Source organism: Neofelis nebulosa, chromosome 15 (genome assembly GCF_028018385.1).
Source record: "Neofelis nebulosa isolate mNeoNeb1 chromosome 15, mNeoNeb1.pri, whole genome shotgun sequence".
In the NCBI taxonomy this organism is placed as follows: domain Eukaryota; kingdom Metazoa; phylum Chordata; class Mammalia; order Carnivora; family Felidae; genus Neofelis; species Neofelis nebulosa.
Window position 1 is genome coordinate 75,704,207 of NC_080796.1, and position 132,675 is coordinate 75,836,881.

A 132,675-nucleotide genomic window follows, 5' to 3' on the forward strand; every position below is an offset into this window, starting at 1 on the left:
AGACGCTCAACTGACCGAGCCACCCAGGCGCCCCAATAAATTAACATTTCAAAAAAAATTTTTTTAAAAAGGAAGACTTTCAAGAAACTTAAATGCACATACTAAGTGAAAGAAGCCATCCGAAAAGGCTACATAGTGTGTGTGATTCCAACTTTATGACACTCTGGAAAAGGCAAACATGGAGAGAATATCAGTGATCGCTAGGGGCTGGGAAACAGGGTGGAGGTAGGAACAGGCAGAACACAGGATTTTTAGAGCAGTAACGACTGTATGATGTCATGATGATAGAGGCATGTCATTTTATGTTTGTCCAAGCCCACGGAAGGTACAACGGCAAGAGGGAACCACCATGTGAACGACGGACCCTGTGTGGTTGCGGTGTGTCACTTCAGGTTTGTCAGCTGTAATGAATGTACTGCTCTGGGGAGGCCGTTCCTAATGGGGGAGGCCGTGCAAGTGTGGGGGCAGAGGGCGTGTGGGAATCTCTGCGCCTTCCCCTTCCTCTCAATTTTGCTGGGAACCTTCAATTGCAAAAAAAAAAAAAAGTTGTCTTTTTTTTAAACTTTATTTATTTATTCTGGGAGAGAGAGAGAGAGAGAGAGAGAGAGAGAGAGCGCATGAGTAGGAGAGGGGCAGAGAGAGAGGGAGAGAGAGAATCGTAAGCAGGCCCGATGCTGACAGCACAGAGCCAGACGTGGGGCTTGATCTCACAATCGTGAGATCATGATCTGAGCTCAAATCAAGAGTTGGACACTCAACTGACTGAACCACCCAGGCGCCCTATTCTTTAAACAATGTTTTAAGACTTTTTTTTTTAAATGTTTATTTTTGAGACCGAGAGAGACAGAGCACGAATGGGGGAGGGGCAGAGAGAGAGGGAGACACAGAATCCGAAGCAGTCTCCAGGCTCTGAGGTGTCAGCGCAGAGCCCACGCGGGGCTCGAACCCACGGACTGTGAGATCATGACCTGAGCTGAAGTCGGACGCTTAACCGACGGAGCCACCCAGGCACCCCATGACTTTTTTTTTTTTTAGGGGCACCTGGGTGGTCCAGTCAGTTAAGCATCCGACTCTTGATTTTGACTCAGATCACAATCCCAGACTTGAGAGATTGAGGTCCAGGTTGGGTTGAGCTTGGAGCTTCCTTGGAATTCTCTCTCTCCCTCTCCTTCTGTCCACCCCCTGAAAGTGAACATGTGCTCTCTCTCTTGCTCTCAAAATAAATAAATAAACTTCAAATAAATAAATTTTAAAAGGACAAATGAAACTGAACTGTGACACTTTTCATCTGTCAAGTTGGCAAAAATCCCGAAGTTTGAAGAGACTTGTCAAAGTTCTAGGGAATTAGTGACACTCATGCATTCCTGGTGGGTGCGCACGATGGTTGGCCTCATGTGGGGGCAAGTGGGCGACATACAGAAACGACAAACACGTGTACCCTTTGACTCAGCAACCCCACTTGCAGGAGTCTATCATTAGGTATACCACATAGGACGTGACATAGATCTGAAATTACACATCAGGTAGGAGATTAAACACCACAGCATTGTATGTAATAGCAAAAGGTTGAAAACACGTAAGTGTCCATCAAGTCAGTTAACAGATTATGATATACCCATACAATTAATACTGTACGGTTACAAAAAGAATACAGAGGCTCTTTCCCAACTAATCTATTATGAAGTGAGCTAACAAGGTGCTACCTTTTGTGTAAGAAAGGGGAAGATGTAGGGGTGCCTGAATGCCCAGTCAGTAGAGCATACGACTCTTGATCTCAGGGCTGTGGGTTTGAGCCACATATTGGGTATAGAGATTACTTAAAAATAAAATCTTTTTTATTTTTTTTATTTATTTATTTTTTTTAAATTTTTTTTTTTCAACGTTTTTTTATTTATTTTTGGGACAGAGAGAGACAGAGCATGAACGGGGGAGGGGCAGAGAGAGAGGGAGACACAGAATCGGAAACAGGCTCCAGGCTCCGAGCCATCGGCCCAGAGCCTGACGCGGGGCTCGAACTCACGGACCGCGAGATCGTGACCTGGCTGAAGTCGGACGCTTAACCGACTGCGCCACCCAGGCGCCCCAAAATCTTATTTTTTTTAAAGTAGGCTCTGCGTGGAGCCCTATGTGGGGTTGAACTCATGACCCTCAGATCAAGATCTGAGCCGAGATCAAGAGTCTCATGCTTAAGTGACAGCCACCTAGGTGCCCCTACTTTATTTTTATTATTATTTTCACTACCCTAGAGAAAGAGACATTTACTCTGCTCTGTAAGCACCTAAACTGGTTTATTTTAGGGGAGGAGGCAGAGAGGGAGAGAGGAAGAGAGAGAATCCCAAACAGGCTCCGCACTATGAGCGCAGAGCCCAACGTGGGGCTTCATCTCAGTAACCACGAGATCATGACCTGAGCTGAAATCAGGAGTCAGGCGCTTAGCTGACTGAGCCACCCAGATGCCTCTAACTTAAAAAGTTTTTAAGTCATCTCTACACCCGATGTGGGACTCAAACTTAAAACTCTGAGATCAAGAGTCACATGCTTTACCGACCGAGCCAGCCAGGCGCCCCAAGACCGCCCTTTTTCTACTCTGACCCCTCTGCAAACTTCCCTTTCTGTCGTCTAGTACTGGAGTGGCCACAGAATTTTGGTGATCTAGCTAGGGTGAGGTTTAGTTGCAAGTACATTTCATTTGAGGTCAGTGGGATATATTTATGCAGCTCATGGCTGCTTTCCTATGCAGTGAATGGCAACCATCCCCGTGCAGGAATAGCTTACAGGAATACTCTCATATCAGCTATGCAGACACACCCAGCATTATGACAGGCACTGGGTCAGAGACTGTGGGAACATATCTGAAATTCTGAGCCCTAGAAGCATGTAGTTGGTAGAGGAGAAATGAGGTTTGAAACATACAGAGTCTGAAACCAGTCTATGGAAAATCCTTCTGATCATCAGTTTTGTGGCATTGCAAACGGAGGGCTTGACTTTCAGTGATGCCTCGTCAAAACAGAAGTCCTCTCCCGTCAGGATATACTCAGTTATGTGACACATGGAATCATGGAAGTCTTTTTGATGAAAATTGTGCAAAATATAATTTGCCAATCAGAATTCCTAGTGTAGGGCATAGACCTGTGGCAGTGCTACAAAGAGCACGTTTGTGTTTGAACTTCCATGCATCCCACTTACTGGTAACAAAAAGAATAAATTTCCCTTGTTTGCTACAGGAAAGACAATTATTTTTCTATTCCTTCCAAAGAAAACATTACAAAATCATTGTCATATGAAAAAGTAATCAAAGAATATGCAGTAAGTAGAAAGTAATACAGACAGTTAATTCATAAAGATATTGTTACTCTTCTAGGCTTTGATATATTTGGATCTTTGTCAGCTTTTTGACTGACATTTGTAATTTGTTGTCATTTATTTTCACATTCTAATTATTTATTTCATACTTAATTTTGTATCTTTTTAAGTAATCTCTGCCCCCAATGTGGGATAACGCACATCAAACTCATGACCCCCAGATCAAGAATTGCACACTCCTGACTGAGCCAGCCAGATGCCCCCGTGTTCTTTTCCTTAAGGCCAGCCCATCAAACTAGAAGCCTCAGGCCCACACTCATCTCGAAGCATGACTTGGGACTCGATCCCATGACCCTGGGATCATGACCTGAGCCAAAATCAAGAGTTGGACATTCATAGGCACCTGGATGGCTCAGCTGGTTACATGTCTGACTTTAGCTCAGGTCATAATCTCACAGTTTTTGGGTTTGAGCCCTGCATTGAGCTCTGTGCTGACCGCTTGGAGCCTGGGGCCTGCTTCTGATTCTTTGTCTCCCTCTCTCTCTCTGCCCCTCTCCTGCTCGCACTCTGTCTCTGTCTCTCTCTCTCCGAAAATAAAGAAACATTAAAAAAAAAAAAAAAAGTTGGACATTCAACCGACTGAGCCACCCAGCACCCCTATTCAGTGGTGTTAAGCAGAAATGCTGTGCTCTGTGTGACAGAACCCTCTTCCCTATGTCCTATATGAAACTTTTAGTAAAATGCGTATTTTTCACTTTAAAATTTGACACAAAACAGGGTGAGAGCGATTTGGGCTAACAGCAGCAATGTGTGAAAGACTGCGGGTGGGGTTGAGGAGGGGCTGTGTGTATGGCCACAGCTTCCAGGACAGCCCATGTAGTGGCCGATGCAGGGTGGTGACAGTTGCCTGCTTTCTGCCCTCCTCAGACTGCACCTGAATGATTCTGCTCCAGATGGGGAGACAGGTTGTCAGAGGGACGTTGACAAACTAGAGTAAACCCACAGAAGCTCATCCAGAATACTAGATTTTGGAGTCAGATCGTGGAGAAATCTCTAAAGACAATGAGTGGTTATGTTGCTGAGACTCCAGTGTGGGGGTGGGGGGTGGGGGCCACCCTATTGGTGGAAGAGGTAGGTTGGAGGGGCAGTGCTAGGACCAGTGGAAGAGGCGAGAGGCAGACAGCCTTTTCCATAAATGTAAGAAAGTTTATATTAAATACCTCTATCAAACAACCTAATATGCACATTGGAATGATATTCATCAAAACAATGACTATTTCAGTGGCAGAATGTTAGGTGATTTTTTCAATTTATTTTGAGAGAGAGAGTGCGCACGCACGAGTGACTGACGGAGGGGCTGAAGAGGGAGAGAATTTGAAGCAGGCTCTATGCCACCAATGCAGAGCCCAAGGCAGGGCTCAAACTCACAAACCTTGAGATCATGATCTGAGCCGAGATCAGGAGACTAACATTTAACCAACTGAGCCTCCCAGGTGCCTCTTAAGTGATTTTAATTTCTTCTCTGTGCTTCTTTGTGTAAGTGTGTCCCATTTCTAGTAAATAATACAATCATTAGTCTTTTCTTTACTTAAGTCTCTATTAGATATATGTGGTCTCCAAAGTCCCAGTTCAGCTACTGGAATACTGCCGCCCTTGCTTCTTCTCTGTACTGCCACACAGGTGGATTTTGTTCATCCTGAGCCTCACAATTTATATAAAAACTCAGCTCCAAGCTTAGTAAAACAAAGGATTTCCCAATCCAACAAGATGTATCCTCCTGAGATGGCAGTTGAAGGGGCAAGCCCCTTTATCCATTAAAAAAAAAAAAAAAGATTCCTTCAAAAGAAATTTTGATAATTGAAATATCCATCTTCTTATATCAGTAAGATTATTCGTACAGTTGTGCAAAAATAGAATGGTCTTAGTTCCAAGTCCTTGAAAGTTTTCTGATAGAACATCAAAGAAAACCCAGATATTTTAAGAAGGATGTTGGCCCAGGATAGGCAGTTGGACTACATGACCTCTACTTTTTCTTCTAACTCTCACATTTGTAGATCTCACTAGTACCTCTCATCGAGGGGTCTAATCATGTCCTGCATCTCACTTCCAAATGTTCTCTGGACATCAAGAACTCCTTACATCCTAGCAGTATGGTTCGCATAATGGAGATTCTTCATAACACTCGCAAACATTTAACTAGTTTCTATCACCAGCCAGTAGGTGTTCTAAGCATGTAATGGGAGGAATTAACTTGTAATCCTCAAAGCAACCCCCATGAGGCAGGTCTTATGATCATTCCCATTTTGAGGGTTTTGCCTGAGGTTCCATGGATTACGAGGGGCAGAGCTGGGATTTGAACCCAGGCCAGCTGTCTCTAGAGGGAGCCTCTTAACTAACATCACACTGCCTCTCACTTGATAGAGGTTTGAAGTTGTTCCAGTTCTGAATCCTGAGATCTTTGTGGTCTTTTGGCTTGGTTCTGGCCTGCTGGGACTTTGGCTGACTGAGACAAGAAAGCTGACCTGATCATAGGACATAGCAGCCAAGGAGTGCTGGTATACAGTCCACATTTTAAAGTCAAAGGCAGGTGGGGCACCTGGGTAGTTCAAAGGAGTAAGCAGCGGACTTCAGCTCAGGTCATGATCTCTAGGTTCCTGAGTTCCAGCCCCGTGTGGGGCTCTGTGCTGACAGCCTGGAGCCTGGTTCGGATTCTGTGTCTCCTCTCTCTGCCCCTCCCCCACTTGTGCGCGCGCGCGCGCACGCTCTCTCTCTCTCTCTCTCTCAAAAATAAACATTAAAAATTTTTTTTACAAAAGAAAGCCAAAGGCAGGGGCGCCTGGGTGGCTCAATGGAGTAGTGGCCTACTTCAGCTCAGGTGGTGATCTCAGGGTTCATGAGATCAAACCCTGAGTTGGGCTCTGTGCTGACAGCGCAGAGTCTGCTTGGGAGCCTCTGTCCCTCTCTTTCTGCCCCTCCCCCCTCTCATAAATAAATAAATGAACATTAAAAACCCCCCACAAAACCTTAAAAAAAAAAGTCAAAGGCAGAGAGTAATAGTGGGATAGTTGGATAGTTGCATCAAATCCAGAAGGGGTGCCACAGTGATTGACAGGTGTACATAACTCTGGAATCTGCTGTGGGAAGGTTTTGTTTTGTTTTGTTTTGAGGGAGAGCGAGAGCACGCATGCGCTTGCGTGTGCACGAGTGCTTGCACGAGCAGGGGGCAGGGGAGAGAGAGGGAGAGAGAGAGAGACAGACAGAGACAGAGACAGAGAGACAGCCTCCACGCTCAGCACAGAGCTTGACCCAGGGCTCGATCTCAAGAACCAGGGATCTTGACCTGAGCCAAAATCAGGAGTCCCACGATCAACCGATTGAACCACCCAGGCGCCCTGGAAAGGTCCTTAAAGGGCAACCAGCCCACCGACAATCGGTGCAATGTGTGTGATAGGGAACTGGATAGTGGGGCTTCTTCCTATCTGGACCATCTCACTAAACCTTGGGTTTGTACTACAAGTCAAGCAGGTTTCTGCCTCCCATCTCCCCTCTTCCTGTAGCCTCATTCTCCTCGCAAGCATCCTGGCTTCTGCCTTGTGCAACACCAAATTCATCAGTATCCCAACCCTTCATCTTGGTGGCAAACACCTCGCCTGGAATCTTAATTTGGTTCCAACTCAAATAAGATTAAACCTCCGTGCAAGGAATTAGGTACTTTTTTTTTTTTACCTTTAATTATTTATTGTTATAATCTTACAACTCTTGAAATTTAATTAAGAAATGACTTAAAAATAAAAAAGACTTTCAGGTTGCAAACTGACCTCCGCTGCTAATTAGATTCCACAAATCGTCCTGAAAGGTATAAATCATTAAACATAATTATATTATTACCGGAAGTACTGCTATGACAAATGCATTACCCAAGCTCTCTGACACAGAAGATAGGGAGTGCAGAGAAGTGTCTTCTGCAGTACTGCTCGGGCTGGGGTTCCCTGCAGCTCCACAGCTGGACCTCGGCCGGGGCCCTCCTACCCCACCCCTTCCCAGGAGTCACGTGGCCGGTGAGCTCATGCCTGTGCGAGCCCTTGTCATCCGCCAGGCGCTGCTGAGCGCCAACGATGACTGTTGTTTTCTCCCTTATCGTACTCCAGGGAAAGCCTGCAGCCCCGCACCCCTCCAGACGGCTCCGCAGGACAGCCCGGGAAACCGCCCCTCCTGTGGGCGGAGGTCCCCGATCCCCGAGGACCCCTCCCCTCAGCAATGGCTTTCCCAGGTCTTCCGGAGGCAGGGCCTTCCCCCAGAAGGAAGTCTCCTCGGTCGCAGGGAAAGTTCTCGAGCTGCAGGAGTCCCCGGCGGCCTGGGCCTGTCCCCGCGTCCCTCCCACCCCACCCTCCCGCTCTCCCGCCGCAGCCCCCTCCCCTCGAGCTCCCGCGCGGTGGAGCCAGGCTGCCCCGGAAGGATCTGACCGGCCACTTCCTGCAATTGTGTCTCTGGACGGAGTCCTCGGGCGTCCAGCGCTCCCAGTCTCCCCCCCCCGGAGCCCGGGTCTCTCACGTCCCCGCCCCCGTTCGCCGCCCGCGGCCGTCCCTCCGCTCCCCTCCCGGCAGCCAGCAGCTCGGCCGGGCGTGCGTGGTTACCGGGGCAACCGGCCCGGCCGGGCGTGCTGAGCTCGCGCTCGCGGAGAACCCGATCGGCTGCGCCTCAAGCGGCGGGCCGGGGGCGCAGAACCGCGAGGGGAGTCACCGCACCAGGCGAGGTGGGGGGACGGCGCTGGTTCCTTCCTCACCCCGGACCGCCGCTGCCCTGAACACAGCCCGCCCGCCCTCCAGGTCCCGCGGGGCGTGGACTCCGGGAAGAGGCTCTGGGAGCTCGGAGGAGGGGCCTGTCTGCGCCTGATGGATGGCACTGAAGCATGTCTGGCACTTTCCTTCCTCGCCGGGGAGGCGAAGCTTCGGCCACCTCTCCCCCGCGTTCGTTCGCATTCCTGCCCGCCTGCTCAGGAAGGGCTTGGGGTGGGCGGCTGGAGCAGGGCCAGCTGAGGCTCGCTTTGCACACTACCATTCACATTTGTCCACACTGGCATGGGAGTGGAGGGGCAGGTGGACAGTCCCCAAATCTCAACTGAGGTAAGAGAGGATGCATCCTTCCTTCCTGGCTCCCAAGCCTCTCCTTGGAGTCCCCGCACTCACTGTGTTTCTATTGTATGCCCAACACTGGGTCATATAGCCGTTCCCAATCTGCTGTGGTCCACAGGACCCTTTCAGAGATGGATGAGTTCGAAACAATCTGCATAATCAGGCTAATACACGATTTGCCTCCGTGACTTGACAGGTATATTGATAGTAGGAAGGCCACGAGGGTTAACTTGCTGGTGTCTTTGCACAAACCAAGGCGGTGGCTCTGAGTCACTGTTCTTCATCACCATACATTGGCAGTAAAAAAATAAAAATTAAAAACCCAGTTTCTCTTAAGAATGTCCTTGATAAGACACTAAAATATATAAACATATGATTGGTTTATTATTTAAATGAGTTAATAAGGACTTGTTTCAATTTCTAATATGCTATATATGGATAGATTTAATCCACATAAACAAAAGCTCTTTGGGGCCCTCAATAATTCTTAAGGGTGTAAACAGGTCCTTAGACCAAGAGCGTCAGCACTGCTGGGGTAATTCACAGGCTGTCACGTAGATCCTGGCTGAGGAAACTGAAGCTGATTTCAGACACTGCACTCCCCAGCTCAGGAAGCATCTTATGTGGAACAGAGGGCAGGGAGCACGGCTGTGTTTTCTGGCCACCCGCTGTCCTTCCAGAGACATTCACTGGAATAAAGATGTTCATGGTCTCTGCTCACAGGAGAAACAAGACATACAGGGCTGCCCCTCCCCTGTGCACTGTATTCAGTGCTGGGGGGAGTATGGGGGGGTGTTTGTGGCCCATGTGGGTTGGGCCTAGATGTGGACTCCCCTCACCCTCTAGATTCACCTGTAGTCCCCTTTCCTGTTACCTCTAAAGTGGCTCTCCCCCCTCCCCATAGAAGTCACAGTGTCTCAAAGTGGAGTCCACACCCTAGCCTGGCTTGAGTCCGGGTGGAGAGTGGGTACACTTGTCTGCGTGTGCCACTGGATATGACTGTGTGCTTTGGTCCAGTCCCATGAACTCCGAGTCCTCCCCAACACCAGTCCTCCACCAGAGGTCACATCTGGTGTCTCCACTGGGGTTAGCACGTTTGGGTTGTTCAAACTACTTCTCCGATCCCTTTGGCAGTGGTGGGGCTGCTGTGAGTGAGGCCAGGACCTGGAAGCTCTCTGTTGCTTCTGGTGCAGGGAAGGGGGTGTAGAAGGCCAAGGTGGGGGGGGGGGCAGGTCAGCCTCGAGTGCTACCGCCCCGCTCCCCTAGGAGCCAGTAGGTCCGCACTTTGCCTTTGCCCTGGAGGGAGAGAGAAGAGGAGGCTGGTATAGGGAGCAGCGCACTGACCCACTTCCCCAAATCAGAGGAAAGGCTTCGGGATGGGAGTGGGCTCGGCTGCTTGAGAAGGGGTCTGGGGAGGCACCCTCTGGTCCACAAGGGATGGTGAGGGTAGGGGCTTTCCTCTCTACCTTCATTTCTACGTCCCCTCGAAGCTCCAGCTCGAAACCACCAAACTCTTCCAGGACAGCCTTGGTCTCAGAAGACAAGTGGATCTTCAGGGCTGGGAAGGACAAGGGAGGGTGGGGGGTGGAAGCAATGGGAGCAGGGAGACTGGGAACTGCAGGACTCCTTTCTTTCTCAGGAAGCCTCCTCCTTCAGAGTCCCACCCCTCCACATGGAGTCTGGCCATTCTGGCCTCTCCCTCAGAATTTGACGGCTGCGTTGTCCAACACCGTAGCCACTAGTCACCGGTGGCTATTCACATTTAAGTTAATTAAAACTAAATACAGTTAAAAATCCAGGGCTTCATTTGCACGAGCACATTTCAAGCGATCAATAGCATCCTGTGGCAGAGACTACTGTGATGGACAACCCGGATTATAGAAAGAAAGTTCCAGTAGATAGCATTCTAGCGTGTTACCGGGCTCCAGACAGACAGTGTAGCATGGTGGTTAGGGGCTCAGACTTTGGGTCCTGCTCTGTCTAGTGAATCCCAGCTGGGACAGCTGCTTGGAGAAGTAATGTAAACTCTCTGTGCCTCATTTTCCTAGTCCAACAAATGCTGATGGTGACAGTATCCATGTCAAGGCCTTGTTATGAGGACTACACGAACCGCTAACCAACTATCTCAGCAGAGTCTGGCACGCAGGAAGCACTCCTGGCAGTGGTTGTTGTCGCTCTTGTTTACTTCAACGCTCATCTTGTGGTAGAGGGAATTGAGGCCCAAACTGTGGGGGTCAGACCCAGGCTCTGACTCCCGACCTGGTACCCCCCACGCCTCTGTCCATAGTTGCTCCCACCACTCCTGGGGGATACATCGGAGCGGCCTCGTTTTGCTGTTGAAACATTTCTGAGAGGGGCACCTGGGTGGTGCAGTCAGTTGAGCGGCCGACTTCGGCTCAGGTCACGATCTCACGGTCCGTGAGTTCGAGCCTCGCGTCGGGCTCTGTGCTGACAGCCTGCTTCGGATTCTGTGTCTCCCTCTCTCTGACCCTCCCCCGTTCATGCTCTGTCTCTCCCTGTCTCAACAATAAATAAACCTTAAAAAAAAAAAATCATTTAAAAAAAAAAAAAAGAAACATTTCTGAGAATGTGCTCCTTGAAGACAGGACCTCAGTGAGACCCTTCCTCCGGCTCTGACCGCCCCAGACACAGTGACCAGGGAGTATCTGCTGAGCCAGAGACCCTCTGGGCTGCAAAGTAGCCCATCTCCTGCCATGAGGCTTGGATGGGGTCTGCAGGGACTTCCCCCCGGCCCCGCCAGCTGACACGGGGTCTGAGTGGTCTTCGTACCCCAGGGCCTGGCACTTAGCAGGCATTCAGTGCATGTTTACTGAATTGAACTGTATTGCACACAGCAGGAGGGTAGAAGAGGAGCCTGACGCAAGACTCAGGACAGGAGGAGAGGGCAGCAAGCTTTTCCTAGGCACCTCCTGTGCTCCACGGCCCGTGCTAGGTTTCTCACGAGCCGGAGACGGGTATTGTTTTAGAGATAAACAGCTGAAGCTCGGAAAAGTTGAATGACTCGCGTCCTCGTCATGGCATATGGTTTTCATACATAACTCTTCTAAGGTGCGCGTCTTATTCTCTCACAGGTGAGGAAAACTGAGGCTCCAGGAAGTGTGGCAAATCGACCCACAGTTGTGTGGATGGTAGAGCAGAGACTTACACCTAGTCCTCTGCCACATGCAAGAGGGAGCAGAGGGGCCCTGAGGGGGGGGACCAGGGCGACAGTCCAACATCTGCCTGGAAAGACTTTTGGATGGGGGGGGCGGGGCGGGGCGCTGATCTCTGATGGATTGGAGGTGATGTACCCTGGCTGGGGGTGAGCCGCCGGTGGGGCCGTCCTTGCTGAAGCCTGTCTGTCCCTCCAGCCACTGCGAGCAGCCCAGCCACTTTACCTTCCCCGTTAGACTCCATCCTGGAGGCGGTGTTGACTGTGTCTCCGAAGAGGCAGTAGCGAGGCATCTTCAGCCCTACCACGCCGGCACACACGGGTCCTGGAGGGGGTGGGGAGGGGTGTTCCATGAGAGTCAAGTGGTGGACCCGAGGCCCCTGGGAATCCAGGTGTGTGTGTGTGTGTGTGTGTCTGTCTGTCTCCCTCACCTGTGTGGACACCGATTCGCAAGCGCAGCTCCTCCTGGGGCCGGTGGCGGATGCGGAAGGAGCGCACGGCATCCAGAAGCGCCAGGGCCATGCGGGCCACCTCGCGGGCGTGCAGCAGCCCGTTCCGCACGGGGAGCCCCGACACGACCATGTAGGCATCGCCAATGGTCTCCACCTGCCGGGCCCACCAGAGGATGCAGGGCATAAACACCGGAAATTTCTCCTCCCTGTGCCGCCCCACATGTGTTTGGTAACCTCATCTGCGCCGTCCTTTCCCTGCCTGTCCCTGGGTCTCCGGGTAACAGTCTCTGCCCATGTCCCATGGTCTCCTCTCCTGAGGCTCTATGTCATTCTGCCCATCACCCTTCTCTGACCCTGCCCGTCACCATCTTTCTGTCCCCCTCCATCCCTGCTCCCACCCTCACCTTGTACACATCAAAGTTGTCTATGACGGCGTCAAAGCAGGTGTACAGATCATTGAGCAGGGTCACCACCTGGAAGGGAAGAGAGGCCAAGACGGGTATGGAGTCAGGGAGCCCATCTGGGCTCAAGTGGGGAAAAAGGGACCGGAAGGCAGTCCTGATGGGACAGAACAAGCACAGCCTGCCTGGCCCTCACCTGTGGCCGTGCCGCACTGACCTGCATAGGCGTGCTCTCTGCCGACAGGGCCGTGAAGCCCACAATGTCGCTGAAGTAGATGGTAACACTGTCGAAGGCTTCAGCCTGGACCGTCTCCCCACGCTTGAGCTGCTCGGCCACTGAGCTGTGGGGTCAGGGGCAGGTATAGGATAAGCGCGGGAAGCGGGGCTGGAACGGGGTGCCAGAGGGTCACCTCTCCAGAGGGTCTGGAGTGCCAGTGGGCACTCACCGGGGCAGAATCTGGTAGAGCAGGGCCTCGGCCTTGCGCTTCTCCTCCAGGTAGGCCTGGGTCCTGTCCTCCACCAGCTCCTCTAGGTTGTTGGCATACTGCTCCATGCGGGACAGCAAGTTGTCCAGGATGTTGCTGCTGTGCTCCCTGAGGCCCCGGGAGCAGGGCAGAGGCGGTGAGAGAGCTGCCCAGAGCGCCCTCCCCAGCTCACCAGACCCAGGCTGCCATGTCAGCCCCTGTGCAGGGCAGCGGAGAAGGCCAGGCCTGGGGAGCACGGCAGGGTGGGCGTGGCAGGGGAAAGGGTAGGAAGAAAGTTCCATTCATCTCTGAGACCCCAGGGTCCGGAAGCTTCAGAGATACTGGCTACTTCGTTCATCTTTGTTGAACAGAAGCGAGTTAGAAGCAGGGGAACAGGGATCAATTAAGGACAGAGTGTGGGCCCCCGGGATGGCAGAGGGGTGTGGGGGGGGGGGTGTCTGTGGGGCACAGCGCAAAAGATGGCCCCCAGGGCTGGGTTGGAGGACAAGAGTATGTGCTCCCCTGTGCTCTGTACCACTGAGGAGGGGCCGGCGGGCCGCAGTGGGGTCCCTTGCCACTGCTGGGAGAAAAGACTTAAGTGTGGGGCACAGGGTAGCTGTTGGGCACGGGGGACACACAAACACCAGCAACCTGTTGAACTTGCGCAGCATCAGGCGAATCTGCTGGAAGGGGGGCCGTTCCTGCGGCTCCTCAGCCCAGCACCTCTGCATCAGCTGCCCCAGCTCCTCCAGGTGACTCTGCAGGGCCAGGGAGGGCCGGAAGGGGGGCTGCTCACCCCGAGTCACACGCTCCACGATCTCTGTGGTGAGGCAGGAGGGGCTGAGGGCTGGGGCCAGCCCAGGGCTAGTGAGAGACACAGCGGGGAGGTCCAGGAGCAGGCCGGGACCCCGGGGTAGGCAGGCAGGCAGACAGCGGAGTCACTAGCAGCAACAGAACCTTCCAGGAGGCAGGTGTGGTGGTGTTTGCAGGGGTCCCTCACCCTGGGGCTGGGCTCAGGTGCAGCTGTGGCAGGGCTAGGGGACTCCACGGTCCTCTCACCTTTGGGGCTAAGGTCCAAACCCTCCACATGGAAGACGCCACTCCTCAGGGCAATCTCCTGAAGGATGATTCCAAAGCTGTACACGTCACCTGCCTGGGAGCCCCGGGCAGGGGGTGAGGCCATTCGCAGGAGCTCAGGGGCTGTCCACAACTTTTCTGCAGGTTAGAGGTCAGGAGTGACCGGGCGAAGGGCCCTAAAGCTGAGGGGTGGGGGTGTGTCGGTGGGGGGAACAAGGTCCTAGAAGACGTGGCTGGAGCAGCGTGCGGCCATCACGCCGAGTGCTACAAAGACACAGCCTCCAGAGGAAAGGCTCCCCTTTCCACTGGCGAATGAGCCAAACCAGGAATCCAGAATGACATGCCAAGCCCTTCAGAGGCCTGGCATCAGTTGCCCCCGCCGGGCTGTGTTTGGAGGGGGGCGGGTCTTAGGGGGCAGAGTGTGGGCTCACTGGCATAGAGGGTGTGGCCTTGCTCTGGTTCTGGGTCCCTGAAGCTCTCCAGCCCGAAGTCAGTGATCTTGAGCACGAAGCGCCCGTCCACCACACAGTTGGAAGACTTGAGGTTGCCATGAGAGCAAATGGCCCCATTGTGCAGGAACAGCATACCCTGGAAATTTGCGGAGGCCGAGGTCTTCGGTGTAAGTGAGACCTACAACCAGGGCCAGGGGAGACGCCTGCCTGGCCCCTCCCCCACACATCGCATGGGGGATTCCGGGCTTACCTTGACGATGTCATTGGTAAGAGAGTATCGGAACATCCAGTCCAAGGTGATGCTCTCATTCTCCAGAATGTCCTGCTGGGCAATAAGAGTGAGGCACGCACCCGGCAGACCCCAGGAGGGGTGCAGGGGCCCAGTCACACAAAGACTGGGCCCAGGCACAAAAAGACAAAAACTTGGATTTACTCTAGTGCCCCCCTCCCCGTTTACAGATGGGGCAGATAAAGGGCAGAAAGGAGGAGGTTTGCCTGGGGGTCATATGGCAGTGGGGAACAGAACCAGGGCTAGGCCCACATCTCCTGACCCCCCTCCTCTTGTCCCCTCACCTGCAAACTCCCACGGGGACAGTACTCCGTGAGGATACAGATGTTGGGGGGGTCAGTGCAGGCACCCACAAACCTGGTCAGGTGTTCGTTCTGTACATCCCGCATCTGCAGGGGGAAGCCAGCATCAGGAGCCTGGCAGAGACGTCCCTCCTCACCAAGTGGCCCTCCACCCTCAGGGGCCTCTCAGTGTTCTCAGTGCCCGTTCACTCTCTGCAGACACTCTAGGAGTCCGGTGACTCCCCCTGCGGTACCTCCTCCGGCTCACTCTGCCTCCTGATCCCTCCACCCACCAGGGGCATCGAGCACAGCCCCTCAAGGAACCTCCTCTAGGCTTCCTCTACTAGTCTCTTCTCCCCTCTGGGACCCTCTCTCTTAGCACAATATGCAGGGCCCATCCCTTTCTTAAGACACCCTGTGTCTTAAGACACCCTGGGTCCCCCCACCTCCTGTGTCCCTGGGACCTCTCCTAGGCCACTGCCTCGCAGCCCCACTTACATGCTTCAGTTCAAACAGCACTTTACGAGTCAGCTCGATGCGTTTACGGTTCACACGCTTCACAGCCACGAGGTTGCCCTGGGCAAGGAATGGAGGTTGCATGGTGAGATGGCCCAGTGGTGGTGACGGCAACTGCTGACAGTGGCCCTGGGGCCTGTCCTGAGCCGTTGGAGGGCAGCCCTGCCCACCCCAAGGACCCGCAGTCTTTCCCCTGGCCCACCTTATAATATGCCGTTTTGGCAAACACTTGGAACTGGCCCTCTGTGGTCAGCAGGGAGCCGTAATTGGAGCCTCTCTGGAGGGACAGAGAGCAGGAGGGACCGGTCAGCCTGGGAGCCCTGCCATGGGCTCAGCTCTCCATTCTGGCTGCCTGAGCTCTGGCCTTCACTGCCCCGCCTGATCTCGCGGCTGTCCTGCTTCTCGTTCCACATCATGAGATCCTTTCCTCATTTGTTATTTTTTTTTTTTTAAATGTTTACTTTTGAGAGAGGGAGAGAGAGCGCGGGAGAGAGAGAATACCAAGCAGGCTTCACATTCTCAGCACAGAGCCTGACGCAGGGCACGAACCGTGAGTTCGCGACCTGAACCGAAAGCAAGAGTCAGAGGCTTTGACTGCGCCACCCAGGCGCCCCTGTTTATTTTTTTAAAAATGTATTTTCACGTCTACCGTGTTTGGTCTTTGAAAGCCTCCTGCGAAGGAGGCTCTGTGCACGTGACCGTCATCTGAGGTAGTCTCTGAGGGGAACAGCACTTGTCCAAGGTCACACAGCGAGAAAGGGCAGGGCTGGGATCGGAAGCGCGCCGTCTGCACTGCCCAGCAGGCGCTGCCCACCCCCACGGGGGCTCCTCACCGCGCTGAGCGTCAGCCGGCTGCCTGCACTCCGGAGGTGCCTGTCGAGGCTGCTGGGCTGCACGTCCTCCCAGCGCACCCGCCACAGCTCTGAGGCCAGGTCCCTCTCGAGCTGCATCTTCCTGGGGCATGAACAGGGGAGCCATGTCTGAACCCCTGACCCCGGGCCTCAGAGCCCGGGGCCGCCGCGTGTGCTAAGAGACTAAGAGACGGGCGGACGGGAGCTGAGGGCCGGGAGGTGTGGGCCAGGCTTTGCCTGCCTCCCAGGGACCTTGGGCAGCCACTTCGTGTCTCTGAGTCTCACGTCCTCACGTCCTGATTTGGGAATGGGCGACCTCGACATTTATTTCAAAGCATTGTTACGTGAACAAAAAGAAACATCGTGTGAGGAAGTGCCCTCCTTGCAGGCCTGTGTCCTTAATGTCTCCCACCAGAAGGCAGGGTGGGGGTCCTGCACCTCCCCTCTCCGCTCCGTGCACATCAGCCTTGCTCAACTGACTGGGCCCAGTCCCACAGGGTTGGAACCTCTGCTCCCCAGCAGGTGTGCCCGAGGCGAGGGTGGACCAGCCCACTCGCCTGCTCTGCTCTTCTCACAGCCTCATCCCTCCCGGCCCCTCCCCTCCGGCCCCTCTTCTCTCCTCCCTGTGCCCTGCGGCTTTTTAGCCCCATCTCCTCCCCCACCTCCCTCGGCCTTGTCTCCTCCCCCACCTCCCTCGGCCTTCCACCTCTCCCGCTTCCCTGCAGGTCCCTGCCACCTCGGCAGCTAGTTCTCCCGGCCCCCCAGCCTCACTCCCCACCCGCCTCCAAAGCTCACCTGTATATGAAGAAGGAGACGGTCAGAATGCTGAGCAGGGAGAGGCTGCCCACCACGGCCAGAACTTCCAGCGTGGAAAAGTGGTCTGCACAAGAGTCCAAGTTGCAGCAGGAGAGATTTGGGTTAGAGAGCAGGAAGAGGAACCTTCTAATAGTCCCTCAGTGAACTAGGAAGGTGAGTGAAGGGAAGAAAAAGGCAGATGTCCCTCCAGAAAGCCCTGAGTGTGGGAGAGGAGCACCCATCTGACTCCTGAAGCAGGAGCCTCTCCAGAACGGAGGCCTGGAAGGCAAGAGGCAGTCACCTTGGTTGCAAGCCGGGTCCTCGTTGTCAAAGCCACATTTGGGGATGTCAGGAGGTGGGTGGCCCAGGGGCCAGCTTAGTTCGTGGCCTGGCACGGCCACCAGCTCTCGGGAGGTCCCATTGTAGTTCAGAACCACCTACGGGAGGGCAGGAGTGGCAGGAGGGCAAGGCCTGGGGCGACGCTTCCCGTCCAGTGGAGCTGCGCCGCCTCCCCCGTCTCTGCTTCCCCGGCCTGTGTCTGGGCTGTCCACTGTTTACCAAGCCCCTCATACCCCGGTCACCAGAGTGGAAAAACCTGAAAACTACTCAAGGGCTTTATGAAGAAAACTCCACGTAGAACCCCGACTCGACATCAGGGAGTTTACGATCTTGGACTGAAGCACATAGGAAACAGGAAAAGGCAGTGTTCTCAGTCCACATTCACAGGCCTAAGCCACGTACCCCTCCTCCAGGAAGTCTTCCCCGAGTGATCTGCTCCTCAGCACTTGCGGCCTCAATTCCTTCCTGTTCCTGACTGAATTTAATGAGCTGTGTGGCCACCACGTGAGCCTGTCTCTGCTGGGAGAGGGGCCTGCCTGTCTTAGGAGATGTGGGACTTCCTGAAGTTAGGGCTGTGCCCCCTCCTCAGAGCTGCGGTTCCCCAAGGGTAATGCTTGTGAGTCCCTATCATTCTGGCTGCTCCCCCAGACCAGAGCTGGGTCTCTTCTACCCAAGGCTCTCCAAAAGCGAGCAAGCATGGTGGAGTGACTACAGAGCCGACAGATGCCCTGGGGGAAGGAGGGAGGGCAAGACATCCTTCCTGCCTATATGGCACTGTCTTCTGGGGGCACACCCTTACCCTGAAAGTGCCAGTCTCAGGATGCATATCCCAGAGGGAGAAGTCGGTCTCCCGATCTCCATTGCTGTCCATTTTCCAGTATCCTGTCACCCCTGGGGCATGGAGGAAGATGGCTGTGTTTTGAGGACGTGGAAGTTCAGGAGGGTACCCACCCTACCTGATCTCCACCCTCCGATCTTCTTTGCCTTGCCCTCCAAACGTATATGTAATATGTCACATATAATAATAACAACAAGAAGGACGTGTCGGCAGCAGGAATGACTGAGGTTGGGCACTTGGGAGGACTTCCTGATGGAGCAAGGCAGATGGGGCAGTCGTGGAGCTCCCTTACAGAAGACAGGAAAGGACTGGCATGGGTGAGTGACCCCCACAGCGGCAGGCTGGAGGCCTCTCATGGCCTCCTGCTCGGGGTGCCCCAAGGTGGATTGTCCCTGCCACCTCCAGCCGCTGACCTTGGAAGCTCCGGTTCCACATCCGCTGAGTGACGGCCTCCCCATCAGTGAAGGTTCCCCCATGTGCCAGAGTCTCTGTCACTGCCTGGATGTAGAGCAGGAGCCCATCGTGGAAGGACGCTGGGATGGTGTTCATCTGCAGGAACAGGGGGCTTGGCCGGGGTGGGATCCGCGAAGGGCGCTCAGTGGGGACACCCTGGGTGGGAAGATCTGGGCGGCGCCGGGACCTTGGGAGGGGACGGGAGAAACCCCCCCCCCCCTTCCGCGGACAGAGCTTGACTACTCATAAGACACCTCCTCGTCAACCTCCACTTCTGAATCCCTCTAGGCAGACAGAGCAGGACACATCATCCTCATTTTACTGATGAGGACCTGAGTTCCGGAGGCTGACCGACCCTTCAGTGTCCCCTTAGTTATCAGAAGGTGAGAACGGGGTGGGGGGGGGGGGGAGAAGGGGAGGCCTGGGAATATGGAGGTGGCTGAGAGAACAGGCTGGGCACCGGCAGGGCAGCGTGGAGTCCATGCTGCAGGGTCCCAGGACCCCCCTTACCAGGCCGTCCTCAAGGGTGAAGTTGAACTTCTCCTGGGCCAAGTGTTTTAGCTGCTGCAGGAATTGGAAGTACTCAGGGTTGTCCGGCTCTTTATATGTGATGATTTTGGCGGCCTGAGGAAGGGGTCAGTGGAGAGGGGAGAGCTGGGCAATGACCCAGTCCTCCCAGTACCCTGGGCCACCTCCCCAGTGCATCTCCGCTTAGCCCAAGGTCGGAGTGGATGGACTCCATGTCACCTGTGAGGCACTGCCTGCTCCAAAGCAGGGGAGCCAATGGGATGACTCCTCAAGTCCTGTCAGTCCGTGGGACGGGAACACTCTCCCACCTCAAGCCCATTTGTTCATCTTTTCAGCCTCCTAGCTCTGAAGTTTCCTAGACCTTTTTCCACCCCGCACTCTTCCTGGCCTCCCTCACCAAAGTCCCTGAGCAGTCAAGAACCTTTTTTCTAGAGCCCTTCAGACCCTGAGGAACCCAGTGCCCAGAAACTATGTGCCACCAGCACAGAGTCCCACAGCCTGGGCTTGCAGCCTGGACCCTCACCCGAAAGGCCTGCTGGGCACTGGCATCCTGCCCATCGCCTCTCTCCCAGGGCCTGTGGGAAGCAAGACCGTGTGCACCTTGCAGGCTTTGTCCAAAGAGGTCCAGGTGGAAAAACACATAGTCCTCCCCACTCAGGCCAGCTTCCAGGGCTAAAAGCATCAGAGTTCTGAAGGCATCTGGGGAGCTGCATATGTAGATAACTGGGGAGGAAGGGGGCGGTCAGAGAGAGACAGAGAGACAGGAGCCTAGATCCCGACAGAGTGCAGAGGGGGAACTCAGGCCAGGGAATTTGTGGACTCCGGACTGCTAGGGCCTCAGCGGCTGGCTGCCGAGAGAAAGGTGAAGAGGGCTGGGAGGAGTCAGTGGGCAGGGTTGGAGGAAGGAGCAAAGATAGGGAGAGCCGCAACAGTGGAGCCAAAGGTGGGGAAGGTGGGGTCAGCAAGGGAGGGAGAGGGGGAGGCTGGCCAGCAGAGAGGGGACTGGGGGTGGAGAGGGCGTGTGGGACGAGGAGAGGCTGCTGGAGGAAACCAGAAGTGGAGGAGGGGAGCAGGGATGGGCACCAAGCCGGGGGACCTACTGGGTGTTCTCCCCCCAACCCCATCCCTCCCAGGGATGGGCACCAAGCCAGGGTACCTACTGGGCGTCCCCCGCCCGCCCCTCCCGCGACTCCGGAGGCAGCGGTGGGAAGCAGGTGGGGGGGGGGGGGTAGTCGGGGAGCGCAGAACCGCGGAGAGAGCCGGGCCGTGCAGCCTCGGGAGGAAGAGCCGCCCCCTCACCTCGGCCTTGGCGCCTCACGGTCCGCAGCAGCAGGGAGTAGTGCTGGGGGTCGCCTTCGGCGAACTCCAGGTGGTCCACCGTGACGTTGAGGCGGTGGCGCAGGCGCACGTACAGGCCTTCCACCACGAAGAAGCAGGGCTGGTCGTCGCCGGGCCGGTACGCGTAGAGCACGAGCGCCTGGCGCTCCCAGCCCAGCCGTCGGTGCAGCGCCGCCACCAGGTCCCCCAGCTTGGCGTGGCTGGGCCCCGCGCGGGTGGTCAGCGCGTACTCGTCCTTGGCCCCGAAGCCCAGCGCCGGCGCGCCGGCCGTCAGCAGCGGCACCCGCCAGTGCGCCGTGAAGCGCCCCACGGGGGCTGCGGCGTACACGCAGCCGGGGCCCAGGAACACGGCGGGGCTGTGCTCCCACTTGAGGTCCACGGCGGCCAGCGGCGCGGCCGTGTCGGAGCAGACGCCCCGCGCGTTCTCGCTGCTGCCCAGCACCGTGCGCACCGTCCAGCCGGGCAGCCAGTCGGGCCGCGCCCTCACCCGGGCCAGCGCCAGCTCCACCGCCGGCCCCACGCGCGCCCACGACCACGGGTACGAGGTGTTGGCCAGCGGCAGCACCACGGCCACCGTCAGGTTCCCCGCGTGGCCTCCGGGCAGCAGCAGCGGCAGCAGCGGCAGCAGCAGCGGCGGGAGCGGGAGCAGGCGGGCGCCGGCGGGGCGCCCGGGGCGCCGGGGGCGCAGCATGGCCTCAGCGGGCAGCTCGGCGGGCGAGCGCTCGCGCCATGGCCCCCCGGGCACCCTCCGGACCAGCCGCGCGTCGCGGGCCCGGGGCGCGCCCACCCCGGGGCACGCTGCCCGTCCGGCCGCTGCGCGAGGGGCGGGTGGAGGGCGCCGCGGGGCAGGTGGGCGCGAACGGAGGGGCGCCGTGGCCCGGGGCGCGGGCGAGCGCGCCGGTGAGTGAGTGTTGGAAGGAGCGAGAGCGCCCAAGGGAGGGGGGTGGGCGAGGGCGCGAGCCGGGGAAGGGGAGCGGCGGGCTTTCGTGCGCGCCTGGGCGCCCGCCCCGGGAGGGTGCCAGAGGGGGCGTCCGGCCGGCTCAAGTCCCCGGCTGTCGGGGGGGAGGGGGGGGGGGGACAGGGGAGGACCGGAGCCAGGCTCCGGGCCCTTCCTCCCGCCGCTTCCCCTCCCAGACTCGGCGACGGGAGCGCCAGCCCCGGACCTTTAACCCCTTCGTCCCCGCCCCGAAGTTGCGGACCTGCCCGCGCGCTCTGCTCCGAGACCCTCCGCGCCTTCCTCCTGCGGGGAGCCGCGCCGCGAAGGGGCTCGCTCGCTGGGGTCGGGAGGAGGACCGAAGGGCGACTCGAGTGGGGGCAGCCGGGACGCTTTCGCGCCCCGCCTCCTCCCTCCCTACCTGGTTCCGTTTGGGGAAGAGAGCTGCGTTGGTTCGGGATCTTGGCAAGAAAAGGTGTGAGCCTACGGATGTGTGTGCGTCTGGGGGTGGACGGGAGGGTGGCAGGTTTCTGGAAAGGGCGTTAAACTAGGGAGCCCAGGGTCCCCGTGACCCAGTCCACCCAGGACCGCCCCCGTGTCCCAGCTTCCAGATTGAGAGGGTTAGTGCGGAAAAGGGGCCCAGGGGGAGGGCGGAGTTAACCTTTTAGTTCCCAAAAGGCTGCAGGAAGGGGGAGAAGAGCGTTTGGTGGCTGGGGTGGGGGGAAGGGAGGGCAGTGACCCCGGGGCCGCTCCTGGAACGTGGGTTCGCGGCGGCGGTGGGAGACGGTGTTGGAAGTGACCCGGTGGTGGGGGCGTCGGCTGGGGCGAGGGTTTGGGGGGCACTGGACCGCGCGGGCCGCCTTCCCCGCGCCGTGGGGTCGGTGTGCCCTCTCGCGGCCAGCAGGGGTCACTGACGCTGCCGCGCCGCTACCCTCTCCAGTCCCCGACCCGCCAGCTGTCCCGGTGCGCCCGCCACGCGCTGGGTGTGCATAGGCCGTGCCCTGGGGGAGCCGTGCTTGGGACCAACAGCTACCACGTAACATGACTGAGCACCGCAACAGAAGCTGGGGAGATTGCTAGAGCCCCAGATGAGGACGTAAGCTTGCTTTGGGGCCAGGAAAATCTCCAAAGAGAAATAATGCAGCTAGGGTGGAATGATGAGCAAGGGATTCTGCGCAGAGAGCAGTATATTCCCTATACCTGGCATTTTTGGAGAATTTTAGGACCAGTTTTTCTGATGGTCTTAGAGCAAAGACCAACTTCAGATGGCAGGGATGTTTTGTTCCGCGTGCGTGCTCTCTATATTTGCCTTCATTGCCGACACTTAAAAAGCTGCGCCCGACTGGCTCACTCGGCAGAGCGGTACTCTTGATCTCCGTGTCCCGAGTTTAAGCCCCACGTTGGACAAACAGCTTTCTTTAAAAAAAAAAAAAAAAAAATCGGCAGATGGCACACGAATATTTGGATTTCTCACTATCTTGAAATATCATAGTTAGCAATAGATGACTCCTGCCTGCGGCCCTTCTTTGAGATGACTCTAGTCCATGATAGTTCCTACCTACTCTGCATTACCAGCCTGGCTGCTGTAGGAGTTCATGTTTTCGATCCTGGCCCATAATGTAAAGAGTGTGCATTTAGGAATGACTGGGGAGAGGCCAAAAAGGGGAGCAGAGGGCAGGTCATGAACGCTTTTTCATAATAGGCATAATATGTTTGTCCTTTACAGGGGAGCTCCAGAGGCTACAGAGGTAGATGGGAGAGTGGGAAACTTTTTTTTTTTTGGGGGGGGGGGGAGCAGGAACTTTTTTTTTCCTTTTTTTTTTTTAAAGTAGGCTTCAGGGGCGCCTGGGTGGCTCAGTCGGTTAAGCGTCCGACTTCAGCTCAGGTCGCGATCTCGCGGTCCGTGAGTTCGAGCCCCCGTCGGGCTCTGGGCTGATGGCTCAGAGCCTGGAGCCTGCTTCCGATTCTGTGTCTCCCTCTCTCTCTCTGCTCCTCCCCCGTTCATGCTCTCTCTCTCTCTCTCTCTCTCTCTCTCTGTCTTAAAAATAAATAAACGTTAAAAAAAAATTTAAAAAAAGTAGGCTTCATACCCAGTGCAGAGCCCAACGCCGGCTTGAAGACATAACGCCGAGATCAAGAGTCAGATGCTTAGATCCTCTCTCGAATCCCTGAGATGTAGGGGGAGGGCTGGAGGGAACTTTTTTTTTTTTATTTTTGGGACAGAGAGAGACAGAGCATGAACGGGGGAGGGGCAGAGAGAGAGGGACACACAGAATCGGAAACAGGCTCCAGGTTCCGAGCCATCAGCCCAGAGCCTGACGCGGGGCTCGAACTCACGGACTGCGAGATCGTGACCTGGCTGAAGTCGGACGCTTAACCGACTGCACCACCCAGGCGCCCCTGGAAGGAACTTTTAAAAAGACGGTTTTATTGAGGTATAATTGATATGGCATAAACTGTACATATTTAATGTATATGATTGACGAGTGTGAACATGTATATACCTGTGAAACCATCACCACAATATCAAGGTAATATCCATCACCTCCAAACATTTCATTGTGTTCTTGTGTGTGTGTGTGTGTGTGTGTGTGTGTGTGCGTGTGTGTGTGTGTGTGTAGAACACATGAGACCTACCCTCTTAAAAACCTACAAAAAAAAGCCCCCTTTATTTTTTTAGGTAAACTACTCACTCCCAACATGGGGCTCAAACTCACCTCCCCAAGAGGAAAAGTCACATGTGCTACCGTGAGCCAGCCAGGCGTCCCACTTACAACTTTTTTACGTGGATAACATGGTATTGTTGACTATAGAGAGCTATTTTATAAGTAGAATCAATTGGACTTCGAGAAGACAGTATACAAATAACTGAGGTTTAGGTAACACTGACCCATTTGCTGAGGAACTATAGAAGCAGGCTTTTGAGGGGTGATGACAGTTTTATAATATGTGCTGCCTGAGCAAGCACAAGGGAATGATAACCATTTTAGTTTATTGGGTGTGAGGCGCCTATAGATCCCCAAGTGGAGGTGTCCAGTGGGCCGTTGGGTTGGTGGAGTGAAACTCAGGAGAAATGACTGTGCTCAGAATCGAATTTAGTAATTGAGCCCCTGTTTCCAGTGGTGGACTAAACAGCTGCCCGATCCCTGAGCTGAAGACAACTCAAAATTTTGGATGAAATGCTTTAAAAACTCAAAACACTGAAAGACAGTGAAGAATTATTGGTGTTGAGGGTGTGAAAGACAGGAAGTCTGAGAGGTGAGACAATGGTAAGACTGCTTGTGCCCTGGAGTCATTTGCTGATTGGAATTGGTGGCAGAAAATGCGTTGTGTGGGGCAAGTGAGACAAAAATTGTAGTCCAAATGTCCCTGAAGGTGAGAAACCTGGCAAGCCACCTTCCTGTTTTGGGTTAGGGTCCCGAAAGCTGCACTCTTGGGGGAAACCTTGGACTTGGGTAAACCAGAAATAAATAGAAAATTCACACCCAAGATATTCAAAAAACAAAATTAAGAATCAATCGATGAGTTTAACAGTTAGACTCAACTGAGGAGCAAGGAATGTACTGGAAGAAAGAATGGGGAAACTACCAACAGTGAAGCACAGGTTAAACCGAAATGGGAAACATAAGAGAGTGTTAGAGGCAGAAAGGATACTGTGAAAAAATCTAACACCTTTATTTGGAGCCCCGAAAGGAGGGGAAAAAACAGGGTAGAAGCAATATTTGAAGTGATTATGGCTGAGCAACTTAAAAAAATAGATGGAATACATTAAGCCACAGATTCAAGAAGTTCAACAAACTTCAAGTGAGGTTAAAAACATCCATATTGGGACCCATCGGGGTGAAATAGTGGGAAATTAAATCAAAGGCTAAATCTTTAAAATAGGAAAGGGTGTCTTGGTAGCTCAGTCGGTTAAGCAGCCAGCTCTTGGCTTCAGCTCAGGTCATGATCTCTCAGTTTGTGAATTCAAGTCCCTCATCAGGCTCTACACGGGCAGCGTGGAGTCTGCTTGGTCTCCCTCCCCCTACTTTTGCCCTTCCCCCACTCATCTGGTCTGTTTCTCTCTCTCCAAATAAATAAATAAACTTTAAAAAATTTTAAAAATAAAATAGGAAAAAAGGAGGATTGATTACTTTGAAAAGAGCAACCATTAGGTTGGCAATTCTTTTTCCACAGCAAAAGTGGAAGCCAAAGATAGCAAAATAATACCATAAATGTGCTGAAAGAAGATAACCTCCAAGCTAGAGTTCCCTATGCAGAGAAAATGTCCTTCAGAAACAAAGGTGAAAGGGGCACCGGGCTGGCTCAGTCGGTGGAGCCATGGGACGCTTCATCAGGGGGTGGGGGGAGGTGTCCTGAATTTGAGACCCAAGTGTGGCATACAGCTTACTTAAAAAATAATAATACAGAATTTAAATTCTGTACACATGTACACCTACCAAGAGAAACGAATGTATCTGGCCACACAAATCTTCCACAAAAAAGGTTCATAGCAGCTTTATTCATAATGGCTCCAAAGTACAAACAACCAAAATGTGTTCCTGTATGTCTCAGCCAGTGGGAATAATGGCTCTACAAGAGAATGGATATACTCAAGCAATGGAATGCTACTCATAAATAAAAATAAATACATTGCTGATAAATGCAAAAACGTGGAGATTCTTGAAACGTGTCAAGCAAGAGAAACTGGGGGGGTGGGGGGGGTGGAAGTACATACAGTATGAGTCCACTGATGTGAAGTTCAAGAACAGACAAAACTAATCCATGCTCACAGAAATAGGAAATCGTGATTCCCTCCAGGGGCAGGGTAAAGGGGTATGAGCGAACTTTAAGTGATGAAAATGTTCTTTACCTTAACGTGCGTGATGGTTACATGAATACATTACGTGATGGTTACAGAATACATTACTCAAAATTAATCGAGAGGAAAGCTTAAGATCTGTGCTTTTTGCTGTAGTAAATTATACATCAGTAAAGTAACAGAATTACACAACAGCAACAGCAACTAATTCTGGGGGGAGTGATGGTGGTAAATGCAGTTACCTTGTCTCTGCATTTTTTACGAGGAGGGTATAAGTACTGCATAAAACCAGACTTTGCAAACTCAAGGATGTATGGTGTAATTTTTAGAGTAACCGCTAAAAGAATGCGTAACTTCCAATTAACAGAGGCGGGGAAGGAAATAAACGTTCATCAGTACAAGAGCAGACAAGAAGCGGGAGAACGAGGACTCGCGGAGGCGCAGGAGCAGGCGCTGCGCGCCGTCGGATAGCAAGGACAGCGCGTGCGCGTGCTCGCCGGGCGGGAGCGCGCTGACCCGGCGGAGACGCGGCCGCAGGGGAGCGGCGGCGGATGTGCGGTCGAGGGCTGCTCCCTCTCACTTCTCCTGCTCGCTTTTTCTGAGCCCTCTTTCAAAGGCTGCCTCAGTTTCACTTCTAGTCCCTTATCATCAGTGCTCTTCCCTCTGGTTCCGTCAGTATATGCCCTTTTCTCAAATCCGCTTCTCCTGCCGTAAGTTTCCAGCCTTCGGTGAACTCCACCCAGGCGTGGTGTTGCTTAAAGTCCTTCCCGTTGCCGTTTCACTTGCTAATGGCAAACACAGGTTTTAAAGGCTGCATTTTTGAGGAAGGAGAAAGTAACAGAAAGGTGATTTTAAGTACTGAAGAAAATTGAACTCCAAATAGTGTCCTGGAGGAAAAAAAACCAAAAAACACTGAAGAAAATTGAACTCTAAATAGTGTCCTGAAGGAGGAAAACGCAGAAACAAGGAAAAGAAAGCCACTGTAGCAGAGGATGGTTTCGATCCATCGACCTCTGGGTTATGGGCCCAGCACGCTTCCGCTGCGCCACTCTGCTACTATGCGAGAGTGGGCTCTGGAATCATATAGAAAGGTTTCTTCTGGCTTCTTTACACCGCGCCACCTAGGGTCTGGTTACAAAAATAGTCACTACTGGCAAATCTGTTCTTATTGGCTAATTTCTGACATAGCAGGCGGTTTTTATTGGTCTGTAGGCCGGTCTGCCAAAGTAAACCAATGGGCATTAGCGGCGGGGTGCGGCGCGGCCCAATCGCGGCAGAGCTTGTTGGGACGCGCCGGCGAGCCGCGTCTCCGGTCGTCTGCTCCTCCGAGGAGAGGGGCGGTTGGCGTGGACTCCATTGTTCGGGATTTAGGGCGCCATGAGGTGAGGGCACTGGGCTGCTCTGCGAAGGCTCAGGGTGCTCCCCCGAAAACTTCGGGAAGGTGGGCCGACAGGAGCCGGGGCTCCCGACGGGGCCGCGCGTCCGGGGTCTGCCCGAAGCCCGAGAGCTCTCGGCCGGGGCGACGACGGCGGTCGGGGGCTGTGGAGGCGTGGAGACCCAGCGCGCCACGTCCGGGGGATAGAGGGTGTGCGGGTAAAGGCTCCACCGCGTCGGTGGATAAAGGGGCAGCCGCTTTCGTCCCTCGAGTGCTGGGGGCCGTGGCCCGGGGGTCATGGGGCATTTCTCGCGGGGACCCGGTGTTGCAGCCCGGCGTTGTTCGCTGTGGGTTGTGATTGAGTCGTCCAGGGAGGAGGCGCGGTGTGGTGACGCTGGGCACCTGGAGCGAGAAGCGCAAGCGGGAGTCAGAGCGGCCGGTGTGCTGCGGGCTCCTTCGGCGGGGTCACCAGCTAAATCTCTGCCCTTGTAGGGGTGACCGAGGCCGTGGTCGTGGCGGGCGCTTTGGTTCCAGAGGAGGCCCCGGAGGAGGGTGAGTGCCGGTTCCTACACCTGTGCACGGCTCGGTCCGCGCTTCAGTCCTCCCGGCTGCAGTCTGGGGGGCGCTGGGTGCCCCGCCTCGGTGAGGTCCAGCTCCCGGGCTCCCCGCTGAGGAGTGTGGCCCCACTTTATCTGATGAATGATCTGCCTTGTTGTTCTTGTTTTAGGTTCAGGCCCTTCGTGCCACATATTCCGTTTGATTTCTATTTGGTGAGTGCTTGGCCCCTGTTGGCGGTAACAGGATTGTAATCTTTGTTCTAAAAGGTTAACTGGGTCTCTGGCTTGTCTGTTGGTGTAAAAGCGCCGAGAGCTTACATTATGGCCAGTCCTTGTGGCGGGTATACTTGTTTGAATATCTTAAGGAGTAAAAAGAAGCGTAGATTTTTCTCTTTCCAGTTTTTTTCTGTTGTGGCAACAGAGCAAAGGATCCATCCTATGCATTATTTTCGGTAAACAGTGTATCCGTGTTTCTTTCTGCTGTAGTGTGAAATGGCCTTCCCCCGGGTCAAGCCAGCACCTGATGAAACTTCCTTCAGTGAGGCCTTGCTGAAGAGGAATCAGGACCTTGCTCCTAATTCTGCCGAACAGGTATATTCTTTTGGCTTTCCTCCTCGGATTTCTCTAAGAAAGCCAGAGAAGTGAAGAACCCTGGTGAGGTTCCTGTTACCAGAGCCTAAACTTGACAGAGGGTTTAATTGTTCGCCTGGTTTCTCCTTGTGGGTAGAGGGAGAGTGCCAGGTGGATTGTATAAGCATTACATGTGCTTTCATATTGTCACTGGGGACTCTGTCTTTGGGCCAAAAAGTTACTCTCCTGGCATATTCAAGGCCAGAAGGGTCAGAGAGTTTTCAAAACCCTGTGTAGGTATTGATTCAGCTTGTCTAGAAGGGATTAGGGGAAAATACTCAAACTCTGAAAAGTTGCCTGTAATTTTTCACTTCAGGGCATTTTTTATCTTATGCTGTTTTTTAGGCCTCTATCCTTTCCCTGGTGACAAAAATAAACAATGTGATTGACAATTTGATTGTGGCTCCAGGGACGTTTGAAGTGGTGAGTCTTTAATGATTTAGTCATAGAAAAGGGCAGCCTTGGTTGTGCGGAAGTTTCCTTAATCTCCAAAGCCAAGTTTGAAATGGAAAGGAAAGCATAGTGGGATTCCTTTCTACTAGTGGTGATCTCAGGGATAAAACTTGTATTACTGCTATCAGCTAGCCATAATGTATCAGGCTTTTCATGTGGTTGTTTTGGGATATCATTTGACCTCTGCTACCAATTCTGGGTAATAATTGTGTCGTCATTGATTTCTGAGAGGAATTAGGCCCTCTTTCACTTCTACATCCCCCCCCCCCCCCCCGAAATCCCTTTTCCAACAGCAAATTGAAGAAGTCCGACAGGTGGGATCATATAAAAAGGGAACAATGACAACCGGACACAACGTGGCCGACCTGGTGGTAATCCTAAAGATTCTGCCAACATGTGAGTGCACCTCTTTCTGGCCACAGGAGCAGAAAGTTGCATTTGAGGCATAGGGATCTTTAAAGCCCAAATCTCTTGCAGGAAAGGTTGTTTGGAAAACGAATGGGGAATTCATTTTTTTAAATGTATATTGGGGTAATAAAGGACAAAGTCTAGGCTGTGTGTCTGAAAGAATGTATGGCCAGTTACTACAGGGCAGCGTTTCTCAACAGGGGGTGGCTTTGTCCCTCATGGGACATCTGGCAGTGTCTGGAGACATTTGGGGCTACTGGCATCAAAGGAGTGGAGGTCGGGGATGCTGCTGAGTACCCTGCAGTGCACAGGGTGTACCTTACCTCCAGCCCCACATGGCATTAGTGCCACTGACAAGAAACTCTCCTATAAAAGGATGTGGGTATAGGAGGTGGCCTATTCCCTGAGACTTCCTGTTTCTCTGTTCAAGTGTTAGCTTTCCCTTGTACAAGCGTTTATTCTGATGCTTGCCCTTGCTCCAGCCTTGTACATGGGGCACAGATCGGTGTGGAGTACCATAGAGATGTACAGAAAGTATGTGAATAATTACAATGCTCATGGTCTCCTTTTCTCTCAATCTAGTGGAAGCTGTTGCTGCCCTAGGGAACAAAGTTGTGGAAAGCCTAAGAGCACAAGATCCTTCTGAAGGTTGGTTTGAGTTTGTTGTTGGACATGTATTCAGTAGGAGCCAGGCCTATAATGACAACTACACTTTTAACAAAGGTCAGGCTAGAAAGAAGAGCGAATGCAGAGATTTTTTTTGTTACTGTTTATTTTTGAGGGGCGGGGCAGAGAGAGGGAGACAGAGGATCCAAAGCAGGCTGTGTGTGCACTGACAGCAGAGAGCCCGATGTGGAGCTTCAACTCACCAGCAGCGAAATCATGACCTGAGCTGAAGTTGGTGCTTAACTGACTGAGCCACGCATTCTGAGCCAGCCACCTCTCGAATGCAGAGTTCTATGTTGCGGAAGTTTTTGCAGTGATCTCCAGTGTTTGATACCCAGTTCATCTCCGTTACTTTTATTTATTTTTTTATTATTTTTCTGAAGTTTATATATTTAAGTAATCTCTGCACCCAGTGTGGGGCTCGAACTCGTGCCCCAGAGGTCAAGTGTCCCATGCTCTTCCAACTGAGCCAGCCAGGCGCCCCATCTCTTTCTTATAAAAGTATCTTGAATCCTCATTCTGGACTCTTGCTGTTTTTAGAAACCTATCTGCTCTCCTACTTCAACCCTATATTTACCTCTGGTCATCTAAGGGAGATGGGGGCGTTACAGGTTTTGATTTTCTTTCAGTTTTGACCATGCTGACCAATGAAACTGGTTTCGAGATCAGTTCCTCTGATGCTACAGTGAAGATTCTCATTACAACAGTGCCACCCAATCTCCGAAAACTGGACCCAGAACTCCACTGTTAGTCCTTTTTTTTCCATTTCTGGGATACTTGGGGGAAATTCAAAATATGGTATAAGACAAGGTTGCTGTTGAGTGTTTAGCTAGTTGCTATTCCACATGAAACCTTCTGGACCTAAGTTGACCCCCAGACTTCACTATCTCCCTGTGTAATTTGGAGACAGTTTTACTAGCTTGCTAGTGAAACTGCCAGACAGGATGGCCAAGAAAACAAGTGGATTGGAGGACAGTATTTATGGAGGGAATGGGCTCTTAGAGAAAGTTGTGGATCTTGCGTGCTTACAGATTTGGTTTAGGGGAGGAATAGTGATTTCTAGACAAGTGATTTGCTGGTCTGAGGAACCTGGGGTGGTTTAAGAAATTACAAGGAGGCTGAATTGCTTGCTTAGTAACAGGAGTGTTTCATTGTGGCCTGTTCTGCTGGTCTTATAGTGGACATCAAGGTGTTGCAGAGCGCCTTAGCAGCCATCAGACATGCCCGCTGGTTTGAGGAAAATGCTTCTCAGTCCACGTGAGTTCCTTGCTATTTGAGTTTAAATAACCTAATTATTCTAATTATACTGAATAGCAGGATACCTCCATACTTCCTCTGTTAAAACTCTTTGGCTATAATTGGCCAGGTTTCTTTCTTTTATTTTATTTTATTTTATTTTATTTTATTTTATTTTTGGGACAGAGAGAGACAGAGCATGAACGGGGGAGGGGCAGAGAGAGAGGGAGACACAGAATCGGAAACAGGCTCCAGGCTCCGAGCCATCAGCCCAGAGCCCGACGCGGGGCTCGAACTCACGGACCGCGAGATCGTGACCTGGCTGAAGTCGGACGCGTAACCGACTGCGCCACCCAGGCGCCCCATCTTTCTTTTTTTTTAATACACCTTATGTTAGCAAATTAAAAGGTTTTTTTGTTTAACATTCATTTGAGAGAGAGCATGCCAGTGAGTGGGGAAGGGGCAGAGAGAGAGGGAGACACAGAATCCAAAGCTGGCTTCAGGCTCCAGGCTGTCAGCACAGAGCCTGGTGTGGGGTTTGAACCCATGAACTGTAGGATCATGACCTGAGCTGAAGTCAGACACTTAACTGACTAAGCTACCCGGGTGCCCCTAAGTAAGCAAATTTAGATGGAGAGAAACAGAATGTATAGTTTTAGAAATAACAACAGCTCTGTACCTCAGGGATGGAAGTACATGATGTTATTTTAATCCCTGGGTTCCTCTTACCTTCAGAGTTAAAGTTCTCATCAGACTGTTGAAGGACCTGAGAATTCGTTTTCCTGGCTTTGAGCCCCTCACACCCTGGATCCTTGACTTACTTGTAAGTAACGGGCAGGTGGAGTTCCTGGTCACCCCTATTTAACAGCAGTTATTCTGAAACCGGCCAGGATCGGAAATTTGGTGAAGCTGAAAATCAGTCTCATGGTGGGCAATAATTCAGTAAATACATGGTGTTTATTACTGCGTTGGGTTTTTAGTTTCAGTTGAATGAGTAATTTTACTGTCCCTATTCCTCTTTGTTACTGATGTAATTTTAGTAATGAGATAATGAGAAATCAGTGAATGAGCAGCTAGTTTCAGAACTGCTTCTGAATGTGAACATTTTACTTAGACTTCAATCTGTTTTGTGAATGAGGTTTCAGTTTGTTTGGCTAGAATTGTCAAGTTTATGGCACACCTACCAGGTTGATTATTTTCCAGGGGCACTATGCTGTGATGAACAATCCCACCAGACAGCCTTTGGCCCTAAACGTGGCATACAGGTACAGCATGCTTCTTTGGGTTTGGAGCTGGGTGTAAGAGGTCTTGTGTGTGTTTTTTTTTTTAAACGTTCTTGTGTGCTTCAGACGTTGCTTACAGATCCTGGCTGCAGGACTGTTCCTGCCAGGGTCAGTGGGTATCACTGACCCCTGTGAGAGTGGCAACTTCAGAGTACACACAGTCATGACTCTGGAACAACAGGTATGGGGTCAGCTCTGCAATTGCGTGTTGTGTCCTACTCCTGAATACTCCAGATCAGAAGGCAAAGGCAATGTGGTCTTTAGGGGTCAGGGATTTGGGGGTTCTCACAAACTTTGGTCTTGAAATTAAAGTTGTCCTCATCTGTTTTCATGAGAATATTCATCAGATACGGTACTTTAACTCCCCTTTCTAGTTTACTCTCACTCTGCTCCCCTTTAGGACATGGTGTGCTACACAGCTCAGACTCTGGTCCGAATCCTCTCACATGGTGGCTTTCGGAAGATTCTCGGCCAGGAGGGTGATGCCAGCTGTGAGTGATCGTTGTGGGTCAGGGGATCTTTATGGTACTCTGCTCTACAAAGCTCTACACTACTCAGATGTGTTACTATTTCCACTGTGTAGGTTATGACTTGTATGCTGGGCTAGTTGCCTGAAATCGCATTTTTTTTTTCCAGATCTTGCTTCTGAAATCTCTACCTGGGATGGAGTGATAGTGACACCTTCAGAAAAGGCTTATGAGAAGCCACCAGAGAAGAAGGAAGGAGAAGAAGAGGAGGAGAATACGGAAGAACCACCTCAAGGAGAGGAAGAGGAAAGCATGGAGACTCAGGAGTGACCTTCCTTCCTATCTTCATCCCCTTTGTTGTCCAGGGTGAAGACTGGAGCCCAAGCTAACTGCTACTGGACTTTATGTGGTGGCATTTCTGAGGGAAAAGGGAGACAGGAAGGAAAAGAAACTATGGAAGGAAGTGTCATTCCACTGGGTTCCACTTGGCTCAACAGCCAGAAGTCTCCCATTTACGACCTATGCCATCCATCTATAGTGAAGCAGGAGACCATCCTTTCTTCCTAAGACTTCAGAGTCCCCAGGTCCTGGAAACCTCCCTCAAACAGTACTTTGTTGTTGAAATGTTGTGAACTGTTAGTGTCTGGAATTTTTTTTTTCCTAAGAAAAGTGATTAAAGTATTTCCTCGTAGGGCTCTTGCTCGTTTTTCCTTGGCATCTGGCAACCTTTTTTGCTTTCTGTACTTTTCAATGAAAGTGGTATTTGAGTCTTCTTATTGTAAACACTAGATCACAATTTGAAGCAGTATCTGAATTAGTTTCTACAAAGATTCTTGGAACCTTTCCATATACCAAAGTCAACTAGAACACTGTTTAAGCATTTATTGAATGAAATGGTTCTACCAATACTGCCACTGTATTCAAGCCCAGTGCCAGCCACAAAAGAGGGTAGACAGAGGTCATTACCTTGACTTTGCCTGCCCTTCAAATCCTCAGTGTAAACAAAGGAAAACAAGTCACAGATAGATGACATGCAATGGAGGAAGCCCCTCACTAACTAGGCTTGAAGGTAGAGGAGCTGGGCCTTGAGAATGTAGGTTTTAAAAAGGTAGAGTCCTCAGCCCATTCTTGGAAGCAAGAGCCATAATAAATCCTTTGGGATCATTAGTCCTGCTGTACACAGGTTTCTTTGGGCCCCATAGAAGTGGGTTAAGACTTAAGTGCTTCAGACAGAAACAACTGGGCTGCCTGTTTGATGTCCCAAGGTCTACAGGGAGTTCCTGGAGGAAGCAAGGCAGCTGGGGAAGAGTACTTGTGCTATTACGGGGCCAGGCATGAGCCCCATCTTCTGGCCTGTTTACTTGCTCGGGGAACCAGAAGGGTAAACTCCTGAATCCAGCATTGCCCTCCTGCGGGCTGTTTCCTTGGCAACACTGTGGTTTAGTCGCCTCAGCCGTTCCTACAAGACAAGATTTGGAATCCTAACTACTCCAGGTAAAGCTTTAGAACGCCCAGTCCGCTAGATGCGGGAAAACACCCTGGCCTCGCTCCCTCTTGATGTAAGTCCTCTAAGGTGCGAAGAACATTAAATGAGGGCAGCTGGGTATGGAGAATGGAGATGATAAGATCTATTATGGCTGACACTGGTTGACAACTCTCTTTCCCCAAAGACTAAAAATCACTGACGTTTATGGTCATCCCTTGAAAATGAGAATACCCTGAGGACTTCTAAAGGATCACTGTTCGCAGGGAATTCCTTTACCTGCGCATTCTGCAGAATGTTGTTGACCAAGACAACTCGTCGCCGGGCATTAAGCAGCTTCTTGACATAGGGGTCGAGATCCAGGGCCACTTTCTGATCCTCGTTGATTCGGCACAGCTCTGGGGGATGGAAGTAAGCTGCAAACTAACACCTAATGGCTCCTCGTTCTTGGGGAAGGCAGGCTGGTAAGTGGGATGAAGACACGCCTGCACCCACATGGGCCGGTCACTAGAAACTTAGGGAAGCAGGAATCACTGGAGCCCTGATGTCCTGGAAGCACACGACACAAACCCACCCGGAGGTGGGCTAGACACGAGGTCCTAAAAACGAGCTGCAGGATCGCGGGAATGCAGGGATGCTTACTCACCAGTAGCCAAGTTGTCAATTTGCTCCCGGAGCTCTACCTGGCTCTCTCTGCAAAGAGTTACGAGGCCTACACGGTCAGTTAATGGGACTCAAAGAGCCGACTCCCCTAGAGGCTTCCCAAGACCTGAGCCAAGCCAGCCTAGGCCCGCAGCCTCCCGCCAGCCCCGCCCCTTCCGGACCTGGCCCCGCCCCTTCCCGGCGCCCCCTGCCCCCCACAGCCAAACCGAGAAGAGGCCCCACCCCGCCCTTCCCTCTCGGACCTGACAGCGTGGACGTGAGAGTCCAGCTGCTGCACAGCCGGTCGTAGGAACTCTAGGAGCCCCTCGGCGAAGAGATCGCGGCCTGCGAGACCCGCCACGGGGGTCCCTGCCCCGGACACAGCGGCAGAACCAGCCCCAGCCATCGCGAGCAGCCCTTCCGCCGAGAACGTGCCGCGCGGGCCGCCGGGAACTGGAGCCGAGCTGAAGCGCGCCGCCAGGGGGCGCCCGGCAGAGCTGTGGGCGGGGCCCAGCCGGGGGGCTTCTGGGAAACCGAGTCTCCGCCACTGCCGGCGGTTAGGCGGAGCTGTAGGTCCTTGGAGGCCCCAGAGGGTGCTGTTGGCGGGTGGGTCTCCAGACTTCCGCGGGCTGGGAGGAACCGTTTTGGGGGCGCCTATCTTTGGTTTTCTGCAAAGGTGGAAAATAAATGCTCGTCTCGTCAGTTGTGTATAGCCCTCTCCTGTTAATTTGATGAGAAAACCAGATTGTATTCCTAGTATAGGTTCCTGTTTCTAAATTTGAGAGTATTTTTTTTTAATTTTTTTTTTTTAATTTTTTTTTTCAACGTTTTTAATTTATTTTTTGGGACAGAGAGAGACAGAGCATGAACGGGGGAGGGGCAGAGAGAGAGGGAGACACAGAATCGGAAACAGGCTCCAGGCTCCAAGCCATCGGCCCAGAGCCTGACGCGGGGCTCGAACTCACGGACCGCGAGATCGTGACCTGGCTGAAGTCTGACGCTTAACCGACTGCGCCACCCAGGCGCCCCTTGAGAATGAATCCTAAGCAGGCCTCACACTGTCGGCACAGAGCTTGACACCGGGCTTGAACTCAACAAACCATGAGGTTGTGACTTGAGTCTGTGACTTGAGTCGAGATCGAGAGTCTGATGTTTAACCAACCAACTGAGCCACCCCGGTGCCTGGTAAAAGGAATGGAGTTCTGGCACATGCTCCCAGAGGGTGAACCTTGGAGACATCACGCTGGGAAAAATAAGCCAGAAACGAAGACACATACTGTCTGGCTATTACAGAAAGTACCCAGAGCAGTCCAACTCATGGACATAAAATGTGGTTTCTTCTCTATCAGCACAGTGTTGCAGGGGCCGGAAGGAAAGGTGAATGAGGAGTTACTGTTTCATGGGTAGAGTCTCAGTATGGGATGATAAAAAAGTTCTAAAGAGGAGTAATGATGATGAACTTACTTAATGCCACTGACAAGTACACTTAAAAATGGTGAAAGTGGGTGCTCCTGGGTGCCGCAGTTGGTTAAGCACCTTGAGTTCAGCTCAGGTTATGATTTCATGGTTCATGAGACTGAACCCCACATTGGGCTCTGCATGGACAGCGAGGAGCCTGCTTGGGATTCTCACCTCTCTCTCTCTCTCTCTCTCTCTCTCTCTCTCTCTCTCCCTGCCCCTCCCCCACTTGCTCTCTCTCAAAAAACAATGACAGTGGTAAATTTTATGTGCATTTTGCCACAGTAAAGCAAAATTTAAAGCCTACATGTGTTTTCATATTAAGAAATTTTTTTTTAATGTTTTTATTTTCGAGAGAGAGCAAGCAGGGGAGGGGCAGAGAGGGAGACACAGAATCTGAAGCAGGCTCCAGGCTGTCAGCACAGAGCCTGATGCAGGGCTCGAACCCATGAACCGTGAGATCATGACCTGAGCTGAAGTCAGATGCTTAACCCACTGAGCCACCCAGGCAGCCCCCCCCCCCAAATTTTTTTTAGTGTTTATTTTTGGCAGAGAGACAGAGTGCGAGGGGGGGAGGGGCAGAGAGAGGGAGACAAAGAATCCCAAGGAGGCTCCAGACTTGGAGCTGTCAGCACAGAGCCTGATGCGGGGCTTGAACTCACAAGCTGTGAGATCATGACCCGAGCTGAAGTCGGACGCTTAACTGACTGAGCCCCCCGGAAGCCACCCCCACACCCCCGAATTTTGTTTAATGTTTCTTTATTTTTGAGAGAGAGAGAGAAACAGAATGCCAGTGGAGGCAGGGCAGAGAGACAGAGGGAAACACCGAATCTGACGCAGGCTCCAGGCTCTGAGCTGTCAGCACAGAGCCCGACGTAGGGCTTGAACCCATGAGCCGTGGGATCATGACCTGAGCTGAAGTCAGACACGTAACCAACTGAGCCACCCAGGCACCTGTGTTTTTTCCTTCCCTCAAAAAGCTTCCTTAGTTTTGTTGCATTTTTCATGCCTTTCCAGAGAGTTTACATACATGTCTTGAATTCTCAACATGAGGCCCAGTCTCTTAAGCTCCAGTGCGTTCCAGCGGCTCGCAGTCCTGTGGGCCGTGGGGTGCAGTGAGTGCAGAAGTGCTCTTGGACGGCAAAGGGGTCCCCGGACATAGATGGCACCAGAATGTTCAGCCTCGAGCTTCCTCCTCAGGAACAAAAGAGGAGGTGTTTAAATCGCTGTGGAGGAGTGGTGGTCCACAGCTGAAAACCCGAGGCCCCAAGTGTGATCCCTTTTAAAGCCTTGTACACTTTTTGTTGTGTTGTCTTTGTCCTCCTGTATCTTTCCCTCTAGTGATCAGAGCTGAAAGTCTCAGGAGAGGCTGCAGGCTTATTATGGGAGTAAGCGACGGGAAGGGGTAACTCTGGTACCTGCAGCCTGCCCCAGAGTCAGGCCTTGTGAGGAGGAGCCCAGGGGATGGAGGGAGTGAGGACAGGGTTGAGGAGGAAAGGGAGAAAGGCCCCATCCTTGAGGCCTGTGCTGTAGAGAGAGAGAAAAGGGCTGGCCGGGGCTGGGAAAGGAGGTTGGTGGCTCAATGTCTCTACAAGAAGCCCCCAAGTTAGGTCACAGTCCTTTCAGGTACATTTTTGAAGTAGGGTTGTGAAATTTGGAAAACAACAGTCAAAAAGCCCCGGGACACTAGGTAAATGTGAATTTCAGATAAAAAATAATTTTTCGGGGCGCCTGGGTGGCGCAGTCGGTTAAGCGTCCGACTTCAGCCAGGTCACGATCTCGCGGTCTGTGAGTTCGAGCCCCGCGTCAGGCTCTGGGCTGATGGCTCGGAGCCTGGAGCCTGTTTCCGATTCTGTGTCTCCCTCTCTCTCTGCCCCTCCCCGTTCATGCTCTGTCTCTCTGTCCCAAAAATAAATAAAAAACGTTGGAAAAAAAAAAATAATTTTTCAATAGAAGTATTTTATCTGGTAATCCTACTTCAAAGGCTGGTTCTCTGAGAAAAATCACTGTGTTTTGCTTTTATGCTTTCCTTCCCACTCTTATCACCTCCAGTTAGCACTTATCTCTCCTGAAGGCCCTGCCACAGCCTCCTGACTGATCTTGCCTGTTGTCTCCCTCCCCTCCAGGTCAATCTGCACTCTACAATACCAGATTACATAATAACCCTGCTCAGAGAATACAAATGCTGAAAGGGACTTTGTTGTATTCATTCATTCATTTTCAAAGTAATCTCTGCCCCCAATGTGGGGCTTGAACTCACCGCCCAGAGATCAAGAGTCACAGGCTCTACTGACTGAGCCAGCCAGGCACCCCTGAAAGGGACTTTAGAATCCATGTTTCCACAGTTTCTTGGACACATCTGATGAGGTTTTGGGGGTGATAGTGGGGTTCATGGGGTTGGAGCCAACAGCCAAGAAAGAATTCTTGAAGACATCTTTGGTGCAAAAAAGGTGATTTGATTAAAGCACGGGGACAGAACCGGTGGGCAGGAAGAGCTGCCCTGGGACCATGAAGAGACACTGGTTATACAATACTATGGAGCTGGGGGAGGTAAAGTCCGGGGGAAGTTTCCCGTGAGACTTTCATATGCTAAAGAAGGCTCACAGGATACTGGCGGTCTCACCTGTGGAGAGAAGGTTGTTTTCATTCTAGCAAAGCCATCAGCCTTGAGACTGCGGGGAGCTCCTGGAGAAACGTCTTACTCTGCCAGCCTCAAGTATTTGTCGATGGGCTGCAGGTTATTAGGAAACTTAATTCTATCTGCCATTTTCTTCTGCTTTTGTTTCCCACATCAACGTCTGTAAGGGAGACCAGGCAAGGGACTTTTTGAAAGGAAAATCAAGGCCCAAGGTGGGATTACTTATGTCAGGCCAAGTCACAAACCTGGGCTTCATACCTAACCTAATTGCAGTTTCAACCTCTCCCAGAAATGTAGTCTTAACTGGTCCGTCGGGAGTGTCTGGTCAGCGCCAACAAGGCAGTTTGTCACAAGGGCCCTCTCCAGCCTACAAAGGAGGGTGAGGCAATCTGCATGATAAGACCCCTCCCGCCTCCCCCTGGGGGAATCTCTTCGGGTTAGCCAACAGAGGAGAGAGAGGAGATGGGGGGAAACTAGAAAGATAAATGCCTGCCTCCACGGCCTTCTCACGCTCCTCAGTGCCTCCGAAGTCAGAACTCCATTTTCAGCGTCCGACCCCTTGTAACAAGCAGGAGTCCTGGAGTCTACCCAGATCCTGGTCTGGCCAGGGAACCCACTCATGGGGCATGTGGGGACGGCAGCCCTCCAGAAGCACCAGTTGGGGAAAAAAGCTGGAAGCTCAGACCTCATTGCCCGCTCCACCCCTTCCCACACCCATCCTGCTGCTTCCCCTTGGGCTCTGCTACTGAAGCACTATAGGGCTCCCTAGACCATGTTCTGGGGGCCTCCCAGAAAGGGGAATGGATGAGGAAATCCCTTAACTGGACCTCTCAGGCCCCCTTCCCGGTTAAAGTCCTCCTCCCCCAAGCAGGACCCTCTGAAAGCCCTGTCCCCCCTCCCCCTGCAGCTCCATACTGGGTGTGGGGGCGCAATTGGCCTGCTGGACCAAGGGCATGGTGGTTGTACCACCTGAGCCACTGCACCTTCTCCCGACAGAGCTTCCTCAGGACCTATCCCGGGACCCAGAGCCGGCAAGGAGGGGACAGTCAACCTAAGTACCGCTCAGGTGGTAGGGACATCAGGGGAGATCAGAGATTGGGAGGGGGAGTTCTTATGACCTACATCTCCTACAGCCTCTGTGGAAAAGCCAAGAACTGAAGGGCCACTGCTCCCGCTCTCTCTCTTTTAAAATAATAAGCATTAAAAAATAAAATAAAATAAAATAAAATAAAATAAAATAAAATAAAATAAAATAAAATAAAAGAGATGCTGAGGGTGAAGTGTGTGTGGGAAGGGGCACAGGACTTCCGTGCCCTCCAGGAGCACCATTCTCCCCAAATCCCTACGAGTTCACCAACCCTGAGGCTCCCTGAACCCCGTCCTTTGGGGTTTTGTAGAGGCTTCATTACACACGCTGGGTTGCTTAACTCATTGGCCCCTGGGGATGGATGGACCCTCTCCCCTCCCTGGAGGAACTTCCAGTGCCACCCTCCAGTCACTGAGTTCTTACCGGCCTGCATCCTTGTCACCTAGAGGCTTTCAGCAAGTCAATATTAACACAGCAAAAGACCCTTTATTGTTCTTCGTAATAGGAAACTTCCAGGTTTTAGCAGCTCTGTGCCAGGAACAGGACGAAGACCAAATATACATTTCTTGTTATAAACTACAAATACCACACCATGGATCTGTTTAAACCTTAGGCAGATAGTCACCTTATACTAAAGGGTAAAGAAATTCAATAAATCAAACCTCAATAGAGAATCTAGTGAATCCTTTAAAGAGGCTTCGTGAGGCCTGACCTGCCCTGCCCTGCACAGGAAGAGGACCATGACTGAGTATTGCTAGCATCACAGGTCCCAGAGTCATCCTGGCCTGTCTCCACCCTCAGGGATCCCCCTATCTTGCCCTCCTTTGCCCCTGAGCATGTAGTCAAAGGCCCTCACAAGCCAGGGAACACTGCAGGCTGGAGAGCACACCCAAGCAGGAGTATAGGGTAGCCAGATGGCTCCTGGAACATCTCCCACAACCAGGTAAAAATGGGGAGATGGTGTCTGGGGAAGGTCAGAAATCAGACCATATACCCCCATTGTGGCCACTGTGTCTGTTTGTGTATAGGGAGGGAGTGGACCCTTAAGAGGTCCCTGGAGCCCAGGGAAATGGAGGCTTGGGTACCTTGCTCTTCCCTCGTTGCCTGGAGAACCAGTGGGATAGCTATTGGGGCTTCACAGGGGATGGATGGGATAGCCCATGGGAAGAGGAACAGGGACGCAGAGGCCAGGCCCTCATCCCAGGTCCCAGCCTCTCTGGGCCCCACTTACCATGCTGGTCTGGGCTGTGTACTGGCTGGAGCTACCTGATGAGGCTCCAGGAAGCCTGTAAGAGGGGAGGTAGGTACTGCTGTTTGGGCCTATGGAGGCCGGGGTCCTATGCTCAGCCAGAGCCTCTTGCCTGGAGGCCTGGCTCCTTCTAGGGCATAGGGCCACGGGGAGTGGGCAGCAATGTTGCCACTGGTTCCAGACCAGGTGTCGTGGGATTGCTGCAGGGGAGGGGGACAGGGAGCCGCCGATGCCCTGCTTTCCCTCAGGTCCTTGCTCAGGCCAACAGACACCCAGACGTTAGAGGAAAGTGTCGAGGGTGTGGGCTTCTCCCTAGGTTCAGGCCCAGACCGCTCCAGGTACTGCACAAACCCAACAGCCCTGATGGCCTCCCCAGCCCCCACCCTTGCTGCCTCTAACCCATTTGCATCTCCCACCAGCATTGTGTAAACCACCCCAAGCTCTTTGGCGACAGACCGTGGGCTACCTGATCAGCGGGGTCTCCCAACCCACCTCGGAGGTCCGCTGTACTCATTCCCCAGCATGCACAACACTTTGAGGCCTCTGTGTTTGTATTTGTTGTTCCCTACACTTGGCAGGTTCTTCCCCCTCCTGTCCCAAGGCCCTTCTAACAAATCACACTTTTTTGGTGTCCACTTGGTGAGCCCTCGGTAGACGGGTGGCTTAAGGAGGAGCTGGGCGGTACCTCCTTGTCCCTCTCTACCCTGGACACTCACCTGGGACTGAGGGTTGCAGAAGTGGGAACAGGGCTGAGGAGATGCTGGGAAGCAGGGTGAGCAGCAAGGGGGCCTAGAGGGCCCAAGCCCAGTAGAGGAGTTCCTTTTGCCCACTGCTGGGAATGAACTCCTTCATGAGGTGGGAGGACAGCTACAGAGGGTCCGCGAAGACCCTCAAAGTGGCCTCCAGCACCAGGACGCCTCAGGGTTCCCTGACCACCAGGTCGGGCTGTGACATTTTCACAGTAAAGGTTCGCACAGATGCTGGTCTTAGCTCACTGCACTGCAGGCTGGGCAAGTGCAAGAGTTGGGTGTAGAGGACATGGGGCAGGTCCTGACAGCCACCTGTGGGCAAGAGGAGCAGAGTCAGCAGGGTGGTGGGGTTGAAAGGACCCTGGGAAGGGGGCAGAAGAGGCTGACCTAGACCATCTCAGTGGGTTATGGGAGGGTGGGGGGTACACGGGGAGTGGTCCAGAAACACCAGAATGCTTTTCTCAGGGCAAGTGGTAGGTCAACAAAAAAGGCTGGGGAAAAAATCCCAGAGAAGGGTCAACCAAGGTTGTGTGAAGAGGGTAAGGAACCTACTCACCCTGTAGTTCCCTTTCCTTCTTCACAAAGCTGTCCTGGAGGCCTTGAGAGGTGCCTGTTGTAACCAGTGGAAATGTTTGCAAAAAGTTGCTGCCCACTGCCAATCAGCACCTCCCTCACAGAAGTCTTGGGAGTCTGGGCTCCACCTATGGGGTTACAACTGGCCTTGTGCACATAAAAGCGGTTTCCACCTCTTCCATGGACAGGTTAGGAATACCTGTCCAAGCTAAAGACTTCCAGTCTCACAGTTCATTCTTTAACATAAAGGGATTATAATTATAGTACACTCCGGTACCGTACCAGTTGGATTTTGCAAGCGCGGTTGTGTCCTCCAACGCCACGTGGTCTTCTCATGCTCACACTTCTACAGGACTAACTAAAACCCCTTGCTTTACAACCCAGAGGCTAAGAAGCCCAGGACTCAAGTCCAGGCCGTCTTAACCAAAATTTCCTTCCCAGCTTGCCACATGCACAACCTCCCATTTTGGGAGCCAGGCACCTCAATGGCAGCTGGTTTGGTAGGACGTTGTTAGGTTCTTCTTTCCCAAGAGGACAGTCCAGAATATTGCCAAAGAACATTGTGCTGGAGCTTCCTCTGGGACAAACAGGCTAGTAACCCTGGTTAATCATTTTACCATAGGCTTACTCAGGGGGCAAATTCTTCACTTTCTGCCCCAAAGCCCTATCAGTACCTGCCGCCCCACCCTGATTTTAAGACAACTATGAAGAAAAGGACTCAACTCCACAAACGGGCAGGGCAGAATATTGTTATACTGGCCACAGCATTTCAAAGAGTCCAATAATAGTAGTAGGCCTGGCTAGATTTGAGAACAATTTCTTGTTATGACGAACCAGAAATACAAGATTCCACGGAGAACTGAACAGTTGACAGAATATAGTTGAACTTAATTAAACCTTCAAGGGAAATAAAAAAGAGGGTCAAACAAAGCCACTGAACGGAGAAGCCCAAGATTGGTCTGGGATGAACATAAGGATAACAGCCTTTCAGCGTGGGTACCTTCTGAGCCCTCCCAGAAGGGATCTGCCAGCATTCCATCCCCTTTTCTGAAGCATGTGCCAAATCAAATGGCTATTTCCTCTCCATTGCAGGTGTAAGCGAACCCAAAAGTATCTCTTTCGACGGGATACAAAGAGGAAAGTTTTTACATCTAATTCCACGGTAGAAAGTGCACACACCCAACCCAGCACACTCCTTATATGGTGTCAATGCCCACAGAAGTAACTTCAATCAAATCAGAGGCACTACCATGTATAACCTATGTGGCCCTGCGGCTATGTCGGTGTTCCTAATTAACTACGCTAAAAATATCAATGTAGCAGAATGCATTTTTGAGCTCCAAATTTTCTCAACACTTTTAAGAGGCTATTAAATGTAGAACAGAATTGTTTCACAGAAACCTAGGCATTAAGAAGGAACACTGATGGGCTCTTACTAGGCCTTTTTCATGGGAACACAGAGATGAAATGTTAGAACGTCACAGCATAGGGACAGGTGAAGGGAGGCAGAGGAGGAAGAGAGTGTTCTAGCCACAAGGCCACCACATTCATGTTCAAAGAGAAGTCAGAGTGATGGGGGTGGAGGAACAACCCAAACACAACCAAACAAAATCCAAGTCAGAGGAAAAAAGGGTTTCATACAACACAGTATCAAAAAAGTAAAAGGAACACACTAAAATGCACAAACTGGTGGCAAGTTAAGTCCATAGCCTATTGTGATAGGTCCTTCCAGCATCAATCAGGTGTCTTCTCCATCTGTTATTTCAAGGTTATTTACAGATGTGGTGACTTTTGAACAAGAGTCTCTCACAGGAGGGCGGGCAGGTTTCAATCATTGGTTTCTGGATCTGTTTGTGCCATATAAGCATCCAACTCGGCATCCAGGTGTCCTTTTGTTTTTGACATGTACGCATCCAACTGGTTGTCCAGCTGCTCCTTGGTCAGCACAGGGCGAGTGAGGGCACCTCTCCCTCGTCCACGGCCTCGGCCTCGGCCTCCAAAGCCCCCTCTTCCCCGACCTATCATACCCCGACCTGGCCCAAGGGGAAAAAAAGAAAACAGTTACAAGTAGGTTTAATGGGTGCTATGGCAAATGCCCCTTAGAGCAGTGGGGCCTAGCTGAGAAAGGCTGAAAGGGCAGGGCAAAGAGGAGAAATCTGGAAAAACAGGAAACACATTGGGTAGAAAGCAACACATGGAAAGCACACATAATGAATCCCTGTTTACATGCTCATCTCTAAATGCTATTTAAAGACTTTTTATTCTATTGACAAAGGTAAAATAACTGACAAAAGAATCTTAATCTCTCCTAAAACAAAGAAATTATCTAAAGTGTGAGGCCCACTAGAAGTTTACTAATTAAAATACACTATAGATAATCCCATTTAGTAAGACAGGGAAGAAGTAACAAGGGCACAGAGAAACGGAGGTGTAAGGCTAGACAATTTTTAAGGTAAGCCTTATTAGAGAGCTTTCTGGAAAATCAGCTCATCTCTCCTCAAACTTACTGAAACTAATGAGCTGACCCCACATCAGGAGACTGAGGAGTTACGATGACATAGGAACAATGTGAGAAGATGGGGAAAAATATTTATAGTAGTCCCAGCCACTTCTATCTCAGATTCTAATTGCCTTCTAACAGTTATGGTTATCTGAGAGGTGGTTTCAATCCACTTAACAAAACATACACAGCTTTCTGAAAAGCTACTTTAGACTCCCCACCCACCCCTGTGATGTCAGAAACCAGGTCAAGATAATTTGGAAACATGCTATTTCATCCTGAAACCCAAACGAGCTTGTACTTCACTCAGTGAGCCAAACGTATAATGGGCGAGAAGAAACTAAGCCCTTGGCTATCAAATTTCCTTTGCTAACAGTTATTGTCCTTTGGCAACTTCAAGGTCATAAATTACGGAAGACCCACCACACACTATAAAAGGACCAAAGCAGATATACACAGGGGCTACAGGAATAGATTTGCTCCCACCCTGGACAGGTGTTGTTGAGAGTTTTCCACTAAGCTCTGTATCAGAAAACTCCCATGAGGTCTGGATTAACAACAGCAACACCATTAAATGCCTTTCCAATCTGGGTCATGATGAGGTCACAAGACAAGTAGCACTAAGTCTCAAAGGTAAGATTATCAACAAGAGTCAGTTAACTGACATGGTACCTTCTTGCTTTCTACCTTGATCAAAAAAGTCATCTGATTTCCCACAGACACAAACTTTACCTTGAATTTACTTGGCTTCAACATCAATACCCAGCTCCAATCTCACCATCCTTTTCCACTCTTTCATTTTTGTACATCTCCCTCTTCTTTATTCTTAGACTCAAAGTGGGGTTTTGAGCTATGGGATGGGGTGTGTGGTGGTGGGGAAGGACAGAGAAAGGCAACACCTCAAACTGACCATCTTGTCATTTTAACGATACAATTTAAATTTGCAAGAACCTGGAAAAAGACTGCATATGATCTGGCTCTGACATGTACCTGACTGGTTCTTAGACAACCCATGACAGACTTTTGCACTACCGCATGTGAGTTTAGAAAGTAAGCCAGTTTCAAAAAACAAAACAAGACAAACAAATAAGCCTGCCTATGACTTGAAGCTGTGCAGAAAGGTGGCTCTGAGTTTTGAAGGGAGAGAAGTAAAAGGGAGCTATTCTCTGAAGTTGGTAGCTGACTAACCTCTACCACCGATTCCGCCACGACCCATAGCTCCACGCCCTAGGCCCCCTCTCCCAGGACCTCCACGACCTCGAACACCACCTCTTCTTAAGCCCATTCGGGGAGCTACGGCTCGTCCACCTCGGAGCAGGTTTTGACCTTGGAGAGGAGGCATACAATGTATATGCAGGTAAATCCAAGAGAGACAAAGTAGACTCTAACCAAAGGAAGGCGGTGAAGGTTAAATGAGAGTTAATTCAGTTAATTTTTAGGTTGGGGGGGGGGGTGGCAAGCTGCACACCAAGTGTGAATAGATCAAGCTGCTCTTTATTCAATCAATTCAAAGTCTGACCACAAACCCATTTTGGGAAGAAGCTGGGAGTTAAGTTAATTAGTAAGTACATACAATAAATATCTACTGAATAATCAGACATGTGCCTAGCATTAAGGTAGATTTAAAAATCAGTAATATGGTTCCTGCTCTCAATACATTCTCACAAGGGACAAGAACAACATGGGGAACAGTGTTAACAGTGCCCAAAATGTAACATGTAGCTAAGTGCTATGGACCAACTTATCCTCTCTTTTTTCCAAATAGAACAGCGTGTTTCACTGGGAACAAAGATAGTTAAGATATAGGCCAACAGACCAAAAATTTCTTAGATTTGACTTATTTCTAGAACTTGAATGTGCTTTTGATTTAAGCAGCAGCAGGGTGTTTCAAAATGGAATGGAGATGACATGAATTACCTGTTGTTACGCAGGTCATAGCCTCTCACCATTGCACATTATCAGAAAAGGAATGGTATCGATAAAAGACATGCAGCACTATTAAAAATACGTGATTTCAAAGGTTATTAATTATATTAATACAAATTCAGGCTTAAAGATGTTAAACAAATGTGTCCATAAGCAGCCCAAGAGAAAAGGGAAGGGGTAGGGCCCGACAATGTTCAAGTACACAGCACTGACCTCGGAGCGACATCCCGCCCCTAAGCAGGGTTCTGGTGGCACGTCCCCCTCGTAGTCCTCCTCTGGGCAAGCCTCTCTGGATTATGGGCAGGCCTCGTCCTCCGATTGCTCCCCTGGCCAGGGTCCCTATGGGTCGGCCTAACCGTGCCTGGATGTTACTCTTACCCAGGCGCTGCTTTAAGCTCTTCTGGAAGAAAAGGTGTTGGGGGATTGAGATCAAAAAAGCATTCCAGTGGCATCTAGCAACTCAAAGTGCAGAGAAAAAGAAGCAGTGAGATGGCTGTGTGCAGGGAGATAAACTTGCCGTAGGTGTCCTATAAAGAACCTAATCCAGAAACTAGCCTTTGCCTCAGAACATGGTAGAAAAGAAGAATTCTGATCCAGAGCTTTTATGAAAGCTTGAGTATGGTCCCATGAAATTGGCATCAACACAAATTACCTCACTAGTTTGGCTACAGAAGCCGTACACCACTACATGAAACGTAAGTTTTAGTAAGAACTCTGTATTTCAAATCCTGGATTCTGTTTTTGAACCACAGGTCGACAATGATATGACTGGATTCATACTTGCCCAAGGACTACCACTGTCTTCAAAGGCTTACTCAAACACCAAATGAAGTTCATCACACTCTGGGAAAAATTTAAATTACAAGTTCATCTGAATTCTTGTCACTTAAAAACAAGATTTGATTTTTCAGTCAAAGAGGCCAGTGTGTTCCATTTTTCCTCTGAGTATCTATCTCCAGACGATCCACTTTTTACCTTAAGATGTAAATAAACACAAAAAAGTCAAACCTTTCCTTACATTTCTTAAATAGCCATTAATTCCACGTCTACCCTTGCAAACAGCTCCATTAAGCCAATACGGTAACTTTTAATTCAAAATAAACATGTAACTCAACTGTATCTCCAGAGAGATAGCCAAATTTGTGTTGGAATTAAGACAGGTGAGCTATAATCACGAAACTAAAGGACATATGTGAGGACAAGGACATACTGCACATGGAGATATTCAATAATCTGTCCCTCAAAGAAAAACTATTAAGACCACATCTTAATAAGTTAAAAATCCTTCAAAAGAAAAGGTAACTGTGTAGCCTTGAACACAACCAAGGCCCCAGCAAACCTGTTTTCCCACAAAACCATTAGCCAATAGGAATGAAAATAAATTCTGTATGTCCTCCTGCTTCACCCATAAATGACTACCAATGGTTTTTTTTATTGGCTTTCTAGCACAAGATAATAAGCTAAACAAAGGGGCAGTTTCTGAACATTATGCATTTAGGCATAACTGACCTTAAGAGCCTGTCGTGTCACCCTGACAGCACACAATTAGGAAGTCAGGACCTCATTCATTTTCCAAATCTCTTATGTTCAGTGATTCTGAGCATATTCCCCCCAAAATCTGTGCTTTAGTGGGGAATGCACAGTGCTTACAAGTCCTCCCTTCTTAATCCTTAGCTGCCAGCCAATACTGGACTCTAACAGACAGGAAGCTTAAGGATGTCAACTATACCACCTAGTTTTCACTCTACAGCTGTGCTCTACGCTAAGGTGGCCACTAGCCACACGTGGCTATTTCAGTTACAAGGAAATAAAATTTTGAAAGCTCCTCAGTCACACCAGCCACATTTTGAGTACTCAATAGTCACACATGGCTAGAGGCTATCATACTGGACAGCAGATAAACAATATTTCTATCACTGTGTAAGGTTCTATTGGTCAGCTCTACTCCAGAGGCTGCTTTCTGCACAGCTACATTTAAAGCTTCTTCTTGGGGCATTCAGTCAGTTGAGTGCCCAGCTCTTGATTTCATTTCGGCTCAGGTCATGAGCTCAGAATCTGGCAGTTCGAGCCCAGCATCTGGCTCCGCGCTGAACGTGAAGTCTGCTTAAGATTCTCTCTCCCTCTGCAGCCTTTCTCCCCTGCTCACATACACTCTCTTAACCAAAAAAAAAAAAAAAAAAAGAACAGAAAAAAGAAGAAAGAAAAGAAAAAAAGAAAAAAGCTTCTTGAAAGGTCTCCTGGAATGATCTGTCAGGGCCTTATCTTCAGCAATTTATAATACCTACTCTTGGAAAATGGTGGTGCCTTTTTTTATGGCTTTCCTAAGTCAGGGACAAAATAGAAGAACTCCCAAGGCTTAAGGCAGCTAAAGCAGAAGGCCTTGTTTATTTTTGGTCAGTGAGCCCAACAGTTCAGGGTGGGGGTGGGAGGGTGTTATATTTAACTGCTGAATTTATGCACAGCCATGCAGTGCTACCAGTTAAAGTCCTTACAGTTGCATGGCATCGCCCTCCAGACGCCCAGCCACAGCTTGGACATATCCTTCCACAGCCACTCTCCGGACTCGCATATAAAGTCTATGAATAATAAAGAGCAGGTTTTATTTCAGGTCTGAACAGAATTCTCTCTTACTGGTAACTTGAAAGAGAACCCACTTATTCTTTAAGTACTCAGTGCTCTCACTCTATTTTACTGACAAAACTTTAGGTGCTGTGGAGATGAAGGCCACCCTATTCTTTCTATATTTTAGCACTGAAAACGTTTGATTAAGGCTGTTCAGACTTCCTGTGCTGGGAGAAAAAAAAAAAGTTATTTCCATAATTTGTAACTCATTTAACAGGGAATAAAGGATTTTCTGAGATCATCTAAAACAAATCAAATTTTTTTCCTATTTTTTGGCTTCAAACAAAAGACGTTTATTCTCTCACAGTTCTGGAGGCTACAAAACCCAAAATTTCTTTGTGGTAAAATCCAGCAAATCTACTTTAAGGCCAAAGGATCAGGAAAAAAGAGATCAATACTCATTGATAACATAGAAACAGGTCATACTGATGGCAAACTACCTAAAAGAGAAAGACAAGAAGTTACTTATTGGTACCTGCTAAAATAGGAATTCTCTGAACTTCTCTTTCCTCCAGAGAAGTTTCTGCTTTTGCCCTGAGCCACCTTGCAATCATCCATCATGTCCTGACAGCCTCAGTGGACTGCCTGACAGAGATCACCAGCTGCTTCTGGAGCATTAAGACTCATCCTCTCACCTGCTTAAGTTTTAATGCTGCCTGGACAGAGGGTCTATTCTCCATCTGCTGGGCCAGTCTTCTGTTTCTGGCACTGGCTAGCTGCTGTTGCTGCTGCATCGAAGCCCGAATATTCACTGGCATCGGCTGTTTGTTCTTCAGCATATTAGTAAAGCTTCAAGGTCGAACAAAATGGATGTTTAAATAAAAGCTTTATTACAAAACATTTATTGGCATTTTCATGGCTTGCTAGACCAGGAGCTCCAGATCCCACGAACTTTTAAGTAAAGTGGTACACTTAGATCAAGGCTGATGTGGGTTAAAGACTCCTCTGCTTCCACAAACTTGCAAGAATCAGAAACTTAGAAATGCAGCTAAGTGCAGCACATTCAATCAAAAAAGATAACAAGGGCTCAGGCTTTTAGAGAGTGGAAGATATGAAAAACACGCAATAAGCAGATATGATGACAACAAAAGACAGAAAATGTGGTTTCAAAGACAAACAAAGAAAGCCAAAATGTTGGGGGAACCTGAGGGTGCACTGTAAGAACAAATGTTAAGGAAGGACTAGAGCGCCTCACAGACCACAGAATTAGCACCCCCATATAAATCACAGGAGTGTAACATATTTTCTTAATAACATGTAACATGTAAATATGGAGAATAACATGTAAATATGTAACTTAGTAACACGTAAATATGGAGAATCAGTGTGTATCACACCCTAAGATATAAGAAGCACATATGCTTCGGAAAAGGCAAAAATAAACATCAATTAAATCTTTTAGTGATCTAGGGGCACCTGGGTGGTGCAGTCGGTTAAGCGTCCGACTTCAGCCAGGTCACGATCTCGCGGTCTGTGAGTTCGAGCCCCGCGTCAGGCTCTGGGCTGAGGGCTCGGAGCCTGGAGCCTGTTTCCGATTCTGTGTCTCCCTCTCTCTCTGCTCCTCCCCTGTTCATGCTCTGTCTCTCTCTGTCCCAAAAATAAATAAAAAACGTTGAAAAAAAAAAAATTTAAAAAAAAATCTTTTAGTGATCTAACATCAACTTAATAAAATCATTGGTCTGACTTTAGCTCAGGTCACCATCTCACAGTTCGCGGGCTCGAGCCCCATGTTGGGCTCTGTGCTGACAACTCAGAGCCTGGAACCTGCTTCAGACTCTAGGTCTCCCTTTCTCTCTGGCCCTCCCCCCACTTGCTCTGTCTCTCTCCATTTCGAAAATAACAAACATTAAAAAATAAAAAATAAAGTCATTGGTCAAAGGCAGTCAATAAAGAGCTCTCAGAGACAGAAACTGCTTTAAGTACCTTCACTTCTCTTAGGCTTAAATGATTACTTTTCCTGATTCCAAGTGATTGCTTCTGAGAAAATCAAGATTAATTTAGTCACCGAACAGCTTGTGAAGACACTCTTCTATTATTCCTGTCAAAGTAAGTTTAATGGAACGAAAAAGAACAACACTTAACTGTAAAGGAATCTAACACAAAAACAAACTAAAAGCAGTATCGAAAGAAAGAGAAATGGAGCAAAGCAAGTGCCTCTTACAAGGCCCAAGAATGGCATTCGAGGGCCTTTGGACATTCCACAGCTTGCTACCTGCCTCTTACAGACCAGACACAACACTGCCGGCCTCGGACTGGGCAGCAAGCCTAGTGCAGCCACGGTACCATGCTACCGAGCTGCACCACCCCTGTATCAACGTAAAAAATGTGAAGAGAGAGAGGGCGTGAGGAGTCTTCTTAAAATACAGCCCACCAGAGAAATATTTCAGACAGCTTAACATAAAAATCTACTGACAAGGGGTTTTGAAACAACCGCCCAATTTGTTTTGTGTACCACGTAAGATGCAACTAAACACAGAGGTCTGTAGCCTTCTGTTGGTATTTAGTTTAAAATTGGTTTTTGTGCCTTGGACCCCAGGGCCAATTTAAGTAATGTTTTCTTATGAACGAGCTGAAGTTGCTGTTGGCTGCCTCACCGCTCATTTAGAGACATCTTGGTGGTGCTTTTTAGCACAACTTTCGGCGCTGACTGTGCAGCCATCTTCAAATCCCGAGAATCTACAAAGGACAATAGGCAGAATGAGCAAGTCAGGAAAAGGACCTCCTCATTTCTACAGGCATCAAGGGCTTCACCCAACAGCGAATGAAAAGAAAAGGCCTGTATCAACGGCTATGGAAGAGCCCACCAAAACGCAGAGCGGGTGCTTAAGTCTACACCGTGGTTACCGCAAACCGCTACATCTCGAGGCCACAGGAAAGGGTCTTCCCAAACCCCCAAGATGGCAGGCGCACGCCAAGCTGGGCAAGCTGAGGGGGGACTAAGTGCATCCAGGACAGTCCTCCTCAACCTGGGCTGCAGGGAGCTGCTCACCCTCCCCGAGCCGACCCCGATCGCCGGCGGCCAGGTCCGCGGCCTGCGGCGGGGAGGGAGGGCTGGCCAGGCGCTCCTCACGGGCAGCCAACGCGGAGAACCATGACGCAGGCAAAGCCGTCTGGAAACCGGCTTCCGACTCCACACGCAGGCGGGAGCCCTCGCGAGAGCCGGGCGGCGGGAGCAGGGAAGGGCTCCCGAACCCGCGGCCGCCCGCGGCCGCCTCGACGCTCCGACGCCCCCTCACCGCCCAGTCAGGGCCGCCGGCCCAGGCCCCGCCCCCCGGGGCCTCCCGGGCCGCCCCGCCGCGGAAACGCACCGAAGGAAACGGACGCCAGTGCGCCTCCCGGGGCTGCCACCACGCCTGCGGCGCGCGGGCCGGGGTCCGGCCGAACCTGAGCTGACTGGGTGGGCGGTTGGTTAGAGGTGTAAGCGGTAGGTCGCTAGGTTAGCTCGTTGTAGCCGGGCGGCTGTCTGGTCGGCCGGTCCGCCTGCTCGCCCGGCCAGCCCTTTCCTGCCTTGAGTCTGTGCCACCACAGCCGCCGTCGCCGCCGCCGCCGCCGCCTCCCGCTCGCTGCCCAAAACAAAATGGCCGCCACGCCCAGAGCCGAGTGGGACCGGCTAAAATGGCGTCGACGCAATTACGTATGACGCCGGATCCGCGCACAGCTAGGGGGCCAGAAGATTTGCGCTACGCCTGCGCGGGGATTGGGGCGGAGCCCTAGGGAGAAGACAGGTCCTTAGCCAAGCGGTGGCCGAGGTGCTCTCTGCTCCGCCCACGGAGGGGCGTGGCCAGTGGTTGCTGTCGGGGATCGTCAGGGCATTACGACCGCGGCCGCGCGGTTGTGTTCTGGTCCGTTGGCGGAGGTTCGGCCTCGCGGGCGAAGGTGGTTGTGTTTCCTTGCTGCGCCCCAACCCTGGCCGAGGCAGACCCTGTAAAACTGTTTAGTGGGATTTGCCATCTCCCTCCCTGTTGGGGGGGGGGGTGGCTGCCGCGAGCCGGGAGAGAGGGGTGGGGGTGGGAGGGAGGCACCCGTACCCCGCGCTCTTGTCTCTTCCGGAACGTCGTTCTCACGGCGGTGTCTGCGTCCAGCTCCCCCTCCCGCGCCCTCTCCACCTGTCAGTCATCCGCATTTCGATGCAGACCTACCTGCGTTGGATTTTTCTTATGCCCAGGGATGCAATAGAAATACTCGCACGTTTGGGACGCCTGGGTAACTCAGCCAGTTGAGTTGGCCCTCTTGATATCAGCTCAGGTCATGATCCCAGTGCTGTGGGATCCAGCCGGCTTCCGGCTCTGGGCTGAGCGTGGAGCCTGCTTGGGATTCTCTCCTTCTCTCTGCCCCTCTCCCCAGCTCGCCCCCCCCCCCCCAATAAAAATAAATGTTTTAAGAACGAGCGAATGAACACATCTTCAACCCTTCTCCATATACGTGCCTCAGGATGCTTTCGTTTTCATTCCTAGCATTTACGTGCATGTGTTTAATGGCCTGGCATCCTGGACTTTACCTATGAGAGGGTAAGGGTCATGTTTGTTTTGTTCACTACTACGTCCCCAGTTCCTACAGGATGCCTAGCATATGGTAGGTCCGCAGTAGATATTCTTTGGAGATTGAAGGGAAATTCTTCTGGCTTTCTGGCTGAGAAGCTGAAGTCTCCTACATCTGCAGCTGGAACCTTGAATGCCCGCCTTCCTACGCCTTGAGCAATCCTCAGCTAGGAAGATGTAATGTTTCCTTGACCTCTCTCCGAATAAGATCCCTTCCCAAATAAGGTGAATTGGGAGTGAGGTACCTTGACTTTCTCACTCACTTCCAGACTGCAAAGGAGACACACTGCAGCTGGCGAGAGAAGAGCCTTTAATTAAAGATGAGTTGCAGGCCGGGCCCACTACTCCTGCGCCCTCGGTGGAGGGTGGACAAGGGTAGGAGAGTAGGAAGGGAAAAACGGGGTAAGGGGGAAGCAGGGGGAAGGGGAAGGGCGCTGCCCCCTGGGGCTGTCTGCTCAACTGTTCTCCCAGAAAAAGTTGTTACAGGCCACTGTGAGGGCAGCCACCAGCACCACATACTCTTGGAAGTCCACCTCCCCATCTCCATTCTCGTCTAGCTCTTTCATCACCTTGTCCACAGCGTCTGCATCCTTCTGGGCCTGTGGAGGGGGGAGATGGAGAGGTAGGTATATAGAGTGGGGAATAGTACTGAATCAGGGGCAAGAGGGGTGGTTGATTGGGAAGAGGGAGGCAGAGATGAACAAGAGGGAGAACTACATCTCATTATGGGATTCTTCTGAGTCACCCTTCAAAACACACTTGTGGCCTCCTGTTGGCTACAGAATAAGCTTCTTAATGAGGCAGAGTAATAACAACATCAGTTACCATAGGTTTGGTGCCTAGGATGCAACAAGCTTTACCAGCATTGTCTAATTGTAACGCACATAGTATGAGGCAGGTTTCATTATTCCCCTACTAGAGAAGAAACAAATTAACACTTGGTGGTTAAAGAATGTTCCCAAGTCACACAGCTAGAAGCTGCCAGAGTCAGAATTGGAACCCAGGCCTGATAAAATCTCAAAGCTGGTTGACTTTCTACTGGCTTCTTTACCATATAAGCCCCTGTTAGCATTTGCAGCCTTCTCTTCTGCACCCTTCACTCAGGTCAAAACCACTGAGCATGCTCCATATTCTTTTTTCTTCCATGCTTTTGTTCATGCAGATACCTCCTGAAATGTCTACATTCGCCCTGATAATATTCCAGTGGAAATCTGTGGCTCAAGTACCACCTCTTTGGAGGAGCCCACTTCAGTCAGGTTACTATTTCCCATAATCCTTTCTGGCAATTCTGTTAAAGCTCTGAGTACTTCCTGAATGGTTGGCCCAAGACTTCACGGGGACGGGGATCTCGTTGCCTCCTGTCAGCGGACGGGGGCCTCTTTTGGTCCTCCAACTCTGCTCTCTCCTGAACATTTCACTTCCTGGTGTTCATAGTTTACTTTCATGTGTCAGTGTTTCCCTTCTAGACTGTGAGCCTTGTTATTGATGCATCTGCATAGGTCCTAGCACTTAACAGGTGATTAATAAGTTAGGGTATTTTTGCCTTGAGCCTGGAGGGGTAGGGAAGCCTGGAAAAACCCAGGAGAGAAGTCTGGGAGAGGAAGGAGACAATTGGGCTGTGTTGGGAAGATGGAAGGGAGGTGTCCCTCCACCCCTCAGCCACTCCACCCTGTACCCCACTCTGCTTACGTCCAGGAAGCCAGAGAGCTCGGTCTGCAGCAGCTCTTTTAGCTCCTTCTTGCTCAGCTTGTACTTGTCTCCCTCCTTGCCCGAGTGGGCGTGGAACACGTTGATGAGAGTCTCCATCGCCGTCTCCAGCTCTGAGCCCATTGTGCAGCTCACCTACCCACCCCCACCACGGAAGGAAGTTAGGGACCATGCTTCAGGCTATCTGGAGTCAGGGTGAGGGGAGCCCTCAGCCTAGCCCTGGTCCCACACCTGAAATAGCCACGAGCTCAGAGCCACACCACAGTTTATCTTTCACTGAGATTTTATGACATGGCAACCTAACAGACCTGAATCTAGACTTGCTCTCTGTGTCCCTCAGTCCATATGCCAGCCAGAGGTAGTCAGTGTTTGGGGCACGAAGACAGAGCAGCCATGGCTGGCTCTAGAGGCCTGCGGTGGACTCTGGTGGTTCCTGGCTGCCTGGGCAGACACTGAGAAGGGTGGGGCAAGCAGGCAGGGATGGTCACAGGACTCTGCCAAGCTGCCTCTGGCTCTATTTTTACCCTGCTATGCCTGAAGCTCTGCTGTTGAGGGTGGTGGGCTGCACCCCCCTCTACGGCCTTGACTGCTGCCTACCCCTAACAAGGAGGAGTCCGTCTGGTGCCCTCAGTCAGCCTGACGGGAGAGAGTGGTGGCCCGCGTGGCTGGCCCAAGGCTTCATGGGGAGGGGGGATCTCACTGCCTCTGAGTTTCCTATCAGCAGACTGGGACCTCTTTCGGTCCTTCGACTCTGCTCTCTCCTGAACATGTCACTTCAGCTTCCCTGGGGTGCATCTCCATGACCTCTAGTTTGGTTTCTCTTCCTTCTCTGCAGAATCAGGCCTCCCATCGGGTGATGGTGGGAAGGGAGAAGGAATGTGGACACGTTTCCCCAGAGCCAGGGCTCCCAGGGAGGGGGGAGGAGACCTCCGGGGCTTCATCTCTGCTCCTGCCTATTTACTCCCACCCCTAGGCCCAGCCTGGATGAGGTGAGGACAGTGACAGCTGGCAGAATAGGGCTGGTAAATGTTGGGGGCTGGGAGTAAACGGCTGAGTGCATCCTCTGAATTCAAGGGGCTGGAGAGAAGGAAGAAAAAAATGGAGGGGTTTGTCGAGGAGAGGGGGCCAACCCAGGAGGCCTCTTTCTTTTGGCCTTAGGATGGTCAGCCCCTCCACAGCCTCAGGGGGCAGCTCAGGTGTCTCAGATCAGGTGTCCTTGTCCTTCCTCAGGCCTAAGGAGCTAAACAATGGGCCCTGATCGAATGACATTCCAGCTTTACAATGGGGACCTTGTGAGTGTCACCTGAACTCTGGGCATGAGAAGCAGTTGTCACAGAGACATGGGGGAGATGGAACCCAAGCTGGGGCTGATGGAGGGGATAAGGGGCGCGTGTGTGGGAGGGCTGTTCGTGGCTCAGTTATTGGCGCATCCAGGAGGGGCACTTAGAGGTTGCCTGGAGCCCTTGAGGAGCCTGGGATGTTATGCAGGGGCCATTTGGAGAGGACTTTGGCAGGGAGTGGGCAGACGGGAAGACAAAGGGAAAGACTTGAAGGAAAGAGGAGTCTGGAAGTCTGGGCCAAGGAAGGAGGAGGAGACAGAGGGGCTCATGTGAAAGGAGAGTTGGGAATGGGTAGAGTACCCTAATGCCCTCTCCTCCTGATACGTCACGGCCCATGCTCTCCTACCCCGTGGCTTCTCTGGGACCCGGGCTCTTGGCAAGGCTGGGTGCCGGTGGGGGTGGGGGCAGAAACAGCAGTCCCATTTGCTTTCTGAGCCTCCTGGAAGCAAAGTGGGAGCTGGGTCCCCTCCGCAGGTCCTGGGAGATCCAGGGAAACTCTGAGGGCGCTAGTAGGAGAGATCTCCTGGAAGCTTCCTCCTTCCCCGAGGACCACCACAGACCTCCCTCTGAACTTGACTGGCTTCCCTGTGCTACTGTCCAAACCCTGTCTCCCCCAAATCCCAAACTGCTGTCCAGGAGCCCCTCCCACACCCTCAGTGCACCCCAATGCTGTTGCCCCTACAATGCTGTTGCCCCAATACTGTTGCTGTTCAGGAGCTCTGCTGAAGTCCCCTTTTCCCCCCAAGCTGGCCACAGCAGGGACCCAGTGCAGAGGGAGCAGATACTCACTGTCAGCCTTGACCTGAGGTGGGAGCAGGTTCTGGACAGACAGACCAGTCTGCAAATGTGGCTACCAGAGCTGTGTGGGGAGACCTGTGTTCGGTCCCTCCCCCGAGGCCCCCCTCCCCGCCAGCTCCACCCCTTCACAGACAGACACCCCGCTGGGGCGAGGGGCCAGGAGTGGACAGAGGCGCCCTCTGTCTCCAGGGCTGGAACAGGCCGCCCTGTGTCCTCTTTTCCAGCCGCGGGCGCCTCCCCCGGCTCCTGGGCCCCAGGGAGGTGGGAAAGGTCCTGGGAGGGTCACGGAGAGGCCTCTCACCACCACTGCGTGCAGCACGGGCAGCACAGGGGAGGATCCCGCCGAGGGGGTCTCAGCGAGGGGCCCTAACCCTCCGTGAATCATTTAATCCTGGGACTTTTAGTCTGACTCCCCGCTGACAGATTTCAGTCCGGGGCCTCCTGCACGGAGGTCTCGGGCGGACCCCCGCTCCACCCCGCCCCGCCTCCGTGGGAGCCTCTTGGGGGTCTGGGGCTGCAGGGTCCTGTTCAGGATCCTCCCTTCCGGAGGGGCTCTCTGTGGGGTCTCTCAGCTCCAGAGTGGACGTGGTGGGGGGGGGGGGTGGGACGGCAGGGGTCCCGGGGCGCGCGCGTGGGCCAGGTGGGCTGGGGGACCCCGGGACCCCGCCCGAGTGCAGGGGGTGGGGGTGGGGCCGGCGGCGGGAAGCGGGCCTGGGCGGTCTCCTCCCTCCGGGATCCGGGCAGAAGCGGACACCTCCGGGCTGGGCTGGGGCGCTGCCGCCTCCCCCCGCCGCGGTGAGTCCCGGGTCCCCACCCTGGGGGGTCGGGCGCCTCTCTGTCGTGGGGCTCGCGGGCCCCTCCCCGAGCCAGCTCGGACCGGGGTGCGGGAGGGTTTGGGGGCGCCCGGCCGCCGTCCTCGCTAGGGGGAGAGGCGGGCTCGGCCCTGCGCCGCCTGCCCCTGCCCGGCGGGGTCCCCGCGGCCCGACCGCAGGCCTGACCCCGGCCACCCCGCCCGCGACACAGCCCGGGGCATGTGGGCGGGCCGGGTCCCTGCACAAACAAGCTTTGGAGACAGGCGGCCTCATGACCCCTGGGGGCCAGCTGAACCTCCGAGACAGGGCCCTAGGGACCAAAGTGCCTCCTCTCAGACAGAGGAGTCTGGAGACTTTGAGACCAGCACGGAGGGGGCTCTAGGACACAGACACTTGGAAAGGACCACCCAGCTCAGACCTGGAGAGGATGGGGTTTCTGGAAGCACACACCTCTTCCTCTGCCTGCACTGAGCTGTTTCCTGGTCCCCTGCCCCAGGCCCCATCCCTGTCCCCTCCCACCTGCCCGGGAAGGTTCCCTGTGGGCTGGGACAGGCTGGCCTAGTCTGACTCTCCCTTTCTCTCTTCCCTGTCCTCCAGGGTCCCGATGGCAGCCGAGCCGCTGACTGAGCTGGAGGCGGCCATCGAGACAGTGGTCACCACCTTCTTCACCTTTGCAGGGCAGGAGGGCCGCAAGGGCAGCCTCAGCATCAATGAGTTTAAGGAACTGGTCACTCAGCAGCTGCCTCACTTGCTCAAGGTAGGTGGGGGTCTCTGGGCCTGAGACTTTGGGGGACAGTGGCTGCCAGGCGCCGGGTATATGAGGCAGGGTGATATTCTGGGCCTGATCGTGTGACCCCAGGTATTTGGTGGACAAGGGTGTGGGTGACCACATGTGTAAAGGATTCTGGGGTGTGTGTGTGTGTGTGTGTGTGTGTGTGTAACTAGGTAACACTGTGTCAGTGTGAGTGCAAGTGTGTCATTGGGCTTTGTGTTCCCATCAGACAATGCTGTTGGGTTCTCGAGTATGCTCTGTGCCTTTCTGGTCTCATTTCCCCAACACAGGGGTGGACCCAGAGGTGGCTTCCAGGAGAGTTACAGACCATCAGAGCTGGAAGGAGGCCAAGACAAAACAGTCCAAATTCCTCACTTCACGTATTTGGAAATTGAGACTCAGCTGTATGTAGAAAGGGGTTTGTGAACAATAAAAACACAGTCAAATTCATGCAGAGATAGATCTCAGAGTAGGAGAGACCTGTCAGTAATCCATGATTGCTTCTCACCCCCTCTGGGAATCCCCTCAATAATGTGCCTGGTAAGGTCATTCCTTCTCTCCTACTCACTGGACAGAGTAGGGATTTAAATTTCACCCACTCTGGGGCGCCTGGGTGGCGCAGTCGGTTAAGCGTCCGACTTCAGCCAGGTCACGATCTCGCGGTCCGTGAGTTCGAGCCCCGCGTCAGGCTCTGGGCTGATGGCTCGGAGCCTGGAGCCTGTTTCCGATTCTGTGTCTCCCTCTCTCTCTGCCCCTCCCCGTTCATGCTCTGTCTCTCTCTGTCCCAAAAATAAATAAAAAAATGTTGAAAAAAAAAAAAAATTTAAATTTCATCCACTCTGAGTTGCCTCATCATCCCAGTCTGTTAACAGTTTCTGTTTCATCCCTGCTGAGAATTCACAGGCACGTAGGAGGGTGTGAATATGGATAAAAAAGCAAAATCACAAGCAAGTTTTGGAGACTCAGTCCATCATCTGCAAAATCCCCTACATTCTTAGACTTCTGGGCTCCTTCCCTTTCTCTTCTCTCAGGAAATGAGACACCACTCAAGGTGCAGTGTTCCCCAGAGCCGTGTCAAATACTGACTGGTTTTTCCTCCAAACCCAACTCCCCTTGGGCCTGGAAATGCAGGAAGTGACCTCTTTGCTTTTGGTGACTGCTTCCAGATCTCAGTTTCTTCCTCTTCCTAAGACGTGCAGCTTCTGGGAAGCTCCTGTGCCACCTGCCCCGCTCCTTCCTGAATCCCTTATAACTCTGCAGCTCCTGCCTTGATGTTTTTCTTCCCATCGCTGCTTTTGCAGTGTGCACACAGACCATTCATGCAACACCTGGGCCTTTCAGGGACTTCAACTCCTTGCTTCCAAAGACTCCGTCCTGCTTCTGAGCAGCCCTCTCTGTTGTTGCTTCAGATCTTGTCATTACCAGAATAATGCCCCACCTCCCAAATCTCGGTCTCCTTTCTCAGAGCATCACCTCCTGCTGTTCCAGTTCTGTTCCTCCACTCCAGCCCTTCCTGGACTCCACCAGGACCTTCAGTCTTCGGGCCATGTCACCTGTCCTTCCACATGTCCCTCATGTCCGCAGTCCCTCCTCACTCAGCTGGGCTGTAAGGCTTAGCATGGAAACCAGTCCCCCGGTCACGGCCCACCCTTGATTCTGTTCCTCTCTGTCCTCGTTTTTGGCAGAATCCCAACCCAGGTTAAGTCCATTATTTCATGTTCATTAGCTTGATGGTCAAATCTACCATTTCTCAGATCCAAAATAAAGCAAAATTTCCACTCTCAGAGGAAAGAAAAAAAAAAAAATCAATCAATCCACCAGTCTGCCTACCATTCTGTGTCTGGACTTTTGTGTAGCTGAATCTGGCTGGATAGGAAGATGTTGCCATGCTACTTGTCAGACTCTATCATTTTTACTAATATTATTTAAAAAATTAAAAAGAATTTTAATGTTTATTTTTGAGAGAGACAGAGACAGAGCATGAGCGGGTCAGGGGCAGAGAGAGAGTGAGACACAGAATCAGAAGCAGGCTCCAGGCTCCAGGCTCCAAGCTGTCAGCATAGAGCCTGGCGTGGGGCTCGAACTCTCCAACAGCGAGATTGTGACCTGAGCCCAAATCAGATGCTCAACCGATTGAGCCACCCAGGTGCCCCTATTAATATTATTTTTTAAATTGAAGCATAGTTGACACACAATGTTGACTTGTCTGTCTTTAAATCTGTGACCGCAAACTCCAAGGGAACCCTTGGCACAGCCTGCCAATTCTGCTACATTTCCCCAGTTGGTTCATTGAGCAGCTCTTTCAGATGGTAATTTCACAACTTTTCCTCCCTCCTCAAACTCCAGTCCCTCTTTCCACAGTCTCCCTCTCGCTGAGAAATGTTCTCAGACAAATAACAGCCATCAGGAAACTTCTATGTACTGCCTCCCAAGTCTACCAAAGGTCAGCATGTACCCTGCCTTCCTTCCTGCTCCCTGAAGCATCTGTCTCTGCCCCTGAGGCCAAGCCCTCCTATGCTGCCGGACTCCATTCCTCCTCACCAGCTAAAATCTCTACTTTTTCGGTTCCTCCTCTCTCTCGCATCATCAATTCTCCCTCTCTACCAGATTGTTCTGATCAGTTTTCCAATATATTGTAATATCTCCCATCTTAAAAAAAGAAAAAAGGGGCGCCTGGGTGGCGCAGTCGGTTGAGCGTCCGACTTCAGCCAGGTCACGATCTCGCGGTCCGTGAGTTCGAGCCCCGCGTCAGGCTCTGGGCTGATGGCTCGGAGCCTGGAGCCTGCTTCCGATTCTGTGTCTCCCTCTCTCTCTGCCCCTCCCCCGTTCATGCTCTGTCTCTCTCTGTCCCAAAAATAAATAAAAAACGTTGAAAAAAAAAAAAAGAAGAAAAAAGAAAAAACACCCTTTCTTGACTCTGTAACCCCCTCCAGCTATGCCTTCCATCTCTGCAAAAATCAAAAGCAGCAAAGGTTATTTATACTCTGGGCTCTCCTGGCCCCAAATGCTCATTCCTCAGGCATTTGCCAGGCTTATTCTTCGCTGAACCCAGATTTCTGCTCAAATGGCAAATCCCCATCATGGCCTCCCCTCACTTCTGGGGGCAAAGACCACCTCCCTTGTGCTTTATTCCTTTACCCTCTTTTATTTTCTTCCAGAACACACCTATCGCAACCTAACTTCCATCACATACTTACATTTACCAAGGGTGTGCGTCCCATGAAGGAAAGGAATCTGCTTACTGTTTTATCTCCAGCACTTAGAGCAGTGTCTGACTTCTGGTAGGTGCTCGGCAAAATATCGAGTGAGTGAAATTGTAAAAAAGTAAGAATTTTTGTTGAGTGAGTAAATGAATAAATAACATCTTACCTACTGTTCTACAAATGCCTTTTTAAAATGTAACAGTGCATAAAGGATATTTCCCATTTGAAGAAAATGATGCACTGTACGTAATGGTATGTAGACTAACACAAATTTATGTGGCGAATTTTCTGTTGATGGACATTTCTTGTGTCCATTTTTTCTCTTTTGCAAACATCCTTGTTTATATATCTTTACGTACTTGAGGGAAAATATCTATAGGGTAAATGTCCGCCAGTAGAAATATTAGGTCAAAAGGCATGTTTGTTTTTCTTTTTTATAGTTATTTCCAGTTTGCCTCCCAGCAAGGTTGTCATCAGGCTTCAAGGCCACCAGTGCATGTGAATGCCTGTTTACTCACGTCCTTGCCTAAATTGGGTCTTATCAGACTTTTAATTTTTGCTAATCTGTGAAAATGATATCTCGTTCTGATTTATACTTTTAAAATTCTGAGTGAGATGGAATATTAAAGAATATTTTTGACAGATATGCATAATCCTTATTCTGTGAACCGCTTGTTTATTTCTTTCATTAAAGAGATTTTCTTTTTCTAAATTTTATATGTTTATTTAGTTTTTAGAGAGAGATAGAGTACAAACAGGGGAGGTGCAAAGGGGGAGGGAGACAGAGGATCCAAAGCGGGGTTTGTGCTGACAGCAGAGAGCCCGACGCGGGGCTCGAACTCATAAACCGCAAGATCATGACCTGAGCTGAAGTCAGACATTCAACCGACTGATCCACCCAGGCACCCCTCTAATAGTTTTTTAAAAAGGGGAAAGAAATAGAGAGTAGTGAATAAGAGCATAAGCTTTAAGTCAGACAATCTAGGTTCAAATGCAGATTCTAGCTTGTCATCCTTGGTTATTTAATCTTTCTGAGCCTTAATTTATTTTTCTTAATTAAAAATTTTATTTTAATGTTTATTTATTTTTGAGAGAGAGAGACAGACAGAGCATCAGCAGGGGAGGGGCAGAGAGAGAGAGAGGGAAACACAGAATCAAGAGCAGGCTCCTGGCTCTGAACTGTTAGCACGGAGCCAGACATAGGGCTCGAACCCACAAACTGTGAGATCATGACCCGAGCCGAAGTCGACACTTAACTGACTGAGCCAGTCAGATGCCCCATGAGCCTTAATTTCTTATCTGTGAAATGGACTCATAATAATACCTTCCTCATTGCATTGGTCTTGCATTTATTCGGTCAATATTTATTGAGCACCTATTATGTCCTGTCCTGATGCTGTCGTAGGCTTTGGGTTACAATGGTGAACAAGATGGACAAGGTCCCTTTCATTTTAGCAGATCATGAAGATTAAATGGAGTAAGGCATTGTGCTTGCTTCGGCACAACATATACTAAAATTGGAACAATACAGAGAAGATTAGCATGGCCCCTGTGCAAGGATAATACGCAAATTTGTGAAGCATTCCATATTTAAAAAATAAAAATAAAAAAGAATAAATGGAATAAGGCATGTAAAATGTTTAGCATAAGGCTTGGAACAGTCGGCACTATTAAGTGCTTACAACTGTTGAAATGCTAGCTGTTATCACTCTTTTGATTTTTCCTTTTATAATTAGCAATTATATAATTGCTAATATAACAAGAGGTGAATTTTCCTTTTCTTTCCTAGTACTTATACCTTTCATTTCTTTCTCTTGATTAATTGTATGTTTTTTCCCCTCCCAATATAATGTGACACTGGGCATCTTGCCTTCCACTGGTAATGCTTGTAAGTATTTTACGATTAAGCATGAATGTGGCTTTTTAAAAGGTCTTTCTTAGCTTTTCTATGAGTGAGCTTTAGCTTCGTGCCTTCTGTAGATTTGGTAAGACTTCTCTGCCTTCATTCACACATTGATTAAAATACTGAGTATTGGGCTCTGCCCGTGGTGCCCTTCTCCAGTTTGACATTGATCCATTGTTCAACAGCTCATGTTTTGGTTGTGATCGTTCATCTAGCAACAGACCCTTTGATCATGGGCTCAGTTTACAGTATCCTTTGATGTCACAGGCCTGTCATGAGAGGCTTTGTCAAAGACCCTGCAGAAAACCAGATACCCCATGTCTTTGCCATTCGCCTGATCCACCAGGCTAATAGCCGACCTGGAAAGAATGAGACTACCTTAGCGTTATACAAATGAGTGGCTTAGGACTGTGAATTTCCCTAGCTTTCTGTGAAGGAAGAAGGTGGCCTGAGAAGGCTCTGAGGATGGCCTGCATGGGTTCCCTGAGCATCCTTGAGCAAATCCCAAGTGCCGTGGTGTGCCGGAGCCCATCTTACCTGTAGGCAACAGTTCATTGTGTGCACCTCTTCCCAGCTCTGTGTTCGGTGACTTCATGGTTGTGGTTCATAATCGGCCACGGTGGGAGTATTTGCATGCTGGCAAACACTACAAGTCAGGTCCTCTACCTCCCTCTGCTGCTGCCCTTGGAGCCTAACCAGTTTGGAGAGGTTAGTGACTGCCAGACACCCTGGCGGCACCGTTCCGGGGCTGCAGCCTCGTCCTGACGCCTGGGGCAGGTCCTAGATGAAGAGAATGGACATTAGCCGTTCTTTCCTCTCTCCCTGTCTCAGGAACTCTCGTTTCTAACCCCACGTTTCCTGTTGACGTCTCCTCAGGATGTGGACTCCTTAGATGAGAAGATGGAGAGCTTGGATGTGAATCAGGACTCCGAGCTCAAGTTCCAGGAGTACTGGAGACTGATAGGGGAGCTGGCCAAGGAGATCCGGAAGGAGAAGGCCCTGGAGATCCGGAAGAAGTGAAGCCCCTGGCCAGGATAGGGCCAGGCTGGCCAGGCAAAACCCCACTCCCCCCAATATAGCTTCCTCCTTGAAACACAAATGTGTCTTGTTCCCACCCTACCCTGCTTTCTTCTCTTGAGAGGAGGTGGTCTGAGAGTGGGTCCAAAAATTCTGAGCTCTTTGTAGACCAGGGATGTCACTCATCTCTGAATATCATTCTGCAGCATCGAGCACCAGGTCTTGTACCGGGGAGGTGCTCAATAAATTAACGGTTGAGGAGGGGCTCCTGGGTGGCTCTGTCAGTCACGCGTCTGACTCTTGACTTCGGCTCAGGTCATGATCCCATGGTTTGCGTATTTGAGCCCTGCATCAGGGTCTGTGCTGACAGTGTGGTCTGCTTGGGGTTCTCTCTCTCTCTCTCTCTCTCTCTCTCTCTCTCTCTCTCTCTCAAAATAAATAAATAAATAAATAAATAAATAAAATAAACAAATGGTTGATGAATGGGTATATGACAGGAAGAGAACAGACATCTGGGGCAGGCGAAGTGACTCTTACTCCACCAGGTGCCTCCTGGGGCCCAGGGGCATGGTCTCAGTTCACACTTTTCTTTTACCCGGGGTTTGTGTCATTGGACGATAATGGTAGCAGTGAACTTGTGTTGAGGACTTGCTGTGTGCCAGGCACAGTACTAAACACTTTTCCTGCGGTATCTTTGTGAGTTGATTCTCACAGCCCTTTGAGGAAAGGTACTGTTTTTAAGTTCTGTATTGAAGATGAGGAAACAGATTTTAGAGAAGTTCGCAGACAAGAAGAGGTGGAACTGGGTTGAAATTCCAGAGCCTCTGTGATGAACTGGGATCCTCTCCGGATGGGTGGTGTGGGACCCCTGGGCCCTCTTCTCCTCCCTCCCTCCATAGCAGGGGTGAAGCACAAGAATGGACACAAGGTTCTGGTACGAAGACTGTGGGATGGGCGCCCCTCTCCCCACCCTTCTTGGCTCGAGGGGCTTGTGGTTTGCACTGCCCGCCACCAGAGGGGGCAGGGGTGGGGCAGCCCAGCAGGCACCGCCGCCCCGCAGCTGTCACTGCCGCTGCCTGGTGTCCCTCTGGGACAGCCATTCCTCCTGAGGAACCTTCAGGCTGAGACAACCTCCCCACCGCACACCAAGGAAGGTTCCCAGGTTGAGACCTTCCATCTAAGTGCCCTCAGACTGAGAGACCTCAGAAGGACCCCTAGGCTGGCACTGAGGGGCCATTTGGCTGAGACATTCCAGAGTGGGCCTCACAGGGGGCTTCCCCCAAACCAGAGACCCTAGGAGAGACTCTTGACGAGAAACTCTTCAGAGGGACCCCTGGTTGAGGCACTCCTGGAGAAGCCCTCAGATTGAGAGACCCTCAGAGAGGTCCCCAGACTGAGAGCTCTCAGAGGAACACAGAGTGGGGTACCCTAGGGAGGGCTCTTTCATGGAGAGACACTTTTAGATGCACTCGACTGAGGCCAGAAGTACAGGGGAGGCCTAGGAGGAGACCCAGGGAGGGGCACTGGGAGACACACTTCAGCTCTGGGTCCCGCCTCATCCTTGCCTCGGCCCACACTAACTCCCCTGCTGCTGCTCTCCCTTCCCTCTCCCTGTCATCTCCCCGTCAGGTGAGGAGGTCCCTTGGGGTGTGCCGAGGCTTCCTGGGATGTCATCCCCCGCACTGGATTGGGGGAGTTGGGTTCAGGAAGGCATGGGGTTCTGGGGGAGGGAGGAGTAGGCAGCCCAACCAGTTTGGAGAGGTCGTCAACAGCCAGGCCATTCACCTGGGCCTCACACATGCTGGCTCACACATGCTGTGCCTGCTGGCTGAGGGGGGCCCCAAGGGGGCCAGGACAACACTCAGTGTGGCCCCTCTGCCAGGCTGCCCTTCTCTGGCTCCTTCCTCACCCGTTGGCCATGGGGACTGCAGACTTGGTGTCACTGCCCAAATTGGCCCTGGTGGGAGGAATGTGAGTGAGTGAGTGTGTGTGTGTGTGTGTGTGTGTGTGAGAGAGAGAGAGAGAGAGAGAGAGAGACATCAAAGGACAGAGAGGTCTCTGGGGACCTCTCTCAACTCACATGTCTCCGGACCACAAGCCCTGCCTTGATCAGTCTCTGCTTTTCCTTCTTCCCTGATGTTGACTCAAAGTCCCTCCACTTCCCTGCCCTGCAATTCCTCTAGGCCTTTCTTCCCAGGCTCGACCCCACAGTCTTGCCAAGGCCCCCTTCTGCCTTCCCCAACCTCCCCTTCCCTTTCTCTTGCCTTGGCTCTGCTTGCTGGTCTGGGGCCAGAGGCCACGCAGCCCCAGCCTTCAAGGGTTCCCTCCAATGGCAGAGTGGGCAGGCTCTCGGGGCTCTGGCCAATGGGGGGTGGGGCCGACAGGGCTGGCTCACAGCCCAGGCTACTGCAATAGCAGGGGTGGCTTAGGGATGAGGCCCAGCCCTCTGCCTTCCCTCCCTGCCCCCAAGTATAAGAGCTGAGCTCAGGTGAGCTGACTCCTAGTGTCCGGTCCCAGCAGCTGCCAGCAGGTAAGGAGACATAGGCCTTTTCACCCAAAGGGCTGCCCCTGTCCAGAGGACATAAGTAGCCTATTCTACCCTGGCCTGCCAGGAGAAGGGCAGGGGGCCAGGTCCTGGACAATGATGATGATGATGATGATGATGATGATGATGATGTGTGTGTGTGTGTATGTGTGTGTGTAGCAGAGGAGAATGGTGGGAAGAACTGGGAAGATTGATCTAAGGTGAGGCCCAAGGGATTCCCTCTGAATAGGGGGGTCTGGGGGCTGTGATCTCAGCTCCTGGATCCTTCACAGGAACCAGGCCTTGTGTGGAGTTGGCTCTGACCCCCTGAGCAAGGAACAGAATATTGAGGGTACAGCCAGAGGGGACAGTTGAGAAAGATATGCTGAGCCATCCCCTGCCCTCAGTCTTCCTCCTTCCAGGCAGATCATGAGCCAGCGGCTCCTCTGAGGCCTGCTGTGGGACAACAGCGCTCTCACCGGGACAAGCACACCGGTCACCATGGGGCAGTGTCGGTCAGCCAATGCTGAGGTGGGCCCATTCGTGCCTGGACTTTCTGTTCCCATGCTCCACTCCCCGACCCTGAGGGTCTGTGTCCCCTCGCCTTGGCCTTGCCCTGCACTCTAGACCTTGCTCGGGAGACCCAGACTCTTCTCTCATACCCACAGGGGTGATACACAAGGAACCCTCCTGGGAAGAGAGAGTCTGCCGCATGCTGGGACCTGCCCTGGGTGGGGGCTAGGGGGTGACGGGGAGGAAGCCTTGCCCAACTTGTGGCTCAGGCAGGGCAGGGGCCAGTGGGGGGAAGGGGGTTGGATGCCGGGCTCTGGAGTGGGTGGGAGCCTCTGTGCCTCCCAGCTTTCTTCTGCCCTATTGGCCTTGAGAGCCTTGGGGTGGTAGGGTGTCCTAGGGTGGACGGAGCCTCCCTGACATGGGTGATGTCCCCTGCCCTCAGGATGCCCAGGAATTCAGTGACGTGGAGAGGGCCATTGAGACCCTCATCAAGAACTTCCACCAGTACTCTGTGGAGGGTGGCAAGGAGACGCTGACCCCCGCCGAGCTACGGGACCTGGTCAGCCAGCAGCTGCCCCACCTCATGCCGGTACTGAGGGAGCTGAGGGAGCGGCCCGGCCCCAGGCAGCGCCCTGACTTCCCCTCCGGGTCTCCAAGGCCCCACCCACACGGCCCCTGGCACTAGCAACCCCAGCCCTTCCCAACTGCCAGTGCCAGGTAGGCACAGGGCCCGCCTCCTGCCCCTGGGCAGGGGTGCGGCAGGAGGATCAAAGGGTGCTGCCTCCCTGAGCTGTGGTGTCTTCCCTCCCCTCAGAGCAATTGCGGCCTCGAAGAGAAAATCGCCAACTTGGGCAGCTGTAACGACTCTAAACTGGAGTTTGGGAGTTTCTGGGAGCTGATTGGAGAAGCAGCCAGGAGCGTGAAGCTGGAGAGCCCTGTCCGGGGGACTTGAAAACCTTCTTCTGGAATTCTCGGGGGGATGTTGGGGAAAGGGGACCTTAGAGACCGTGGGCCTAGAAACGCCTCTCCACCACCACCACCACCACCACCACCACCACCACCACACTATTCCCCAGTCTGCACCTGCCTCGCCTCTGCAAGGTTCAAGTCCTTAGTGAGCCTTCCCAGGGGTCTCTGTGTACTTCATCCTTGGGAGCTCCATGGAACTCCATGAGTCCCCACCAGAGGGAGGCTCAGGGGATGGGTTGGGCCCAGGGATGGATGTGGCGAGATGCTGGAGGGATGAGGATGGGCTAAGGGCCAAGTAATTTGGTTGAGGGGAAGGTCAAAGAGGAACTGGGCTACTGGATATGATTTGAAGAAGAGGGCGGGGAATGGGGCCGGATATTTGGTACTAAAAAGAGTCTCTGAGAACCTAGCCTTCCTTATGTCTTCCCCAACCCAAATGATAACTTCTGTCCAGTGCTACACCTTCCTTCTTCCAGCTCTGCCCCAGCCTCTTTCCAGCACTCTGTCCCTGGGCTAGGGCAGGGGAAGAGAGAGAGCAGGCTGGAGAGGGGAGGCTGAGGAGGGGGTGATTTTGGGAGAGGACCAGCTGGGTGCTTGGGCATTTAAAGAATGATGGTTGTTTTGTAGCATGTGATTAATAAAAAAAAAGCGGAAAAAGTGAAAGATGCTGTCTTGACTGGATGCCTGCCCTACCTCAGTCCACGGGCAAGGGTGGTTGGGTGAGTGGCAGAGCCCTTGGTGGCACAGGGCATGTGGGGCTGCAGTGGCTGCGGCAGAAGTGAATGGATTTGGGTCGAGGATGGGTACCAGGCCCCAGAGCTTGGAGAGCTGGTCCTCTCTGAAGGACAGGCTCTTCTTTGCCAAGGCGCCGGTCCTCTGCCAGGAGGAGAGGGTATGTGTGCTCACCTGGGGAGACAGTTAAGACCTCAGACAGTTATGACCCCAGGTGTTCCCTGGGCGACCGGCAGCAAGGGAAACGTGGGGCTGAGAAACAGGCTGACCCGCCTGGGTTTGAAGCCGGCCCTGCCACTCACCATCTCTGGAGTGTTGGGCATGCTCTCAGAGTATCAGTTTGCTCATCTGTCAAATGGGGTATTAATATCTCTGAAATAAATCAGATTTGTTAGGAGGATAATGGACACATCACGTGAAGTACTTAGCAGAGAACTTGACACAGAGTGAGTGCCCCGAGCTGGAGTCTCCCTTGTCGGAGTGGACGGGTGGGTCCCCTCCACTTTCAGCTGCCGCCTCCACATGTTGACTAGCCAGTTTCCTTGGGTGTACTGGGGAAGGGCTGGAAGGGTGCAGAAGAATCCTCTGCTGCACATGACAGGTCCTAGGAATGGGTGTCTGCTCCTGGTGGTCTGACCGGGGAGACGGAGACCAGGGGCCAGGTTTTGCTGCTGCCTTCTGACTGGGGCCCACAGAAATCAGGCATTACTCCTGAAACCCTAGCAGCAAGGAGGAGTCTGTGGTCAGCCAGGCTGGCCTGGAATGCTAACTGAAATCGTCTGTTGGGGGCCCTGAAACTGGGCTCTCAGTGACCCAGGTGAGCAGGGCAGGTGACACCCCTTTCTTTCTCCATTGACTGGGTTCTGCTCAGGCCCTGCAGGGCCAGCAGGGTGCGGTTGTGGGGTTGCCAGCTTCCACCACTCCCTCTGGGGTGGGGGTGGAGGGGTGTTAAAAAAGGTGTGTATCCCTTTAACAAGGGCCCAACCCCAGGGCCAAGTCAGAGGGAGCTCAGTCACTACCTCCCCACGAGCCAGCTCCGCCAGGCACGGCCAGAGTGGGACAGATTCTGGGAGCGAAGCGGGGAGGAGTCCTGGGCCGGCTGAGTGGGGAGCCGCTTGGCGGTGCCTGAGTCCAGGCCCCAGAGCCCTGCTGGAGAGGAGGCAGTCCTGGGAGGCAGGTGAGCACCCCAGGCCTGTCCTGGGAGGTCTGGGGCTGCCAGAGAGGTCCTGCAGGCGTGGGGGGCCCCGGGGAAGGGGGCGGTGAGGAGGGCCTGGGGAGGGGGCCCTGCTAGAGACTGGGCAGGAAGGGTCTGTTAATTTTTAACTTTCCCGCAGGCTGGTTTGGGAATGGAGACTTCGGTGGGGTTGGGAGGTGGGGAGGCCTTGAGAGGGGTGGACGGGGTGGCGAGACCCCCCCCTCCCCAACCCAGCCGATGACTGGGCTCTTCTCCAGGGCCTGGGCCACGGGGCAGAGAGCTCAGGAGCTCTGTCGCAGCTGCTCCTACCCTCCCTTAACAGAAAAAGGGCAAATGCGTGTTTGGGGGCGGTTGGGGGTGGTCAGACCTGGATGCGGGCCTCACGGGCCGGCTCTGGGATCTGTGTCTTGGGAGGTGACGGGGTCCAGGAGGAACCGGGAAGGGCCCTGTGAGAGGAGGCAGGCGCCGGAGGCTTGTTTCCACTTCAGGACCCAGGCAGGCTGTGGCTTGATTGGCTTTGCCTGGCAGGGCCACCTGCACCGTTTGCCTGTGCCCAGCCCGATAGGGCAGGGGTGCTTCGGGAGGGAGCTCCGGAGGCGCAGGCCAGTGGGGCTCAGCCTTCCTCGCAGCTGGTAAAGAGCGGGGTGGCTGTCGGTGAGGCCAGGGCCCGCAGTGTGTGTGAGTGTCCACACCTCAGTCCTACCCCACTTGTCTGGAAAATGTTCCAGAGGAGCACACCCTGTCCTGTCCAGCAGGAGCGGGTGGGCGGATGTGTGAATTCCAGGCAGTGAGTCCTGTGAGGCAGGGGCACTTGGGTGAGACTTCAGTTTGAAACAGCCTTGCAAATAGAGTGACAAGTTACCGGCCCAGTTCGGATGCCACCTTCCCTGCATGTTGAAGGCAATTGGGGCCAATGAGTGAATCAAGGGAGTGGGTGAGCAAGAAAACCAGTTCAGTGAATGAATGAATTAGTGAATGAATCAGGAAATGAATGATGAGGAGTGAGGGAACGAGTTTGAGGTCGATGGAAGGGACACAGAGAAGGCCGAATGTAGGCTTGGGGGCAGGCCAGACTCCAGAGAGGACGGTGACCAGGAGGCACAGAAAGAAGTTCAGGGAGGTCTCACAACACCTGGAAACAGTTCGGGATTCCAGCGGAGAGAGTGTGGTGGGAAGAGAAGGTGGACTGGGGGGACTGTGCTGGGTGTTCAGGGCTCCAGACTGAAGGGGCTTGGGGTGGGGCGGTGGGGTTGCAGGGGCGAAGATCCAGGGGCAAGGCTCAGGGCCCTGGAGGTTTTGGGAGAAGTCGGCAAGCTGGGCTGAGGTGGGCGGGGATGGGGGCGGGGCCTCTCGGTTGCCCCAGGATGAGTCAGCCAAGGAAGAGACCAGGAAAACACTAGGGGAGGGCTGGGGGCTCCTGGTGGGAGGGCCCTTTGGAGGACAAGTGGTCCCCCAACCCCCACTTTTGGGGAAGGCTCTAATATACATGTCCACCCCGCCAGCTCTCAGGCCAGGACCTACCTCCTGCCAACCCTTCCTAGGAGAGGCTCACGGGACAGCTTGACCCTCCTGCCTGGTTGGGCCTGGTGCCTGGTTGGCCTGGTTGGAGGGAGGAGCAGGTGCCTGTGGGTGGGTGTGGTGGCAGAGCCTGTCTCCTGGCCCCCAGGGGAAGGAGGGAGGAGGAGGCTAATGACACCTGACTAGCCCCCTCTGACATCCTTCCTTCAGAAAAAGCTTTGGAAAAGCGCTTATCCAGATGGTTATCTCCAAGAAGGTGGGGGGTGGATTACTGGGGACTGAGAACCTGGGCTGTTGAGGCAGGCAGCCAGAGGCCAGGTGGGGGCTGGGACCTGGATCGAGGAGGGCCGGAGGAGGCTCCCCTGGTCAGAGAGACAAGACTCTAAGAAGACACGTGGTGAGGAGGGTGGGTGGGCCAGGGGGAGGGGCAGAGGCACAGCACCCCAGCCCCATTTCTTTCTCTTTCCTCTCGGGGACTATTTCCCCGCAGGGTTCCTCACTTAGGGAACAGGTCTGGGATGGTTAAGGGTTGGGGGGGGGCGGTGGTTCTCTGAACCCTTTTCCCACTCCCAGAGTTGGTTGGGAGTAGGCTTGGCTGGGTCCTTGCTGAAGTGGGTGCAGCTTTCGGGATCCAGGGTTCTGGCCCTGGGTCTGGAGCATTCTCCAGTCAAGGGCAGCAGAGAACAGTTTCATGGATTGGAACTTTTTTCCTTCCTCACTTCTCACTTGTGAGTATTAGGGTGTTTGCAGGAACATTGAGCCTCACAGTCACACACTTAATAAACGAAGAGCACAGGGGAAAGAACGTGGTTTCCTGTAGCCCTGGTTCATACTTTATCCTTCTGTGTGAAGAGCAGAGTGGCCAGGCAGGTGAGGCAGGGAGGGAAGGGCAGGTTTCCCGTCGGAGACGCCCCAGCCTGCTCCTCTCTCTCTATCCTCCTTCCTTCCTTCCTACATTAGGGCCTAGTCCCTCCGGGTCACACCCTTCCTTCAGAAAGAGCCTCGTAAAAGAAATAACTTGGAAGGGTGGTCAGGGTCACTGGATACCTGGTAGCAGGGCTGGAAGGAGGTAGAATGTTATAGAACATCTGTCTTAAGGAAGCCGTTGGACCAGACAGTGCAGGTGAGGGAGGTGCAGAAATTAAAAGCTGGGAGCTTGCGTTTACCTAGGGTTTTAAAAAATGGTCCTCAAGTCAATGAGTCGTGCCCTTTGGTTCAGTAAACGCAATGGTTGCATGTAAGAAACACTGTCCTTGCCTCAAGGAAGGAGAGGGTTAGGGGAGAGCAGACCCACAGCAGTTATGAGCCCTGTTTCTGTCGGCTGGCATCTGTGGGACCCGGGGAGCAGAGTGCTGGGGGCAGGGGCCGGGGCTGTGGCAAGGCCCTGCCAAGCCGACCTGTCTTCCGAGTTTCGCCACGGGATGTTCAGGCCCGGATGTAGGCTGTGTCCACCTTCCCTTGCCGGGACCGAACGGGCAGGGTGGCTGTAGCTCATTCCTGGGCTTGGGGGCGGGAGGGGAGGCTCATTTGCCCGGGGTTCACTTGGGGGGGCTCTGGGCATGGGCGGCGACTGACAGAATAGACCCGCCTGCTCCCCTCATATCCTGTTATTCAGAAGGCTGTATCCGCTTGGACTGTGAGTGCCTTTTGTCCTGGGTGAGGGGGTGACGCGTGTGGCCTTTGGCTGGCTGCAGCTGTGTCTCCAGCTGGGGCAAAAGCAGGCTTGGCTCCTCTTTAGGTAATGGGGTGGGGGGGTCCTCGAGTCCTGCTGTGTGTTTCCAGGTGGGTATGAGGGAGGGCAGGCTAGCAGGGTGTGGTGGGGGCCTGCAGAAAGTCTGGCTCCATGGGGGAGTGCATTGTCCTTTCCCAGAGAGGGACAACCATGGCCTGGGCTCCTGCAGAACCTGCCCTGGTGCCTGGCCGGAGGGACTCGGGACGGCCTAGGTTCCTGCTTTGTGGCCTGGGGCGGGGGTCTCAGGCAATGCTGGGGCTGGGGGATATAGCTGTCGGCCTCCCAGCCCCTTTGGCTCACCCGAGCAGTTTCTAGCTGTGCGCGCTCCCTGGGCAGGGGCCCTGGGTGGGTCAGCTGTGGAGACAGCAGAGGGGTGGGCCCCTCTTCTGCCCCCTTCCCATGGGAGCCTCCTGCTCTCACTGGGGCTCTGACAGGCCCAGTGCCTGGGGCTGGGGCAGGGCCTGGAGAACCTGCCTGGGCGGTTGGGCTGGTGAGCACCTGTATCAGAGCAGCCACACCGTTCTGACTCCAGGCTTACCCCGGTGCCGCCTTTTCCCTGAGGACCCGCCAGCCCAGGGGCCCAGGAGGAGGAGGAGGGCAGGGGGCCCCGAATTTGGCCCGTGGGGTCTCCTCACCCGCCCTCTTCTCGTCGCCCAGGCCCCGCGAGGAGTGAGGCAGTGAAATGGCAGACTGCTACACAGAGCTGGAGAAGGCCGTCGTGGTCCTGGTGGAAAACTTCTACAAATACGTGTCTAAACACAGTCTGGTCAAGAACAAGATCAGCAAAAGCAGCTTCCGGAAGATGCTTCAGAAAGAGCTTAACCATATGCTGACGGTGAGGTCCCCTCGCCTAAGGGCTCTGCCTACCCACCAGCCCCCCAGTCTCGATCCTCGTGTGGTGTCCTTCCCCACTGCGGCCTCTGTCTTTTCAGAGTGACCCCCTGAACCAGCGTCTCACCACCGCCCAGGCCCCGGTCCTCTTGGGGTGCCCAGGCCTGACCAGGGAGGTCCTGGGACTGTGTGTGGCTGCCGCCCTCCGCACCTCTGACCCCCCCCCCCCCCCCCCCCGCCCACTTCCTCTCCAGGATACAGGTAACCGGAAGGCTGCTGACAAGCTCATCCAGAACCTGGACGCCAACCACGATGGGCGCATCAGCTTTGACGAGTACTGGACCTTGATAGGCGGCATCACGGGCCCCATCGCCAACCTTATCCGCCAGCAGGAGCAGCAGAGCGGCAGCTAGAGGACCCCTCCCACCGCCCCTCCACGCCCAGCCCCTGGTGCTCTTCCCGGGCTCCCCGCAGCCTCCTCCACCCACCCAGGCCCCCCGTCCTCGCTCCTCCCTGCGCGCCTCCTGCTGAACAGGGGAATGGGCCCCTCCAGAGTGTCGTGGTCTGGGGGTGCCTCCCAAAGGGTCTTAGTCCCTGGAGCCAGCAGGCCCCGGGGGCCCCTCTGTGAGGCTTCAGGGCTGCTTGGGGTCCCCGCGAGTTTCCTGCTCAGTCCACCAACCCCTCCAGCGTCTGATGCTCTGCCTGATGCTGGGTGTCTCCTGACCTCTGCTTGGGGTCTCCCTGGCCCCCGGAAGCAGGAGCAGAGGCCTCTCCTCTTTCTCTCAGCCTGTGTGCTGGGGACAGAAGATTTCCAGGGACTGTGGGTCAGGGAACAGTCGAGCAGGGCTGCCCCCACCCCCGCTCCTGCTCACCACTGATGCGGTGGCAATAAAGGCTGGATTTGGAGTTTGTACCCCCTCACCCAGTCCCTTTGTGACACTCATTGAAACCTTCCCATTCCGTGGAACCTCCTCATTCCTTGGTGGTCTTTGCCCTGGGACCCTGAGGTAAGGGGGAATCTCACCTCAAGAGACCCCAAGGGCAGAGAGAAAGAAAGAAACCCCAGTGCCTGGATTTCCGCCCCCCCCCCCCCCCCCAGCCGCGGCCGGCAGCCCTGGGCCAGCAGCAGCCTCCCTCTCCCTCCGTGAGGGGCCAGAGGCCATGCATGCGTCACCGTCTCTGGGCCCTCACCCCCACGACCCAGACTCAGACTCCACTTCCAGGCACACGGTGGGTCCCGTTAGGCCTCTTTGCATTTCCACAAGAGAGAGGCCGTGAGCCTTCGGCCTGGCGTCGTGAGCAGTGCCGGGGTCCTGAGCCGCCGTCAGCAGGTTACCTAACACCCGAAGTCTGCGGGATGGGGAAGCAGGCGTGGAGGAAAGAGGGCTGGGTGAGGCCCGAGCTGGACTGCGAGGGCGAAGGGAAGCGGCGGCCTGTTGCTGCTGGAGGGGACAGTGCTGGCTTCTCCCTGTTCTTGCCCTGAGGGAGCCCCTGCTGTGGAGACACAGCAGCTGTCCCCTGGGAAGGCCGGAGGCAAGCAGGAGCCCCGTCTGTGGGCTCCATTCCAGCCTCGGACGGGGCACTCCACAGTTTCAGATTTGTTTTCAAAAGAGGCACAGGCAGTTTCATTGAACTGCATTTATAGATCCTCAGGTTTGTAAGGTAATCCGCTTCAGGACAGGCCTGTGGTCAAGGTGGTGAGCAGTCTGTGTCCTCACCTCCCTTCGCAGTGACCCCCCCCCAGTTAAAAGCGGAAGGCGTCCCCTGTCCTGAGGGTCGCTGTGCCGCCCAGAGTCCCCTCCTGAGGGTCGCTGTGGCGCCCAGACTAAACAGGGGACAACTTGCTCACACTTCTTTGGGGTGCCTTTTAATACACACTTTATTGTGGTGAAATCACGTGGTGTAATTTTACCCTCAACAACCGGGTGTACCTCACGGTGTTGCCACCTGCACGTTGTTGCACAGCGTGTCTCGAGACCTCGTTCATCTCGCAGGACTGGAACTCGCTACCTCCCCAACAACAAACCCCTCAGCCCCTGGCAACCACCCTTCCGCTTTCTGTTTCTCTGCGTTTGGGTACTTCAGGTGCCTCGGCTACGTGGAATCGTGCCATATTTGCCCTTGTATGATCAGCTTGTGTCACTTATTGTAATGTCCTCATGGTTTATCTCTGTCGTTGCGCAAGACAGGATCTCCTTTTTAACGGCTGGACCATGTTCTGTTCTAATCTGCCACATTTTCTTCATCATTCCTCTGGTGATGGACATTTGGTTTGCTTCTACATCTTGGGAGCACTAACAGCTCTTCAAGATTCTATTTCCGATTCTTTTGGGTGTGTACCTAGAAGTGGACTGCAGGTAGCTCCATTTTTACATTTTTGAGGAGCCTGTTTTCTGTAGTGGCTGCATCATTTTACATTCCCATAAATAGTGCCTAAGGGTTTTGATTTTAAACTGGGTCATTTGTGTTTTGTTGTTGTTAATATTGAGCTGTAGCAGTTCTTTTTTTTTTTTTTTAATTTTTCTTAACGTTTATTTATTTTTGAGACAGAGAGAGACAGAGCATGAACAGGGGAGGGGCAGAGAGAGAGGGAGACACAGAATCAGAAGCAGGCTCCAGGCTCCGAGCCGTCAGCCCAGAGCCCGACGCGGGGCTCGAACTCACGGACCGTGAGATTGTGACCTGAGCTGAAGTCGGACGCTTAACCGACTGAGCCACCCAGGCGCCCCTGTGCATTCTTTTTAAAAAATATTTTATTTTCTTATTTTATTGTCTAAATAAAAAAAAAAAAATTAAGTAATTTCTGCACCCAGTGTGGGGCTTGAACTCACAACCCCAAGATCAAGTGTCGTGGCACACTCTACCGACTGAGCCAGCCGGGCGCCCCCTTGTGTATTCTTGCTACTAACCCTTGTCCAATGTATGGTTTACAAATATTTCTCACCTCTCGTAGGCAACCTTTTCACCCTGTGGTTTCCTCTGCCCTGCAGGAGTTTTAACGTTTGATGCAATCCCATTTGTCTATTTTTGCTTTTGTTACCTGCTTTTGGTGTCATATCCAAGAAGTCATTGCCCCTTACAATATCATGAGAATTTCCCCTTGTGTTCTCTTCTAGGAGTTTTATGGTTTCAGGTCTTATGTTTAGGTTTTGAATCCATTTTGAATTAATTTTTGTGCGTGGTGTGAGGTCTGGGTCCCACTTCATTCTTTTTGTGTGTGGGTGTCCAGTTTTCCCAGCACCGTTTGATAAAGACACTGCCCTTCCCCCTTGTGTACTCTTGGCGCCCTTGTTGAAAATCATTCAACCAAATAAGCGAGGCTTTATTTCTGGGCTCTTCATTCTGCTCCATTGGTCTGTATGTCTGTCTTTATGCCAGTTCCACACTATTTTGATTACTGTAGCTTTGTAACGTATTTTGAAATCAGGGTGTGTGAGGCCTCCAGCCTTGTTCTTCTTTCTCGAGATTTTTAAATTTTTTTTTTTTCAACATTTTTTTTTTTATTTATTTTTGGGACAGAGAGAGACATAGCATGAACGGGGGAGGGGCAGAGAGAGAGGGAGACACAGAATCGGAAACAGGCTCCAGGCTCCGAGCCATCAGCCCAGAGCCTGACGCGGGGCTCGAACTCACGGACCGCGAGATCGTGACCTGGCTGAAGTCGGACGCTTAACCGACTGTGCCACCCAGGCGCCCCTCTTTCTCGAGATTTTTTATGCTACCTGGGTCCTTTGAGATTCCATATAAATTTTAGGATAGTTTTTTTCTATTTGTGCAAAAAACCCCACACCTTTAGGATTTCGATAGGGATTGTATTGAATCTGTAGATCACTTTGGGTGAGGTAGATATTTTAATGACATTAAGTCTTCCAATCCATGAGCACAGGGCTTCTTTTCACTTATTTGTCTCTTCTGTGTTTCAGTACTGTTTTGTAGTTTTCAGTGTACAAGTCTTTTGCCTGCTTGGTTAACTTCCAAGTTTATTATTCTTTTTGATGATGCTGTAAATGAGATTATTTTCTTAATTTCCTTTTCTGGACTTTTCACTGCTGGTGTATAGAAACACAACTGATTTTTGAGTGTTGATTCTGTCCCTGCAACTTTGTTGAATGTGTTAGTTCTAACAGTGTCTTCAGGGTTTTGCACATATAAGATCATGTCTGGAAACAGAGGTAACTCTACTTCTTCCTTTCCCATTTGGATGTCTTTTATTTCCTTTCATTGCCTAATTGCTGTAGCCAGGACTTCCGGTGCTTTGTTGAAACAAAGTGGTGAGGGATGTGTCCTTGAACTGTTCCTGATCTTCGAGGAAAAGCTCTCAGTTTTTTCACTGTTGAGTGTGATGTTAGCTGTGTGTTTTCATGTATGGCCTTTACTATGTTGAGGTACGTTCCTTCTTTTCCTAGTTTATTGAGTATTTATCATGAAAAAGTGTTGAATTTTGTCCAATTTTTTTTTCTGTGATTGTGATGATCATGTGTTTCTTTCATTCTGTTAATGTGGTGTATTATATTCATTGATTTTTGTATGTTGAACTATCCTTGAGTCCCAGGGATAAATCCCAATTGGTCATGGTGTACGAGTCTTTTAATGTGCTGTTGAATTTAATTTGCTAGTATTTTGTTGAGGATTTTTGTGTTAATATTCATCAGGGATATCGATATGTACTTTTCTTGTAGTGTCTTTGTCTTAGTTTGGTATCAGGGTAATTCTAGCCTTATAAAATGAGTTTGGAAGTGTTTTTTCCTCTTCAATTTTTTGGAGGAGTTTGGAAAGGATTGGCATTAATTTTCTTTCTTTTTTTTTTTAATGTTTTATTTATTTTTGAGACAATGAGAGACAGAGCGTGAACAGGGGAGGGTCAGGGAGAGGGAGACACAGAATCTGAAACAAGCTCCAGGCTCTGAGCTGTCGGCACAGAGCCCGACGTGGGGCTTGAACTCACAGGCCGAGAGATCATGACCTGAGCCGAAGTTGGCCGCTTAACCGACTGAGCCACCCAGGCGCCCCGGCATTAATTTTCTTTAAATGTTTGGTAGAGGGGCACCTGGTTGTCTCACTTGGTTAAGCGTCCAACTTCGGCTCAGGTCATGATCTCACGGTCCGTGAGTTCGAGCCCCGTGTCGGGCTCTGTGCTGACAGCTCAGAGCCTGGAGCTTGTTTCAGATTCTGTGTCTCCCTCTCTCTGGTCCTTCCATGCTCATGCTCTGTCTTTCTATGTCGCTCAAAAATGAGTAAACGTTAAAAAATAAATAAAAAAAATAAAAATAAATGTTTGGTAGAATTCTCCAGTGACGCTATCTGGTCCCGGGTCTTTCTTCGTTGGGAGGTTTTTGATTACCAATTCCTTACAAGTTATAGGTCTGTTTAGATTTTCTATTTCTTCATGATTCAGTCTTGGTAGGTTTCTAGGTAGGTGTTTCTAGGAATTTATCCATTTCTTCTGGGTTGTCCAATTCGTTGGTGTGTAACTGTTCATGGTAGTATCTTACGATCCCTTATGTTCTGTTTGGCATTAGTTGTCATGTCTCCTGTCTCATTTCTGATTTTAGCAATTTGAGCCTTCTTTTTTCTCTTAGTTAATATAGATAAGGATTTGCCAATTTTGTTGATCTTTAAAAAAAATTTCTTTTTTTACATTTATTTATTTTTGAGAGACAGAGAGAGACAGAGCGTGAGCGGGGGAGGGGCAGAGAGAGAGGGAGACACAGAATCTGAAACAGGCTCCAGGCTCTGAGCTGTCAGCACGGAGCCCGACGCGGGGCTTGAACTCACAAACTGTGAGACCATGACCTGAGCCAAAGTTGGACTCTCAACTGACTGAGCCACCCAGGCGCCCCTCTCTGTGTTTTCATTTTTATTCGTCTTGAGGTATTTTCTAAGTCCCTTTGTGATTTCTTCTTTGGATCATTGGTCATTCAATTTCTATACATTTGTGAATTGTCTGGTTTTCCTACTGCTATTGATTTCTCGTTTTACTCCTTTGTCATTGGAAAAGACATTTGGTATGATTCCGATCTCCTTAATTGTTTTGTGGCCTGACGTGTGATCTGCCCTGAAGAACGTTCTACGTGTGCTTGAGAACAATGTTTGTCCTGCTGCTGTGTGTGGGGTGTTCTGTGTGAGTCTGGTGGGCCCAGGGGTAGATGGCGCTGTCCAAGTGTGTGTGTCTCCTTACTGATCTTCTGTCTAGTTCTACTATGTGTGTATAGAGAGCCAATGGAGGGTATCGAACCAGTATGCTGTTTGGATTTCATTGAACACACATTTAACAGTCTTAGCGGTTTTATTTTAAAATGTCACAACATCTAAAACTTTTCAGAAAGTATACCCTCTGTAATGATTGAAACTGATGACAAAACATCTCAGCTGTCCGCCTAAAATACACACAAGACAGCACACAGCTGTTTTCCAAGTTCCCTCAGGGAGCACAGAAAAGAAGCCTGTGACCACAGACCGCTGCTTCAGGGAGCGGCCATGGCACTTAAGGTCGGGTGTGGGGTGCTCGGGAGGAGACCTGAGCGAGCTGGGATGGAGGCAAGAGAGGGGGAGACCCTGTGGGGGGAAAGGGGGCAAAGAGACTCTGGGTAGAGCAGGAATGAGGTTGGTGGAAGTCCCAGGTGTGGGGTGTCATGAAAGTCCCAAGGCAGCTTAGAATACAATGGCCCTTCCTGCCTCGCTTTCTACCTGTGCCCATCCCCTCCCACCCACTCGACATTTCCATCCTTCCTTCCAGAGGGAGGAATGCAAGTGTCACCTCCAGGTCAGACGCCAGAGAGAGCTGGGGGCTGGGGGCCAATCCCAGCCCTGTTCCTCAGGACCCACTCTCGCTTCTTTGAGAGAAGGGGCTATGCTCCCTTCACTGCCCCTGACCAGTTTCTGGAGACCACTCCCTGAGACTTTAGGACACATGGTGGAAAACAAGCACCACGTGTGTGACCCCAGGTCTAGGGGTCTGAGCCTGAGTCCTGACTCTGCGGTGGGTGCTGAGGTTCGGTGGGGGCCAGAGAGGCCCCAGAGGGCAGGAGCAGCCTCTGCAGGGCCAGACAGCCCAGCTGGAGGCCCCCTCAGCCCCAGGGAGTGTGGGGACAGAAGCAGGTTTCTTTGGGAGTCCCAGAGTTGGGCTGAGATGGGTCCCTCTGTCTGGGGTCTCCCAGTGGCCGGGTCTTGCGTCTAAACCACTTGACACTGAGGTGGTGGGTGCCCAATAAATTGTGCCCCTCAAATCCACCTGTAGGTGAGATCCTGGATTATCTTGTCACATTAGGGCGAGGAGCTGACCGATGTCAACTTTTGTACCTCCTTGTGCATTTGGTTTTTCTTTTCATTCATATTCCTGGTAAAGTTCCTTTGAAAAATGAAACAATTTTTCATCTTGTTTAATGTTAAAAGTTTTATTTTATTTTATTTTTTTAAGTTTACTTATTTTGAGAGTTGGGGAGGCAGAGAGACAGGAATAATCAGGGCTCAATCCCACAAACCATGAGATGGTGACCTGAGCTGAAATCAAGGGTCAGATGTTTAACCGACTGAGGCACCCAGGCGCCCCAATGTTAAGAGTTTTAAAAAACACTTTCTTATCCGAGGCTCATTGGGTCCTCCTGACAACCCTGTGATATGGGAATCTGGATCCACGTTTTACAGGTGAAGACATGAAGCCTCAACTAAGGGACACGACTTAGGCAGGACACGCTTCTGGTTAATGGCAGACTTGTGACTGCATCCACCCTGCCCTTCTCTCTTAACCTCTTCCGTACTGCAGACTGAGATTGTCCAAAATGCAGCTCTGGGTGCCTGGGTGGCTCAGTTGGTTGAGCATCTGACTTCAGCTCAGGTCATGATCTCACAGTTCATGAGTTCAAGCCCCACATCAGGCTCCGTGCTGATAACTCGGAGCCTGAAGCCTGCTTCAGATTCTGTGTCTGCCTCTCTCTCTGCCCCTCCTCTGCTCACACTGTGTCTCTCATTCTCAAAAATAAATATTAAAAAAAAAAAAACAAAAAACAAAAAACAAAATGCAGCTCTGATCACGTGCACAGGTGCACACACACGCATACTCACACCGCTGGTCACCAGAGACCCCATCTTTTACTAACTTCTGTGGGGACCACCCAAAGGGCAGACACTCTTGTCGGCGTCTTGGCCCCAGTAATTATGAAGGGCCAAGAGTGCCCCTGTATGTTGGCTGTGGCCGCTTCTGCTGCAGATCCATTCATTCATTCATTCATTCAGAATACAGTATCTTGTATGAGGCGGACATTGTAGACATGCAACAGAGACGGTAGGAACAGAGGTGTTTCCTGATTTTACAGGCTTTCAGTTTAGAGGGGAGGACAGCAAATAACCACATGATCACACAAACAAATGGATAATTACAAGTGTGGGTAACTTTGGGAGGGTCACACTTGTGGTAATTTTTAACAAAGAAACATGACAGCCTGGGAGTGGGGAGCACCCTGTGGAAGCCATGCTTGAGCTGAGATGTGCCAGATGAGCAGGACAGACAGAGGGCAGAACTGAGGGGAGACGGGCTTCCCAGAGGGACTGTCACATGCAAAGGCCCTGTGGCAGGAAGGAGCGTGATGAGCCTGAGTTTCTGAGGGAAAGTGTGCAAAATGGACAGAGATGCAAGGCGAGGCTGGAGATGTGCACAGGACTTAGGGAGCATGTTAACGATCGGTAGCCACCGAATGGTTTTTTCAGTGATGTGAGTATGCGTGTCTGTGCACTTGAGCATGTGATGTGATCAGAGCTGCATTTTGAATAATCTCAGTCTGCAATATGGAAGAGATTAAGAGAGAAGGGCAGGGTGGATGCAGGGACACCAGTGAGGCGGTAATTTTTGACAAATGATAGCTAATTTTTACCAACTACTTATTCTATACCAGGTGCTGTTCCGAGTATTTTGCACGTATCAACCCCCTAATCCCACAGCCCAATGCAGCGAGTCCTTCTGCTTTCTCTATTTTGTAGATGAGGAAACCGAGGCTCAGAGGAACTGCACGGCTTGCCAGAGACCCTAGAGCAGTAAGTGGTGGCACCCAGGCATTCTGATTCCACGCTGTTGCTCCCAACTACACTTGTCCCCGGGACGAGGGTGGTGACAGTGGAGACTCATTCGCGAGGTCAACGCGGACTTACTGGGTGCTCCCTGCACGCCAGGCACTCCTCTGTCTCTGCCCATGTGGAGCCTGTAGTCTCCCCGGAGAGACAGCACCAGCAAGCAAGCAGGAAACCATCCGGTGTATAAAGAAGCCTAAGCAGGGGCGCCTGGGTGGCGCAGTCGGTTAAGCGTCCGACTTCAGCCAGGTCACGATCTCGCGGTCCGTGAGTTCGAGCCCCGCGTCGGGCTCTGGGCTGATGGCTCGGAGCCTGGAGCCTGTTTCCGATTCTGTGTCTCCCTCTCTCTCTGCCCCTCCCCCGTTCATGCTCTGTCTCTCTCTGTCCCAAAAATAAATTAAAAAACTAAAAAAAAAAAAAAAAAAAGAAGCCTAAACACAGAGGGCTAGTGAGTCCTGTAAGGTGCTGGGTGCCCATGAGCTTGTCAAGGGTTAGAGCCGGAGCGAGAAGAGAACGGGTCCTGTCTGAAGGGCAGCTCAAGCTTCAGAGGTCCGAGCGCGCACGCCTGCGGGCCTCCCTGCGCCCTGCCCTGCCCCTCCCACTTCTCGGGACAGAAGTGCGGAGTGTCCTGGGTTCTCTTCTACACGTCACGTCCCGCATCTAGTCCGTCTTGGTATCCTGCTAGTTCTACCTTCAAAGATGCATCCAGCACCATTCACGTCTCTCCCCCTCCACTGCAGCCACATCCGTTGTAGATACTCCGTCCCTCACTCGGATTTTTGAAATAGTTTTCTAATTATCTCCCAGCCTCTCCCCTGTCCCTTTATTTCATTTTTCAAAAAAGTGTTTGTTTATTTATTTATTTATTTATTTATTTTTCAGAGAGAGAGACAGACAGAGAGAGAGAGAGAACGAGCGCGCACGAGCGGGGGAGGTGCAGAGAGAGAGGCAGAAGATCTGAAGCAGCGAGCCCCACGCGGGGCTGGAACCCGCGACCTGTGAGGTCATGACTTGAGCCAAAGTTGGACACTTAACCTGCTGAGCCCCCAGGGTCCCCACCCCCTGCGCCTGTAGAGGGACGAATACAGCAGTTCTTCTCTGTGGCTTTGCTCTCCCCGCTGTCAGTTACCTGCCAGCAACCAGTGGTCAGAAGGTGTGAGGTCAGAGGTCAGGGCAGCCTCACGGCGGGTCCCGAGTCCACACACCATCCACCTCCTCAGGTCACTCCGTTCATCTCTCACGAACCTGATCTGTGACTTAGACTTTATCATGGGTTGTGCACATGTAGGAACAAACAGCGTGTAGTGTTGGTGCTACCAGCAGTTTCGGGTTCCGGCCTTGCCACGGGGATCTTGAAACACTCCCCACAGACGGGGGCGACGACTGTCTTACATACTCATATACTCCTACAGCAGCCAGAGTGATGCTTTCCTCTTTTTTTTATGCTTATTTTTGAGAGAGAGAGAGAGAGAGAGAGAGAGAGAGAGAGAGAGAGGCAGAGGAGACAGAGGGAGACACAGAATGCAAACAGGCTCCAGGCTCTGAGCTGTCAGCACAGAGCCCCATGCGGGGCTGGAGCCGATGCGAGATCCTGACCTGAGCTGAAGTCTGAGCCACCCAGGTGTCCAGCACGATTCTTTCCAAATGTATATCAGATCGCGTCCTTCCTCTGCCAGTGGCTCCCCGTTCCCCTCACTCTTCCCCACATTCTCCCCTGAGACCCGTCTCTTCTACTTGAGGCCTTTGCTTAATGTGGCTGCTCCTGTGGAGCCTTCCGTGGCCACTGTCCTTAAAACTGAACCTCTGTGCAGGCGCTTCCTCCTTCCGGCTTTATTTGTCCACATTGCACTTTAACTTCTGGAGTACTGTGCGCTTCACTCATTGTTCGTGGCTTCTCACCCCCGCAAGGTGAGCTCCAGGAGGGAGGGCACCTTGCCGGTCATGTCTCCTGGGGTGTCCTCCGTGCCTCACACAGAAAGGGCGCAGTCCCTGCTGAGGTGATGAGTGTCCACGTGGACGATCACACGCCAGTCCCAAACCAGCCTCCTGGTTTTCCCTCCAAATCCTCCCCCCACCAGCCACTCGGTCTCAGAGTCCAGTCGATGTCTTCCCGCGCTCCTCCTTCCCCTCCCTCCCCACATCCAATTCATCCGTGAGTTCTAGTGTTCTGCCTCAAAACTCAGTCTCATATGTCCCACTTCTTTCCCTCTCTAATGCTCTTCCCATCATTTGAGGCCCTCTGTCCCCCACCCTGCATGGGCAGTCTCCTTCCTGCTTGTCTTGCTTCAACTTCTTCTTTTTTTTAACTAAAAAATTTTTTAAATGTTGATTTATTTTTGAGAGACAGAGACAGAGACAGAGCGTGAGCAGGGGAGGGGCAGAGGGAGAGGGAGACACAGAATCCGAAGCAGGTGCCAGGCTCCCAGCTGTCAGCACAGAACCCTCAACCTCTCCTTAGAAACAACTGCTCAGCTCATCTTTTCTGCTTCTTTTTTTTAAGTTTATGTATTTATCTTGAGGGAGGGAGGGAGGGAGAGAGAAAGAGAGAGAGAGAGGAAGGATCCCAAGCAGGCCTCACTTCGGGCTCCATCTCCGGGTGGTGAGATCGTGACCTGAGCCGAAATCGGAGTCAGATGCTTGACTGCGCGCCTCCGCCTCCCCCCCCCCCCCAGGTGCCCCTCTGCTTCCTTTTTAGAATGTCCCCTACCCACTTCCCTTGCAGGAGGTGGGAGAGACGCTTGTCCTTGTTGAAGAACGGATCTCCCCGACAGCAGAGAGTGAGCAAAATGAGTTTATTGAGGGAAAGTATGAAGCTCTCAAGAGTGACAGGGGCCCCAACTGGGGAGCCGCTGAGGATTTCTGTCCCTGACTTTCTATTGGGACCTTATCGGAAAGTTTGTGAGACTCGAGGCATGCACCTGGCTCAGGATACGTTTATCCTTTTTTTCCCCAACCCCCCACCACTTCTTCAGCTTCCCTCTTGCCCCTGCAGCCTGCCCCTGCCGCACCCCCGCCCCCTTATCTCCCGGCCTAGCGTTAACCCTTTCCCCACTCAGCAGTAGCAGCAATAACACAAAATTAAGCAAAGTGTTGAAATACTTGATGCAACAAAGTAATCGCTATCCCAACCACCCAACACGTGGATGAACACCACGTGTATCTCTTGCGGTATAGATAGCTAGAAAGACTGAGAGATAGACTTGCAAGAAAAAGTCACAAAAATGGACCATAATACATGTTATTTATAATAAAAAGTATAATTTAAGTTTTACTTGCAGATAACAAAAGAGGAAAATGTCAGACCGAGAAGGAACAAAATACTGAACTTCAGATAAATGTTTTTCATCATGAGAAACATTAATTTGTAAAAGAGTCTAGAGATTACAACACACTCCTGAGGCACCTGGGTGGCTCAGTCGTCTAAGCATCTGACTTTGGCTCAGGTCATGATCTTGCGGTTTGTGGGTTCAAGCCCCATGTTGGGCTCTGTGCTGACAGCTCAGAGCCTGGAGCCTGTTTGGGATTCTGTGTCTCCCTCTCTCTCTCTGCCCCTCCCCTGCTCACGCTCTGTCTCTCTCTCTCTCTCTCTCTCTCTCTCTCAAAAATAAACATTAAAAAATTTTTTAAAATTAAAAACATAACAACTCCTAATCACATTTTCATTTTAGACGACATCTTTGGACTCTGCTGCAAAGATGAGGAAAATAGTACATTTACGCTTCCCTTCTCCCTGCCCCAATCTACCAATTTCTGATAGTTCTATCAGTTAATTTTAAAATGTCGACGTTTCTGGTATTTATATTCTGTTTTGTAACCATGATCTCCAAGGCAACGTTAGTCTTGGTTCTAAGAATCCAGTGCTCACAGACGGATCTTTCAGCCCGGCTTATTCATTCCTGCGGCCTTTATCTGATTCATTTGTTTGTGGGATTTCAAACGGCTCTTGGCTTCTGGATTCCCTGAGTCCTTTCAGCCTGCAAGGACGCCTGGGGCCACACATTCTCTCTGAGCTCCACCTTCTGCTGCCCTTAGGATGGTCTAACACGGTTTTCATACCTTATCTGCGGCTTGCTTTTTCTTAATGGATGCTCTCTCTTCTCTTCTTTTCTTTTCCTTTTCCTACTATTTTAATGATGAAATATTTCAAGTGTATGGAAAAGTAGAAAATAGCACAATATCTAACTATAAGCTTTACTGAATTTGACCATTTAAAAAATATTTGCGTTACTGCTTTGGATTCCGTGTCTCCCTCTCTCTGTCCCTCCCCTGCTCACTCTCTCTCTTAAAAATAAATAAACATTGGGGTGCCTGGGTGGCGCAGTCGGTTAAGCGTCCGACTTCAGCCAGGTCACGATCTCGCGGTCCGTGAGTTCGAGCCCCGCGTCGGGCTCTGGGCTGAGGGCTTGGAGCCTGGAGCCTGCTTCCGATTCTGTGTCTCCCTCTCTCTCTGCCCCTCCCCCGTTCATGCTCTGTCTCTCTCTGTCCCAAAAATAAATAAAAAATAAATAAATAAAAAATAAAAAAAATAAACATTAAAAAAATTAAAAAATATTTGCTTTAGATCACTTAAAATAAAACAAAACTTACAGATCTAATTAAAGCTTCCATGTGAGGCCTTATATTGCCTGGCCCCTCGATGGCCATAGCCACCATCTTGAATTGTGGGTTTATGATTCCCTCAATTTGCAAAAAAATAATTTTGATCATATAACGTACATATTTCTAAGCAATATATTATTTAGTATTGTATGTTTTTGCACTTTATATGATATTATAATGTACAACTTCTGTAAATTCTTTTTTCTTTTCTTTTTTGTTCTTTCTTATGTAGGCTCCACACCCAATGAGGGGTTCAAACTGACAACCCCAAGTTCAAGAGTTGCATGCTCTGCTGACTGAGCCAGCCAGACGCCCCTGAAAATTATTTTTTGCTGAAATTAAGAGATTTATCCATATTGATGGAATTCACTCATTTTCACTATCGCATTATATTTCAATGCTTGAATGTGCTGTAATTTATTTATATATACACCTGTTGATAGACATTAGGACTGTTTCAGTTTTTTCCCTTTCTTTTAAATTATTTATTATCTATTAATTAGAAATTTTTATAAGAGCAAGAAAGCATAATTATAATTATAATCCATATAATAATGATTCTTTGGAATTTATTGAGGTTTCTTTTGTGTTCTAGAACATATTCAATATTATATGAGCTACATGTGTCAGAAAAGAATGTGTAGGGGCGCCTGGGTGGCGCAGTCGGTTAAGCGTCCGACTTCAGCCAGGTCACGATCTTGCGGTCCGTGAGTTCGAGCCCCGCATCAGGCTCTGGGCTGATGGCTCAGAGCCTGGAGCCTGTTTCTGATTCTGTGTCTCCCTCTCTCTCTGCCCCTCCCCCGTTCATGCTCTGTCTCTCTCTGTCCCAAAAAAAAAAAAAAATAAAATAAAAAATAAAAAATGTTGAGAAAAGAATGTGTATTTTCTCTTTGTCAGGTGAAGAAGTCTATATTTTCCAATAACTTGAATTTATCAATAAGATTATTCAGCTATTTTATATCTCTGCTTATTTTTATCTCCTCGATCAATCAGTTTCTGAGAAGAGTAAGTTAAAATCTCTAACCATAATTTATCTATTTATTTTTTCCAAAAGGTTTGTTCATTGTTGCTTTTTATGTTTTGAGGCTATATTATTGGTGCTTTTATATTTATGATATTTGTATTTTACTATATTATGTTTCTCTTTGTCTCATTTTTTCCAACTTTTTTTTCTTTTTTGAAGACACATTTATTCAGCGTCATGATCAGACTATTATATTTAGCAATCAGCAGCACGGGTACACAAAAAAATCTGTATTAAAACCCTTTGTTGGAGTGCTTTCCGCTTTCTAGAACAGAGACTAAAATAACCTGTTTTACAATTAGTCCCCAATACAGTCCTGGAGTTTTTTGCCCGTACACACAAGTATTGTCTAAAACGTCTTCTCCGTAGCAGCCGGGTCCTGCCACCACTGTGCTCGGCTGAGTCCACAGATCTGTTGTAACCTGCAGCTCCCCTGTCACATCTCTGGTCTCCTCTCCTGCTAAGCTCTGTTTCCTGCCAGTAATTAAAACCTTCTGCCCCTGCCACAGCTACTGCCGCTGCTGGAACTGCCACAGCCACCTTGGTTTCGTGGTTTGGCAAAGTATTGGCCTCCACCGTGACGGGGGCCAGAGCTTCTGCCTCCAAAATTTCTTTTATGGGTCCAAAATTTGAAGATTGATTTTGTAACTGTCAAAATCATTATAGCTCCCGCCACCTCCAAAGTTGCTTCTGTCATTACCAAATCTGCTATAGCCATCCCCACTGCCACCATATCCACCACCACCTCGACTGCCACCAAAGCCACCTCACCTACAGAAATTTCCAGAACCACTTGGCCCTCCTTGGTTGGAGGAAGCACCAGCCATCTTCTGCTTAGATGGGGCTCTCCTCACTTCACAGCTGTGGCCACTCACAGCATGGTGTTTCTGAATGACAATCTTGTCTACAGAGTCATGGTCATCAAACATTAAAGAAGCGAAGCCTCTCTCTCTCTCTCTCTCTCTCTCTCTTTTGCCGCTGCCTCAGTCAGTCATGATTTCAATCACTTTAATTTTCCCATACTGTTCAAAATAACCTCGAAGAGGGGCGCCCGGGACGCTCAGTCAGTTGAGCGTCTGACTCTTGATTTTGGCTCAGGTCATGATTTCACCCTTCGTGAGTTCAACCCCAAATTGGGCGTGAGGAGCCTGCTTTGGATTCTCTCTCTGCCCCTCCCTTGCTTGCTCTCTCTCTCTCTCTCTCTCAAAAATAAATACGTTAAGGGGCGCCTGGGTAGCTCAGTCGGTTAAGCGGCCGACTTCGGCTCGGGTCATGATCTCTCACTCCGTGAGTTTGAGCCCTGCGTCGGGCTCTGTGCTGACAGCTCAGAGCCTGGAGCCTGTTTCGGATTCTGTGTCTCCCTCTCTCTCTCTGCCCCTCCCCTGTTCATGCTCTCTCTCTCTCTCTCTCTCTCTCTCTCTCAAAAATAAAAAAACGTTAAAAAATACGTTAAAAAATACATACATACATAAACTTAAAACAATAATAATCTCTCGGATGATGTTCTTCAGTGTCTTCTTTAACGCCTCTGATAAAAATCTTTCTCACCGTCACATGGGCTCGGTCTTTGAGAATCTTCTCTGGAGACAGCTCTCCTCGCTCCCACCACCGTTCCGTCCACCTTGCGTGGCCTTGCGCTCGTGGCTGCGCCCACCTCTTCCACAGGGACGTGAGGAGCCCAAAGCCTCGGGAGCGCTCGGGGTTGGGCTCTCTCGCCCCACGCGGTCCGTGAGTGCTCCCCGCGGCTCCTCACACGCTCGGCCGCTGTTCCGCGGCTCCGACCTCCGATTGCGGGGCCGCCGCAGCGGCTCCGGCTCTCTCTTTCGCGGACTCCGGCTTAGACAGGGGCGGCGGGAGGGGAGGCCGTGGTGTGCTTGCTTGGCGGCACCCACGGGCGGAAACGTCATTTTTTCCATCTTGGAATCCCCACTGACAAATATCAAGGTTACTTCCTGGTATTTCTTATGCTTCGTATTTGCCTGGTATATTTTCTCCTATTCTTTTATTTTAAATATTTTGTAATTTTTAGTTTAATTTTACTTTTATGTTTATTTTTGAGAGACAGAGACAGAGCATGAGCAGGGAGGGGCAGACACACGGAATCTGAAAGAGGCTCCAGGCCCTGAGCTGTCTGCACAGACCCGATGTGGGGCTCGAACCGACGAACTATGGGATCATGACCTGAACTGAAGTGGGACGCTTAACCGACTGAGCCACCCAAGCGCCTACCTTATCTTTTGATTTTTAAGTAGGCTCCATGCTGAGCATGGGGCCTAAGGTGGAGGTTGAACTCACAATCCTGAGATCTAGACCTGAGCCGACATCAAGAGCCGGACATTTAACTGACTGAGCCACCCACGTGCCCCTTATTTTAAACATTAAACAAATATATATTTATTTATTTTGGGGAGAGCTCAAGTGGGGGAGGGGCAGAAAGAGGGGGACAGAGGATCCCAAGTGGGCTTCGTGTTGACAGGCTGGCTGCAGCGAGCCCAGTGCGGGACTCGAACTGAGGATCCGCTATATCATGACCTGAGCCAAAGTCGGGCACTCAACTGACTGAGTCACCCCTGTGCCCCACATTCTGTATTTTAAAAATGTTGCAGTTGTTTTAATTTAACTCTCTGTTACTTTGAATAATTTTCCAAGTGTGTCTTTCCTTTGAGGATACTTCCCTTAGCAGGAAAATTACTTCCATACCCTTAGTCTCACTCTTTCCTCCCTCCTGTCTCATTGTCTTGACAGCTCCTAATACTCAGTTAATTCTGCTTTTGTGTAAGTCCCCAAGCCAAAGGCCAGCTCTCTTATCCTTCAAGTGCTGTTCCTCAGGCTAATGATGACATCCTGTGCCAAGGCCCCTTTGCTTTAGCTCATCTATTGCCAGAGTCCAGATGCAAATGCCATCCGCCCCCAGGAGACTCTGTTCTCCAGCCAATCACTCTTCTCGCTCCCTTTCCCTCCCCGTTTGGCCTTTCAGATAATCAGTTTAGCCAATTTGACTCCACGTATCTCAGGCATCATCCTGATTTGTTTCTCTTGGATTTATTTCTCTTCTCATTTGAGTGCTTTCTCTCAGACTGTTGTTTTTTTTTTTTTTTAAATGTTTATTTATTTTTGAGACAGAGAGAGACAGAGTGCGAGTGGGGGAGGGGCAGAGAGAAGGAAGACAGAATCTGAAGCAGGCTCCAGGCTCTGAGCCATCAGCACAGAGCCTGACTTGGCCTCAAACTCATGAACCGCGAGATCATGCCCTGAGCCGAAGTCGGACGCTCAACCAGCTGAGCCACCCAGGCGCTCCAATATGTTTTCTAATGTTAAAACCATCCCCGCATTCATGACATAAACTTAGTCATCACGTATTTTTTTTTTAAGTTTATTTATTTATTTTGAGAGACAGAGAGCAGGGGAGGGGCAGAGAGAGAGGGAGGCAGAGAATCTCAAGCAGGCTCCGTGCTGTCAGCACAGAGCCCGATGAGGGGTTCAAACCCACAAACCATGAGATCATGACCTGAGCTGAAATCAAGAGTTGGATGCTCAACCGACTGAGCCACCCAGGAACCCCATGATGTTTAATGCCAGATTCCATTTGCTGACATTCGATTTTTCATCTTTAAGCATAATTGAGATGGCCTTTCAATCTTCCTTTCTTATACGGGACATTTCTGGTGTCTGGTATCTAGTACGTAGATTTGGCTGTATAACAGACACCAAAAGTGTCAGTGGCTTGAAGGAGGGGGAAGTTTACTTCTTTGCCATGTGCTCTCTGGGGCTTGGTGGTCTAGGGCTGGTTTCATGGTTCTGCTCAGCTGTCCCTAGTTTGTATGGTCAAAGTTGCTCATCTCTTTTCTAAGCAGCAGCATGAGTTGGAGGTTGCATACACCTCCTGTCTTCTCTTGGCCAGAGCTCAGTCAGGGGCTACAGGAGAGCACTTATTTGAACTTCAAAGTAAGGGGTCTCTTGCTGTGGAAAGCAAGGGGAGAACAGGTAGTAGGACAACTAGCAGTTGTCTTCATACCTGCCACATAAAGTTGGGCAGTATTTCCTCTTTTTTGTTTTGGAAATGTAAGTTTGTGTAAGTTTTTTTCCTCTTGATTATTTGATAAACTTGCCCATAAAAATCATCTCTGTTTTATTTTTTTTATCTTTGTTCTGTAGATTTATACTACTGACTGATTTCTTTATGGTTATAGGTCTTCAGAGTTTTTTCTTAGTGTTGATAAACCTATGTGTATACACACACACACACACACACACACACACACATATATTTTCCTGCAGAACTGCACATTTTATGTAATTTTTGAAATTTCTATCTCAGCTTTATCTGGGGGAATCTGGTTAATCTGGTTCAAAGATGTGGGCCTTCAAGTCCAGTTTGCTTCCTTTTCCTAAGTGCCCCAAGGCCATTACCAGTTTAACACCACCTTTTTTTTTTTTTTTTTTTATGTTTATTTATTTTTGAGAGAGAGACAGAGTGTGAACAGGGGAGCGCCAGAGAGAGAGGGAGACACAGAATCCAAAGCAGGCTCCAGGCTCTAAGCTGTCACCACAGAGCCCAACGTGGGGCTCCAACTCACCAACCAACTCACCAACCCAGAGCTCATGACCTGAGCCCAAGTCTGACACTTAACCGACTGAGCCACCCCAGTGCCCCATTAACACCACTTTTTATGTTAATTTCTTGCTTTGGGATTTTCTGGACCACTCCAGCCCTGTAAACTAAAATCCCAAATTTGCATGAAAGCAGGCCCATGGTTAACATTTCTCTAGGAAAACCATTTTTTCCCATGTAAACCTAGATCAAGAAATACAAGCTTCCTTGTAATCTCATTTTACTGGTGGGAGATTTTTCCTTCAGGCCATTTTTTCACTAAAGGGGAGTAGTCTTCTGAGGGTCTTTGCTTCACGTAGGGGACTTTCCAATTCCCAGTTACTTGCAGATAAAAAGACTTATCTCTTCTCAGTTGATCCTTAAGAACTGGAGTTCTTTGTTTCCTGAGACCAGAAACCATGCCTTCCCAAGGACGGCTGTGGTATGGGTTCGTGCGTACTTGGTTTTTCATTCTTCCTTTGCGTTGGGCCTCTGAGGATTGCCTTCACTTTCTTGTGAGCTTAGCTATGAACTTAAAAAGTATGACTGTCATATTTTAGCCAGATAGAAATGGAAGTCTAAGTCTTTTTTCTTAACACAATAACTTTAGTATATGTCTTGGTTTTGATAATTCAGGGTCATTTTTTCTCTTGGAATATGGTGTGCTCATTAGATCTAGAGTCAAATGTTTATTTTAGATTATCTTTTTCGATTTGTTTTGTTCTCTTCTTTAGGAATACCAGTTCCATGTTGGTTGGACTTTGAGTTTGCCACATCTCACCTTCTATCCAAAAATGACGTTTTCATTCTTGTGTTTTTCCAGTCCCCTTTCCTGATTTTCTTAAACCTATTCATTATGCTGATTTTGTTTTCCATTGTGTTTACTTTAAAATATGGTCTTTATCTATGTAATGTTCTGATCTTTCCCTTTTATTTCACTCTGGAATTCTTCTAATTCTCCCTTCTCCACCTACTTTTGCTATATAATCTTTTCTTTGAAGCTTTGTATCTCTTTTTAAAACTTATTTTTAGAAAGGATGTTGCGTTACATGAATTTTTTAAGAAGATGATCCTTTCGGGGGCGCCTGGCTGGCTCAGTAGGTGGAGCACGTGACTCGATCTCAGTTTAAGCCCCGTGTTAGGTGTAGAGATTACTTAAAAATAAAATGTCATAAAAAAAAAAAGATCCTTGGGGAGCCTGGGTGGCTCAGTCTATTGAGTATTTGACTTTGGCTCGGGTCATAATCTCATGGTTCGTGGGTTCGAGCCCCATATGGGCCTCTGTGGAGCTTGGAACCTGTTTCGGATTCTGTGTCTCCCTCTGCCCCTCCCTGACTTGCGCGCTCTCTCTCTCTCTTTCTCTCAAAAATAAATAAACTTTAAAAGATAGAAAGATCCTTTTGGGTAACTATTTACTTTGAATGGAGCCAGTTACCGCCTGAAGGGTGGTGTGCTGTAGGGTGGGTGGGAGTGCAGTGGCTCTGCTGTAGCTGAGGGTGTGTGGAGGGAGATGTGTCCTCTCAGTGTTTGGAGAGAGGGAGATTTGGGAGATAGGGTCGCGTCCCAGTAGCACTTGGTGGCACGCGATCTGACATTCTCTGCCTCTTGTTCTGCTTTGCCCGCCCCGGTTCATCCTTGACCAGGAGGCCATGTGACAAAGCAGTAGGACTGTCATGCCAGCATGGTTTCTTCTTTTTTTTTTTTTTTTAAAAATTTTTTTCAACGTTTTTTATTTATTTTTGGGACAGAGAGAGACAGAGCATGAACGGGGAAGGGGCAGAGAGAGAGGGAGACACAGAATCGGAAACAGGCTCCAGGCTCTGAGCCATCAGCCCAGAGCCTGACGCGGGGCTCGAACTCACGGACCGCGAGATCGTGACCTGGCTGAAGTCGGACGCTTAACCGACTGCGCCACCCAGGCGCCCCCAGCATGGTTTCTTCTTAAGCTACCCCTTCCTGCTATCCTGTCAAACGAGGTCTCCAGGGAAGCCTCTCCTCAGCCTGTTCTCAGTGTTACTGCTTCCGTCAAAGGGACATTGGCTATGTTCTATCCAAGGGCTCAGGGAGCATGTTTATGCTGTCACGGAATGCCCTTGCTTAGACTCACCCATAACAACGCTTGGCAGGTGCCTTCAGGATGTGTGGCTTACAGCTATACAAGTTTCATTAAACACGGTCTTTTCTTCCCTTTACATGTTGTTTCGTTTGTTGATTTCTTCCCTTTCTTTGTTGTTTCTTCCCTTTACATGTTGTTTCGTTTCGTTTGTTGATTCTTAGTGAGGTTCTGAAGTGGACAAATAAAAAATACCTCCACTTTGCCACCCTTCTCTGAGGGTTTCCAGAATCATCTTTTTAATTTTAATTAAATAATTAAGTAATTAATTTTTAAATGTTTATTTATTTTTTAGAGAGAGAGAGAGTGTATGGGGACAGAGGATCTAAAGTAGGCTCTGCGCTGACAGCCCGATGCAGGGCTCGAACCCACAAGCTGTGAGATCATGACCTGAGTGAAAGTCGGAAGCTCAACCAACTGAACCACCCAGATGCCTGAGAATCATCTTTTTTTTTTTTTTAATCTTTATTTATTTTTGTGAGAGGAAGAGAGACAAAGCATGAGTGGGGAAGAGGCAGAGAGAGAGAGGGAGAAACAATCTGAAGCAGGCTCCAGACTCTGCACTGACAGCAGAGAGCCTGATGCAGGGCTCGAACTCATGAGCTATGAGATCATGACCTGAGCTGCAGTTGGACGCTTAACTGACTGAGCCATTCAGGTGCTTCATCTTTCTTTCTTTCTTTTTTTTTAATTGTTGTTATTATTATTTTTTAAGTAGGCTCTGTGCCCAATGTAAGGCTTGAACTCACAAACCTGAGATCAAGAGTCACATGCTCTACTAATAGCCAGCCAGGTGCCCTGCTCCCCCAGAATCATCTTTCAGACCTAAATTAGATTATGCCATTCTTTTTAAAAAATGTTTTTAATGTTTATCATTTTTCAGAGAGAGAGAGACACAGAGTGTGAGCAGGGGAGGGACAAAGAGAGGGAGACACAGAATCCGAGATCATGGCCTGAGCTGAAGTCAGATGCTCAACTGACCGGGCCATCCAGGTGCCCCTATGCCATTCTTTTACTTAAAGCGCTCCAATGGCTTCCTGTTGTACCCAGAGTAAAACCCCAAGTCCTTATGCTGGCCTACAAGGCTCTGCATGATTTGGCCCCTCCTAACCTCAGTTCCATCTCATGCCCTTCTCCCTTTCACTATCCATGGCCCACCCACACCGCTCTTTTCTCCTTTCACACCCCAAACTCCTTTCCATCCCTGGGCCATGCCTGGAGTGCACGCCCTCCCCTCCCCGTGTGGGTGACTCCTCATCCGTCAAGCCTCCTCCTTCACAAGTCCTTTCCTGGCTTCCCCGCCCAGGCGACGATTCTGTCTTGTGCCCCTTGTTTGCGTTCATAGCCCTTGCTACAACTTGCGCTTTATATTTGTGTCCCATCTTCCCTGTTTGATTACAGGCTCCACTGGGGCCAGGGATATGTCTGTTTTATTTACTGATGTGTCCCTTGGGCCTAGTGCAATGTCACTACCAAATAAATATTTGCTGAGTGCATGCATAAGGAACGAGCTGAAGAGTTGGATCCTTGAGAGCCACACTGAAGAGTTTAAGTGATGTGTTGGTCAGTAGAGAGGCGTAGAAGGTTTTTGAACAAGTGACTGACAGAATGGATATGTGGATACATGGTGACTCCCCGAAGAAGGGAGTCCAGGCAGAGACTGGCCAGGAGGCAGCAGCTGCAGGCACAGAGAGGAAGGATCAGCGAGGTGGGTTCCCAGGAAAGTCCAGCCGCACTGTGGCTGGCAAGGCTGCCCGGCCGGGTCTGAGGCTCTATAGTGCAAGGCAGAGATGATGCCCATGTTGGGGCCGGGATGTCTGGGGAAGTAGCAGGACCTGGGGCTGGGCTGGTGGGCTGTCTGAGCACAGATTCAAACCCTTTCATTTTAGGAGTTGTCTACACTGAAGGATGATGATGCTCTGAGAAACAGGGGGAGAGAGAGAGGAAGGAGACAACTAGAAGCAAGCAAGAGAGAGAAGTGTAGAGACTAATGACAGCCCCACCAGCAGGCATAGGAACAGGAAGAGGAGCCAGGAAGCAGCCGGGGAAGGGGCTTGAGGTGGAGAGGTGGCCGTGAAGGTGACTGAGGAGCGGGGCTCCTGAGTTCAGATCCTGGCTCTATACTTAATCCCCTGAGCTTCTGTTTTCTGATCTATTAATCACAGACATTGCCCACAGTGTAGGGTGGTTGGGAGGATTAACTTAGGTAATGTATGCTTTGTACTTAAAACAATGGCTACACAGAGCAAGCACTCAGTAAACTTGGGTTTCTTCCCTCCTACCTGCCAGCAGCCCTCTTTCTTTCTTAAGAGCAGATGTTTAGCTCAAAGCTGTGCAGGTTCAGAAAGTCATTTTTTTTTTTTTTTTTTTATCACTTCACTTAGTGGTGATCTTGTTCTGAGAGATTAATTCTTCTTCATTCTTACAACTGCATGGGAAACCCAAACATTCCAGAAATCAGCTCAGTTTCTTCCCAGGAGGAAAGTCCCTTTGAGAATCCAAATGCAAGCCAGAGGCTAGTTGGTGAACAGAGAGCCAGGGTAACTGGAGGTGGATGGTCTTAATGGGTTACCTGAGTAAGCTGGCAGGGTGGTATGAGTGTCTACCCCTATGCACGGAATCGGTTTGCTTGTCTATGAGATGGAGTGTAGGGAGGCATTGAACTAGATCAGCAAAACTCCGCTGTTTTTGCAGCTGGACCTGGGTGTTTTGCCAATTATAGTGGGAAAAGTATGATAATTTCAAAGCTAAGAGAAACAATCAAGCGTATGAACAGATTTTTCTCAATTTTAAGATTGGCTTTACTATTATTATTATTTTAAAGTTTATTTACTTATTTTGAGAGAGAGTGGGAGAGTGAGTGGGGAGCAGCAGAGAGAGAGGGTGAGAGACAATCCCAAGCAGAGGTTGGGTCAGTGTGGATCCTGACATGGGGCTGGATCCCATGACCCTGGGATCATGACCGGAGCCAAAATCAAGAGCCGGGTGCTTAACTGAGTCACCCAGGTGCCCCTGATTTACTTTATTATTTTTTCCTAAACTGTTAATATCTGATATTAGCAGATGACCAAATGAAGTTTCAAAGGACAAATAAATATTAACAAGGAAAACGGGGATAAATTATTGTTCTTTTTATTTTAGTTTTTAAATGTTTATTCATTTTTGAGAGCCAGAGAGACAGTATAGAACAGGAGAGGGGCAGAGAGAGGGAGACACAGAATCCAAAGCAGGATCCAGGCTCCGAGCTATCAGCACAGAGCTCAGTGTGGGGCTCGAATGCACGAACCCTGAGATCAGGACCTGAAGCAAAGTTGGATGCTTAACCAACTGAGCCACCCAGGCGCCCCAAAGTATTGTCCTTATGTTTTAGGGGCTGCATGGGGTTTGATTGTACTTTCATGTTGCTGAGATGTCAGACAACCCCATCTCGGCAATGATGTTCGTTCTAACTGTATGTCATGATTTCTTCTGCTGTATCTAAAACACTCATTGGGTGCTCACTCTGTGCTTTATATGTGTCATCTTATTTGATCTGTGAGGGGTGTGATAGCATCCTCACAATACAGGAGAGGAAACTGATGTTTTGAGGGAGATTAAGGACCGTCTGTAATGTCAATGGCTAGTGTAGTGACTGTGGTAACTTTCATCCTTCTTCTGGTGAGAGTCCCTTGACCACAGAGCTGGGAACCTGACCCACCCTGGCCAGTCATATCACCCTGACTCCCTAGACACTGGGATTGGTTCATGGCTAAGTGTGTGAACCAAGCAGGGCCCATGAGGGCTCTTCCTGGGAAGAGCACTGGGTTTATAAAGCTGGGACAGACCGTGGCTACATTCCTTGTTCTGCTGTGGTAAGAGTAAAGCCAATGTGCAAAGAGATGAACAGTGATGAGAGAAGGATGGGTGGATGGATGGATGGATGCATGGTGCTGAGTCCCCTGTTCTAGCCCCAAGGCTATGGTTCATGGATCCTTTGAATTACCTCGGTGACATTACCAGCTATGTAACACAGTACATTCCCTTTTTTGCCTCATTGAGCTTCTGTCTCTTACAGCTGGAAGACCCTAACTGATAGAATGAGAACATGGTGAGGTCAAGGTGAAAACCCAGAATTCAGTGTCTTCTCTGCTGCCACCGTTTCCTGGCATTGCACATCGATCTCTTAAAACGTCTCTCTTTAAACCACCTCCTCATGAGCAACACTGTAATTTTTAAAATCACTGCTCACCTTCCTGAGTCAACTTTCTTCTTTTTGAAACTGCCCTGTTCCCTTTCTGAGATTCGAGAAGCTCCTGGGTTCATCAGAATGCATCTCTCATGTTGGGTGTTTCTGGGAATAGCGTTAGTCTTTCTGCTTTATGTTGATTCCTGTTGGCACCAGTCTTACCAAGTAACGTCTTCCACCCTCGGAACCTCCATTCTGGCAAACGGTAGAGCTTTGCCAACCCAGGCCTGCTGCTTGCTGGGATAGCAGCTGGCCCCCAGGCTGCGAGGCGGTGAGGGAGCTGCAGGCAGGGGTGGGGGCAGGGTGAAGAGTCTCAGGCTTCTGAGTCAGACAGACACCAGACCTCAGGAGCTACAGGCCTCTGTACACTGACTCTGTAAAGAGTTGTGGGGAGGGGAGGCCAGTCCCCAAACCCGAGGTCCAGCAGTACAGGGGACTGTCTGCTTTCTTCACGAGGACAGGGATGCTGGTGGGCGTGGCTGGAGGTTGGGGGCACAAGAAGTGGTTTGTTCCTCACCAGATCCCCTGAGGAATGAGCCTCGTTAATGGTGTGTTCCTCTCCTGCTGCTTCCTGAACTGACCTTCCCCACCTCGGCACAGAGGGCAGCTGCCCAGCGGGGCTGGCCTCACCAGGGAGGTGAGGAAGGTGCTGATTGAGACTCTCACCTCTTCCTTGTTGACAGGAGGAAGAGCAGAAGGGCTCCTCCCCGCTAGAAGCCCTTCTGGGTGGTGGGGAGCTAAACTGCCTCTTTCCCAAAGCGCTGGCACGGGCAAGGAGGCATCTGGTGACACTGGAGAGAGTTGGGTGGGTACAATGGTAGCAAGTTGGCATCTAGAAGGTTTAGGGGGGCAGATACAGCCTGGTCTGGAAATGTGGTGTTGAAGGAAGGGGGGAGGACAGTGGCAATGAGGGACAGCACTGGCCATTCGCTAGACATCTGCTCTGCATCAGACATTGGGACGCTGGGAATGAGCGATACTCATTCTATTTGTCAGCAGCCCAGGCTAGTGGGGGGAGACACATAAAGAAACAGTCTCATAAAAGTTGCTGTTGTGGGGAAGGGGGCCAGAAGACCCCCTAAAAACTACGTGCATGTGCGCTCTAGCATTTGGGGAGGCTGGAGAGCAGATTCATTCGGGTGGTGCACAGAGGAGGTGATCTTTGAGCGACAGGGGACAGACCGAGATAATGAATGGCTTAGGAAGGGCCCTCAGGCATGGGAGCCTGTGGCCTGTGCGTCAGCGAGACTGGAGACTGGTCCCCGGGGAAGGCGTGTCATGCTTGGTGGCCTTCTCCTCAAACTTATAAGACATCATTATGTTTTCACCTGAGGGGTTACATGCTCAGATTTGAATTTAGGAAGATCAGCCTGGCAGAGCTGAGAAGGGGTTGGAGCAGGGGCAGGGGCAGGGGCAGGGGCAGGGGCAGGGGCAGGGTGGGAGGGGAGTCCAGCTGTGCGCACAGCGGCTCAGGAACGGTGATGTGACAGCAGCTCAGGCAGTGACAGAGATGAGTGGTATTGAGTAGGCAGGTGGCCTGACCGCCATCTGGAGGGCAGTGAGGGGGAAGCAGGAGGCTAGGAGGACAGCCAGCTTTCATCAGGTGGATGGTGGTGGTCTTTGTGGCCAAGAGGGGTCCTAAGGGAGGTGGGAGGTCCAGTGAAGGCTTCTTTTAAGCTTGCATGAAATAGAGGCCGAGTGCAATTGGAGGCAAGAGAAAAGGGGTGGTTGGAGATGCCAGACCAGAGCAGGTGCAGGATATGGGCCCCTGGGCACTGGTGAAGTTGAGAAGTGAGTCCAAGAGGCCAGGGGTGGGTGTGGGGAGAGGATGGCACAGAGACCGAGGGTGGTCGGCGTGGAAATTGGAAGGTTAGCGCTCTCGGGGTTCTTAATGATTGGGGCTTATAGAGGGAGTTTACCATTTGGCCACCTGTGTGCAAGCCGTATCTTGTTAATTGTGTGAACTTGGGCAAACTTCCCTGAGCCTCAGTTTCCTCCGTTGTCAAGTGGGTGAGATTGTACCAGCTTCCCGGGATGGTGGTGTAAGTTAAATGGAATAATACACCGAGATCGCCTTGGCACCTGTGCCCGGTAACCTCAGCCCCGCACCCCTCCAGCACGAGCTCATTGCGTGGTGGGATCATCAGGCTTTCTGGTGCTGACTATGCGAACAGGGGTAGTTAGACAAATTATTCAATGCAGTTTGTTATGAGAAAATATTTCAAAGCATATTTTGGGGGGTAGAAGGATAATAGATGTTTGTGGTGAAAGGGTGGAGGCTCGGAGGTGTGGTGGCCCTGGCGGGGGTCTCACGGTGGGCCCACGGCCCCAACCCTGCAGCCATTTTTCTTTCTGCCAAACGGCCCTGGGGAAAGGGGTGTGTGGGCAGAGCTGGTCAGTGCCCAGCCCCTCACCCCAGGCTCTTCATCCAGCTTCCGTCAGAAGTCCGCCTGTGCTGCTCAGCAGGCTGTCCAGGGAACACCTTGCAAGTCAGGCAGGTGTGAGGGTGTGGGTGTGGGAAGGCCCCTTGGAGGTGAGTCAGCACTGCCTCCTCCTGGGTGAGTCAGGAGCAGGGCAGGTAAGGGCTGGGGAACAGGTCAGGTGGGAGGCAGGACGTGGAGCAGGGAGGGACCAGCTCGCAACGACAGGTCTCAACCACCAGGGGGCAGGAGCCAGGCGGGGAAAGCCAGCCACCCGGCGGGCCGGTAGCCTGCGGGTGCAGAGCTGGGAGGAGGGGAAGCCTGGACCCAGCATCTCAGGCTGGGACGGGCAGAGTCACTGCCAGGGACGTGCCCAAGGCCCGGCGGTGCCCGCTGCCCGGTTGTGACCGGCTTCTCTGCCTTCAGGGCTACGGGGAGGATGTGGACCGGAGTTGGACCCTGGGGCCGTTCTATTCAACCCTCCTGTTCTGCTGACTGGGAGGGAGTTGCTCAGGTCACACTGTGCGTTCGTGCAAATTAATGTCCCGGCTCTGGAATACAGCCACTTGCTGGGCCCCATCCCGGCCTGGCCTCCTGCTTAGGGACAGGTGTCCGGGTGCTGACCCTGGCTGTGAGCTGCTCTCCGCTCTCACATCCCCTCACAGTCCCTCTGTTTCTGTGGCTCTCTGACCTTCTCTCCCAGCTTCCAGGTCCCTGTCCCTGCCGCTGGGGGAGCGTGCTCAGCTGCCTCCCCAGGGGTTTGTGGCTGTTTTCTAGCCCAGTGTCTTTGTGCCACTCCTGGGATCTGGAGAAGTTTTGATTTGGTAGCAGAACCAATGGTGTGATGTTGGGAGGTGAGAACGCCCCCTTGGCTCCTAAATACTATCCCAGTGGGGGGCTCCCCAGTGCCCCCCATGGCTTTGAGTAACCACAAGCACTGGTTGGGTGTGGGTGAGACCCTTTGTTCCTGCAGGAACGGGTAAGACCCAGTCCCTGCCCAGTGAGCTCACCATGTGGGGGTGAGGGCAAGAGAAGACAAGCCCTCAAGTGATTCAACCGGGGCAGATTGTCTAGTGCACAAGGACAAAAAGAGCCCGTGTGTGGGACAGCAGGTAGATGTGGAGTCTGGCTGGGCCTGGGAACCCTCCATGGAGTAGGTGGCATCTAACCAGACTTTGAGAGAGGGTTGGGGTTTTGGCAGGAGGACAGGTGGGGAGCAGGGGTGAGCAGGAGCGATGGGTCTCAGCACACCGGGGGACGATGGGCAGGCAGTTAGGGTGTGTGCAGAGGAGGCTGGAAAGCAGGGTGGGGGGCAGAGTCCACGCACCTCACTGCCAGGCTTGGCGGAGAAGGCGTGGGCACCACTGCCACGTCTGAGCCCCATGTGAGCAGGTCCGGAGTGAAAACGGACCAAGTGCTTTGAAAGACAGTGGGCCTTACCCTTGGGGTGAGAGACTTTATTTCAGGCTTTATGTGACATAGGGTTTGACAGGGAGGAGCTGTAGCATGAGGGGTCCAAGTGCCTTGGACAGGAGGGGACACTGGGTGGCTGTGCAAATATGTGGGTTCCAAGGCCTGGCTTCACCTGCACGGTTCAGGCTGCCCCAAGTCCCATGGTGACCCCGGGAAGAAAGCAGCCTGGTTTCCCTCTGATCCTGTCAGCCCTTGGTCCCAGCTCCTCTGTGCTCTACCTCAAAGCTCCCAGGGTGGGTCCCGCGCAGGGTCTCTTCCCAGGCTGGGTAGGGGTTTCCGCCGCTGCCCTGGCCTCCAGGGAGTAGGCTGGTGTCGCTGAGTCACTGCCTGGGCATCTGGGCCTGGAAGGGTGGGTGAGTCACCTAGGACCGGGGGCGCTGGGGGGGGGGGGGGAGGGGAAGAGGCTTCGGGACATCTGGAGGAGGGAGGGGAGATGGGCCGGCAGGAAGGGCGGTGCCCACACGGGTAGGGGGAGAGGGGGAGCTTGGGAGGGGGCAGCAAGAAGCCAGCTCTTCCCGGAGAGCCCCTCCCCTGGGCTGGGTCCCGAACGCCCCCGCGGCGTGTTTGCGTCTCTCTGGGCAAGGGGAGGAGTCTGCAGGGATGGGGTGTGGGAGGGCGGAGGCCCCGCCCGCGGCCCCTCCTCACTCACCCACCCTCGGAGAAGGGCGCCAAGATTTCCCTTCTCCCTTCCAAACCTGCAGGGGCTTCCTTACTGTGCACTCGGGCTACTGGTGTCTCTCCCTGCCTTCCTGCCTCCTTCCGGGCGCCTCCCTACCCAAAGGGGGCCTGTCAAGGTGTTTTCAGGCACATGCTTCCCTCATTACCTCACCAAGGAGAATTGTGCCGCCAGCTCTGAAGCTTCCCTGCCCCGCCCCAGTCAGCTCGAACACACGCGCGTGTGCACACATGCGTGCCCGCACACTCAACACACACACACACACACACACACACACACACACACGAGGTCTGGGAAGTCCCTGGGTGCCTGTAGCCTGACTCACACATGAGCTGTGACTCGAAGGCATGTGTCCTAAGAGCAAGGCTGGTATGAGTCTCTAGGCCCACAAACAGGGGCTATCTCCCCTCACCCTGGGTCCTGGCTGCCCCTTCCCCATGGTGCCTCCCAGCCCCCTCTGTGGCCTAGAAGGGGCCTTCTCTTCTGGCTGGCAGGCTGGGTTGGAGCTAGCAGTCTCTGGGAGGGAGGGGGCCAGTAGGGAGTGGGTGGGGGTGGCAGGAGGCCAGGCTTTGGCGGGATCAGGTTAGGGCAGGTTGGGGGCCAGTGGGGCGGGATATAAACCCCGCTGTACGCACCTGGCCCTTGGCTTTCCTTCCAGAACCTCTCTGCCATCTGGTCTGGTGAGTGTGTCTGTCCTGCTGAGGGCTGGTTAGGAGGCCCCCTGGGTCTCCACCTTGTTCCTTTGTCTTAATCTTTGTCTCCATAGTTGCTTTTCTCATTCAGGGCCTCTCCCTTTGGGTGACCTTCTGTGAAGTGTCTGATTGAGGGCTTTTTCCAGGTTCCTCTGTGAGGTCTCATTTAGGGGTTACTCTGTGGCCTTCTCTTAGGTCTCACGGTCTGGGCATCTCAGTCTAGAGACCCTTCTTGGGGGCCTTGGCCCAGGAATATGACATGTGTGTGGGTGCTTTAATGAGAGTCCTGGGTTTGTTTGGTTTTGTTTTTTGTTTTTGCAAAGTCCAGGATTCTAGCAAGACTAAGGGACAAGGGCCAGGGATGTCAAGTGTGTGGGCTGCCTGGGTCCCTGTCCTGTGTAGTTCCATAGCTCTGCCTTCCGCCCTTTCCCATTTCCTCTGCCTTGAGAGCTAGCAGGATGGGCCCAGGGCTGTCCTTGCCCCTGACACCAGCTACTGTGGCCTCACCCCAGGACACCCTCTAAGCCTCCCGGGACTGCTCAGAGCATTCTCAGAGGCAGAGCCTTGGAAAAGATGACCTCTCAGTTCTGTCCTTGTGATCCTGGTGCACAGGACACGCAATTTCTTTAATTCCAATCCCAATAGGACGCTCCCTGGTTCCACATCCAATAGAGACAGTACCCCCTGGCTCAGAGGTCTCCAGTGTGATGGGAAATACATCCCTCTGAGAGCCTTGTGTCCAGTGGAGGAAACATACTTGCCTAAGGGCGTTTCCAGTCTCACTCCCCCAGCCTTAGGAGTCCCTTGTCTTGAGGGGTGGGGGGGGGGGGGAGAAAGTGTTTCCTCAGGGAAGCTCATACCCTGGGTTGCAGCCATGGCTGCTGCTAGAGCCCCGTGAGCCCCCACTCACTGGCTCATGGAGAGGCCACCTCCCCAGTGCTGGCCTGTGGAAGGGGCTCCATAGAGAGGACCCAAGTGGGACTCCAGCCACCTTGCCATTTCCCTTCCCACAGACAGAGTGGGGGAGCCCTGCCCTCAGGGGTGTGCCACAAGTGTGACCAGAGTAGACATGAGGCCCCTCCCTTGGTGACTTTCAAACACAGGGGAAGGTTTAGCATCTGTCCCTAGTGGGCCCTGCCTAGGAAGGCCCTGTCTCAGGGGCGATGTGGAGAGGGGTTTGGAGATGGAGTTTAGGACACAAGGGCAGGTGGGTCCCCCTGGCTGGGCTGAAGTTATCTCCATCACCTGCAATCCTATGGCCCCAGATCCAAGATGTCCAGTCCCCTGGAGCAGGCACTGGCTGTGATGGTCACCACCTTCCACAAGTACTCAGGCCAAGAGGGTGACAAGTTCAAGCTGAGTAAGGCGGAGATGAAGGCACTTCTGCACCAGGAGCTGCCCAGCTTTGTTGGGGTGAGTGGGGCCAGCTGGTGGGAGGGTCCTGCTGACCAAACATGGGGTGCAGCATCACCAAGAGGGTGAGGCCCAAGTGTGAGTGTTCTATCGCTGCTGTCCCTGCAGCTTGCCACAGGATGGGTGTGTGTGCTGTCAGGGCCCTCGGCATCCATCTGTCCGACCCCCTCCCTGAATTGAACAAACCAGAGCCCAGAGAGGGGAAAATGACTGGCCCAAGAGCCCACAGTTCTGTCAATCTTAGTTTCCATATTATGTGCCAAACTAAGAAGGTGTATAGGGACAGAAAAGCCCAGCTAACACATGTACCCTGGGACATTTGTACCTGGCAGGTATTAAAAAGTTTTCCTTTTCTGAATTCAGAAATTTTTAGTTTCTTCATGAGCAAAATGGGGGTAGTGATAATGCCTACCTCGCTGGGCCCAGGGAATCCTGGCATGTTCCTCACTCCCAGCAGTGAGCACTGGAGACCTTCCCCGATGAACATCCAGCTACCTGTCCTCATTCACAGGGCCCCTTTGTAGCTTCCAGGGGCTCCCTGCCCACCACTAGCCTGCTGCCCAGTGCAGACAGAGGGCTGGGCTCTGACCAGTAAGTGTGTGTTTGACGCAGGGGTGTGTGGAAAGCAACCCGCTGAGTCATTCCCTCTTGCTTTCAGGAGAAGGTGGATGAGGAGGGCTTGAAGAAGCTGATGGGAGACCTGGATGAGAACAGTGACCAGCAGGTGGACTTCCAGGAGTATGCTGTTTTTCTGGCGCTGGTCACTATCATGTGCAATGACTTCTTCCAGGACTCCCCAGACCGGCCCTGAAGCAAAGCTCTCACTCTACCAGGGGCCTGATGGGCCCATGAGGACTCTCCTTACCCTTTTGTACTCAATAAACTTTTCTGTTGATCATCTTTTACTTGCTCATTGATGCCCTATACCCTGGCTGGCTCAGTTGGGGTGCTGGAAAATGAGGTCTTCCTTAGATCCCACCCCCTCTGGGCCCTGACTTTTCTGGAAATCTCACCAAGGCCAGAGCTGTGCCTTAGGTCCCAGACTTTGGGATTCCAAATACTGGTAAAAATTTGAGATAGTTTGCTAAAGTTTCCACCCGCCCCCCCACCATGACGATATTACAAGGGGCAAAACCATCTACCATTGCTGCCATTTCATGAAAAGAAAGTCCCAACAAAGAAGGATATAACTTCAGAACAAAGGACAGACCTTGACATTCAATACTATGAGCAATCAGTTGTACTGGAATCAGCTCAAGAGGCATCGGTTAGTCTCATCCACCTGGCAGACCTTTGCATTGAGGACCCCTGTCAGGTTGCAGGCCACAGGCAGTGGCCCTATTTCAGCAAAGCTGTATTTCTTTTGATATTTGCTCTTAGATTGGCTCTGGTTTGAGTCATTCTTCTTCTGTGTGTCTCTACTGAAAACTACCAGGTGCTACTTCATATCAACATCCTGATTTTTTTCTACCGTTTTCCCTAAACTTGTAGCAAGGTTGCCATCTGTTCTGCACACTGTGGTGCATCAGGTGACAGCCAAATGCTTTGCCACCTGCTAACAAAGTCACTGACTTTCCAGCGAGCAAAGGTGAGGTCCTCATATTTATTCTTTCTCTCTTCAATTAATTACACGTTAGGCTCTCTCTCTCTCTCTCTCTCTCTTTTAGTGGATCCCATTTCTAGTTACCAAATTCTCTACCAGTTACGACTGTATTCAGTTGTAAGGCACAGGAAACCTGACTAACAATGGCATAAAGAAATTTGCATTTAAGTGCCTTATAAAATAAGTCTGAGATTCAGAATTCAGACTCAGAGATGCTGTTCTGGCCCCCTATTGCTGCATTACATACCACCCAACACTTGGTAAATTAAAACAAATTTATTATCTCTCAAGTTTCTATAAGTAGACTGTAATCAGTCAATGGGGTTCTCATCTGGGACCTCTCATGCAGTTGAAGACAGATGTTGGGGCTGGAGCCATCAGAAAGTTCAAATTAATTCAGTTTCCAAGGTAGCTCACTCAATTACCCTGGCATTTGGCACCAGTTGTTAGCTGGGAGTCAGCTGGAATGCCTACCTGTGACCTCTCTATGTAGCTTGGGCTTCTCAGAACATGGCATCTAGGTTCTGAGAGGAAGTGTACCCAAAGTGAGCAGCCCAAGAGGCCCCAAAGGGGGCTATGAGGCTTTTTAAGATTTATCTCAGAAATCCAAGAGCGTCATTTCTGCTGCATTCCGTTGATCAAGTAAGTCATTATGCTGGCCCAGATCCAAAGAGAAGAGAATTAGGCCCCATCTTTTCATGTGAGGAGCAGTAGCATGAAGTTAACAGTGGCCATGGCCATCTTTGGAGACTGTATACCATGGTCTGACTTCTAGCAACCATGTACAAAATGCAGTCACCTCCTTCCCCAAATCCACCTCATTAAGGCATCAACGTGAGGCCAAGGGTCTTGTCATCCATGTCAGGTCTGAATCTGGATGTCATCTCTGCATGTACCTCATCAAGAGTGGTTCTCCTTGACATGAAGATCTATGAACAACAGATTCAATACACAAAGGTGAGACAGGTAATAAATATGCCTAGTCAAAAAGAGTGGTGGTAGATTGAAGGCACAAAAGTGCCATTGGTCCATAGCAATTCTGAAATTGAGTCAGACACATGTCACCAGATTCTTGACTAGTGTCCAGTTCTGCTTCCTATAAGTGGTTCTTGGATCCACTCTCTTGGCTCTCGGTTTCATTTTCTTTAACTCTTTATTTTCTGTACACAATGTCTGTGTTTGTAGCTAAGCGGCTTTCTCAGCCTTGGTCCTTCTGCCCAAGGAAGTCGATCACCCAAAGCTTCTTTTGTTTGAATTGTCCCTATCCCTTTCAGTCAAAGCTTATGTAATTCCTTTAAAAATGTTGTGGACTTGGGGTGCCTGGGTGGCTCAGTTGGTTAAGCCTCCGGCTTCAGTTCAGGTCATGATCTCACAGTTTGTGGGTTCTGGCCCCATGTTGGGCTCTGTGCTGACAGATCAGAGCCTGGAGCCTGCTTCAGATTTTGTGTCTCCCACTCTCTTTTCCCCTCCCCCACTCATGCTTTGTCTTTCTCTCTCTCTCAAAAATAAATTTAAAAAACATTTAAAAGTTTTTTTAAAAAAGAAAAAAGGTTGTGGACTTCCTGTGTATCAACTTACAATTCACTTAATTAGACAAAAGCCACACTTAACAAATCTCTCTGAGACTGGTGCCTCCCTACCTTACACTGAGGGACAGGGAGCTGGGAGAAAGGCCCTCCTGTCTGAAAGGGTCTAAGAGGCACACTTCTTCCCTTCCCTTTCCTTTCCTTTCCTTTCCTTCCCTCTTCTTTTCTTTTCTATCTTATCTTATTATCTTAAATACAATTTATTGTCAAGTTATCTAATGTACAGTGTATACAGTGTGCTCTTAGCTTCAGCAGTAGTTTCCCATGATTCATCACTTACGTACAATACCCAGTGCTCATCCCAACAAGTACTCCCTTAATGCCCATCACCCACTTTCCCCTCTCCCCTGCATCCCCACCCACAACCTCAGTTTGTTCTCTGTATTTAAGAGTCTTTTATGGTTTGCCTCCCTCTCTGTTTGAAACAATTTTTCCCCCTTCCCTTCCTCCATGGTCTTCTGTTAAGTTTCTCAAGTTCCACATATGAGTGAAAACACATGGTATTTGTCTTTCTCTGGCTGACTTATTTCACTTAGCATAATACCCTCCAGTTCCATCCACATTGTTGCAAATGGCAAGATTTAATTCTTTCTTGTTGCCAAGTAGATTCCATTGTATATATAAACCACATCTTCTTTATCCATTCATCAGTAGATGGACATTTAGACTCTTTCCATAATTTGGCTATTATTGATAGTACTGCTATAAACATTGGGGTGCATGTGCCCCTATGCATCAGCACTTCTGTATCCTTTGGATAAATTCCTAATATTGCAATTGCTGGGTCATAGTGTAGTTCTATTTTTAATTTTTTTGGGGAACCTCCACACTGTTTTCCAGACTGGCTGCACCAGGTTGCATTCCCACCAACGATGCAAGAGGGTTCCCATTTCTCCACATCCTCTGAAATTCCACATGTATTTTCCTGAATTGTTAATTTTAGCCATTCTGACTGGTGGGAGGTGGTATTTCAGTGTGGTTTTGATTTGTATTTCCTTGATGGTGAGCCATGTTGAACATCTTTTCATGTGTCTGTTGGCCATTTGGAGGTCTTCTTTGGAAAAGTGTCTGTTTGTGTCTTCTACCCATTTCTTCACTGGATTATTTGTTTTTTGGGTGTTGTGTTTGGTAAGTTCTTTATAGATTTTGGATACCAACCCTTTATCTGATATGTCATTTGCAAATATCTTCTCCCATTTTGTCGGTTGCCTTTTAAATTTGTTGATTGTTTCCTTTCCTGTGCAGAAGTTTTTTATCTTTTTTTTTTTTAATTTTTTTTTTTCAACGTTTTTTATTTATTTTTGGGACAGAGAGAGACAGAGCATGAACGGGGGAGGGGCAGAGAGAGAGGGAGACACAGAATCGGAAACAGGCTCCAGGCTCCGAGCCATCAGCCCAGAGCCCGACGCGGGGCTCGAACTCACGGACCGCGAGATCGTGACCTGGCTGAAGTCGGACGCTTAACCGACTGCGCCACCCAGGCGCCCCCAGAAGTTTTTTATCTTGATCAAGTCCCAATAGTTCGTTTTTGCTTTTACTTCCCTTGCCTTTGGAGATGTGTCAAGTAAGAAGTTGCTGCGGCTGAGGTCAAAGAGGTTGTTGCCTGTTTTCTCCTGTAGGGTTTTGATGGTTTCCTGTCTCACATTTAGGTCTTCATCCATTTTGAGTTTATTTTTGTATATGGTGTAAGAAAGTGGTCCAGTTTCATTCTTCTGCATGTTGCTGTCCAGTTCTCCAGCACCATTTGCTAAAGAGACATTTTTCCATTGGATACTCTTTCCTGCTTTGTCAAAGATTAGTTGGCCATACATTTGTGGACCTAATTCTGGGTTCTGCATTCTATTCCACTGGTCTATGTGTCTGTTGTTGTGCCAATACCATACTGTCTTGATGATTACAACTTTGTAGTAGAGACTAAAGTCCGGTATTGTGATGCCTCCTGCTTTGGTTTTCCTTTTCAACATTACTTTGGGTACTTGGGGTCTTTTGTGGTTCCATACAAGTTTTAGGATTGTTCTAGCTCTGAGGGAAATGCCAGAGCAATTTTGATTGGGGTTGCATTGAATGTGTAGATTGCTTTGGACAGTATTGGCATTTTAACAATATTTGTTCTTCCAATCCATGAGCATGGAATGTTTTTGCATTTCTTTGTGTCTTCTTCAATTTCTTTCATAAATTTTCTAGAGTTTTCAGCATATAAATCTTTTACATCTTTGGTCAGGTTTATTCCTAGGTATTTTATGGTTCTCAGTGCAGTAGTAAATGGGACTGATTTCTTGATTTCTCTTTCTGTTGCTTCATTATTGGTGTATAGACATGCAACCGATTTCTGTACATTGACTTTGTATCCTGCGACTTTGCTGAATTCATGTTTCAGTTCTAGCAGCTTTTTGGTGGAGTTTTTCGGGTTTTCCATGTAGAGTATCATGTCATCTGTGAAAAGTGAAAGTTTGACTTCTTTGCTAATTTAGATGGCTTTTATTTCATTTTGTTGTCTGATTGCTGAGGCTAGGACTTCCAACACTATGTGAAACAACAGTGGTGAGAGTGGACATCCCTGTCGTGTTCCTGATCTCAGGGGGAAAGCTCTCAGTGTTTCCCCATTGAGGATGATATTAGCTGTGGACTTTTCATATATGGCTTTTATGATGTTATGTTCCTTCTATCCTCACTTTCTTGAGGGTTTTTATTAATAAAGGATGCTGTATTTTGTCAAATGCTTTTTCTGCATCTATTGACAGGATCATATGGTTCTTATCCTTTCTCTTATTAATGTGATGTATCACATTGATTGATTTGCGAATATTGAAACAGCCCTGCAGCCCAGGAATGAATTCCGCTTGATCACGGTGAATAATTCTCTTAACATGCTGTTGAATTTGATTTGCTAGTATCTTGTTGATAATTTTCGCATCCATGTTCATCAGGGATATTGGCCTGTAATTCTCCTTTTTAGTGAGGTCTCTGTCTGGTTTGGGAATCCAGGTAATGCTGGCTTCAAAGAATGAGTCCACAAGTTTTCCTTCCATTTCTATTTTTTGGAACAGCTTGAGAAGAATAGGTATTAACTCTGCTTTAAATGTCACAGAATTTCCCTGGGAAGCCATTTGGTCCAGGACTCTTATTTGTTGGGAGATTTTTGATAACTGATTCAATTTCTTCGCTGATTATAGTCTGGTCACATTTTCTATTTCTTCCCATTTGAGTTTTGGTATTGTGTGGATGTCTAAGGATTTTCCCATTTCTTCCAGGTTGTCCAGTTTGTTGGCATATAATTTTTCATAGTATTTTATATTTCCCTGATAATTGTTTGTATTTCTGAGGGATTGGTTGTAATAATTCCATTTTCGTGATTTTATCTATTCGGGTCCTCTCTCTTTTCTTTTTGAGAAGTCTGGCTTCTTTTATTTCTTCTTTCAAAAAACCGGCTCTTAGATTCATTGATCTGTTCTACTTTTAAAAAAATTCTATATTGTTTATTTCTGCTTCAATCTTTATTATTTCTTTTTTTCTGCTGGCTTTGGGGTTTCTTTGCTGCTTCTAGTTCTTTTAGGTGTGCAGTTAGGTTTTATATTAGGGATTTTCCTCGTTTCTTGAGATAGGCCTGGATTGCAATGTATTTTCCTCTTAGGACTGCCTTTTCTGCATCCCAAAGGGTTTGGACTGTCGTGTTTTCATTTTCATTTGCTTCCACATATTTTTAAATTTCTTCTCTAATTGCCTGGTTGACCCATTCATTCTTTAGTAGGGTGTTCCTTAACCTCCATGCATTTTGGAGGCTTTCCAAACTTTTTCCTGTGGTTGATTTCAAGTTTCATAGCATTGTGATGTGAAAGTGTGCATGGTATGATCTCAATTCTTTTATATTTATTGAGGGCTGTTTTGTGAGCCAGTATGTGGTCTATCTTGGAGAATGTTCCATGTGCACTGGAGAAGAATGTGTATTCTGCCGCTTTTGCGTGAAAAGAGGCACACTTCTAAGATTATTAGAAGCCAACTTGTTTATCTAGATCTATGAGACTTGTCCTTAAATCTTTTTTTTTTTTTTTTTAATTTATTTTTTGGGACAGAGAGAGACAGAGCATGAACGGGGGAGGGTCAGAGAGAGGGAGACACAGAATCGGAAACAGGCTCCAGGCTCCGAGCCATCAGCCCAGAGCCTGACGCGGGGCTCGAACTCACGGAGCGCGAGACCGTGACCTGGCTGAAGTCGGACGCTTAACCGACTGCGCCACCCAGGCGCCCCTCCTTAAATCTTTTTAAGTCTCTACTTTGACTTCAGTTTTTCCCTGATCTCTTTTTATTGGCAAGACCCTGGATTTGATCTTTGTCCTGAAGCCATTTATTACTTCGAGAGCCATTTGCTGGCTGTAAAGATTGTTTGGGGCCCTCTATATTTCCTTTAAAAAGACTGAGTCTTTTAGTTCATCTCTTTCTTCTCATATCATATTTTATCATAGGCATCCAGAAGAAGCAGGCACTTGCAACATTCCGCCTAAACCTCTCCTTAGCTAAACCCATGAGTTCATTAGGTGCTCTTTCTGTTTTCCATATTACCATAGACAGTAATGTTCCCAGACATTCCACTGCTACATAACAGGGGTCACTTTTCTTTAGCTTCAGTAACAATTTCCTCACTGTCCTTCCAGTTATTACTACTAACCTCCTGGAGGTCCGTGTAGCTTTCAGTCATTGCCTGGTCCCAAAGCCAATGACACGTGCTTCAGGTTTTTGTAATAGCAGCAACCCACTTTTGCAGGTCTTTGATGAAAGATTCAAGGAACCACCTCATGCTAACTTTCAACACTTTTTGTACCAATTCCTTTATCACTACATTTAGGTTTCCATTTGGTCTGCATCCCAAGGTACATCAGTGGACAATTAGACCAAATATTTTGTCATTTCATAACAAGGGTCCCGGCTTTCCAGCCTGTACATATTGGGTTCTCCTGTCTCTCTGTCTTCCCTCCTCTGTTTAGCCAATTCCACATTTTAGATTCTTTTACTTTAGAACTCCACTTTCAGATGTAAAATTGTCTATCCATTTGGAATTTATTCACCTATGAATTGCAGATAACCTGACCAATAATAGCGGCTTTAATTGTCTTATATAACAAGAAGTCTGGGGTGGGCAGTTCAGGGTTGGTTTAGGGGCACTAAGTGTCCTTTCATTTTTTTTCTTTTTTCTTTGTAACCTATAGTATATATGCTTTCCCCCTCTTGCATGCTGCTTCATGATCACAAGATGGCTGCTATAGCCCCAGGTTTCACTGCCCATGTTCCAGTCTGGAAGATAGAGGAAGGGTAAGATGCAGAAATCTTCCACTGAGATTTATTTTTGAGAAGAGAGAGACAGAGCATGAATGGGGGAGGAGAAAGAAAGAGGGAGACACAGAATCTGAAACAGGCTCCAGGCTCTGAGCTGTCAGCACAGAGCCCGACACGGGGCTCAAACTCACGGACCGTGGGATCATGACCTGAGCCGAAGTCAGACGCTTAACCGACTGAGCCACCCAGGTGCCCCGAGACTTTGCTTTTTTATTATGCAGGAAGTACTCTCTCCAGGTATTTCCACTTGCAACTCTTTGGTCATAACAATGAAATATGATGTAATATGGCTTAGCTGAAACCAAGTAGCTTTAGCTGGGTATGTTGACACTTTGAAAGAAAACAAAGTTAAAAAAATTAAAAAAAAAATTTTAAAGTAGGCTTCATGCCCAGCATGGAGCCCAATGCAGGGTTGAACTCATGACCCTGAGGTCAAGACCTGACCTGAGGTCCAAAGTTGGATGCTTAACCAACTGAGCCACCCAGGCACCCCTAGGTTTTAATAATAAGGAAAGAGAGGCTGGGCAGTTGCTTTCTTACTTTTCTTACTTCCATGGGAAAGTGTGATGCTTGCCGGACACTTAGGAGGAGCTCAGACTAGAGCCCCGAAGACAGAAGGGAGCTGAGGGAGAAGGTACAGGGGACAACCTGCTGGTTCTCATGCTTCTGCGTAACCATGTGTCTGGGCCAGCGAGGCAGGCTGGTCAGGCCCAGAGACAAGAAGACAGAAGCCTGCCTGCTACCATCTTGTAGGAGAGGGCCCGAGATGGAGAGAAACACTCCCACAGCTGCTCTCTCAGCCCCGTCACTAGACTCTCTCCACAGAGGAGGAAACAGGGAGGGAGCAGCGTCTGCAGTTCCTGGAGGTGTCCCTCCGCCCAGGCCCTCTGCTGGGCCTGTCGAGCACTGTCTCCTTGAGTCCTCACAACGGTTGGAGGAGGGCTGTGCTGGTAGTAACTGCACTTCCAAGAGGAGGGAATCGGGGCTGGGAGAGTCGAATAAGGAGCAGTGCTGGGACTTGACCCCGGTCTGTAAGAAAGGCCTCACGTCTACAGGACACAGGATAGTGGAGTCAAAGGTCTTCCTCCCCTTCTTCTGGCTACATCCAATGCCTTGGGGTTAGTGTGAAGGCAAGGGGACCTGGGTGATGTGAGAGTAAGTGAGATGATTCATTTTCAGAAATACCAAATAAAGCTGTGCTGTCTAGTTACCAATAGGTTTGCAACCTATTGGAAATATGTATGAACCCCCTCCCCCCACACAATAGAGTCCCAAACCCTTAGACATATCACTTTCTGGTTCTTCTTCCCCTCTCCATTTTGCCGGCTTTGCAATGAGCATGAGCCAAAGAACTGGAGTCTCTGGCTCACCTCAAGGAATGTACATTTGTTCCAATCAGACTACTTGTTGTCTTATGTGGGCACAGGTGACTTCTGGGTAAGGCTGTAACCTCTGTAGTGCTCAGCCAATGAGGAACCAGGGGAAGGACTTCACACTAGGAGGTGCCCCGAGCTTGCCTGTCCATCAGACACCTGCTCTTGTAAGAATGTTGGTTAAAGCCTCGCTTCACTGTGTTGTAAGTCTCCATGGTCCCTCCTTTGATTGGGTCAGTGGGTTTATTTCTCACAGGGGAGCAGAGTCCAGACCTTCTTGGTCTCTTGATTCTGAATCAAGGGGAAACCCGACTCACTTGGTGGTGGTCTGATTGCTCACGATGGATCCTGGCTTCTGCTGGGACTCAGTTCCCCATTCTTGGACTGTTTTGGCCGGTGGAGACTGGCCTCAGACGGCCGGGCATTAAATGGGGCTAGTTTCTTTTGCTTCTGAGCATTTGACACACTAACAAACGCCAGACTTACCTGGCTGGTCGCAAGAATCCTCTCACAAAATCTCTGCTGAGGCAGAGCAGGAGGGTCCAGAAAACGGCACTGTTCAGAGGACTGTTGGCCAAGTTACTTCCCACCTGCTCCCGGAGCTGCACCTGGAGGGAGAGCCCCAGGAGAGCCTCACCTCCTATCGGGGATTGCTGCCGCCTCAGCCTTTGCTCTCTTGGGTCTACCTTGACAGCCTACTGACCCTCCAAGAAAGAGGTACTGGAGTCAAAGGCGGCTTCTGAGACCGGGGAATGACTGAAATGGGGCTCCCCATGCTCCGAGCTTCAGGTCACACGATCTCTCCACCAACTCACTGTTCCCATCTGGGAAGTGGGCACAACTGGCATTGGCTTGGCCATCAAAAGCGGTAGCAGGTCTAAGCCCCACAGGCTCTCCTTGGTCTCAGTTCAGACATCCCCAGCAAAGGTTTGTCTGGCTGCAGCCCCAGTAATCAAACATTCCCTCCTCACCTCCCCACAGGTGGCTTAGATGATGAGAAATAACTCGCATCAGAGGGACAACAGCTCATGGCTCCGTGGGGCTCGGGGACTGGGAGTGCTTACCCTGTCCCTTGGGCCCAGGTCCTTCTGGAACAAGCACTTGAGTATCCAGGTGCTCTTTATTTCTCCTTGAGGTGAAGAACCAGACACTGACCTTCAGAGGGCAATGCAATTTCCCAAGAGCCTTTCAAAGGCTGTGGTGATAATAGTGGGGGCAGTGGAGGGGGAGGAGGAGAGGGAGAGAGAAGGGGAGAGGAAGGAGAAGGGGAGGACATGGGGAGAGGGGGAGGGGGAGGGAGAAAAGAAGAGGGGGGAGGGGAGGAAAGGAGAGGGGGAGGGAAGGGGGCGAGGGGAAGGGAGGGAGAAGGGAGGAGAGATGGAGGGGGAGGGGGAAGGAGAGGGAGGGGGAGGAGAGGGGGGAGGGAAAGGGAGGGGGAGGGGAAGGAGGGGAGGGGGAGGGGGACAGGGAAAGGGAGGGGAGGGGAGGGTGAGGAGGGCAGGGAGGGGGGGCAGGGAGAGGGAGGGGAAGGGGAGGGAGAGGAGGGGGAGGGTCAGTGGTGTAGGAAGTCCTTCCAGGTCAGAGGGGATCTCTCCCACCCTCCCACCCACAGGTGGGGCAGAGACTCACCTTCTAGATGTGCTGCCCTCCTCAGCAGCAGGCTCCACGCCTGCATCGGGGAGCTGTGGTGAGGGCTCCAAGGCACAGAATCAAGTGGACCGTGGAGGGTGGGGAAGGAGGAGCATCCAGGGAGCTGTGCCCGCCTCCCGGGTGAGCGCCCGCCCTCCCCCGCAGCGGGCAAACAGGTGCAGCCTCACTTGGGGAAAGGGGCTGCGGGCTGAGGACCCCGCCCTCGGTGCCAGCCCGCCACCCCCCTTTCCCTTTGCACGGATACCACCAGCCTGGCCTACATTTGTTTGTTGTCACCTGTGTCCCCCATTTGGTTGTCATCGCCACAGAGCCAGGACGAATCTGTCTTGTTTCTGAGCACACCCACGGTGCCTCAGACAGGTGACTTAAATAGTTACATGAATAATGAGTGGCTCTTAGGCCTGCCACTTGTTAGGTATGTGACCTCAGGCAAGTTACCTACCTCTCAGTTAACATCTGTGCCCTTACTGTGAGCAGGCACTGTGTGTGCGTTTTGTACACGCTGATTCACGTAAGCCCCGAAGGAATCCCATGAAGTAGCCACCATTATTACCCTTGATCCTCAACAGATAGGGACGTGAGGACCAGAGGGGTGGGGTGACCCTGCTTCAGCTCTGCCGGCAAGGCTGGGGTATCACAGGCTGGAGTCAGTGAGTGGCCTGGGATTGGATTAGCTGCTGGTCCCCACTTCTGTCCCCCCTGCTCCTCATAACCTTGCCTATAAAACAGGGCTAATCACAGCTCTCCCTTCCCTCCCCTGCTTGTTCCCTTCACCTGCAGGGGCTGAGTCCTCAAGGAGATGATGCCCAGGCTGGGCCTGGATGCTGGGCGCCCTGGCTGAGGTCAAGGTGTCATGAGATCTGGGGCTGCCTCCACAGACAATAGGGCTTCTTTGGAGGCCTGGGTGCTGCTCTCCTCTCCCCCTTCCCACCCTCCTCTGGGTGTTGGGCTCTCGTGCTGTGAGACAGGGAGGGGTCTCTCAGGCTGGGGCATGCATGAGGGCACAGAGAAGTGATATGGAGGGATTTCCACGTCTGATAATATGGTGCTTTGTGCCTGCTCCAGCTAAAAATAACAAAAAATGCTGGATAGAATTAAAAAATAACATGTTTCAAAGCAATGAAGAGCTCACAAGGCAGTAAGAGAACGCTGAGTCCCAGAGGTGAGCAGGACACCAGGGCCCCTCATGCCCTGAGAGCACTGGCCCCACTAAGCCAAAAGGACCTTTGGTTTCACAGTCTGTGGAGTGAGGAAGACAGAGCCTGAAGCCCAGCGTTCGTTGAGGAGAGGAGACACAGGGGCAGCCCCCATGATGCTGGGACCCCAAAGGGCTCCACACTCCAGCTAGAGCCAGAGGAAACCCAGCCCCACCCCATCGGACCCTCACGGAACGGAGGGCAGGACACAGACCTCAGGCTGTACGCACAGGGGGCCGTGCAGGGTCTGAGGTCACTTGCAGCACTTGGGGGCCGTGGGGGCCGCAGAGGAGTCAGCGTGACCGCGGAAGGGCTCTGGCGGCAACTTGCCTTCCTCTTCCTCCGGGCCCGCTGAAGAAGGTCTCACACGGGGGAGAGCCGTTCACAGCTGAAAGTGACCAAGGACACTGATCCAGAGGCCAGGCAGGGAGGGTGTCTCATACCTCAGTGCCCTCACTTGTAAATAGGGGGGGCTAAGCAGATGTCTCCAAGATCCCCTTTGGCACAGGGGTTCCCTAGGGGTGAGGCTAAGTGTGCCCCCACTTTGCATGCTTCTAGGGTGCTTGTTCAGAGTGAAGAGGTGGGGACAGATGTGAGGGGTTAGCCTATCTCCTCCAACGGGCGCTGGAAGATCAGGGGTGGGGTGCTGCGCCCGGTCCCCAACTCTGGGGGCAGGCAATGAGGGGGTAAGTGTCTGTGGCCCAGACTTGGCCTTTGATGTGTGCATGGATGGGGGGGTAGTGGGGCTGGTAATAAGGGCCGCCAGGGAAGGAGGCAGGGGAGCCCCTGGGGGCGTCCTCAGCTTGACCTACTTGGGCCCCCATAATTGCTTCCTTCCTTCCATGGGAGAGTACAAATAGGGATGTCCTGTCTCTTGCCTCCTACAGCTGAAACGCCGACACCAGTGGTGAGTGCCAGCTGCTTGGGTCCTGCCCTGGATTGGGTGTTGGGCAGTTCGGGGTCTGTCTCCTGGCCCAGGGTCTGGGTCTGGGGGCAGAGTGGTGAGCACAGCAGGGACCAGAGAGGTGAGGGCAGGCAGATATGGAGGGCTCAGGGGTTCTTTGTACACTCAGGGGTGTGCAGAGCTGAGGTCTGCAGGGGTGGGGGCCGCGGGCTAAAAGCACTGGTGTTGGCTCCCTTTCCATGTTGTCCCCCACCCCCCCTCTTCCTGCTGAAGCCTGAGACAGGCCAGGGCTACGCCGGGAAGAGGAATCCCTCCAGTCTCCAGGCACCCAGCTTCTGAAAGATCAAGCGCGGTGTCATCAGCCCGGCTGGCAGGAGCCCGAAGGGCCGCTGAGCACCTCTGAGGTTGCTATTCCCTGGGTTTGTGGCCCTTTCCTCTACTGAGAACCCAGACACCCTGCGCCACAGGGCTGTCACAAAGGGACCGCAGCCCCCAGCCATGCGCGCCTCTCACTCCACAGGGCCCAGCAGAGGGGAATCAGGGAGAGAGCCCTGGCACTGGCAGCCGTGCTGCAGACTCCTGTCCGCTGGGGGACTGAGCAGGGAGGCCCTGGGCTCCCCTGGGAACAGCCCCGCCTCCCCTCCGGCTGGCTGTTTCCTACAGAAGGAGCTGGGATCCTTTAGGCCAGGGGGCTGTGTATCTCATGGGGTGGTTGGGGCTGAGCCCTTCCTGGGTGTCAGGGATGCCCAAAGGCAGAGAACTGGGGAGTCCTCAGGGATCCCCAGTATGGGGGTGCAGTCAGGGGACAGGGCACTCTCCCTGAGAAGTGTGCGGTGATGTTAGGGAAACGAGACCTCTCCCGGGAGAATAACAGTGGGGGCAGTAGGGGGAAAATTAGAAGGAGCCGGAGAGCTTAAGGGAGAGGGCTGCTCAGAGGAGGTGGAGCTTGTGGGGCTGGAAGCCGAGTGGAGATTAAGACAGGACTGGGAGCAGACCCTGGGAAGCACAGAAGACAGAGGTGCCCTGGGCCTCTGGTGTGAGTCAGCCCTTGTTCTCCCACAGTGAGTATGGCCACACCTCTGGAGCAGGCGTTGGCTACAGTCGTGAGCACCTTCCGGAAATACGCAGAGCTCTCCGGGGGCAAGCACGGGCTCTGCCAGGCAGGGCTCAAGGAGCTGCTACAGAAGGAGCTGCCCACCTGGACCCCGGTGAGCCCCCTGGGGGCCCAGGCTGCAGGGCAGCACTGCCTGGACTCTGCAGAGGCAGAGCTGGGGACAAGCCCCTGGCAGGTGGGGTACAGGCGAGGCTGTGGGCCCCTGAGTTCTCATCCGTGTTTAGGGAAGACAGTCACTGGACCTGCTGCTTTGCAGGGCTGCTGGGAGGACTGATTCACAGCACTGTGGAGAGTTCCTGACACATAGTAGGCACTCAGCAGCCAGCAGGGGGGTCTGAGAAGGAGGGTTCAGGGGACACTGAGGTTCAGGGGAGGTGTGGGACCACCCAGGAGGGGAGGGTGGGGTGGTGGCACGCTCTGTCCTCAACCTTGCCCCCCCCCCCCCCCCCCCCCGCACAGATGGGGCTCCGAGAGTGTGACTACAGTGCATTCATGAGCGTCCTGGACACCGACAAAGACTGCAAGGTGGACTTTGTGGAGTACGTGCGCTCCCTGGCCTGCCTCTGCACTTTCTGCCACGACTACTTCAAGGACGTGACCCCCGTGACCCCCGTGACCCCCTGCTCCCAGTAGGCTTTGCTCCTGAGGACAGGGGTCTGCTCGGGCAGGACCTGTCCCCCCACCCCCGTCCTGCACCTCCAGCATCCCAGCTAGAGAGTCACAAAGCTGCTGCCCCCTCCCACGGCCGTGACTGTGGTGGGGAAGGGCACATTCAACCCCTAATAAAGTGCTGGTGTCACTTGGTCTGGTTTGCTTCTTCTGGGAGGACAGCCGGGGCCTGGGGCAGAGTCTTCCCTTCTCTCTGGTCTCAGGGCAGGTGTCAGCTTGGCAGCAGCCTGGTCTCCAGCTCTGGCAAGAGCGGTGGGGTCAATACAAGGACAGCATCCAGGGGCTTTGGGGGGTTCTCTTTCTCCGTCTCTCTGGGGTCTTTGGAAGGCAGCTGTGCTCACCACTGTACCACCAAGGCTCTCTGGGGTCTTTGAAGAAGAAGCTCCCTTGGGCTGCCAAGGAGGACGCCAGGGCGTCCGTTCCCTGGGGACAGAGCTCAGTCCTCTGTGAGGCCGCTCTGAGGAGGAGGGTAGGGGTGGGGCGTAGGGGTGCGGCGGGCTTGTCCCTGCCTGGCTGTGGGAGCCCAGAGAGCAGAACTAATAGGATTAGGGTGTCTGAGGTCTGACCGGGGTACTGCTCCTGGCCAGGGAGGCGTGCCGTGCCCTGCATTGGAGGGGGAAGGGGACACCTGGAGACAGACCCCGCCCCTGAGGCTGTAGCCACGTGAAGCTCAATTCGGGTTCATACCGCACTCTGAGAAGCTGACCCCGTTCCCTGCCTTCCTTGTTTTGTGGGATTGCTCCTCTAACTTTGCACCCCACTGTGCCTGCTTCACCTTAACACCGTCCCGACTCCAGATGCCCCCTCCCCGGCCACTCTGGGTAGCTGCAGTCCATCCCTGAGCCCTGCACCTGGCTCCCACTCCATCACCGCCTCAGCCAGGACCTTCGTCCACTGACATGCCTGGGATGGTCCCAGCAGTGACTTTGGGTGTTGGCCTGTTCCTCCTCCAGACTCCCAGCTCCTGCCCTGGGCCTCACTCAGCATGTCAGAGAACCCTCTAGAGAGGGGAAAGGCAGCAAGAGCACTGAGCCCGGGTGCCCCCCCCCCCCCCCCCCGCATAGTTCCCGGGCAGCCACATTTCTAGGGCAAATCTTGTTTAAGGCTTTATTTAATTTATTCTTTTAAGCAGGCTCCACGCCCAGTGTGGGGTCACACAACCCGAGATCGAGAGCGGCACACTCTACCATCTGAGCCAGCTGGGCGCATTTCCAGGGCAATGTCTCACTCACCACCCCGTACCCCCTTTTCTAGGTGCCCAGTGGGACCACTTCCTCCCTGGCCCCCACACCCACGGCACAGACTTCTTCTGGCTCCTGAAAACTCAGGTTGTGCTGGGCCACCGGGGGGGTGCCCACCCTCCTGAGAGCCCTGCCTGTGTGGGCTCCCCATTGCCCAGTGTGCCAACCCAGGGCAGGGAGCTGAGTTTCCAGCAGGGCTGGTGGAGGGGCCGCAGGAGGACTGTCTCTCCCTCTTCCCCAACCCCTGCCATGGGCAGGGCCTGGCCAGGGTATAAATAGCACAGACCGCTGGGCTCTCCCCACTCTTCCCCTCTTCTCACCCTCTCTTCTCGTCTCTTCCTCTTGGCCTGGTGAGTCGTGGCCTCCCAACTAGCACACAGGGGCGTCGGGCCGAGGCTGGGGCAGGACACAAGGGTGTCAGGCCGAGGCTGGGGCAGGCTGGGCAGAAGGAGCGGCTGGTGGGGGCCAGGTGTGCTAAATGGGTCCAGTGTGAGATTCCGATGTGGAGGCCCTGGGGTGTGTGTGTGTGTATGTGCGTGCACCTGGGTGCATGCATGTGCAAGAGGGAAAAAAAAAACACACACACACAAAAGAAGTGCAGGTGGCTGGATCTGACCTAGCTGAGCGGTACTGAGATGCTGGCTTTTGCACATGCTGTTGCTGTAGTATGTGATGGTGTGTGTGTGGCATGTGGGTGTGCACATCGGCTTGTGTTTGCTGGTTGCACAAGCCTGTGTGTGCACACTCAAGTGTGGGGAGCCAAGTGAAGGCAACTGTGGCCGTTTGTCTGGTCGTGTCCTCTGAGCTTCTGCCCTGCACCCGGCAGCACAGCCAGAGGCAGCTCGCCTCCCCCCCCTGCATCCCTGCCCCCGCCACTTCACCCTGCCCCTCCCTACTCTAGGGCTTGGTCGCTGGTTTTTTCCGCTGCAGGCCCCTGGGCAGGCCTCCAGCAGCACCAGGGTGCGGCTGCTGTGGTCACGGGAGGCCTGAGTGAGGGGTGGAGCTGTCTGTTCGAGAGGCTCAGCCTGAGGGAAGCTGGGGAGTTTGCTGCCTGAAGCATCCGCTTCCCACTGTGCACCTTCCCCACCAGGAGCTGAACCCCACCGTTCTGGGGTCCTCCTCTGGTGGCAGCAGAGTGTCATCAAGTGCTCCCTGAGGGATGGGAGTGGGATGAGACATTCTGACATTCTGAACACAAAGTTGAGGGTGGGGATGGGGAAGCTAAGGGTGTCTCTGGGACCCTGTCCTCAGATCCTGACTGCCACCATGGCGTACCCCCTGGAGAAGGCTCTGGATGTGATGGTGTCCACCTTCCACAAATACTCTGGCAAGGAGGGTGACAAGTTCAAGCTCAACAAGTCAGAGCTAAAGGAGCTGCTGACCCGGGAGCTGCCCAGCTTCTTAGGGGTGAGTGGCCACTGCCTGGGAGTAGGCCCCATGTGCCCCCTTCCCCACAGAGGAGGGGCAAGGCCTGGGTGGGAGCTGTAGCCACAGCAGGCATCTGTCACCGAGATGGGGAAGTTGGGGCAGAGAGTTTGCCCTGACGGCTTGGTTGGAAACACACTGAGCACCTACTGCTCTCTTCCTAGAGCCCAGCAGGAAGAGGGCTGGGAATGAACAGGTAGGTTGCGGACCAGACTCTGCCAGGTGCTTTGCACAGCTTAACTGAAGGGAAACAAAAGCTCAGAGAGGTTAAATAACTTCCTAAGGTAGGCAGAGTGCAAAGCCGAGACCCGCGAGTCAGGACTGTCCTGTTGCCATCAGCCCAGCAATGAACAATTTTTGAGTCTGGCTTGTGAATGTGAAGACACAATTATGGAGACACATGCTTACTGCGCCCCCCTCCCCCTGCCCCCAGCAATCACAGCTCCCATCTATATCAAACTTTATGCAGTTTATGCGTTACTTTCTAGGTGCCTGAGTAGCTCAGTAGGTTAAGCATCTGACTCTTGATTTCAGCTCGGTCATGATCTCATGGTTTGAGGGTTCAAACTCCGCATTGGGCTCCGTGCTGAGTGTGGAGTCTGGTTGTTATTCTCTCTCTCCCTCGGCCCCTCCCCCCACTCGTGGTGTCACCCCCCCCCCCCAATAAACAAATAAACATTGTACATTTACTTTCGTGACTATTGTCTGACTGGATTCTTGAAACAACCTTGCGGAAGACACTGTGGTCCCCCTCTCCAGCTGCACCCAGGTACTCAGACTTCCTCACCCCTCAGGTTGACCTTCTGTGGCCCCAGCTTAGCCCCTGAGAGCCCAGAGCAGAGTGCCCAGGGCAGGCCTCCTGGGAGTGGCTGCACTCCTGTGCCCCCATCTGGAGATGGAACCCTGGTCTAGACTCGGCTCCATCCAGGCTTTGTGGTTCTACTTGTCGCCTCTTCCTTGCAGAAAAGGACGGATGATGCGGCCTTTCAGAGACTGATGAGCAACTTGGACAGCAACAAGGACAATGAAGTGGACTTCCAGGAGTACTGTGTCTTCCTGTCCTGTGTCGCCATGATGTGCAACGAGTTCTTTGAAGGCTTCCCGGATAAGCAGCCCCGGAAGAAGTGAATGGCCGTCATGCGGGTGGGGGGCCTGCCAGCTGGGGTCTCACCTGTTGGCAGTGGCCACAGGGCCTCACCCTGGCTCCAGCAGGTGTGTGCACGATGTGGATAAGTTCAATAAAGATTCTTGGAAGCTTTGAGGCTGACGGTCTGAGACTCTGAGTATGGGTGGGAGTTGAGGGGCATGTGGGGGTAGGGAGCCCTGGCTGTTGGCAGCTGTTTTGTGCGGAGCCAACTAGTGAAGGAAGGAAGGGGTGAGTGGAAGGGCGTCCATGTGCGTGTGTGCGTGATGGAATTGACTAAGGGGCCGAGGGCAAGGAAAAAACCCTCTAAGACTTGGAACACCCCAGCTGGGGGGTCTTGGCCAGCGCACTGTCTCCTCCCATCCCAGCCTCACCTCTGGAGGGACTGAAGGTCACATCTGCTCCTGGCTGGGGTCTGGAATGGAGTTTGGGCATGCCTGGGGCGGGGGGCGGGGGGAGGGCTGAATCAGGAGGGCCCTGCCCTGCCAGGCCCTGCCACCCTTGGGAGGCCACACCATTGCAGCAGGCTGAGGATATCACCCTCTCAACCTTTGTTCCTGCCCCCAAAACCGTGGGCTGAGGGCTGTTATCACTTAGGATCCTGGCCCTTCAGAGAAGGACAAAGGGCCTCAAAGGGGCGACAGGAGGGTGGAAGTGAGGGGGTTGGGGGGTGACCATAATTTTTGAGATGAAATTCCAGACACATGATCTGATAAATGAAATGGGAATTTTCCTTCCCCCAGAAAATATAAGTCATGATGTTCCTTCCCTTCGGATTAAAGGCTGGTGGGTAACTGACCCCACACTGCTGGCCGCCTGGGTGGTCTGAGGGCCTTTCAGAAGGAGGCGGGTAAAGGTCGTGTCCAGCAACAGGGGATTTTGGTTTTCTCGACCTTTCAAGCTTTCCCTTTTCTTCTCATTACATTCTGTTTTTCTCTCAAGTGTCAGAGGAGTGGGGCAGGTGACTCAGATGTTCCCTGAGTGTGACTGCAGAGGCCCGCGTAGGATTTCGGTCCAGGAAGAAGCCTGCCTCCTCCCCTTCTGTCTCCCCCTGGCTGCCGTCTGCCCTCCGGGGAGCCTTCTCCCGCATCATCTCTCTGCTTCGGAAACTCCTGTTGCTCAGCGACCAGTCCCTGTGGCCTCTCCAGACCTGCCAGCTGGGGCGGGGGTGGGGGGGGGTGAGGGCAGCGAGGAACACCCAGGCAGGCCAGGGGGAGGCTGTGGCACCCACAGGCGCGAGCCCCTAATCGGCCGGCTCTGCTCTCAGAGAGAGAGAGGGAGAACAGAGGGTGGAACGATGTCCCTCCTGTGATTCAGGCAGCTCCCCCTGACTCTTGCCCCATTCATTCCTGCACCCTGAACCTGTTTCCTCAATCCGCAGCCTCTACCCATCACTGGGCCCTAACTCTTCCTGGGTCCCTTCCCTGCCCCTGATTCTAAGTCTCTGACAATTCTTTTCCACGAACACGAGTGAGGTTTAGAAGAAATCATTCATTTAAAAGCCCTTTAAAAACCTTAGGCTCCATACTTGCTAATGACCTTGACCACGCCCTTGGCAGGAAACATCTCCCCTTCTGACCCATCTCAAGGTGTATCTGCTCTGCTCCCGGTGTGGGTGGGAGGGCCCCAATGTGGAGAGTGACTAGGGCATGAGGAGATACACTGTTTTTGGCCCATGCTTCCTGGGTCTTTTTTCCAGGGATTTTGGTTTCTCTTCCATCCTGTTGTCCCATCAGATTGTGAGTGGTGATCTGTGGTTGGGAAAACAAAGTTTCTGGGACTGAAGATGTGTGTGCCATGATGAACCCTACATGCTCCCTTCCCCTCTGTTTGGAAACCAGGAAGGTACTGGCAGAGGGGTTTCTCCCCAGCCCCATCCCAAGAGGCTCTGACTCCGGCCTTCTTAGGTCCCTGCCCTTCTCATTGGCTCTTTCCTTCCCCTGGTTTCCTGGGGACCAGAGCAAGGGAATAAAGGCAGGGAGTAGTGGGAGGGGGACTGTTTCTGCTGTTGTCTGCCCTCTCCTTCCCTGGTGAGTCCTTCCTTCTCACCTCCTTGCTCATCTGTACGGTGGGGCAAGCTGGGCGTTGAGGCCAGTGGGTGACAGGCTGTGGTGACCACCAGCAAGGAAGACCTGGCCTGATGAGTGGGCATGTGCTCAGGAAGGAAGGCGGAGCCTGGAACCGTGGCTGTCAGAGTTTCTGGAGAAGTGGCTCTGGGCACCGAGGTGTGATCGGAGCCGCCAGGATGCTGTTGCAGACGCCCAGAGGCCCTTCCCTCCGCTGTGGTCCTGGCTGAGTCTCCTGGAGCTGGGGAGAGGCTGAGGTTTTGGGGTGGTAAGAGGTGAATGACAGATCCAGTTCAAGAATCAAAAGGTGGGCTTTGGGCTGAAGGCAAGAGCCAGCTGCCTCCTCCTTCTTGCTCTGGACTCCACACAGATTTACCTGGCGCCCCCAGGTTCCTTGGGTGTTGTCCCTTTCTTCAAGTCTGGTGGGGAGTGGTTTTCAAGTCTGAGTCATGGGAGCTCCAGCTGCCACTTCCCCTGGTGGGCATGACAGTGCTGAGGGACACAGGGGACCCATTCAAACCCAACCTCTGGATCCAGCTTTCAGAGTGATCCTGGAGATTTCAACAGTGCCCGCCCGCCCGCCCCTGCCCCGCTGTTGGTCTGTGTGTGCAGTTCTCAGGGCCAGAGACTGGAGACCAGCTGGACAAGTCCGATGACCTCTCCCCAGTGTCCTGCTGAGATATTATCTCCCAGTTCCAGCCCCAGCCCCCTCCAAACTCTGGACTCTCTCTTTGCCCTGTCCTCCACTTCTATAATGGGACACTCCCCACTAACAGGTGATTCAGGCACCCAGGCCAAGGAGGGTGATTAGGGTGAGGGCTGCCTCTGACAAACAAGTGCCCAAGCTAGATGGGCCAGGGACCCTTCTCAACTCATCATCTGCCTCCAGTTCATCTTCTGGGGAAGTCCTCTTGTCACCTGCCCCTAGAGCCCTCTTCCAGCATCTCCTAAGCAGGAGAGTGTGTAGGCTCCTTTGGGGGATGGTTAGTCTCATCGTCCCGGCTCTTCCAAGTTTGCCTTGGGTCTTATTACAACCTTCCCTGGCACATTTGGGTCCATTTGTTGGTAGATTTCTGTCTCATCCAGGGTTCCAGTTTCTGGTCCTTTAGAGAAAGCCTTGGGGCTGGGCTGGTGATGGGGAAGCAGAAAGTCCGGTTTCCGGAGGATGGTGATCCTCTCCTCCCGCTTCACCCTCCAGAGCCACACACTGATGGAGACACCTCTTGAGAAGGCCCTGACCACTATGGTCACCACTTTCCACAAATATTCGGGGAGAGAAGGCAGCAAACTGACCCTGAGCAGGAAGGAACTCAAGGAGCTGATCAAGAAGGAGCTGTGTCTTGGAGAGGTAGGTGACCTCACCCCCACCCCAAAGCCCGAGTGCTCCCTGTGTACATCATGGGGGAGGAGGAAAGAAGGGGAAGCACCATATCACTGTCAAGGGCTCCCCTCCTGTGATGTTGGAAGCCCAAGCTACAGGGACACACATCTGCCCTCCAAGTGCTCTAGTCTCAGCCAGGAGCAGGATAGCTCAAGGGAACCATCAGAGACCTAAAGCAGAGCGTGGACATCTTGGGCCAACAGATGCAAGAGCTCTATGCTGGGAGATGAGTTGTGTTTCACTGGGAAGGAGGAAGGGTGGTGTCCAGAGGGTGCCTTACATTCCGTGTGAAAGTTTAGAAGTCAGAGAGCCTTCTGTGTTGAGGCCAGGCCCAGGCAGCCATGGAAGAGCCTTTGAGAGGGATCATGGGGGATGAGGGGCGAGGGTGTCCAGCTCGAGCTGGGTTCAGCTCAAGGCCAGGGCCTGCACCTGACTCTCCATGTCTCCAGGACTCCCAGCTGGCACTGACACAGAGACAAAAGGGGTCATTCTGCTAGTTGTGACACAAGGTTGGAAGGAGACAGATTGCTTCTTGCCAGATGGTGAAGGTGGGAGGTAGCTGACCAGGGTGGGTGGGAGTGAAGGCCTATGAGGAAATTACTATATTATTTTTACAGTTAAAAAAAATAGAGGCTCAGAAACATGATCCAACTTGTCCGAGGACACTAGTGAGAGGCGAGTACTCCCTTTTTCCTTGAAAATCCAGGGTGAGGTCCTTTCTGGTCGCATCCTGAACCTTGGTGGACCTCCCCAGAGAGACTCTCTCTGAGTTTGGCCCTTTGGGCAGCGACTGGAGCAGGTGTGGGTATCACTGAGCCTACCCTCTGCTTTCCCGCCAGGTTGTCTGCATCCTGGAGTTAATGAGGGCAAAGGAAGGGGCACGGGTCCCTTAGGGGTTAATTACAGGGGGACAGAATCCCTGGGGGAAGGCCTAACTTTAACAGGAGCCCAGACTGGGGACAAGGATCTCGTCACAGAGAGGCTGTTTCCATCTCCATTTGTCCTGACGTCTGTCTCCCGTGGGAAAGTGGGAGCTGGGGGCAGTGAAGAGGGGAGGGCAGAGTGTGTCTGTATTTTCTTCCTGTCCCACCTGAGGGCCCTGTCTCCACCCTCTTGGCGGAACAGGACTGGGAGAGCAAGGGACCAGACAGGGTGTAGCTGAGTCAGGGACTCCAGTCCACACGGCT

The 132,675-nt window shown here is 51.7% G+C and overlaps 12 protein-coding genes, 1 long non-coding RNA gene and 2 other non-coding genes across 37 annotated transcripts in view; 9 read left to right on the forward strand and 6 right to left on the reverse strand.

Annotated features, from left to right (window-relative positions):
- Window positions 1–8,796: 8,796 nt before the first annotated feature.
- Window positions 8,797–22,385, reverse strand: NPR1 (natriuretic peptide receptor 1). Of its 2 annotated transcripts, none has more exons than XM_058702320.1 (22): window positions 20,643–22,385; window positions 19,867–20,066; window positions 19,326–19,439; window positions 18,776–18,911; window positions 18,324–18,415; window positions 17,487–17,622; window positions 17,186–17,270; window positions 16,373–16,493; window positions 15,742–15,816; window positions 15,522–15,599; window positions 15,027–15,131; window positions 14,704–14,778; window positions 14,433–14,589; window positions 13,984–14,139; window positions 13,576–13,744; window positions 12,907–13,053; window positions 12,678–12,801; window positions 12,464–12,532; window positions 12,039–12,213; window positions 11,834–11,932; window positions 9,902–9,993; window positions 8,797–9,731 (listed from the first exon to the last, which is right to left on the reverse strand). In XM_058702320.1, the coding sequence occupies exons 1-22, from the start codon at window positions 21,370–21,372 to the stop codon at window positions 9,669–9,671; spliced, it is 3,198 nt and encodes a 1,065-aa protein (XP_058558303.1). In that variant the 5' UTR covers window positions 21,373–22,385; the 3' UTR covers window positions 8,797–9,668. The 2 variants fall into 2 exon arrangements, with proteins under 2 accessions (XP_058558303.1, XP_058558304.1); XM_058702321.1 differs by having other exon boundaries at window positions 14,704–14,775; window positions 20,643–22,379.
- A 5,014-nt stretch (window positions 22,386–27,399) lies between these two features.
- Window positions 27,400–27,471, reverse strand: TRNAM-CAU (transfer RNA methionine (anticodon CAU)). Its single transcript has one exon. It is a non-coding gene; the product is annotated as a tRNA-Met (tRNA).
- A 1,047-nt stretch (window positions 27,472–28,518) lies between these two features.
- On the forward strand, window positions 28,519–34,208 carry ILF2 (interleukin enhancer binding factor 2). 2 transcript variants are annotated; one of them, XM_058702322.1, is made up of 12 exons: window positions 28,519–28,561; window positions 28,835–28,939; window positions 29,324–29,401; window positions 29,725–29,827; window positions 30,422–30,487; window positions 31,135–31,251; window positions 31,684–31,762; window positions 32,477–32,564; window positions 32,945–33,006; window positions 33,091–33,205; window positions 33,425–33,515; window positions 33,661–34,208. In XM_058702322.1, the coding sequence occupies exons 2-12, from the start codon at window positions 28,841–28,843 to the stop codon at window positions 33,819–33,821; spliced, it is 1,059 nt and encodes a 352-aa protein (XP_058558305.1). In that variant the 5' UTR covers window positions 28,519–28,561; window positions 28,835–28,840; the 3' UTR covers window positions 33,822–34,208. The 2 variants fall into 2 exon arrangements, with proteins under 2 accessions (XP_058558305.1, XP_058558306.1); XM_058702323.1 differs by lacking the exon at window positions 29,324–29,401.
- Window positions 34,209–34,358: 150 nt separating this feature from the next.
- Window positions 34,359–43,962, reverse strand: SNAPIN (SNAP associated protein). Of its 5 annotated transcripts, XM_058702335.1 has the most exons (8): window positions 42,031–43,962; window positions 41,223–41,327; window positions 39,971–40,079; window positions 38,105–38,269; window positions 35,880–36,284; window positions 35,621–35,667; window positions 35,254–35,488; window positions 34,921–34,950 (listed from the first exon to the last, which is right to left on the reverse strand). In XM_058702335.1, the coding sequence occupies exons 4-8, from the start codon at window positions 38,122–38,124 to the stop codon at window positions 34,941–34,943; spliced, it is 717 nt and encodes a 238-aa protein (XP_058558318.1). In that variant the 5' UTR covers window positions 38,125–38,269; window positions 39,971–40,079; window positions 41,223–41,327; window positions 42,031–43,962; the 3' UTR covers window positions 34,921–34,940. The 5 variants fall into 5 exon arrangements, with proteins under 5 accessions (XP_058558319.1, XP_058558318.1, XP_058558320.1 ...); XM_058702337.1 differs by lacking the exons at window positions 39,971–40,079; window positions 41,223–41,327 and having other exon boundaries at window positions 42,765–43,039; XM_058702338.1 differs by lacking the exons at window positions 39,971–40,079; window positions 41,223–41,327 and having other exon boundaries at window positions 42,031–42,095.
- Window positions 43,963–44,104: 142 nt separating this feature from the next.
- On the reverse strand, window positions 44,105–54,027 carry CHTOP (chromatin target of PRMT1). Of its 10 annotated transcripts, none has more exons than XM_058702328.1 (7): window positions 53,727–54,019; window positions 53,013–53,094; window positions 51,054–51,207; window positions 50,289–50,372; window positions 48,010–48,193; window positions 47,059–47,196; window positions 44,105–45,403 (listed from the first exon to the last, which is right to left on the reverse strand). In XM_058702328.1, the coding sequence occupies exons 2-7, from the start codon at window positions 53,075–53,077 to the stop codon at window positions 45,198–45,200; spliced, it is 831 nt and encodes a 276-aa protein (XP_058558311.1). In that variant the 5' UTR covers window positions 53,078–53,094; window positions 53,727–54,019; the 3' UTR covers window positions 44,105–45,197. The 10 variants fall into 10 exon arrangements, with proteins under 10 accessions (XP_058558311.1, XP_058558307.1, XP_058558310.1 ...); XM_058702324.1 differs by having other exon boundaries at window positions 48,010–48,196; XM_058702327.1 differs by lacking the exon at window positions 53,727–54,019 and adding an exon at window positions 53,489–53,654 and having other exon boundaries at window positions 48,010–48,196.
- Window positions 54,028–55,249: 1,222 nt separating this feature from the next.
- Window positions 55,250–58,925, reverse strand: S100A1 (S100 calcium binding protein A1). Its single transcript, XM_058702344.1, has 3 exons — window positions 58,793–58,925; window positions 56,646–56,798; window positions 55,250–55,555 (listed from the first exon to the last, which is right to left on the reverse strand). Exons 2-3 carry the CDS (start codon window positions 56,784–56,786, stop codon window positions 55,412–55,414), a joined length of 285 nt encoding a protein of 94 aa, XP_058558327.1. The 5' UTR covers window positions 56,787–56,798; window positions 58,793–58,925; the 3' UTR covers window positions 55,250–55,411.
- Window positions 58,926–59,510: 585 nt separating this feature from the next.
- On the forward strand, window positions 59,511–66,772 carry S100A13 (S100 calcium binding protein A13). The gene is made up of 3 exons (XM_058702342.1): window positions 59,511–59,596; window positions 60,211–60,370; window positions 66,368–66,772. The coding sequence occupies exons 2-3, from the start codon at window positions 60,218–60,220 to the stop codon at window positions 66,509–66,511; spliced, it is 297 nt and encodes a 98-aa protein (XP_058558325.1). The 5' UTR covers window positions 59,511–59,596; window positions 60,211–60,217; the 3' UTR covers window positions 66,512–66,772.
- Window positions 65,078–65,182, forward strand: LOC131496697 (U6 spliceosomal RNA). The gene has a single exon (XR_009254625.1). It is a non-coding gene; the product is annotated as a U6 spliceosomal RNA (small nuclear RNA).
- A 2,152-nt stretch (window positions 66,773–68,924) lies between the features above and the next one.
- S100A14 (S100 calcium binding protein A14) lies at window positions 68,925–71,166 on the forward strand. Of its 2 annotated transcripts, none has more exons than XM_058702340.1 (4): window positions 68,925–69,038; window positions 69,455–69,563; window positions 69,988–70,134; window positions 70,360–71,166. In XM_058702340.1, the coding sequence occupies exons 2-4, from the start codon at window positions 69,534–69,536 to the stop codon at window positions 70,495–70,497; spliced, it is 315 nt and encodes a 104-aa protein (XP_058558323.1). In that variant the 5' UTR covers window positions 68,925–69,038; window positions 69,455–69,533; the 3' UTR covers window positions 70,498–71,166. The 2 variants fall into 2 exon arrangements, with proteins under 2 accessions (XP_058558323.1, XP_058558324.1); XM_058702341.1 differs by having other exon boundaries at window positions 68,934–69,038; window positions 69,440–69,563.
- Window positions 71,167–72,261: 1,095 nt separating this feature from the next.
- On the forward strand, window positions 72,262–77,443 carry S100A16 (S100 calcium binding protein A16). Of its 3 annotated transcripts, none has more exons than XM_058700687.1 (3): window positions 72,262–72,423; window positions 76,349–76,526; window positions 76,777–77,443. In XM_058700687.1, exons 2-3 carry the CDS (start codon window positions 76,374–76,376, stop codon window positions 76,933–76,935), a joined length of 312 nt encoding a protein of 103 aa, XP_058556670.1. In that variant the 5' UTR covers window positions 72,262–72,423; window positions 76,349–76,373; the 3' UTR covers window positions 76,936–77,443. The 3 variants fall into 3 exon arrangements, with proteins under 3 accessions (XP_058556670.1, XP_058556673.1, XP_058556671.1); XM_058700690.1 differs by lacking the exon at window positions 72,262–72,423 and adding an exon at window positions 75,583–75,697; XM_058700688.1 differs by lacking the exon at window positions 72,262–72,423 and adding an exon at window positions 75,624–75,741.
- Window positions 77,444–105,976: 28,533 nt separating this feature from the next.
- On the forward strand, window positions 105,977–109,706 carry S100A2 (S100 calcium binding protein A2). 3 transcript variants are annotated; one of them, XM_058701038.1, is made up of 3 exons: window positions 105,977–106,001; window positions 108,661–108,808; window positions 109,467–109,706. In XM_058701038.1, the coding sequence occupies exons 2-3, from the start codon at window positions 108,668–108,670 to the stop codon at window positions 109,617–109,619; spliced, it is 294 nt and encodes a 97-aa protein (XP_058557021.1). In that variant the 5' UTR covers window positions 105,977–106,001; window positions 108,661–108,667; the 3' UTR covers window positions 109,620–109,706. The 3 variants fall into 3 exon arrangements, with proteins under 3 accessions (XP_058557021.1, XP_058557023.1, XP_058557020.1); XM_058701040.1 differs by lacking the exon at window positions 105,977–106,001 and adding an exon at window positions 107,257–107,383 and having other exon boundaries at window positions 109,470–109,706; XM_058701037.1 differs by lacking the exon at window positions 105,977–106,001 and adding an exon at window positions 107,258–107,383.
- Window positions 109,707–110,700: 994 nt separating this feature from the next.
- Window positions 110,701–120,993, reverse strand: LOC131495706 (uncharacterized). Its single transcript, XR_009254077.1, has 3 exons — window positions 120,328–120,993; window positions 119,763–119,893; window positions 110,701–111,340 (listed from the first exon to the last, which is right to left on the reverse strand). It is a non-coding gene; the product is annotated as an uncharacterized LOC131495706 (long non-coding RNA).
- A 1,218-nt stretch (window positions 120,994–122,211) lies between these two features.
- Window positions 122,212–124,361, forward strand: S100A3 (S100 calcium binding protein A3). 3 transcript variants are annotated; one of them, XM_058700780.1, is made up of 4 exons: window positions 122,212–122,230; window positions 122,432–122,451; window positions 123,511–123,656; window positions 124,022–124,361. In XM_058700780.1, the coding sequence occupies exons 3-4, from the start codon at window positions 123,516–123,518 to the stop codon at window positions 124,193–124,195; spliced, it is 315 nt and encodes a 104-aa protein (XP_058556763.1). In that variant the 5' UTR covers window positions 122,212–122,230; window positions 122,432–122,451; window positions 123,511–123,515; the 3' UTR covers window positions 124,196–124,361. The 3 variants fall into 3 exon arrangements, with proteins under 3 accessions (XP_058556763.1, XP_058556765.1, XP_058556764.1); XM_058700782.1 differs by lacking the exon at window positions 122,212–122,230 and adding an exon at window positions 122,722–122,867; XM_058700781.1 differs by lacking the exon at window positions 122,212–122,230 and adding an exon at window positions 122,722–122,852.
- Window positions 124,362–125,698: 1,337 nt separating this feature from the next.
- On the forward strand, window positions 125,699–128,158 carry S100A4 (S100 calcium binding protein A4). Its single transcript, XM_058700700.1, has 3 exons — window positions 125,699–125,822; window positions 126,724–126,879; window positions 127,861–128,158. The coding sequence occupies exons 2-3, from the start codon at window positions 126,739–126,741 to the stop codon at window positions 128,023–128,025; spliced, it is 306 nt and encodes a 101-aa protein (XP_058556683.1). The 5' UTR covers window positions 125,699–125,822; window positions 126,724–126,738; the 3' UTR covers window positions 128,026–128,158.
- A 3,051-nt stretch (window positions 128,159–131,209) lies between these two features.
- The window catches only part of S100A5 (S100 calcium binding protein A5), a 2,216-nt gene continuing 750 nt past the window's right edge, over window positions 131,210–132,675 (forward strand). The window contains exon 1 of the mRNA XM_058700806.1: window positions 131,210–131,455. Within this exon, the coding sequence (XP_058556789.1) occupies window positions 131,273–131,455 (183 nt within the window). The 5' untranslated portion in view covers window positions 131,210–131,272. The remainder of the gene's footprint in view (window positions 131,456–132,675) is intronic.

Coding starts and splice junctions, on each gene's coding strand:
- NPR1 (XM_058702320.1), bottom strand. CDS start 21,372: ATGCTGCGCCCCCGGCGCCCCGGGCGCCCCGCCGGCGCCCGCCTGCTC. Junction 17,623..18,323: donor CTGAGACTGGCACTTTCAGG/GTAAGGGTGTGC, acceptor GCCCTCCCGTAG/GTGGTTCTGAACTACAATGG. Junction 16,494..17,185: donor GTCTCCTTCTTCATATACAG/GTGAGCTTTGGA, acceptor TTCATGCCCCAG/GAAGATGCAGCTCGAGAGGG.
- ILF2 (XM_058702322.1), top strand. CDS start 28,841: ATGGCCTTCCCCCGGGTCAAGCCAGCACCTGATGAAACTTCCTTCAGT. Junction 29,402..29,724: donor CTCCAGGGACGTTTGAAGTG/GTGAGTCTTTAA, acceptor CTTTTCCAACAG/CAAATTGAAGAAGTCCGACA. Junction 30,488..31,134: donor AGCACAAGATCCTTCTGAAG/GTTGGTTTGAGT, acceptor ATTTTCTTTCAG/TTTTGACCATGCTGACCAAT.
- SNAPIN (XM_058702335.1), bottom strand. CDS start 38,124: ATGTTGAGAATTCAAGACAT. Junction 36,285..38,104: donor ATGTTGAGAATTCAAGACAT/GTATGTAAACTC, acceptor CCACCTTTGCAG/AAAACCAAAGATAGGCGCCC. Junction 35,489..35,620: donor AATTGACAACTTGGCTACTG/GTGAGTAAGCAT, acceptor TGCTTCCCTAAG/TTTCTAGTGACCGGCCCATG.
- CHTOP (XM_058702324.1), bottom strand. CDS start 53,077: ATGGCTGCACAGTCAGCGCCGAAAGTTGTGCTAAAAAGCACCACCAAG. Junction 51,208..53,012: donor AAGATGTCTCTAAATGAGCG/GTGAGGCAGCCA, acceptor TCGACCTTGAAG/CTTTACTAATATGCTGAAGA. Junction 45,404..47,058: donor TGGCGGAATCGGTGGTAGAG/GTTAGTCAGCTA, acceptor CCCTTGGGCCAG/GTCGGGGTATGATAGGTCGG.
- S100A1 (XM_058702344.1), bottom strand. CDS start 56,786: ATGGGCTCAGAGCTGGAGACGGCGATGGAGACTCTCATCAACGTGTTC. Junction 55,556..56,645: donor AGCTCTCTGGCTTCCTGGAC/GTAAGCAGAGTG, acceptor CCCCCTCCACAG/GCCCAGAAGGATGCAGACGC.
- S100A13 (XM_058702342.1), top strand. CDS start 60,218: ATGGCAGCCGAGCCGCTGACTGAGCTGGAGGCGGCCATCGAGACAGTG. Junction 60,371..66,367: donor AGCTGCCTCACTTGCTCAAG/GTAGGTGGGGGT, acceptor ACGTCTCCTCAG/GATGTGGACTCCTTAGATGA.
- S100A14 (XM_058702340.1), top strand. CDS start 69,534: ATGGGGCAGTGTCGGTCAGCCAATGCTGAG. Junction 69,564..69,987: donor GTCGGTCAGCCAATGCTGAG/GTGGGCCCATTC, acceptor CCCTGCCCTCAG/GATGCCCAGGAATTCAGTGA. Junction 70,135..70,359: donor AGCTGCCCCACCTCATGCCG/GTACTGAGGGAG, acceptor CCCTCCCCTCAG/AGCAATTGCGGCCTCGAAGA.
- S100A16 (XM_058700687.1), top strand. CDS start 76,374: ATGGCAGACTGCTACACAGAGCTGGAGAAGGCCGTCGTGGTCCTGGTG. Junction 76,527..76,776: donor AGCTTAACCATATGCTGACG/GTGAGGTCCCCT, acceptor CTTCCTCTCCAG/GATACAGGTAACCGGAAGGC.
- S100A2 (XM_058701038.1), top strand. CDS start 108,668: ATGTCCAGTCCCCTGGAGCAGGCACTGGCTGTGATGGTCACCACCTTC. Junction 108,809..109,466: donor AGCTGCCCAGCTTTGTTGGG/GTGAGTGGGGCC, acceptor TCTTGCTTTCAG/GAGAAGGTGGATGAGGAGGG.
- S100A3 (XM_058700780.1), top strand. CDS start 123,516: ATGGCCACACCTCTGGAGCAGGCGTTGGCTACAGTCGTGAGCACCTTC. Junction 123,657..124,021: donor AGCTGCCCACCTGGACCCCG/GTGAGCCCCCTG, acceptor CCCCCCGCACAG/ATGGGGCTCCGAGAGTGTGA.
- S100A4 (XM_058700700.1), top strand. CDS start 126,739: ATGGCGTACCCCCTGGAGAAGGCTCTGGATGTGATGGTGTCCACCTTC. Junction 126,880..127,860: donor AGCTGCCCAGCTTCTTAGGG/GTGAGTGGCCAC, acceptor TCTTCCTTGCAG/AAAAGGACGGATGATGCGGC.